Here is a 144,179-nt window from a genome sequence, read left to right as displayed (position 1 = left end):
ATTTACCCATGTAACAAACATCCACATATAACCCTGAATATAAATAAAAGTTGGAAGAAAAAAGAAAGATAATATCTTAATGAACTTGGAGTAGCCAAATATATCTTAAACAACCCACATAATTAATTAACTATACAGAAAAGATTAATACATTGCACTACATTAAAATTAATTGATTCTCCTTCCAAAAGACTTCATTAAGAGAAGAAAATAAAAATCACAATTAGGACATGGTCATTACAATATTTAATTCATATTCACTATAAGTTAATAACTTGTATAAATCAATAATAAAAAGATTATTGTATGGTGTTCTTTGAACATAGCAACTTACCATAATCTTAGTAGCTTACACAATATAAATTTATAACCCTGCAGTTCTTCATGTCAGAAGTCTCATACAAATCTGACTGTGCTAAAATCAAGGTATAAGCAGGCCTGCATTTCTTTCTGTAGGTGCTAAGAATGAATCTATTTCCTCGCTCATTCAGATGTTGGTAGAATTCAGTTCCATGCAATTGTAGGGCGGAGATTTCCATTCCATTGGTATCAGCTGGGGACTGCCCTTACCTTCTAGAGGCATCTCTCCAGTTCTTTTCGGGGTATATCTCAGAACCAATAATGCAGGATCTAATCCCTCTCACGGTGACATTTCTTTGACTAACTTTTCTGCCTTCCAGTTCCACATTCAATATCTCATGTGATAGATCAAACTCACCTCAGTTACTTAGGATAATTTCCCCTTCTCAAGGCTTTTAACCTTAACTATATCTATAAAGCCCCCCTTTTCTATATAAGGTATCATATTCCCATACTTACCGGTTCCAGGGATAAGGGTATGGACATTTTGAGGGCACATTGCTCTGCCTATTTACAGCAATCAAACAAATTAGAAAATAAGCAAGTGACATAACAGGGTCATCACAAATTAGGATACCCCAGTGGCAAGTTAACATTTGAAAAAATTATTTTCATTAGTTAGTTAGAAATGTAAATTAAAACTATAAGTCATTGTTACTCTATACCCACCAAAATGGCTAATTAGAAAGACTGAAAATATTGAGTGTTGATGAGGATAAGAAAAAACTGAAACTCTCATCTACTCTTAATGAGAATGCAAAACCCTTTTGTAACAACATTTGGCAGTATCTACTAAAGCTGGATGTATGTACAGCTGGTCCCTAACTTAATGACTGTTCAACTTACCGTTTTTTGACTTTATGATGGTTTTATTGAGATGTCACCTATCATAAGTCAAGAAGAATCTGGACTGATGATAGTTCAACTTGCAACTCTTTGACTTTATGATGGGTTTATCAGTATATTAAATGCAATTCTGACTTAGGACTTTTTCAATTTATGTGGGTTTATTGTATGTAACATCATCATAAATCAAGGAGCATCTGTATAACAAAGAGTCCATTGATTCAAATGCTAGGTACATTCCCAATAGTGCATAAATATACACCAAAACATTCATGATGGCATTATGTGTAATAGACAAAATCTGGAAATAGCAAATATCCAGTGACAGTAAAACTACTAAATTATTGATACATTCTTACAGTGGAATGACATGCAGTAATTGGAGAGAAGAAATGATTACACTTCATTAACAAAATGGATAAATATCACAAACATAATACTGAGTAAAAATACCAAAAACAAAAGAGTATATATACTGCACAATCTAATTCTTTACATATTTAAATACAAGTGCAATTTTCTGTGGTGTTAAACATTCAGATAGTGATTACTTTTTGGAAAAAGATAAGGCACTTATAAGGTGCTGTCAGTACTCTGTATTGGATTTTTATATGGCTTTGTTCACTTTCTGAAAACTCATCAAGTTTTACATTTATAATTTTTTTGGCTTTTTTGGTATTAAATTATATTGCTAAAAAGTGGAAGGGCTCTCATTCCTGGGAAATGGATGGGAAGAGAACATTTAAAGTCAGAGGCACACTCTTTAACTTTAGCAATATTCAGATTTCTTTTAAAATAAAAACACTTCTCCTAAATTCGTTATGTTCTGAGGAGCTCAGGACAAACAGCTTTAGGTGCAACAACACACAAATTTTGCAAAACAATGAGTCTAGGAAAACAAAAGAGCAAAAACCAAAACAACTCCAAACGGCTTAGTACATAAGCAAGAGCCTGTGGATTAGGGTGCGAGTAGAGAAATGAGGATGAATGTAATTGAGCCAAGGGTATATGGCAGTTTCTTACGCCCTTATCTAACTCAGGTATCTTTTTTTGTGTATGTGGTATGTGAAATATAAATAATTTAATTGTATTTATATATTGGGAATGAAAACCATGTTTTTATTTGAGATGTAGTGCCCTGAATGTTCCTCTGTCATTCCTGGATGTTCCAGGCTTTGATCCTCACAGTCTGGTGAACAGTAATTATGGGCACAAAATCAGAATGACTGATATTAACAAAATGTTTGTTTAAAGACAGCAACAGAATAGGTTTTGAAAAGTAAGAGTTAATTTGTGGTTTTTATACCTGTACAATACTCATATAAAAATAACATAATAATGTAAATCACCAAGATGAGTTATTATGTATGTTGTTGCATTTATTCCCAATAATGACCCTGCTACATGTATATAATCATTCTGATTGACTATAAAGTTGAATTTCTGAAACATTGCGTTTCCTCAGAAGCCTACTCGACTGAAGTGAAGTGATAACTCTATAATGCTCCACCTTCCTTTGCCTCCACTGTTACCTTACTCCAGTATTGATCTTTATTTGACTTTTTATACATCCTGTCTGTAGACTGACTGAACTGTTTTAATGAGAGACGCTATTTTTTTTAATCTCCTGGGGTCTTATTTGAATGACTGGCATATAGGAGGCTCTCAATCAATACTTGTTGCAAGAATGGAAACAATATGGACAATGGTAGCCAGAGTGGCCAACTTCCCCCAGAGCAAAAATCAGCTACATGAAATTTGAACTCAACATTTTCTGGTTCTAATTCCAAACTTTTCTTTTAAATCATACTAAATAGACATTCACTTCAATGCATTTGTCAATTTCTGAAGTTAAAATGGAAATGCCTTCTAACCCTAATACTTTCCCCTCATTTTCTCATATCCACTTTTGGATTTGCATTGGGCTTGCCAAGGTTCTTGATGCCCAGGAAATAATGCACATGGGCAAATGCCAGTTTTATATAATTTAGGAGAAAGAACTGCATTTAAGGTAATTTACATAAAAATAAAATTTGTGCCCATCCCTACAGAATAGGCTCTCGTCATCAGAGCACAAATCAATTTGTTTGATCCTAACTTTAAATTTCTACAAGTCATTATATGGTTCATAATCACATTGATGTAACTGAATTGAATTTGCAGAGATTATTCTGTGGGAGAAGGGACTTTCAGCTACTTAAATTGCTGCCATTAAACAGATAAGGCCTTTCAAGTCTGACCTTTGTTTTACATTAAATTTATGGACTAATTTTCATTTCTCTCTGGGTTCTAAATTCCTCAGATGAAGAAGCCGCAGATCTTTCACACTTTATACTTTCATATTGACAGGTGCAGAGTCAAGGGCAAAGGAAGATGTGCATTCAGATGTGATGGGAGCTGGCATGGTAGCTAATGGGTTAAGCATATAGGCATTGGGGTCAGTCATCCCTCTTGATGAATATGGGCTGCTTCACATAATAATAGTCTGTCTTTGGACAAGTTGCTGAGTCTCTCTAAGCTTCAATTATCTCATCTGTATTATGCAGAAAGTAAGACCTCACATAATTCTTGTAAGATTTAAATGTAAGTACTTAAACCAATGCTTGTTAAATGGTAAGCACTTTATGTCGGCCAGTATTGTCATTGTTTTGCTATTAGAAATTTGAATCATTAGTTCTAAGTGCCACAAAATCAACAGCTTCAGGGTAGGATACATTAGGAAAGATCCAGGCAAAAATGCTGAGCATTCAGTTTCAACGTTCTGTCATACAAAATGTTGACATTTTCCTCACACCTTACACATTTTATAACATTTTCATTTAACTTATTTTCTTAGGTATCTCATAGCAATCTTTGATCAGAAATAGATCATACTATTTTTTTTGATTGAACAGATGGGATAACTAAGTTTCTGAGGTTAAATAAATTCTCCAAATTAGGTGGTAACATGAGGCTGGCACTTGAGTGTATATTCTGTCTCTTTTAAGTTACCTTACTAAGACTCAGTTTTGCTCTGCTAGCCCTTTGAATAAGTAAGTGGACCAAAGTGAATGGATCATATTAGTAGTAAAGTTGTCACTCCAGTGACTGACCAGAAGTGAAACCGGGGAGGGATGAATTTAGGTAAGTATTCAAATATGACATAAAAAATGACAACAGTTGATGTCTTTTTCAGAATCATAAATAATTCTGCTACATAATGTGTAACTCTTTCATTTATTAATTCAGTATCTTAGTGTAAAATTACTGAAGTACTACCAACTGCCATGCACTGGGTTACTATCCTAAGTGCTATGAGGAATTATATAATGAACTTAACACACATCTTTATCTTCAGCCAACAACACCTGTGACATTCGTTTAGAAGCTTTCTAAAGAGTGATATCCCAAACAAAATGCAGATGAAAAGCCGTGAATGCCTTTACTCAGTTTGATTCTTTATTGGCAGAAAATGTTTCATTTTTTGTGGACTTCCTGAAATACCATTCTAGAACCACAGGAACAAGTTCTGTATGCTGGAAAAAGGAAACTAAAGAGAAACGTTTCTCTCTTTTCTAATTATAACGTGGTAGAAGCAGTAATAGTCAAATAAAATACTTAAAGACAGTTTTCTTTTTTCTCAGTAATCAAGAATGAAGTCTGATATCTCTGATCTATATTGAAATGATATTTTCCATTAGAAGTCGTGTGAATCTGACTGGTGTTAGTTATTAATTTCATCAAAATTATTCTTATAATCATTTTCAAATGAGAGATTTACTTTAATAGGATAAGAGCAAAGTCATTTTAGATGGCTTCACCTTGTTGTTGTTTTTTATCTTGTTTATATTTACACTGGACTACCAAATATATATCATACACACAGTAAAATACATTCTGTAACAATATGGGTTATATTTTTAAAAAGTGTTCTTTATTTGTGAAAATTTAGGAGAAAATACCGAAACAAGCAAAAGGAAAGTTTTACATAGTTAAGGAAGATGTGTATGTCAGAATTTCAGGAAAGTGAGAGCTCTTCTGTTCATGAATTATAAATCATTATGGGCATAAATGTAATATGTATAGTTTTATTTTTTATTAGTTAATTTATTTATTCCATAAATATGAGTACCTACAGTGTGCTGGATCCTATGCTATATTGGTTCTTTTAAGACAAAAGTAACAATACTTATATTGCTAGGAATAAAATAGCCGTACATATTTGGTGCTTCATGGAATGCTGAGTCAATTCTAATGTATTAGAACGGAAATAAAAATAAAATAAAGAAAGGAAAAATAATACATGTATAGGAAAACCTAAATTTGCATGTGTTTACTAGAAAATAAATCTGATGAAAATAAGACAGAACATTTGAATAGGTCCAAATTAAAATGTCAAAATGATATCTTCCTACTACAATGAAATATATCCAGATCTTAATCGAATATTGATTAGTAAAATGGATTTTCTAGGTCTGGAAAAAATAATCGTTAGTTAAGTAAGCTTCTAGGATGTTAAATCAAAGAGATACAGAATTGGAACTTTTGAGAGATTATGCATTCAAGTAATCATGAAATTTCCAGCTTCATGGTGAATGTTACTTGCCACTTTGATTGAATCATGATAGTTACGAACAGGAAGGCAGGTATGTATGGGCACATGATTCTGTGTGTACTTCATAATTAATATGTACATTACAAATATTATTTTCTAGTAATTTTTATTTTACCTAAGATATCTATCCTGGAATTTCATATTTATAGAAATAATTTTAACATGTAATTTGACTATATAAACATAGAGACCAGGAAGAATCAATGCCTACATGGTCAATAATTTAATGGTAAAATAAATGATTCAGAGTGAAGACTGAATGATCAGAATAAATAAGACAGAAGAAGAAAGAGACAAGGGCATGTAAGAGCTATCCTCAGCAATTCGGAGTCTCTTCAAAGCTCTGTAAGGCCTGTCTCTAGGAAGTTCCAAACTTTCCCACATTTTCCTATCTTCTGGGTCATCTAAGCTATTCCAACCTCTGCCTGTTACCAAGTTCCAAAGTCACTTCCATATTTCTGGGTATCCTTACAGCAGCACCCTACTCTACTAGTACCAATTTACTGTATTAGTCCATTCTCACACTACTAATAAAGACATATCCGAGACTTGGCAATTTATAAAGGATAGAGGCTTAATTGACTCACAGTTCAGCATGGCTGGGGAGGCCTCAGGAAACTTACAGTTATGGTGGAAGGTGAAGCAAGCATGTTCTCCTTCACATAGTGGCAGGAAGGAAAAGCATGAGAGAAGTGCAGAACAAATGGAGGGGAAAGCCCCTCACATAACCATCATATCTCATGAGAACTCACTCACTATCATGAGAACAGCATAGCGGAACCACCCCCATGATTCATTCACCTCTCACGAGGTTCCTCCACCAACATGTGGGGATTACAATTTGGACTATAAATCCAAATGACGTTTGGGTGGAGACACAGAGCCAGACCATATCGAGGAATCTCCTAAGAATTGCAGTCCCTATGGCCTAGACTGCCTTTCAAATTTACCTGGAGGCACAGAGAGCACTGTAGCCTCTGTGGTGAGGTTTGCAGGCACTGAAATTCAGACTATTGGGCTTGGCAATACCCCTCTAACTAGGGCTGGTTTAAATGTTTCCTCCATGAGTGGCCATCAGCTGAGTTTGGTTCAATTTTTCTTTATACTCTAAAAGGACAGCACTGAGTTTTCAGTGGCTCACAATTACTATGTTCTCCCTCCCATAGCACTCAGAAAGTTTATCTTCACCACACCACCACTGCTAGGGGTTGTGTGACTGTTTTCTCTATCTCTTTTTCATATTTTCAGTGCCTCTTTCACAATATGGAGTTAAAACCAGGTATTATGAGTGTTCACTTGATTTGGGGGTCTTATGAAAATGATTTTTCTGTGTAGATAGTTGCTAATCTGGTGTCCTTTGCTGGGAGTTGGGGGATAATGACCCATGAAGCCTTCAATTCTGCTATCTTTTTCCACATTCAATTTTAGAACATTTAAGTTGTTATCTGCAGCGCAGTTGAGCAGTGACAGAGTCTACGTGATTGTAGGTCTGTAGGGTCCAAACAACTAGGAGAAAGCAAGTCAGAGAGCAAGCTGACCTAAAAACCTAATACTTAACGGTGAATGTGAACAATCTTGGTTTATTTTCATTTCTCCCCTCCCTTTATTCTTGATTAATTTTATAAAATTTGTAGGGACAATTTCAATCTTAGCTAGATCTTCTGGGTAACTTGCTGCAGCACCTACATGAGCACTTACTTCTTCACCTTGCACTTTTATGTTTTAGAGATGGCGTCTTCACTTAAACCTCATAAATGAACCTCTGATAGTTTCAAACTTTTCTTTCGCAATGTCCTCACCTTTCTCAGCCTTCACAGAAATGAAGAGTCAGAATTTTGCTCTGCATCAGCTTTCGCATAAGGAAATGTTGTAGAAGATTTGATCTTTAATCCAGACCACTAAAACTTTATTCATATCAATAATAAGGCTGTTTTACTTTCTTATCATTTATATGCTCACTGGAGTAGCAATTTTCATTTCCTTCAAGACTTATGCTTTGTTTGCATTCACAGCTTGGCCAACTGATAAAGTGAAAGAGTCTTAACTTTCAGCATATCTCAGCTTTCAACATGCTTTACTCACTAAAGTTAATCATTTGTAGCTTTAGATTTAAAGTGAAGGACTTTTTCTTTCATTTGAACCCTTAGAGGAGATTGTAAGGTTTTTAACTGGCTTAATTTCAATATTGTTGTGTTTTAGGGACTACGGAGGCTTAAGATGAGGGAATACCTGGCCAGTGGAGCAGTCAGAACACACACAGTATTTATAGATTAAATTCTCTGTCTTATGTGGGTATGGTTCATAGTGATCCCAAACAATTACAGTAGAAACATCAAAAATCACTAATCACAGGACACTGTAAAAGATATAATAAAAATAAAGTTTAAAATGTGAGAATTATGAAATTGTGATACAGAAATGTGAAATGAGCACATGCTGTTGGAAGAATGGCACCAATAAACGTGCTTGATACAAGGTTGCCAAAAACCTTCAATTAATAAAAAATACAATATTTGCAATGTGTGATAAAGCAAAACAAAATGAGGTTTGACTATATTTGGGCATTAGGTTTCAACATAAGAATTTGGGAAGGACACAGATTTAGTCTATGGCAATCTATTTTTTCTAAGTTTCCTATAATCATTTATATATGTTAATATATATAGAGAGAACATGTATATATACATTTATATACATGTATGTATATTATGTGTATCTGTGTGAGTATCTGCTTGTATAAAAAGAAACTGTATAAGCAACTAAATTTATTCAAAACTATCTAAATCTAGCTTTGGACAATACGAAGTCCCATGACACTGGAGTAAATTTAACTCCAAATCTCCTTAACATAATTTCAATGCAGTCAGCTCTATGGTTCAGGCTCTGATTTTATCTGGTTATAGCTTAGTTTTTCTCAGACTGAATTTCATATTACACTAGGTCCACAGACATTTATGTGATCAGATAAGTTTGGCAAATACTGCAAATCCTATTTCCTTATTGGAGATTCACTTCACATACTAGCAAAATCAAGGTTTTGCATTTTCCTGCAGTTAAATACACACATGTACATTTAACCTTGCTGAGCCTGGGTTTCCAAAATGTGTTTGACAAAGAAAAATTTAAAAAAGTATTACACACGAATATTCTTCACTCAACCTCCGGAATGTCACAAAAAATAAGAAATTTTATCAGGATCATTATGTGCACACATAGCATAAACCTATTTGCATAGCTTGGCATAACGTCCCTTAGCCTTTAGAAGCTAGGAAGAAAAAGAGAATGTATTGCCTGTGATTGTGGAACTACTACCTGTGACACTGTCCAAGCAACGCAGAGTCCTCTCAGATCTGAAAGCTCACTTCTTACTGGGCCATCATTTTTAATTCCCTGAATCATTGTTATAATTCTTGAAGAATTTAACCAGTAATTTATAAACTTCAGTTTATGAGAGTATGAACAAACCTCAGGCATTTCTAGTTTCTAAGTAATCTCTGTATCAGCAAGCTCATATTCTCCTCTAGGGGAATAAAGCAATGCTAAGAACAAATGTTTTGAACAATATCTCTGTCTTTAGCTTTTCATCATTCCAGAAAGCCCATGGCTTCATTCAGAAGAGTCACTGTTCTGTGAAACACACTTAGGAATACACTGTCCCACTCTAAAAATAAACTAGAACAGGTTTTTTTCTTCCCTTCTTTCTCTATCCCAAACCATCCCTCACAGAACCAATGTTTTGAGAGTGAAGAAACTGAGATTCAAAAACAAAAACAAAAACAAATGACTTTCCAAATAGAACTTAGTTGGAAGTAGGGAAACTGGAACTCTCCACTTTAAACATTAATTGAGCACCTGGTGTATACATAGCATATGTTATATAAGATAAATTGAACTCAAATGATGTCATCACAATGCTCCTCGTAGAGCTGTTTAAATACTTAACTACAGCATAATAGGTTAAATGCTACAAAATAAGTAGCATGTGCTTATTCATATTTCTTCAAGACATATTTATTAAATGCTCATTGTGCCCTTATCCCAAGCTAGATGCTGTCAGTAACAAATGTCAAAAAAGATAATATCTCTGTCCTTGAGGTGATTATGATCTACTGTGAGAAGCTACTATGAATGAATCATCTCAACAGTTTTGTAATAATAATAATAGCCAAATATTTTAGTGCTTATACTTGTTAGGTCCTATTCTAACTTTGCATATAGTACTCAATCCTCAAAACACAACCTTAAGGGGAACTCTATTTTTCTTCATAGTATTCAGATACGGTTAGTGGAGCAGAGAGTGGTTAAAATAGTGTGTCCAAGGTTATCCAGCTAGAAGGTGGTAGAGCTGGAATTTAAATTCAAAAGTTCTGACCCAGGAGTCCACAATATTAATTCTATGCCAAATTGCCTTGAGGACCTCTTGGGAAAAGTTAAGCTCTGATTGATATAGGTCTAACACACATAAAATAACTGGAAAAGACTTAAGACTTGGAATAATATTCTTTAGGTAAAGTCATAAAAGTTTGAGGTGCACAAGACAGCCCCAGCTTCTGCCTGTTATCAGATGTCATGTCCTACCTAGTATTATCCATTTATTTCACTGAAATATCATTATTAATGACACATTGAAATAATTAAATGTGGTAGTCTGTACTTGATAGCTCAGAGCTCTGCCACGATCTGGCGTATGAGATGCATGGGCAGCATCCAGAATTCTAACGCATTACATAATTAAATTTGAAAGATAGTCCAAAATAACCGGGTTCTCTTTTCCTGAGGCTATCTAGACTCAGAGAAGGATGATATGCAGAGCGATGGCTGATAAAAAGGACACATACTAGAAAACCGGCCATCAGACACAGCTAATTCCTTTTATGGTTCTCAGTTAGTGGTATTTGACAGTGCTGCCTTTGATGGCTACATGGTGGACTGGGTAATGGATTATGAAAATCACAAGTCTGTCAGACTGCCAATGGCAGCTTCAGTGAGAAATGTGGAGAAATACAAGTTAATAAATGTTAAATATGTGCAGCAAATTGAGGCTGAGGTATCCTTTTTTATAGAGAATGAAGATTTGTCTAAATGTTCTTGTTATGATGATTTTGTCATTTATTGAATGACATACACCTATAACTATTTTATTATTTAATAATACTGTGATGTTTTAATATAACTCGTTTCGGCAGCAATGAGCTCAATAAAAGGAAAAATGAACTTGTGAAAGAATTTGTGAAGCCTTTAATTTCTCAAGAAAGTTGTTAATAAAATAGAACTTTAACTAAATATTTCTGGCCCTGAATATCTAGCGTGGGGCCTGTAGTGGTATCAACAACCACATGAAAGCCAGAAGACATATCACTACACAAGAAGCATTAAAATCTACTTCTGCAGTTTGTTTTTATTTTAGAAGATTAAGCCTAAAGGCATCAATTTAATACAGGCTATGTCAGAAGGTGATCTACACCTCACTCTGTGAAGCATGGCTTTTGATTACTTCAGATGATTGTTTTTCAAAATTAACTTTGCTCACTTTTGTTTCCAATATTCTTGTGGGTATATGTAAATTGTGGTAATATCTGGTAATGCATTAGTTCTACTTGCAGAAGAACATATGGTTAAATAATGTCAGTTTTATATCGGTGGCATCTGAGGCTTCAAACAGAAAATCAACTGATTTGTTACCAATAATGGTTCAAATTTTCATCCAGTTATAGAATTAGGTTTTGGAAGTTTATTCTATCCAAAATAAAACATCTGATTATCTTGAGTCATTTCATAAATTTAGTTAAAAAGTTAAACAAGAGAATAATTTGTTTTTGCAGTGATATTTCATATAAAAATTTATTTGAGAATTAGTAAACTGCTACATCAGAAAAGCTGGTGAGAAAGTTGATCATATGAATTGTGTCACTCTTGTCATATTCAACGAAAACACAGTCATGGGGTCAGGGGAGGAAGTTATCAAGGCACATAACACTGCTGAAAAAAATGTAATTTTCAGCAAGCCTGTCTGCTGTACCTACCTGCTGTAACCTGAAATCAGTTTTATCTAATGGCTACTGATATGATTTGCTGCAATTCTAATATTAATTTTAGCCAACTATTGCCCACCAATCAAAACTTTACTGCTCTCTAGAAGCTTAGTAGTGCCAATGAACTTTCTCAAAGAGCAATACATAACCTTTCTCTTTTTAATAAAATCTTTAACCTTTGCTTTTCTCTTTGGATGTATCAAGGACCACCCTGACTTCATGCATGTCCTGAATTACAATTCTTTCTTCTTAAATAAAACGTTTTCTTTTCAGAGATGTGTCTCAACATTTTATTTCACTTCAACATTGGGGAATTAGATTCTATGGGTAACTAAATTATTAAAACGAGAAATGCAATGAATAGATATGTACTCATAATTGGTGGTGATGCACAAATAATTTATTATTAATTTACTCAACCGAGCTGCCATATTTGCAACAGTATGAACATAAAGATATTTAAGGATGCCAAGATATTATTAAAAATATTCTTCAAATAAACAGGGACTTCAAAATTTTAATAACAAAACTGATGTTGACTAGAAAAAACATACTTCAATGTGGTGGTGTGCATTATATTTCTTTGCTTCACTTTAAATTTATACAAATATATATTCTTTAAAGGATAGGTGTAATTTTGTTTGTATTTTGAACAAAATCAACTGGAGGTTTTTAATCAAAATATTCAATGAGTGGAGACCCAAAAGCTCCAGCTTTTCAAGTTTCATTGAATTGCATTTATTGAAGACAAAGTTTGCAAAGAAAAAAAATAAGTTAGTCTGTACCAAAGCAAAGGAGAAACTGAAAATGTGAATGAGTTACGAATAATTATAACACACTTATTGTAGTTTTATAATTGAATTTTGAAATAAAAATGAGAGAAAAAATTTTAAATTGGAGAGCCTATTTTAATTTAATGTGTTTATATTTGTTACTAAATGAAATAAAGGTAAGCATTTCTGTAATTTTATAGCATTTAAATTTGGCAGGTCATTAAAAAAATTGCGAACAAAGAACACATGTGATGTCTTTTTCTTGTAAACAGAATAGTATGAAAAGTGTTTTAAAATAAAGGCAAAAAGACAATAGTGTGAATATATTTTAGCGGATGTATTAATACATTTCAATTAGAAAAATGTTAGAATATCTATTTAAGAGAATTTGCTTTGCATTGACTATGTAGATCAGCTCCAAATGAAAAAATATTTCTCAATTAAAAATTATATTTATATATCATAAATATTAATAATATTTAAACATATATCCTAAAATAATAAGTTGAAAGATTATAACTATTAAATGCAATTTTAATAAAGACTGCAAGAAAGCTTATGACAAAATTTTAATTAATAAAACTTTCTTATTAAAAGGCATCTTTTTTACCCCCCAAAAATATATTGCATAATATTAATAACAGATATAGCCAAGAAATTGAAATATATAAATATACTTTAAAATAATCTTATTATTAGATAAGCAATATAATGTATTTTTAAATATATATTTGCTTTAATTTACATGCTTTTTAAAGAAAAAATTAATAGTCAAAATAGTTTATAATAAAATACATTTTATCACCCTCTTGTTTAAATAATATCCTGGTTTCAGAGGTATGTTACATGATTATGCTAGCTGTTGAAAATAGAAGGTGCTTAGGAATTTAGGCAAAGGAGGATGCAGCATATACTGAGGTATTTTATGATAGTTTCATGTATATTTGAGCCAAAAATTTCATACTTCCTAAGAATTTGCTATTTTGGACTGTGGCAAAAATAACTGTTTAAAATTTTTATTCTTTTAGTCTTATTTCATAAAACTCTTCCTCACTTCTTACTAAACATTGTTGTACTCACAAATTAGATATTCTGGTCTGCACCCATTTTGTAGTAAACCTACAATTATTATTATTTCATGTGGAGTCTGTCCTATAATCTTATGCTTGTTGGTAGAAATGAAAGGAGCAGGAGAAAAAAAAAAAAACCATCATATATCACACAGTAATCTTCCCAGTACTATAGTATTCCCTTACACAAGATGAAAATTCAGATATATTGTTTTGGTATCTGGCTCCTGACATTTTTTCAAATGTTTGGAGTCACTCCTAACTTGGGGTCAGGGAAAGGCAGGCACTTTGATACCCACACAAGGAAAGAGAGATGACTTCTTTCCATTAAGCTAGAAGGCAAAGGGTACGTCCTAAAATTCCATATACTACCCTGGACTAATCTCCCTGAAATAGGTGAATTAAACACGTACTGAGTCCCTGAAAGATTTGTGGAAAAGTTCCTGGAATTCCTGGCCAGGAAGGTGATGAAACCAAGACTCAGAATGTTGAATGGAGGTGGCATGACCCAATCCAGAGACGGCCACATGGTGGCAACGAATTATTGCAATAATATATAGTTTAAAGTGCTTTATAATATATAGAGCAGAATCCATTCATAATCCCATAAATTTGAAAAGTAAGATTGCGGACATGTCTTTTACTTTAACCCTAGGTCAAACCTAATGTATATTAACTACACCTTTTCAATACATTGCAAAATATTTGGATTATCAGATAATTATTCATACTTTCAGAAGGAGTTAATGTATTTGTTGTATTTTGTTATCCTTTGAAACTAGATGCCTAATATAGTCAATGTTCTTTCCATATACTAAGGTATCCTTAAATATGAAAATAAGAATATTTACATGTTTTAACCAAAACATAGCTATTATTAGGTCTCAGAAATAATTCTATCAGTCAACAGGTTTTGTTTTTACTTTTCTCCGAGACATCAGACAAGCAGCTTGACTTTTCTTCCCCATTGAATTGAATAAATTGAGTTAGAATAAATCTGTATAAATTTGGGTGGTTTTCAATCACCACCTTATTTTGTCAATAAATACTTTAGCTTTTTTTTTTTTTAACAAACCAGATCATATTAATTGGGCTCATACACAAAGGAAACTGCTTTGTGGATAAAATGGAATATCTAATTTAAACGCATTTGCAGATATAATTAAAATATTATACTATGCCTTTACATAACTGCAGTTTTTGCGTCAATATTTTTAACTTGTGAAGGTTGTAAGTAATTATGTTTAATTGGTTTAGCTTCTATTAAAACTATTAGATTACAGTGGTGCAATTTCAAATGTGTCTGTGTGTTTTGGAATTAATTTTTAGCAATTAGCTTCCTGATAGATTCCATCAGCATTGTAATTTGAATTTTGCTTCCAGAAAATTACTGATACTACAGGTTTGGGACTCTTTTGTTTGAATTGCTGAAGAAAAAACGTTCTATACTTGGCACACAGCTGAAAAACTCTGACCTGGACTATACTCGAATATACATAATAAATATCAACATCAAAGTATAATCGTCATTCTGTTCTCCAAAGTTGATATAATAATATGATTAATTGTTTGTTTTCATACTGGCAAAACGTAAAAAATAAATAATTCCTGCTTTTGTGCCATGATTATGTTTGCACAGTCTTTTGTCATGGCACCTGCAACACGTTATTTTTCTTATTATACCCTTCTTGGGGACACGTGATACATGCACAGACACACATACACACACACACACACACACACACACACAACTATTCCAGATTTAATAAAGAAAAAAATACTAGATTGCCTCTGTTTCCATTTTTCAGCAGATCATATTTGCCTTGTAAAATTACATGATAAAATAAATGCCAAGATTACCAAGTCAAAAACTCTTAATAGAATGAAATATATCTTTGCATAATACCCTATTTAATTATTTTATCCCTATATTTGTAGTCCTTTGTTAACTATATCTACTTTACTGTTCAACCTTTTTTTTCAATACTTTCTAAAATGTACTCTCCACTACAATTTGACTACTCTCATCATTTCCTTTATAACCTTTTTGTTTGTCTGTGTATTATTTTTAGTCTACTTCCTATGCAACATGTGGGTCAATGAAAGAAAAGATAAATAAAATGGCTGTCATATCACTCAAACTCAGAATAAGAGTTTTGGTTCCATCTCCGATTTTTATGTATTTTGTAAAAGTCACTGTGTTCTCTAGTTGTCTGATGACCCTCCATAAACTCAGAATGTTAACATCAACCACCTCACACTATGGGAGCTGGATTGGGAGGTGTTGAGTAAACTATTTGACTTCAAAAATACCCTCTTTCCACTGTGCAATGCTGCCTCATTTATAAGCAATTATACTTTTATGCTGGAAGCCTGCATTGTTATTGCTGTTGTGGTAAGACTAAATTCAATTCAGCAAATATTTATTGGGGCTCTACTCTTTGTCTGGTAGTATTTAAAGTGTTGGAGATTTAATAGTGAGCAAAAGTGAAGTATGTATTCCTCAGATATGATGTATTAGAGGTGGGGAGACAGCACTGAATATGCAATGAAATAAAGACAAAGATAACTTCATATATTGATAACTGGTATAGGGTCATGAAATAGGTGATGTGACTGAGAAGATCTGGAAGGAAGCAGGGCTGGGGAAACTGCTCTTATTTATCGATGATTGTGTCAGAAAATTGCAATAAATCCATGAATAATTGTTGTTGCTTTTAGAACTAAATTTAAAACTTGTATTTACTCTTATTAAAATCTATTGTAGACAAAGCATAAAATGATTTTGGCTTATTGAGGCTTATTATATATGGTTAGGAATATGCACTTGAAATAAAAACTTCTATAAAATCAGGTAGATATTGTTTCAATGCCAAAGTCTAATCTATTCCTATTCAAGCTGTCAGGTTTTAAATTTATAAATTGGAGGAAGCAGTAAAGCAACTGGCAAAGCACCTAGCCAAAAACATCTGACAAAAGTTTGTTTTCTTCTTTTTATGTATTTAATTTTCATGTGTCCCTAAAGTCTTTTAATTCCTTTAGTTTCCATGAATGGCTAATATTCTATCATTTTTAGTATTGTCCTTATCTGGTACATAAATCCATTCCAAAACCTTTAAGTTATTTTGATTCCAAAATCACTCCCACTCACGGACATTTAATTTCTGTTTAAATACATCTACCGATAAGAAGATATATCTCCTATAACTTCTTAGTGGTCCATTGAATTCTGTTTGATATTCAGAATAAGAGTCAAATGTATGGCAATTATTACTAACTGAAGATAGGTTATTATTATTGCTACTATTATATATTATTTTTGATATGTTAAACCATATCAAAAAGTGTTTTATTCCCTCTACATTTCATGTTGAAATATGACCTCCAATCTTGAAAGTGGGCCAAGTGGGAGGTGTTTTGGTCACGGTGGGGGATCCCTCAGGAATGGCCTGGTATCTTCCCCCATGGTAAAGAGTGAGTTCTGGCTCTGTTAGTTCATATGAGATATGATTGTTTGAAAAAGTTGCACTTTCCCCCGTACTTGTTCTCTCGCCATGTGATGCACTGGCTCCCATTTTACCTTCCACTATGATTGTAAACTTCCTGAAGTCTTTACCAGGAACATATGTGGGTTCCATTCTTGTATACCTGCAGAACTGAGAACTAATAAACCTCTTTTCTTTGTAAATTACCCAATGTTAGTATTCCTCTATAGCAACAAAACAGACCATTAAAATAGTATCTAATATTATATTGTAAATATCAAACTCTTATGTAGTGTTATGATTAGAATATTAATTGAATGTGGTATTTCATGCTTGTATTAATGTTTACCAATTGATTGTATGACACTTTCTACTATTTAAAGAGATGAGTGTTTCTGAGGGGGTTAACGGTAGATGATGGGAGAAAAGCTAAGGAGAAAGAAATTGTTTTTTTTGTGTGTGTGAAAATCATCTATTGTTTTAGTAACTGCTGTATTTGAAAAGCCTGACAGCCAGTTCCTTCATTCAAGAACATTTATTCCCATATGTTTTGTGGTCCCACATCAAAAAAATTACCTATTGGAAGAGTTATTGCTTCAGGCAATAATGAGACCATAAATCTGTTAGCCTCCCTTAAGGTCCCTGGAAACACACAAGAGTTGTTGGGGCTATTGCTTCCCTGAAAAGTGTAAAATCATCATTTTTGCTGATATTCATTTAAATCAGACAAGTTTCTCCACTTGGGGCAGAATTTCTTTGATAGAAACTAAATCATGAGGCCTCCAACCCACAGCAGTTGGAGACACTTTGATTGAACAAAGCAATTATGTTCCTGAAAATAAGATTGCTTGACAAAGAACATCCAAAGTGCATATTATATGGAGTTTGCATTTGGAGATCACTTTCACTCTAGGTAAGCAAGAATGCCCTGACAGTTTTCTCTTTAAATTGTAAACTCTAGCAGAGATGTGGAAGAGATGTAATGGTAGTGTGTGTCTTCTTACTGCTTCTCAATTTATATAATAAAAGACAGATATTTTCATCTTATTAAAATAGGAAAACTCAATAGTGGAATAATAGGGAAAGAAATTGATTCATAAAGCTGCATCATATTGGAAAGAACATTTGATTTGGAAGCAGCAAAACTGGGCCCAAATGAGCATTCTAACCTTCACTAGCTATGGGAAAAGGCCTGCCTGAGTACACTTTCTCATCTACGAAAAAAAAAAAAGTAATAGCCAGGTTGTATCCAGTCAAAGGGTTGCCAGGTCATTAATTCTTGTATATTAAGACCTTGAAATCTTTAGGATCAAAGAAGACTTAGAACACCTCTTCTTTTAGACAGTTCTAGATGCTCAGCCAACATCTATTGCCATTTTGAATGTGCTCCGGATTTTTTTTTTCAATCATTCTTAGTGTTTCTTTACCCAGTTCTTCAGGGGATTTTACAAAATATGGTCAAAACCTTTCTCTTTTGTCTTGTTTTAGATAGATTCAAAAGTTCTTTTAATTTTAGATATATTAATTTTCTTATTAGTCACTGCAGGAATAAATATGGAAAACAGAAATATAAAGAGTTAATAAAGTCAAGGAATTTCACGTTTATCAATCATCTATCATATTTATTCCTTAAAAATAAAAAATGTAGTGTGGTGTTAGTAAAACAAAGGCTTACAGATATTAGGTGAGTTGTCTAAGATAAGAATATTCAGTAGAAGGATGGAATTTGAATTCCAGCTGTTCTAAAGGCAAAGACACTGCTTATTATTATGCTATTTTGCCCAATGAGAAGAACAATTAGGGAATCTTTTGAAATTATAATATTCGCTATTCCTAACTTCTTTTCTTAATCCAAATGACTTTGTGCTCTTTCATTCCTCAGGGCTGAGTTTACCAAACAGCTAGTCTCTTCTCTATATAGGGATAGACGACCATCCCACTATGATTCCTACTCCCAAACCTATGGGTTATCAGAATGGCATAAAACAAAAAAGTGGGAATAAGACAGACCTGAGTTGAACTTCTGGTTCTGGCACTTCCAAATTGATAATTTCAGGTCACTTTGCTGAATCAGTCAGAGATACGCTTTCCTTATCTATAAGATGCTTATAATACCTAAGCTTGAAACAGTTTTTGCCAATATTAAGTCAGATAATATACATAAATTGCCTGAACATTTACATAAAAATCCATATTATTTGTGGTGGGAACATGCCCAAATGGGAACATGCCCAAATATTATCTTCACATTAATAAAGAAGGATTCCTGGATTGTGGATTCCTTGCTACCACAACTGAATCACTTGATCCTGAAAAGTTTTTGGGTGGCTACACGCAGGAATGCTGCTTACCTCATGGGCAGAGTGAGCAAGCATATATTCAGATTCCTTATCAATGAGTATGTACTTGATATTTTTTATTATTTCAGTCTTGCGCTTAAGTTGTAAGCTTGAATTCCAAAACTTTAAACCATTTTTTTTTCTTCCCTCAAATCCACATAGATTTTATGTGGCAACGCTTTCTAGTAAACTTTCATTTTTCCTCAGGACTGCATGATTAAAGTCTCCAGAATTAAGTAAAACTTTGATTCAACAAATCATGAAGCCTTTTGAAGTTGAGAAGACTGGGGCAACAAATGTATTGGTTCCCTACAATATTCCAGATACTGAGTATATCAATTAGGGTACAGGTAGGTTATATAAACCACACTAGTTATTTTAAGATATAAAATTTAATATAGGAAATTGCATAAACAAGTACTGGAAAACTGAAAAGGCAGAAAAGGAATCCCGTCTATGGAAATTAAGCCTTTTCCATGCCCCGGTTATCTTTAAAAAGAAAAGAGTTTTAGCTGTTTTGTGTCCATGGGGGTGATGCCAGGTCATCGCTCATTGGCTCCCTGTTTATTAAGTTTCTGAACCTTGTATCTAGGTTCGGGGAGACCACCTCATGAATACCCCTTTTGTGTGTGTGTGCAGGCTGTAAAATCTCAGCCTATATTCGTAACTTTTTTGAATCATCTTCCACTTTTTTTTTTTTTAATTTTCTTTCTTTCTTTTTTTTTCTTTGAGACGGAGTTTCGCTCTGCTCTGTCGCCCAGGCTGGAGTGCAGCGGCATGATATCGGCTCACTGCAAGCTCCGCCTTTGCGGTTCACGCCATTCTCCTGCCTCAGCCTCCCGAGTAGCTGGGACTACAGGTGCCTGCCACCACGCCCGGCTAATTTTTTTGTATTTTTAGTAGAGACGGTGTTTCACCATGTTAGCCAGTATAGTCTCGATCTCCTGACCTCGTTATCTACCTGCCTCGGCCTCCCAAAGTGCTGGGATTACACGCGTGAGCCACCGCGCCTGGCCAAATTTTCTTAAGTGTCTTTTTCATCAAGAAAACATAGAGATAACTATTGAAGAACACATCTACCAACTCTAAGGGTAGAGGCAAAATGGGAAAATATCGGAGTTACTGATACCTAACAACCTGTGACACAGATTTTTGAAGAAGGAGTCCTTTCCAGCTGCTAGTCTTTAGGAACTTGAAGAGGGCCCAACAGAACTCTAAGAAACAGACTTTTCTTAGCTGATTCTGATACTTCAAATATTTGAGGTCACTGACAGCTAGAATTTGCATCTCTGAGATAGCAAAATGAAGCTGATCCTTGGAGCATGGGAAGAAAATTGGAAGTGGAATACATTGCTGCAGCCAGGGTGAAGAAATGTTGCTGGTGACACTAACAGAAGCAGCAAACAAAACCAGCCAGTGCAAGTTCCTTCTCCCTTCTCAAGACTTACATTTTTACTTTATCATCCATCTCTGCAGAGTCTATCTGTAGGCAAATGGCAGGCCTATCTGCAGAAAAACAGCAGGGAAAGAAGTGTGGTTGGTACGGTTCCTGCTCTTTTAGGGTTAGGCAGAATACAGAAGGGTGAGCCTTGAGTAAGGCCTCAGTGGCTTACTAACCGGCACACTATTTTGGGTAAGTGGGGTATAGAATGAACTGGAGAAGCAGGAGATATAGTACTTGTCCTCAAGAGAATGTATTTCTAAAAGCTCCTGAACTACTTTTGAGAAGTTAAATCAAAAGGAAGAATTGAGTTAGGCAGGAAAGATTTCATGAAGGATGAAGAACTTGAAGTGCGAAAGCTTATACGATGAGGAGATAAACAAGAGTGGAGGTAATATGTGATCCAGATAATGCATGTGGTTCATATTTACTGGATTTACCCAACAAATTTATCTAACAATAACTAACTAATTGTGTTTCTAGTGTACACAGGGTCACAGGAAATTGTCCTAAGGGACCAAACAATAAAAAGACTGGATTTACCATTCTCTGGGAGGCACAGGGGTTGTAGCATAAAGAATTTAGGGGATTTTAATGTCAAATTTTGCTCTATCTTTCTAGGTCACTGAGTAGAGAAGAATAAAAGCTCATAATTTACCAGTCTCTCTTTGGTTAGGAATTAGATGATAATCACATTGAGTTAGATAAAAACACAAATAAAACTTTACTTGAAAGAATGATGTAAGGAAAATCCTTATGTTCAAGAGATAAATTTAATTTATTTAACTATAGAACCAAATTATAATTCCTCATCTCAGCTACCTCACGATCTAGAGAGTCAAGTGGTCCAAAAGGTGCTTCATGTGCTATGAAGACCACTTAGGCATTGACTTATCAGGGTTGGAGCCCTCAGTATAGACTCTTAGGAGACTACGAGGCTCTATAGCTCAAGAAGAATATTTCCTTCTGTGCATCCTTTGTTTGCATTATGCATCTAGTGAGTAATATTAACTTTGTTAGTATAATTAATATACGTAAATATCATCTGTATGAATTAAGAGCCCTTAAATATTTAGATATTGAACACAAAATTAGTCAAATCTCAAAGCACTTCAATGAAGTCCTAAGTCTAATGTATCAAATTATTTTATATACTCCAAATGCTTTAAACCACAAAAAATATAATAGTTAATGCAAAAATTTTTAGAGTGCCTACTTCAAAATATCAATACTGTGGGTTGTTTGTTTCATTATTTTCTCTATACTAATATGATTTTATGTATCCCTGAGGTTACAGTTTTATTCATTTATGTCCACTAATTTTATCAATCCCCAGATCAAACAGAATATAATCTCAAACTAGCTGATATTGCAGATTCTATTTCATTGACCTATTCATTCTTTGTTGTGTCAAGGGATCTGTTTACATCTTCTAAGTAGACTGAAACCTGAGTCAGTGTTTATTGGTCTTGGATTCTTCTCAAATAAAAGTTTACTTACTAGATAAATGGCACTTTCCAAGTTTATGCCTTGTTTCAAGATCTCAGGCTGACTCATCTTTGCTTCCATATCAATAAAATATTGACTAGAGAGTGGTCCACCTCAGTTAACAATTTACTTGACTATTGTTTTATAATTATTAGGGATATTCAGGAGTTAGTGACTGAATTTATGTAGATAACCTTCTTCTGAGGTTATACAGGTAATCTATAATTTTATTGCATGTTGTTGATACTATATGACTTACTTACTGTTTCTTGAAATCACCCTTTTTTCTGAAACAAATAGAAAAATAAGTATATCATAATTTAAGAATATTGTATGCATTTAAAGGATCTAAGTATCCACCTACTTACTAAATTAATTACTTAATTATGGTTTAATGTATTTGCTCTGCTTTTTATTGAATTTTCATACTGTAAAGTTTATTTGAAATTTTTCATATTTTATGTAATCATAAACTCATGTTTTTTCATAGGTTCAACCCAATTTTATTAATTATAATTAAAATTCATTTATTGATGCATACATTATTGCAACTTATCTGTTGGGAACCACATTTAACTAAATCCTGTCTTTTAAGATACTGCTCAGAAAAGTGTAAAATCATTTTTGATTTCTGGCAACAAGAAGATATTCCGAGTTCATCTTGCCTTTACTTTCTTTCTATTCCAAAGCATGGGATCATCTCCAAAAAGGTTTAATTCCACTGAATACAAAATAAATTCAAAGACTAATTTCAGGATGCTACAAACACATACCAGATTGTTCTACATGAAAGCTTTTATGGGTGAAATTTCTATGATACCAGATATTAGTGAGACACCTAGGAAGACTGATCATTAAGGTCATGAGTTCATATGAATTTTCCAGTTTATCCACAAGTTAGTATTATTTTTTTAAGTATCCTGATATGAATATACACTTCCTCATCAATGTGCTTGGTGAAAATCTAACATGTCTCCGTTATCTTCTAGGCTCAGATGCTGCATTTTCCAGCACATTGTGCACAGAGCCATCTCACTGTGAATGATTCCCAGTCACTATGCGCATAATTCTAGTATTAAAAAAATAAAATAGAGAGGTTGCAGGAATGGGAATATTCACATTTACATGATTAGGGCACTTTTCCATGCAGATAGATATATGACGGAAGCCAAATCCAAACCAGAAGGCAGTCCAGAGAACGTGGAATCAAAATGAGAATAATTAGTTAGATTAGATAAATCTTTCCGGCTGGCATATATTCATAAATATAAACCCACAACAGAATTGGTCTCGCCAATAGGACTAATATAGATAAGTTAATAGACATAAGACCACAATCTTTTGGATAGCTCTAGAATGGTCACTGTCAAAATTAGCATAGGTATTGAGAGTCAATAACCAAGAAAACCCCATATAAGCTTGAATCAATAATGAGAAATGTGCAACAAGAAGAAAAAAAATGTAAAACAGCACAACTGAAAATGGTAGACAGGAGGACATGAAAAGGTGATTCAATATTTCTTCTAAAATATGACTCAGATATGAGAAATAATTTTAATTCAGCACTTAAACAAAAATTCTCCAGTATGGTACCAGTATCAATTGTAGCATCAAGGGCAAAGTTTCTCCTTCTGGAATACACGTGGCTAACGTCTTAAAGATCTTGTAGCTTATTATGTTTGGCTGAATGTATGTCACAAAACTTTAACCATCCAGTGAGAATGAAAGCAGGCATGTTTGGGCAAGCATCATTTGCAACAAGGTCCCATTGTTTGTCTTGTTTCAAATTCATTTCAGATTCATCTGTTTATTACAACTATAAAATATAGTCATAGGAAATAACTAGGAAGTGTAAATGATTGCTAATCTGTGATCAAGAAAATACATAGGCCTGAGTTTAACATGATTTTATCTCATTTATTCAATAAATAATCATTCATTCATTTTGCATTGATTTAGTTGAATAAATAAGGCATGAGGCATTTCTTTAATTCACAATGTAAGAATGAATAATCTATTCATTAATGAATATATATATATATATATATATTTTTTGAGATAGAGTCTCCCTCTGTCCATCAGGCTGGAGTGCAGTGGTGCAATCTCAGCTCACTGCAAGCTTCACTTCCCGGGTTCACGCCATTCTCCTGCCTCAGCCACCTGAGTGGCTGGGCCTATAGGCGAATGAATATTAAATGATAGGTTGGATAATAGAAATATGTATATACGAAGTTGGATAGAGGCACAGAGGAGAAGTAATTACAATTAGTTAAATGAGTCAGAGAAAATTCAAAGAGAAGTGTATATTTAAATTGTAGCATGAAAGAAAGATAGAAGCTAGCTATTATGAAAAAAGTAAGGAATTTCAGGGATGGAAACATAAAATATGGCATGGTTGAGTGTGCACAGGTCATGAAATATGTGTGGACAGTTCTGTCTATGTAGGGGATAAGAGAGATGAAGCTGGAAAAGACGACAGTAGTAAGAATTTGAAGGCCTAGCAAAGTATACTGGTGATCAACAGTTAAAGTAAAAATCACCCAAACTTCAAAACTCTCTAATGATATAGACTGTAGAGCCAAGATGAGAGTGCGAAATATTTGTATAGTGTTAATAGTTGACAAAGCCTTTTTTTAGATGAAATTTTGCCCTTGTTGCCTAGGCTGGAGTGCAATGGCATGATCTCGGCCCACTGCAACCTCTGCCTCCCAAGTTCAAGTGATTCTCCTGCCTCAGCCTCCGGAGTAGCTGGGATTACAGACATATGCCACAATGCCTGGCTAATTTTGTATTTTAGTAGAGATGGAGTTTCACCATGTTGATCAGGCTGGCCTCGAACTCCTGAGCTCAGGTGATCCACCTGCCTCTGCCTCCCAAAATGCTGGGATTACAGGCATGAGTCACTGTGCCCAGCCGACAAAACATTTTAACATAGTTTAAGTTTCTAATCTTTATAAAATGTCCATAAATTAGGAAAAGGTAGACAATTGTTACTTTTTCATCTGACAAGGCACTGTCACTCAGAAATTCCAAGTGAGGTATTCAATTTCATACAGTAATAGGGTGACCCATGAAAATTATCCATATTATCTGACATTAGGTCTTAGTATTGTCACCACTTTGCTATTAATACACCTACCACTACCCTCTGTAGGCTTTTGAGGTTTTAGAGACAGCTATTGCAGATCTTAGAGTTTGCCGACTTATAGATAAATTTTGTTCTTAATGGTCCTTATTGTCTTTTACTACCATCAATTGTCCAGTTGTAATGTTCTAGGATTATGTCTTCCCCTGTCTTGCACTCCTGCATCTGTAGCATTTATTGTGTATTTTAATCACCTGAAACTCATAAAACTACTAATTGTATATCACTTAACTTTGTGTATTATATAGCTTTAAAATAGTGCAAGTGTACTGTAGTTTAGGAATGGTCCCTAAGTGAGCACCCATTCTCACAGATAACACAAGAATCTACTGGACATTTTTTTCACCAATTACTTAAACCCAGTGACTAAGCTGGCACAGCAATCACATTGACTCTCCAAAAACAGCCGAGACCAGCAAGGAAGACGAGAAAGTGAATATGAGCTTCTCATACATTGCTGAATCTTTACTCCAGATAGATGGCATCAGTGTTACCTGGGTGCCCCAACAGGTAGCTTTGACACATATGGAAAACACAGCCCTTCATTCAAGAGCATGTTGCAATGCTTCCCACTTTGTACAGCCCTTTTATATAGTTAGTTTCTACATCCTTTGCCACAGAGAAACTGTATATCTTTTGGTTATTCTTTCAATTTAGTCCTTTCAATTACATCATCATTTTTAATGATGTCTATGTTTTAACATGAAAGCTTCTTGAAAATCATATTGGTGGAATATATCAAGTTGCTATTATATAACAATTTATCCTAAAGAAAAATTCTAAAATGCTAACAAAAAGTCTGTATACAAAAATGTTCAATAAAGTGTTATTTATGATCACTGAAATTATAAAAAAGAAAACAACTTGATTACATAGTCTATGCTTAATCAGTATCTTTTGAATGAGTAAGTTTAATGGCATGAAACATTTCTTCTTCTGGATTGTTTATAATGTGCACCCTATGCCTTCCTAAAAAGCCAACAACTATTATGCTATGATATTTTAATCATCCATCAAATGCCACACTCAATATGGGAATGGGTGATACCATACTATATAGGTTAAACAACATCTTTTTTAATGTGTGTCTTCTTGAAAAGACAATGCCTTATCATAGGGATGACAAGTATATGTTAGAGCCTGAGCTGAGTTATTCTCACACCCACAAACAATATCACTATAGTCATGCATTGCATGATAACATTTCAGTTAATGATGAAATGCGTATATGACCATAGCCCCATAAGATAATAATACCATATTTTTACTATGCCTTTTCTATGTTTAGATATGCAAATTATTTAGCATTGTGTTGTAATCACTTACAGTATTCAGTACAGTAACATGCTGTACAGATTCATAGCTTGGAAGCAATAGAGTTTACCATATGCCTAGGTGTGTATTAGGCTATACCAGCCAGGTTTGCATAAGCGCACTCTACAGTGTTTGCAAGATGACAAAGTCGCATAATGAAGATGCATTTATCAGAAGGTATCTCCGTCATTAAGTGATGCATGACTATTATTCTACTGCTCGTTTCTGCCAAGCCCAGATATAGCCTTTTAATCCATTGCAACAAAGGGCTCAAGGATTGACTGGTCAATAGGAGTTCCATATATGATAAAATGGATTTACTGTAGTGACTCTAAATGATATGAATGACACATCCCTCTTCAAAACAGTCTGAAGGTGAATTTAAGATAATTTCCACAAGTCAATCACATTCAGAATTTCACGTCCATGAGACAAAGCTTTGAGCTATGAAGATCTACAGTTAAATTCTGGCTCTACGACTGAATGTTTTCTGTACTTACGTAAGTCATCTAACTCTTTCGGATTTTGCCTTTTTGATAAAATAATTAAAATAAATGGCCATTCTACCAAGTCTTCCACAAAGACTACAAATGTAGTCTACTACATTCTACAAAGAAATTCTACCTTTATGGGAGTCAAATAAACATAAGCGTTGGAAACTTAAGGCATTGTGCAAATGTGTGATCCCTATTTTTATTAATTTATTTAGCAATCAATAAATAATATGGGACTTATTAGTGCATTCCCATACTAGGACCAAATTTTGAAGACACAAAGTTTACCAGAATACATATCCTGTCACTGGAGGTATTTATTCCAAGTGTGTGTGTGGGGGTGTATGTGTTTTAATGTTGTTATCATTAATAGGTCTCTAAACTGCCTAATGGACATAGTAGTAGTTCAAACACGTAATAGTCAATTTTAATAAAACAGGCTGTTTTGATTTTTTATTTAAAAATCAAAACAATCAATCTAGTCATTTGACATTATATGAAAACACTATATGTAACAACATTATAACATTATGCATATAATTATATATAAACATTAAATATAAAAAACAAAAGTAAATACATAAACAATAGTAGCTTTCACTTTATTGATATAATGTAATATTATGGTTATGTTTACCTTTTTTAGCTTACCATTAAGAGAGGTTGTAAGAAGGAGGCATATTAAAATCAAATGTTCTTTTTGACTATCACCATCCTGACCTCCCAATAAGGTACTTTGTCTGAGTGATGCCATGTCTTTTAGTTAATGCTCCATTCACTCCATTTCCCATAGCAGTGTGCACTGAAGTATGTCAGTTCCAGTCATGTTTCTTCCACCTATGAGGCAGAGTTTATGTAAAGTACTGGCATTTTTTGACTTTCTGTTGCTGAGGCTGTAACCTAAAACATAAAAATAAAATTAGAAAAACTAAAAGAAAACATAGGAAAATATCTTTACAATCTTGGGATGGCAAAAATTACTTGGAAAGGGAAACGATGACTAATAAATGATTAGAAATAGGATTTTGGACTTTGTCAGAAATAAAATAAAAATAATTATTTAATGATAAACAGCAGATTTAGAAAAATAAGGCTGTGTGTGTGCATAGGCATGTGCCTGTGCATGTGTGTGTGTGTGTGTGTGTGTGTGTGTGTGTATGAAGCTTGCTGACTGGGAATATCTATATCTGTATACATATTTATATACACAATCATTATATATAATATATACAATTACATTCAGAATATGTAAACAACTCCTACAAGTTAAAAAGACAAAATGAATTCAATGTTTAAATGAGAAAAACATTTGAATATAGAAACTTCACAAAAGAAGGTATATGAAGGAAGAATAAGTTCATGAAAGGATGCTCAACATGATTAATTATCAGGAAAAATGCAAATTAAAACCACATTGAGATCCTATTTCACACTCAGGAAAATAGCTAAAATTAAAAAGACTGTAAACAAAAATTGGCAAGAATAGCTGAAACTCTTGCTACTGCTGGTAAGACTATCAAATAGAGTAGCTACTTTGGAAAACTGGTGTTTTTTTGAAAATTAAAAATAAGCCTACTCCAATCACCCAATTATATTCCTAGTTCTTTACTAAGGAGGAGTGAAAATGTATGGCCATAAAACAACTCATAGAAAATGTTTATAGCAGCTCTAATTGTATTAGCAAAAACAACACAAAAATATTAGAGCCATCCAACATCCATCAAATGGAGAACAGACATACTTATTTGTGTATAATTTATAAAATACTCAAGAAGCAAAAGTAATTTATAGTGATACAAATTAGAAAAATATTTGCCTGTGAAGAGGGTGAAGATTAGCTGAAAGAGGGCATGAAAAAACTTTCTAAGGTAATATAAGTATTCTATAACTTCATTAGGTTGTTGGATACACACGCATATACATTTTCCAAAATAGTAGCTTTTAAAATTATGACCTGTGCATTTCACTGTACATAAAGTATACTTTAATTTAAATAATCATATTACCATTTGAGCCATAGAAGCAATATTGCACCAGAATTCCAAGACGTATGTTGCTAACTTGACTTTGCCACTCAACTACAATTTTGATCTTAGAAAGTAATTAATTCCTCTTTATCTCTGTTTCTTCATTTAAGGGTTTTAAATAATCAATTTGTAAGAGCCCTTTATTTGTAGTCTCTGTGAGTACAGGAACAATATTTATCTGTTCACGACTATACCCTGAATAGCTTATACAATGCTTGGCATATACTATTTGTGTGATTTTTCATGAATTGAATTTGATGAAAATGTCATGTCTGTATGATTAGGCTGTTAGCTAACTAGTAATTCAGAACTCTCCTTTACACCTCTTATAGTAACTATTGTAACATTTTCCAAATTAAAAGCACTAAGTATTTGTTTAATGCTGCTGCTTCTAATTCATAATTTTCCAGTTCTCATATATATTTGAAAAATTTGGAGTTATAGTTTCTATCAGGTCAGCTCTTATAAGCATCTAAATTTCGCAAATGTATGTATGCATGTGAACATGTATTTCAGATCTTGAGTCTAACAGCCTTTTTAACCTGATTATTCATACTACTTAAAGCACAATATTAACATTTCATCTTTCATATGAGGTGATATTAACTGCAGACAAGATGATTACGATTTGGGATGCTTTTGATATGTTTAGACAATGACAGGTCAATGAGTGGTGTGACATTTAGAAACAAATAATTAATGATCAACAATATATCTTGTCACTGAACACATTAATTAGGAAAAGAACCTTCAATCATGGTTAGAAATAGAAGGTACCTTAGAGAACACTGGATGGAACTACTCACTCCACAGCTTCAAAGCAAAGTTATGTCATTTCCCCATGATCAGAGAGTGAGCCAGAAACAGAGGTTGTCAAGGGACTCTAGAGTGCATTCCTTCCAACAACTTATGCTCCCTTCTTGGTTCCCTTATTTCATGACCCCAGCACATAACCTATTATTATACTATTTTATTCAGTGACAATAAGTACTTGGCCTTCTTGCTTCCAGTTTGTTTCCCCAGGTCCTACTGTCCATGGCAGACATAACTAATAAATGATGAGTTTCCTCTTCATTGAGCCTGGACTTAGCTTCATTAACACTTTCAGCAAAGAAGGACAACACAGTTTTTGGAGTAAGTTTGCTAAACCGCAGTATATACTTTTGAGAAGTTACTGAAAAAAGTACTATTTTCTCTACCAATGCATCTTAATGGAGTATCAGGTCTGTAGATAATATCAAAACCAAAATACCTTTTATCTTTAAAATGAGTCTTTATGCATTTTTCTTTATGGAGTATACTTTTCTTGATTATTTATGAGAAATTTTGGTTCTGTGGAAGTAGTAAGTGTAAATAAAATAAATTTCAAAAGAAGAGATGATCAGCTAGATACAGATAAGGAGATGCTTCATGAAAAGAGCTCCTTGAAGAATTAATGAGTAGAATTAGCACATTTAGAGATCTAGGGAAAATATAAGCAAAGTCACAACAAGAGCAAAGCCTGAGATAAACATAAGGTGGTGGTGAAAATTATCTACTTTGATGATAAAATACTATATATGATAACTGGCTGTGGGAAAATAATAGAGATTAGACTAAACCTGCAGCCATATTGTAGAAGGCAGTGAATACGTGGGAAGATTTGGAGCAGAAAAATGATGACTGGAACTTCCTTAGGAAACTTGATGTAGCAAACATGTGAGAAACATGGATTGGAGAATAATTAATGAAACATGTGGAATTTACATGTGGCCATTTTTGTTTAGGCATGTAAAAAACAAACAAAAAAAGCTTGGTTTCGGTCAGGGCAATAACTGTCTTCTCACTGGAAATGGAACATGAGACTGCTTCCTGACAGTCAGAAATTAGACTGGAGGAGCCAGGCTCTGTGGCTCACAGCTGCAATGCTAGTGCTTTAGCAGACCGAAGTGGGAGGATCACTTGAGGCTGGGGGTTTAAGACCAGGCCCGGGCAATGTAGTGAGACCTTATCTCTATAAAAAATAAAATTAGCCAAGTGCAGTGGCATGCACCTGTAGTCCCAGCTACTCAGGAGACTGAGACAGAGAAATCAATCACCAGCCAGGAATTTGAGGTTACAACATGCATGGATCATACCACTGCTCTCCAGCTTGGGTGACAGAGCAAAACCCCGCCTCTGAAAAAAAGAAAAAGAAAAGTTAAAACATTAGGCTAGAGGCAGAGGACAACATTTAGGCATGAAATTCCGGCCCTGTTGTGACCAGCCTTCCAACAGTGGATTGCCTGAACACTTAGACACCTAGTCTTCTCCCCTTCCAGGCCTCTGTGCTCTTTCCCCTGTGAAGAATAACTACCATTTCATCCTGGACACCCATTGTTTGCCTGGACCACACCTTGCTATGACCATAACCCTCAGTCAGGCTCAGTCTTCCTTCAAGATCTGCAGGTCAGTCAGCTCCCCCAGCACCAGTCCTGTTTTCAGTAAGCAAGTCCAAGCCTGAGGCCTTCCTTCCCTTCCCTAAATTGTTATTAGGAAGCACTCAGTATCAGACTGACATCTGCACTACAAAAAAAACCTGCCACTACTATGCCAACACACCAGGAGGGTTAGGTCCTCAAAGGGTGATTAGGGGTGGGTATAATAAATAACTGCATGTATGTTTCTTGCCTTTCACAATGTACTACACAGTTTGATGTGAAACTATATGGGATGTTCACAAATTTTGGTGACCAGTGCAGATTATATTCATTACTAGCATTTCACATTACAGAAAAAAAATTACAGGAAACAAGAAGGCTTGCCTAACTGAACAGCATCTGTGTTATCTGTGTTCTATTATTTCTACCAAACTTCCTGTTCTGTTCCTTTCTGTACTCCTTAAGGATGTATTTTAAGAAATGTAAGAATATATCTTAATTGGGTGAATTACTGGTTAGCTACAGGATGGTAGACTGAATCACAATGTTACAGTTTAATTACTCCAAAGTAGTAATCCTACTATGTACTTTTGAGGCCTAGATCTTTTAGTGATTCTGAACCACACCTACTTATCTCATAGGCTTTCTAGGACAGCCTGTGATATGGCCAAGGGCTGTCTCTTCAGCCTCACAGCTCAACACTCTTCAAGGGTGGTAATAAATCAACAATACTGAACTCCACGGGGCTCCACAGACCCAGGGGCTTGTCTCCAAACTCTAGAGTTTGTACATGCTGCTCTCTTATCCTGAAGTATCATTCCCAACATGTCTAATAAATAAACACGTGCAGTCTTTGGCACCAAACCAAAGCATCTCCTCCTGGATGACTGTCTCAGAGATAATATATATAATGGTTGTGGGCTGGAGCTTTGGAAGCAAACGTAGCAGACGTAGTTCTCACTACTTACTAGCTATGCAACCATGACTTGTTATCACTGTTCTGCACCTTAGGTTAATCATTTAGAAAATGAGATAAAAATCCCTAATATATACAACATATTTAGGATTACATGAAATAATACCTTTAAAGGACTTAATACCATAGTAAGTACCCATTGAGTAAAAATTCTAATTTTTGGCTGATCGTCTAAGCAAAGTTGATTTTTTCATGTATCTCATCTAATTTCTCAATTACCTACTCTTTTAAATTCTTCATACATAATTGGAATTACTTCTTTAGAACCCTATCCCCATATTGATCTATGACTTCTTTGAAAATCAGCATTGTGCTTTTTGGCTTCGAAACACCAAGCACTCAGCACCTTAGCACACAGTAAGATATCAATAAATATTTCTGCAATAATTAATAATTAAATAAATAGACAATTAAATGAACAAATAAATAGAGTACAAATACAGAATTAAATCCTAGCATTGTTACTTGCCATTTTGGCAATTTGTTTACCCTTTCTAAGTTTCAGTATCCTCATTTGTAAGTTAATTATGATAATAATATCTACTTAATGTAGCTGTCATATACTTTCTAGAGGATACTGCATATGTAAAGTGCTTTGTAAATTGTATGGATCTGCACAAGAGTAATTTATAGTATTTTTATATATTAATTGCTGATTTTTTTTATTTTGCATGATTTTCCTAGAGTGCTAGGATATTTGGCTAAATTTTATAACAATCTATTATTAAAGAGTAAGAAAAATGAGAATGTGCAATTAAAAGAAGGAAAAAGACCACCCACTTTTCTTGGCCTGAATAGATTTTGCTTGTCACAGAACCTGTCAGAGGTGGTGGTTGAATTCTGAAATTCACTAAGTTTGCAGGCAGTTGCTTCTCACAGGGGATTCTTTCACACACCTGCCTAAGAAAAGCTTGCTTCACAAGTTCCCTGTCAAATTGCCTTCCAATTACCCTGTTTCCTCAAGGCAGTTATTTAAACTTTTGGAACTTGTAAGCCAAACTACTGGTCTTGTCTTGGTCCGGATGTTCCGTGTGTTTGCTGGCTACTATTACCCATGTGTCCTGGACCTTTATATGTTCTGGTTGAGTCAGAATCCGGAAAGATTCTTTCTAGTATCTAAGATCCATTTTGTGAGTTTCCATCATCTTCCTACTGTGTGGCTATTCAACAGACCTGACCAATTCAAAAGATTTCTAGTTAAATTTACCAAAATGATCACAGGGCTAAAAGGTAGGTGGGAATGGGTTCTAGCCAAAGGAAGGGAAAGTAAATAAATATTTATTGAGCATGGATTATGTGCTGCATGCTATCTTAGGTATTACAACAAAAATAAAATTATAAGGCCCCCCAACCATCTGAATGGACACCTTCCCTCAGCCGAGGGCATTCCAAAGTTAACTTGAAAAATTAGTTCAGGCTGTGATGGGAAGTGGGTGTCAGGCATGCCTCATTATGTCCTCCTCCATTTTGGAATTCAGGAAAAGCCAACTAACACTAACATTACACAGACCTTAAGTCTGATAAGAAATATTTACATCTATTCTCTCTGAAGCCTGCTACCTGGAGACTTCAACTGCATGATCAAACCTTGGTCTCCACAACCCCTTATTGTAACCCAGACATTCTTTTATATTGAAAATAACTCTTTCAGCCAATTGCCAATCAGAAAAAATTTAAATCTATCTATGACCTGGAAGCCCCTGCTTTGAGTTGTCCCACCTTTTTAGATGGAACCAATATAAGTCTTGCATGTAATGATTGATGTATTATGTCTCCCCAAAATGTATAAAAGCAAGCTTAGGCACATGTCATCATCAGGACCTCCTGAGGGTGTGTCACAGGTGCATCCTTAACCTCGGCAAAATTAACTTGCTAAATTGATTGAGACCTGTCTCAGATACTTTGGGATTAGCAGTATTTATGTATGTCACTTAACCTTTACACCAGCTCCAGGAATAAGCCAAGGATTGTTTAGTTCTTTTGACAACTGAAGAAATTGGGTTCTGAGATTTTAAATAATTGGCCTAAAGTTAATCAGAGGCAAAGCTGGAATTCAGACCCATCTGAATCCGAAGTCTGAACTCTTTCAATGAAGCAGTTTTTTCTCGATTCTTATGAGACCTGGTATCTGCTTTGTAACGTTCCCAAGTAATTTTGATGCATACCAACAATATCCAAAAACCATTGGAGTGTGTCTTGTAGTCTCTCAGCTCAGTTAAGAACTTGCTATTTGGTCAGAAACAATCATTTAGTTTTTGTAAGCATTTTTATAGTTAGTAAAAAGTTTTTAAAAACTGCCCTAAATTCTTGAAAAGATTGCTCAATTCAATCCAACATACATTCATCAAATTCTATCAGTCAACTCAGCTTGCCCAGGGAGGAGTAACTGATTTCATAAAGCATGTTTCTTGCTAACACAGATCTTATTCTTCAGAATATATGGCACTTTGGAAGTAAAGTGCCATGTCCTGGGATTAAGAGTAAAATATCTCCTATGGATCAATTACCATAGAAGACAAACTAAAACCTTGCTGTGAAAAGACAGTCACTTAGAAAGAAATGTCTCAATTTGTGTAAAGAGGTCAAGGTTTTTGGAGAAGTAAAAGACCAGCTATCTACTCCCAGGAAGGTTTCCCCCTTCATCAGTTAGGCAGATTAGGTAGGGGATTGATTGCTTCAATTAAATCAGGAATTCAGCATTTTCTGGCTAACTTGATTTTTTTTCTTTTTTTCTTTCTTTCTTTCTTTCTTTCTTTCTTTCTTTCTTTCTTTCTTTCTTTCTTCTTTCTCTCTCTCTCTCTCTCTCTCTTTCTTTCTTTCTTTCTTTTTTTTGGAAAACTGTTCAGTATCTACCTTCTCAGCTTACAAAAACTTTACGTGATGTATCTCTAACCTTGAGAGGTTTCCAAGTCTCCAACTTCATGCTCCAAGAAACTTCATATTCTGATAAATGTCATGAGGAAAATATCTGCTATACAATTGAAGCTGATTTCTTCCCATGAAGAATATTGCTTCCTGAGTGCGCGCGCGCGCACACACACACACACACACACACACAAACTGCAGAAGATTTCCTTTTCCTTTTCCTTTTGAAAACTCTATAATTCCCCAGCCTCTGGGCAATCCTAGAATTCAGCATTTGTAAACTACCTTTGAGTTTGAAGTTCCCAATTATTTAATTTTTTCTCCAGACTGATGTGGCCACTGAATGCATTGGTGGTTTTTTCTTTTTTTCTTTCTTCCTTTCTTTCTTTCTTTCTTTCTTTCTTTCTTTCTTTCTTTCTTCCTTCCTTCCTTCCTTCCTTCCTTCCTTCCTTCCTTCCTTCCTTCTTTCTTTCTTTCTTTCTTTGTTTCTTTCTTTCTTTCTTTTTTTTTTTTTTCTTGAGATGGAGTTTCACTCTTGTTGCCCAGGCTGGAGTGCAATGGCAGATCTTGGCTCACTGCAACCTCCACCTCCCAGGGTCAAGTGATTCTCCTGCCTCAGACTCCTGAGTAGCTGGGATTACAGGCATGCACCACCATGCCTGGCTAATTTTGTAATTTTAGTAGAGATGGGGTTTCTCCATGTTGGTCAGGCTGGCCTTGAACTCCCAACCACAGGTGATCCACCTGCCTTGGCCTCCCAAAGTGCTGGAATTACAGGTATGAGCCACCGCACCTGGCCTGGCTGATTTCCTTTTCCCTTGCAAAGGCCCTCTGCTTGTGCCAAACTCAGTCCTTAGCCTACACAGGCAATGGGAAATTGTCGGGGTGGGGCAGGAGGGAAGAGAGGAAGCCAAGGAAGGGTTCTGCTAGAGATCCTCAGTTCACCTAACAAAGGTTCTCTGCTCAGAAATTTTAATTTGTTAATTCTCGACTATTTGTTAAGATTTCTGATGTTTTTAAAACTAAAATACTGAAGTATTTTCTTTTTCTAGTTGTTAGAGAATGTTTGGCCTGCTATGACATATTATATCCTTCTCAAGAGTTGAAATCTGTTATCAAATGTTTTTGACATGAAATGCACACACTAAGGTGCACAAATTTTAGGTAACAGATTAATTTCTATAAAGTAGATACACTTCTGTCATCACTATCCTTATGAAAATATAAAATACTGTCAGCACTCCAGACTTATTTCTTTGTGTCCCTTCCCAGTCCCAACCACTACTTCTAAAGGTAACTATTATTTAAGCACCTTTTCTCTGTGTTGAATATTTTAAATCTGGCAGATAAAAATTTGCATAAAGACTAGTTTAACTATTATTAACTACTCCAGTTGGTTATTTTAATGATGGTTTTGTTACATAGAGTTCATACTCAAGAGACAGCTTGTCAAAGATGATTTCAACTGAATACATGAATCTAATAAAACCCATCACACTTTCCAAAGAATGAAAACATTTTGCATGTCACTTTTCTTGTGATGATGGTAAACCTCTGCATGATTTCAGGTCTTCATTTGCAGACCGCCATTTCCTTTCTCAAGATCTTCTATTTTAAGCCCATCTTCCCTCTTGAATTTGAACAGGTGTCACAAATTGGGGAAAATGGTGAAAACATAGGCTGAGGTAATATTCAAAATCTAATATTGAACTTTGATCCTATCACTTTCTGGCTATACAATCTCGAGGAAGTTGGTTAAATTATTTGAGCCCCACATCCCACAGTTGTGAAAGAGAATGATTATATCTATTTTATTTGTTGTCCTGAGTAAATAAGGTAACTCACATAAAAGTCTCTGGCTCGTGGTAGTTCACATTTACCCCAGGAAAAAACAGCTCCAGGCTAGAATCTCTAAACTGTTTTTGTATAAACCATTGGTTACATTCATTTTAAAGCCATAATATGCTGCTGCATCCCTGAGTCGTTTATGTTTGATATTTTACTATGAGGCAGGATATTAATCTGATTAAATTGATTACCATGGTGAAGTAAGGGACAAGAGGAAAAGGGTATTGTCAATTTAAAGGTTTGTGGAATGAGGTTTTGAATCAAACCAATGCAAAGACAGCTAGTTACCCAACAAAATGGTGTACATTCTTTCTGTAGAGTAACGTTGTTGGGAAGCAGGAATCACATCATACACATGCACAGGTGTGCATACACACACACACACACACACACTCCTTTAAATCTCAAAGGCAGAGAATGACAGACATTTTCTGTAAAGGACTAGGTAATGAATGTTTTAGGATTTGAGGACCAGACAGTTACCAGCCTCTGTCAGAACAACTCAACTCTCATTTTAGAATAAAAGCAGCAACCTTAGACAATATGTAAAGAAATTAGCATTCTAATGAAATTTTATTGATGGACACTAAAATTACTGTTATATTTTTCTCGAGTAATACTCTCAAGTATTACTCTTCTTTTGATTTTTTTCAACTATTAAAAAATGTAAAATTCATTCCCAGCTGACGAGTTATATAAAAACAGGTTTTGGCCTCTAACCCGTTTTTAAGAAATAGCAGAACCACAAAATAATGTATCTTTGTTCCCTGAATCACCATGAAAAAGGTCACATGAAAAATACCTCTTTGGAATTGCTACATCAGCAAAATAATAATAATAATAAGCTATGTAAAAAACAGAAAATTTAATAATAGTTACACCTGTTAGTTTTATCTAAAGGGGGTGCAGATGTAAGATTAGATAGACTACCTGCTACTGGCTTAGTTGACTGACTGAAAAACAGCTAGGAAAATTGTACTAAAAACTAGAAAGTTGAAGACTTGTGCACACAATAGAAAATTATTTAGTAATAATACCTCCTGTATTAACTGGGAAAGTAGATTACATACCTACTGAACCCATATCTCTATGAGAAGAACTTAGAAAGAACTATAATGCTACAGTTTGTTGATTATTCCTTGCAGTTTATAACCATGAGTGAAGAGGCAGATGTGAGTTCAGGAAAGACTTCACCAGCTTACAAGCAGAAATGAAAAAAAAAAAAAAAATAGAGAAAATGTGGGATTCTTTTGTCTTTGAAATATTAGAAAAACTGGAGCTTTTGAAAAGCTTATGAAACAGATTTTCCCATGTGGAAAATATATAATTAATCCTCTTTACACCATCAGCGTTCATTGTACCTAATTTTAGTGCTTTGACTGTTAAATATTTTAAGGAAGGACATTACATATATTTTTGTATTTCCTTATGAATGTTGCTAAGAAAAAAGGAAACATTTACTTAATTTTAATCGAATAAAATATATTGTATATAATTCAATTCAATTACTATATAGGTTCATTGGACTATTCTGTAAAACAAGATCCATAATGGGACATTAGTAGCTTTCATCAAACTCTATAAAGAAATCAGGATTTTTCTTTGTGTGTCCATAATGTCAAGGAAGAGAGAACTGACAGAAAAAGAGTTTTTATAATTATTATGTGAATCAAAAGTAAATGCAAAGAGGCAGAATGCAAAGAAGTGAAAGAGAAGCCATTATAACTAATGCCACAGAAATAAAATGGATCAGAAGAAACTATGAACTATTCTATGCCAACAAATTGAATAACCTAGAATGATTGAATACATGCCAAAAATATTATACATGCCAAAATACATGCCAAAAATCTATTAAAACTGAATCATGAAAAAGTTGAAAATTTGAGCAGAAAAAGAAGTGTGTATATTTAATCAGTAATCAAAATCCTCCCAACAATAGAGTCCAGGGCCAGAGAGTTTCACTGGTGAATCCTACCGAATATTTACAGAAGTAACAACAATCCTTCGCAAATCTTCCAAAAACCTGAGGATGAGGGAGCACTTCCAAACTCATCTTATGAGACCAGTAATACTCTGATACCAAAGCCAGTAAAAGGCAGTAGAAGAAAAAATATATATTTCTGGGTGATGTCTCTAAGGAACATAGTTGTAAACATCCTCAACAAAACACTAACATAAACATTTGGTTCTTCTGTGTTAAAAGAGAAAAGGAAGGCGGCATATATAAATAACAACAAAAAAGACATGACACATACAAAGAAGGAAACAAGTAACTGAACACAGAAAATAATCACAGTGAATCACCTGCATTATAACAATTATATAAGGGCATTATAACAATTATATAAGGCAAGGAGATAAGCAGAAACCCAGTGCCCAATGTGGCCATTCTGGACCGGGTCAGTGTCATCAAAAGACAATTAAACTGTGCAACAAGGCTAGTGAACACTCAGCCCAGAGAGGAGAATGGCCATCACTAAGGGGAAAGTCTCCGAGAAAAAACAGGAAATGACAGATTACATAGTGAGACTGAAGTTGTTGAAAAATTGTTCTGAGATGATTTTAGAATATAAAGGAAAAGTACCAACAAAATAAGCAAATAACAAGAATGACAAGTATTTGTTCAGGAAAAACAAAAAGTAGAAGAGGAAATATAATTAAATGTACTCCCATTCTCAGTTTATAAATAATCTTTCATAATAATAATAATGTAAATGCAGTCTATATAATATAAATACAAAATTTAATAATGATGTTCTGAAAATGGGAGAGGGGAGGCAGAAGGGGTGGCACTTTTCAATTAGAAAAGTTCACAGGCACTTTCACGGCAATTCAAATGATAATTTCTGAATTTTAGTAATGAAAATAAAACACACATTATTTTAAAAGACTTGATAGAGTTCATCTTTGGGAGAGGTAACCAAGAGAGTAGGAAGGTATGGGGTTGGAATACAACGGCAATTTTTGTAAATCTTTTGTATACTTTGATTTGATAAAACAAGTATTGCAATACATAAATATAATTTTATAATAAATAAACCGTATTCATTTGTTAAAATAATATTAATTTTAAATAGTTTGGCCTGGAATTTATGTCATTTAAAGAATGACTTATAAAAGTGTTATAAAATTTTGTAAATATAAATATTTGCCAAAATTATGTTTATAGTAATAAACTCAAATTTATTGTCAAAATGTGAAAAAAACATTAGGGTTAAGAATATTTAATATTTTTCATTTTATTTATTCATGTATTTAGTTATTTTGGAGACAGGGTCTTGCTCTGTCGCCCAGGCTGGAGTGCAATGGCACCATCTCAGCTTACTGCAACCTCCACCTCCTGGATTCAAGTGATTCTACTGCCTCAGCCTTCTGAGTAGTTGGGATTACAGGTGCACGCCACCATGCCCAGCTAATTTTTGCATTTTTTAGTAGAGATGTGGTTTCACCATGTTGGCCAAGTTGGTCTTGAACTCCTGCCATCAGTTGATCCACCCACCTTGGCCTCCCAATAATATTTTTTTCATATAAACCTACTATTTGAAAAGTCAAGTTTCATATACTTGTAAAAATCATCAACAAAACATTGAAATAGATATTCGCTTCATCTGTGTTAACACAAAAAGAGGAGGGATAAACAAAAAAAGAAATGGACATGATATATAGAAAGAAAGAAACAAGTAACTGAACACAGGAAATAATTACAGGGAATCTCCCGCATGATAGTGTTTGTATAAGGCAAGAAGATAAACATAAACTCAAACTCCTAGTTTTCTCAAATATATTGTGCAAATATAATTTTTTATGTACCACTACGTGAAAATATTTGGAAAGCAGTGACCTAAAGTATCCCTCATTTCAATTCTTATGAGCATAAAATAAAATATGAGTTAAACTACTTGCCACAGTTAATAAACATTATTTTCTTTTTATTTTATTTTATTTTATTTTATTTTATTTTATTTTTTTTATTATACTTTAAGTTCTAGGGTACATGTGCATGACGTTTATATCATGTATAACTCCCCAATGCAATCCCTCCCTCCTCCCCCCTCCCCATGATAGGGCCCAGTGTGTGATGTTCCCCTTCCCGAGTCCAAGTGATCTCATTGTTCAGTTCCCACCTATGAGTGAGAACATGCGGTGTTTGGTTTCTCTTCTTGTGATAGTTTGCTAAGAATGATGGGTTCCAGCTGCATCCATGTCCCTACAAAGGACGCAAACTCATCCTTTTTGATGGCTGCATAGTATTCCATGGTGTATGTGCCACATTTTCTTAATCCAGACTGTCACAGATGGACATTTGGGTTGATTCCAAGTCTTTGCTATTGGAATAGTGCCGCAATAAACATACGTGTGCATGTGTCTTGTAGTAGAGTAATTTATAATCCTTTGGGTATATACCCAGTAGTGGGATGGCTGGGTCATATGGTACATCTAGTTCTAGATCCTTGAGGAATCGCCATACTGTTTTCCATAATGGTTGAACTAGTTTACAATCCCACAACAGTGTAAAAGTGTTCTATTTCTCCACATCCTCTCCAACACCTGTTGTTTCCTGACTTCTTAATGATTGCCATTCTAACTGGTGTGAGATGGTATCTCATTGTGGTTTTGATTTGCATTTCTCTGATGGCAGTGATGATGAGCATTTTTTCATGTGTCTGTTGGCTGTATGGATGTCTTCTTTTGAGAAATGTCTGTTCATATCCTTTCCCCACTTTTTGATGGGGTTGTTTGTCTTTTTCTTGTATATTGTTTGAGTTCTTTGTAGATTCTGGATATTAGCCCTTGTCAGATGAGTAGGTTGCAAAATTTTTTTCCCATTCTGTAGGTTGCCTGTTCACTCTGATGGTAGTTTCTTTAGCTGTGCAAAAGCTCTTTAGTTTAATTAGATCCCATGTGTCAATTTTGCTTTTGCTGCCGTTGCTTTTGGTGTTTTAGACATGAAGTCCTTGCCCATGCCTATGTCCTGAATGGTACTACCTAGATTTTCTTCTAGGGTTTTTATGGTATTAGGTCTAACATTTAAGTCTCTAATCCATCTTGAATTAATCTTCGTATAAGGGGTAAGGAAAGGATCCAGTTTCAGCTTTCTACTTATGGCTAGCCAATTTTCCCAGCACCATTTATTAAATAGGGAATCCTTTCCCCATTTCTTGTTTCTCTCAGGTTTGTCAAAGATCAGATGGCTGTAGATGTGTGGTATTATTTCTGAGGACTCTGTTCTGTTCCATTGGTCTATATCTCTGTTGTGGTACCAGTACCATGCTGTTTTGGTTACTGTAGCCTTGTAGTATAGTTTGAAGTCAGGTAGCGTGAAGCCTCCAGCTTTGTCCTTTTGACTTAGGATTGTCTTGGCAATGCGGGCTCTTTTTTGGTTCCATATGAACTTTAAAGCCGTTTTTTCCAATTCTGTGAAGAAAGTCATTGGTAGCTTGATGGGGATGGCATTGAATCTATAAATGACCTTGGGCAGTATGGCCATTTTCACGATATTGATTCTTCCTATCAATGAGCATGGTATCTTCCATTTGTTTGTGTCCTCTTTGATTTCACTGAGCAGTGGTTTGTAGTTCTCCTTGAAGAGGTCCTTGACATCCCTTGTAAGCTGGATTCCTAGGTTTGATTCTCTTTGAAGCAATTGTGAATGGAAGTTCATTCCTGATTTGGCTCTCTGCTTGTCTGTTACTGGTGTATAAGAATGCTTGTGATTTTTGCACATTAATTTTGTATCCTGAGACTTTGCTGAAGTTGCTTATCAGCTTAAGGAGATTTTGGGCTGAGACAATGGGGTTTTCTAAATATACAATCATGTCATCTGCAAACAGGGACAATTTGACTTCTTCTTTTCCTAACTGGATACCCTTGATTTCTTTCTCTTGCCTGATTGCCCTAGCCAGAACTTCCAACACTATGTTGAATAGGAGTGGTGAGAGAGGGCATCCCTGTCTTGTGCCAGTTTTCAAAGGGAATTTTTCCAGTTTTTGCCCATTCAGTATGATATTAGCTGTGGGTTGTCATAAATAGCTCTTATTATTTTGAGGTACGTTCCATCAATACCGAATTTATTGAGCGTTTTTAGCATAAAGGGCTGTTGAATTTTGTCAAAAGCCTTTTCTGCATCTATTGAGATAATATGTGGTTCTTGTCTTTGGTTCTGTTTATATGCTGGATTACGTTTATTGATTTGCGAATGTTGAACCAGCCTTGCATCCCAGGGATGAAGCCCACTTGATCATGGTGGATAAGCTTTTGATGTGCTGCTGAATCGGTTTGCCAGTATTTTATGAGGATTTTTGCATCGATGTTCATCAGGGATATTGGTCTAAAATTCTCTTTTTTGTTGTGTCTCTGCCAGGCTTTGGTATCAGGATGATGTTGGCCTCATAAAAAGAGTTAGGGAGGATTCCCTCTTTTTCTATTGATTGAAATAGTTTCAGAAGGAATGGTACCAGCTCCTCCTTGTACCTCTGGTAGAATTCAGCTGTGAATCCATCTGGTCCTGGACTTTTTTGGTGGGTAGGCTATTAATTGTTGCCTCAATTTCAGAGCCTGCTATTGGTCTATTCAGGGATTCAACTTCTTCCTGGTTAGTCTTGGGAGAGTGTAAGTGTCCAGGAAATTATCCATTTCTTCTAGATTTTCTAGTTGATTTGCGTAGAGGCATTTATAGTATTCTCTGATGGTTGTTGTATTTCTGTGGGGTCGGTGGTGATATCCCCTTTATCATTTTTTATTGCTTCTATTTGATTCTCTCTCTTTTCTTCTTTATTAGTCTAGCTAGCGGTCTGTCAATTTTGTTGATCTTTTCAAAAAACCAACTCCTGGATTCATTGATTTTTTGGAGGGTTTTTTGTGTCTCTATCTCCTTCAGTTCTGCTCTGATCTTAGTTATTTCTTGCCTTCTGCTAGCTTTTGAATGTGTTTGCTCTTGCCTCTCTAGTTCTTTTAATTGTGATGTTAGAGTGTCAATTTTAGATCTCTCCTGCTTTCTCTTGTGGGCATTTAGTGCTATAAATTCCCTCTACACACTGCTTTAAATGTGTCCCAGAGATTCTGGTATGTTGTATCTTTGTTCTCATTGGTTTCAAAGAACATCTTTATTTCTGCTTTCATTTCGTTATATACCCAGTAGTCATTCAGGAGCAGGTTGTTCAGTTTCCATGTAGTTGAGCGGTTTTGATTGAGTTTCTTAGTCCTGAGTTCTAGTTTGATTGCACTGTGGTCTGAGAGACAGTTTGTTATAATTTCTGTTCTTGTACATTGCTGAGGAGTGCTTTACTTCCAATTATGTGGTCAATTTTGGAATAAGTGCGATGTGGTGCTGAGAAGAATGTATATTCTGTTGATTTGGGGTGGAGAGTTCTATAGATGTCTATTAGGTCCGCTTGGTGCAGAGATGAGTTCAATTCCTGGATATCCTTGTTAACTTTCTGTCTCGTTGATCTGTCTAATGTTGACAGTGGAGTGTTGAAGTCTCCCATTATTATTGTATGGGAGTCTAAGTCTCTTTGTAGGTCTCTAAGGACTTGCTTTATGAATCTGGGTGCTCCTGTATTGGGTGCATATATATTTAGGAGAGTTAGCTCTTCCTGTGAATTGATCCCTTTACCATGATGTAATGGCCTTCTTTGTCTCTTTTGATCTTTGATGGTTTAAAGTCTGTTTTATCAGAGACTAGGATTGCAACCCCTGCTTTTTTTGTTCTCCATTTGCTTGGTAGATCTTCCTCCATCCCTTATTTTGAGCCTATGTATGTCTCTGCATGTGAGATGGGTCTCTGAATACAGCAGACTGATGGGTCTTGACTCTTATCCAGTTTGCCAGTCTGTGTCTTTTAATTGGAGCATTTAGTCCATTGACATTTAAGGTTAATATTGTTATGTGTGAACTTGATCCTGTCATTATGATATTAACTGGTTATTTTGCTCGTTAGTTGATGCAGTTTCTTCCTAGCCTCGATGGTCTTTACATTTTGGCATGTTTTTGCAATGGCTGGTACCGGTTGTTCCTTTCCATGTTTAGGGCTTCCTTCAGGGTCTCTTGTAAGGCAGGCCTGGTGGTGACAAAATCTCTAAGCATTTGCTTATCTGTAAAGGATTTTATTTCTCCTTCACTGATGAAGCTTAGTTTGGCTGGATATGAAATTCTCGGTTGAAAATTCTTTTCTTTAAGAACGTTGAATATTGGCCCCCACTCTCTTCTGGCTTGTAGAGTTTCTGCCGAGAGGTCTGCTGTTATCTGATGGGCTTCCCTTTGTGGGTACCCGACCTTTCTCTCTGGCTGCCCTTAAGATTTTTCCTTCATTTCAACTTTGGTGAATCTGGCAATTATGTGTCTTGGAGTTGCTCTTCTGGAGGAGTATCTTTGTGGCGTCCTCTGTATTTCCTGAATTTGAATGTTGGCCTGCCCTACTAGGTTGGGGAAATTCTCCTGGATGATATCCTGAAGAGTGTTTTCCAACTTGGTTCCATTTTCCCCCTCACTTTCAGGCACCCCAATCAGACGTAGATTTGGTCTTTTTACATAATCCCATACTTCTTGCAGGCTTTGTTCATTTCTTTTTTTCTTTTTCTTTTGGTTTCTTCTGCTTCATTTCATTCATTTGATCCTCAATCGCTGATACTCTTTCTTCCAGTTGATCGAGATGGTTACTGAAGCTTGTGCATTTGTCATGTATTTCTCGTGTCATGGTTTTCATCTCTGTCATTTCGTTTATGATCTTCTCTGCATTAATTAGTCTAGCTGTCAATTCTTCCACTTTTTTTCAAGATTTTTAGTTTCTTTGCGCTGAGTACGTAATTCCTCCTTTAGCTCTGAGAGGTTTGATGGACTGAAGCCTTCTTCTCTCATCTCGTCAAGGTCATTCTCTGACCAGCTTTGATCCGTTGCTGGCGATGGGCTGCGCTCCTTTGCAGGGGGAGATGCGCTCTTATTTTTGAATTTCCAGCTTTTCTGCCCTGCTTCTTCCCCATCTTTGTGGTTTTATCTGTCTCTGGACTTTGATGATGGTGACGTACTGATGGGGTTTTGGTATAGGTGTCCTTCCTGTTTGATAGTTTCCGTCTGACAGTCAGAAGGACTGTCTGTTGGTCTGTTGGAGATTGCTTGAGGTCCACTCCAGACCCTGTTTGCCTGGGTATCAGCAGCAGAGGTTGCCGAAGATAGAATATTGCTGAACAGCGAGTGTACCTGTGATTCTTTCTTTGGAAGTTTCCTCTCAGGGGTGACGCCACCCTGTGAGGTGTGGGGTGTCAGACTGCCCCTAGTGGGGGATGTCTCCCAGCTAGGCTACTCAGGGGTCAGGGACCCACCTGAGCAGGCAGTCTGTCCGTTCTCAGATCTCAACCTCCGCGTTAGGAGATCCTCGGCTCTCCCCAAAGCTGTCAGACAGAGTCATTCGCGTCTGCACCGCCCCGCTCTTTCCCCTAATGGACTGCAGCTGTGCGCTGTCCGCAGAGGTAGAGTCTACAGAGACAGGCAGGCTTCCTTGAGCTGCTGTGAGCTCCACCCAGTTTGAGCTTCCCAGCAGCTTTGTTTACCTACTTAAGCCTCAGCAATGGCGGGCGCCCCTCCCCCAGCCTCGCTGCTGCCTTGCGGATAGATCGCCGCAGACGGCTGTGTTAGCAGTGAGGGAGGCTCCGTGGGCGTGGGACCCTCCCGGCCAGGTGTGGGATATATTCTCCTGGTGTGCCTGTTTCCTTAAAGCGCAGTATTGGGGTGGGAGTTACCCGATTTTCCAGGTATTGTGTGTCTCAGTTCCCCTGGCTAGGAAAAGGGATTTCCTTCCCCCTTGCGCTTCCAGGTGAGGCGATGCCTCGCCCTGCTTCAGCTCACGCTGGTCAGGCTGCAGCAGCTGACCAGCACCGATTGTCCGGCACTCCCTAGAGAGATGACCCCAGTACCTCAGTTGAAAATGCAGAAATCACCGGTCTTCTGTGTCGCTCGCGCTGGGAGTTGGAGACTGGAGCTGTTCCTATTCGGCCATCTTGCTCCGCCCATAAACATTATTTTCATAGTCATTTTCTTTGCTTTTGAAAAGCTGTCTGAGTTTTGAAGGTAATAAAATCCAAGATATTGAGTAGCATTCCCAGGCTAGTCTCCAAAGCCTATTTACTCCATTTCATTGTTGAAAATAATATGATTGATTTAGATTTTAATGACTTTATATTTTTTGAAGGTCACACATCTTTATCCCACCTAGTTTACTGTCTGAAACACAGTAAATACTTAATAAATATTATCAAAGTAAGAAAGCATTTCAGCCCCCCTTTGAGGTACATTAACTTTTTTGAACTGACCAAGAAGTCTAATGATTCCTTAAATTATTGACTTCTCTCTCTATGACTGGGATATATTTTTAAATTTTACTTCTCAAATAACATCAGAAGAATGTTAGATATCTATCTTCAAGGGCTTTTATGTACCTAGTTAACGCTCAAGTTATTTAATGACCATTATAATATGAGCATCATCCAATTTAGATGGCTACCCTGTTGATTACTGAATACTAAGCAATTAAAATACTATAAAGATTAAAATAATACAAGTAATACACATAGTACAAGCCAATGCATATTGTAGACCATCAATTCTAATTTTATTTTTCTTTTTTGGAGAATATTGTGTTTCAACCTCTAAACTATTTAACCTAAATAGATAAAACTTATTTAGAAGTCTTACTATTCTTGCATATGATGGTGAATTTCTTATTTATAATGAGTGTTTTTAAAGAGGGCTTAGTTTCTCTGAACAAGTTATAGGTAGAGAGAATAATAGTTTTCTGAGCTACTGAATCAGCAAAAAGAAAGAGTGCACATTCAGTAGCATTAATGCAGTTATGTGATGTGTCTCATCACTATTGAATGAAGAGGCAGGAAATTACAGACCTACACAAAATGATGGGGTGTGGGAAATTTTATCAGATTTGCTTATTCACTTCAGCAATGTCTTAGTTCAGTGACACTGGGCTCATCAGTTGTACTTTCTCAACTGAATGCTCAATCTGTACTGTTATCATTCTATTAGGTTAGTGCAAAAGTAACTGCGGTTTTTGCCATTGCTTTTAATATGAGCAATGCTCAATACTTGCTCCTTTCCTTTTTCCAAATTTGATTTTAGTCTCACCACTCCCTAGCCTAGTCACAGCCTCTGCTAACTCAGGAGAGTCTTTATCACTGTTGTTGTCATGATCATCTTCATTTGCCATTGCTCTTAATAAAACTATAGAGAAACAGAAATGACTCAAGCAGTTTCTTCGATTCTATAACCTGGTTCCACCTCACTCATCTTAAGATAGAACACCAATCTTAAGTCTTCTTCACTAACCTTCCTGTTCAGTCTTGGTGACATATCATTCTCAACACTAGCACTTTCCTCACCATTACTCTGAATTGTACCACCACTATCACCCCATCATCTCCCCAGTATCATCTTTAGATGATCACATTTAGAGTAATTTATGATCACATTTAGATTACATTTAGAGTAATTCAGCTTTCACCACCACCATTATGTGCGACAAATAGGTGCATGACTAATGTGGCAGAAAGCATGATTTATCAGAAAGCCCAGGCACAGACTGTATTTACGAAAAACCAGTTTGAAATATTGACTTCCTCCCCAGAAATGTTTCCCTTGTACCACAAACTGACATCCACCCATGGTGCGAGGCCACCTTTTCTATACGTAGCCTAGTATCTTACCTTTGCCAATGTTGCTGACTCAATACTTGCTCCTTTCCCGGTTCCAAACTTGATTTTAGCTTCTCCACTCCCTGCCCTAGTCAAAGCCTCTGCTAACTCAAGACAGCTTTTATCACTGTTGTTGTCATAATCATCTTCATTATCCACTGATTTTATAGAAATCTTAGTTTTCAGTTTACTTTCACATAAGTCACATTTATTCTGGCCCCCTGGCATGCATTCATACATGAGCGTTCCTCTTCCTACACCAATTATTAAACCTTGTACTTTCCTCATTTTCTTCATTTTGGATGTCTTTTCCAGGAAACCATCTGTATCAGGAAAGGTTCCAATAGGAAACAGATGGCACACTTGAAATTGGATTATTTGAGAAGGGTTTATTTTAAAGGTGGTCAACTATAGAATTTGAGTGTTGGAGAACTGCAAAGACAAAATAGTAACAAAGGATTACCATCTCTAGGTCTAATGGGATTAGTGGAAGGTATTGGTAACAATATCCAGAAAGAAAGTGATGTGCTTAAATGAATACAGCTGGAAGGCAAAGGACTCCTGTGAGGGGTGGGGCATGGCAGGCTCCAGTAAACAGAGTTTGCTCCTGTTGGCACCGAAGCAGCCTGCTGGTTCCCACACTTGTTTGCTCATGTGCTCCCTCCAATGAAGGGTTGAACACTTCACGCTGAGTAATCAGGACACCCCTGTCCCAAGTACTGTGAAGGGTTCAAGAAAATATCCGGCATCATTTGGGGGCTCATGTGGAATTCATCAGAAGAGTGAGTAAATGCAGATCTAACTCTATGCTTTTTTTTCCCAAAAGTTCTCTTCCTCAGACTTTCCTCTGAAGACAAATGACACATTGAAACTCTGAGTCGTCACTTAAGGGTGAATGACACAGCTTCGGAGGACAGGACGTGACCCTGCCACCTCTCTCTTTCTTTTGGGTAAAAGGAATGTTGGCTCTGTTTTCCTTCACAGAGGTCTAGCTGTCAGGTGGGACTGAAATAAAGTCCTGGGGCAATTGAAGGCATTTGGCAGAGCAACACTCACCAGCATTGCTGGAAGACTCCTAGATTTGGCTTAATCCCCGACCACCTAATAGGGTGTCAGTCAATATCCCCAGAGTTTTCTATGATATTTTTCCTTTCTTCTTTCACAGCTTGAAACGACTCCTATCTCTTCTTTTATAATGTTAAGGTTATATTGCTACAATCTGCAGAAATATTACTCGGTAGAATGAGCATTTGGCCAAGTCATCAGATATGCAAGTCAGAACAGTGCGATTTCCATCTTTTCTTAGAGATGCTACTCCAACATCCACTCCATCAGCTGTAGGCACGCAGGGCACATAGTGGCTCCCCTTCGCTTCCTCTCCCAGCTTGGGTGCTTGGGTGTATACACAGCAAGCACATGGCGCAGCTAATGACCTTGAGAGGTGGCAGGGATCCATGACCATCCCAGGAGCCCCAGACCAGTCCTGGGGGTCCCACATGGTTAGTTGACCAGTGTTTCCCACTTGCCATCCCTCCTGCCACGTGCCCAGAGTCTTTCTTCACCTGGCCAAGGGGTCTACCTCCTTCCAAACCACAGGAAGGATACAGTGATTAAGAGAGTCCATTTGCATAGAGCAAGAAGTTCTTCCCCCAGCGTCCCCCCACCTTGTGCTTAAGCTGTTTTTTCTGTTTCCTTTTCTATTCAAGGGGGACATTTTTTCCTACCTTAGAACTCTGCTTATGATAGGGAAGCAGTGGAGGAGTGACCCTGCTGGATGATGAATGAAAATGTAGCAAGGCCCCTCTGGGACTTAATCTAAATGAATCCATGTTGTGTTTGGAATTGGTGGGTTCTTGGTCTGGCTGACTTCAACAATGAAGCTGTGGACCCTCCCGGTGAGTGTTACAGTTCTTAAAGATGGTGTGTCCGGAGTCTGTTCCTTCAGATGTTCAGGTGTGTTTGGAGTTTCTTCCTTCTGGTGGGTTTGTGGTCTCACTGGCTTCAGGAGTGAAGCCATGGACCTTCACAGTGAGTGTTACAGCTCTTATGATGGGGCCTCTGGAGTTTGTTCCTCCCATCCGGAGGTATTCATTCCTCCTGGTGGGTTAGTGGTCTCACTGGCCTCCGGAGTCAAGCTGCAGACCTTCGCAATGAGTATTACAGCTCATAAAGGCGGGGTGGACCCAAAGAGTGAGCAGCAGCAAGATTTATTGCAAAGAGCCAAAGAACAAAGCTTCCACAAGGGTGGAATGAGTCCTGATGGAGTTCCTTCTGGCTGGCTCTGGCAGCCTGCTTTTATTCCTTTATCTGACCTCACCCACATCCTGCTTATTGATCCCTTTTACAGAGAGCTTATTGGTCCGTTTTGACAGAGTGCTGATTGGTGAGTTTACAATCCTTTAGCTAGACAAAGAGTGCTAGACAGGAAAGTTCTCCAAGTCCCCACTAGGTTAGCTAGATACAGAGTACTGATTGGTGTATTTACACACCTTGAGCTAGAGGTAAAGGTTCTCCAAGTCCCTACTAGACTCAGGAGCCCAGCTGGCTTCACCTAGTGGATCCTGCACAGGGGCTGCAGGCAGAGCTGCCTGCCAGTCCCGCGCCTGCTCCGGCACTCCTCAGCCCTTGGGCGGTCCGTGGGACTGGGCAGTGCTCTTTGGGGGGCTCCGGCTGAGCAGGAGGTGGCGGGGGTTTTGGGCATGGCAGGCTGCAGGTCCCCAGCCCTGCCCCAGGGGGGCAGCTGAGGCCCTGCGAGAATTCAAGCGCAGAGCCGTTGGGCCGGCACTGCTGGGGGAGGCTGAGCACCCTCTGCAGCTGGTGGGCTGGGTGCTAAGCCCCTCACTGCCCCCTTGGTGGTGCCGGCGGCCTGCTCCAAGTGTGGGGCCCACTGAGCCCATGCCCACCTGGAACTCATGCTGGCCTGCATGCGCCACACACAGCCCTGGTTCCCACACCTCCCCGCCAGCAGAGGGAGCTGGCTCCAGCCTTGGCCAACCAGAGAGGGGCTCCCACAGTGTGGTGGCGGGCTGAAGGGCTCCTCAAGCACTGGGAGAGTGGACACGGAGGCCAAGGAGGTGCCTAGAGGAAGGGCTGATAGAATGTTGTCACCTCTCAATGTATCACCCGAAACACCTTTTTATCCTCAACTTGATTCCAGGCTTCAGGTTGAAGCCCTAGAAAGGAAAACTAGATCTAAGGGATACAAAGGCAGGCAAAAGGCAAAGCATAGATGGGCAGGACTAATTCCTGCCTATTACGTCCCAGCTTCATGTAAGAAGGCCATGTTCCATGGCACAGATGAGGCCCAGGGAACCCAAAAGTTTCCAACAGTAGGGGGAATAGAGGCATAGGTATGTGCAAATAATTCCTATCCTCTAGCGCCCCCTTGCCTCATAGATGCGTGTTGCACTGGCACCCGTGTGCGGCATCCATCTAAGGTTGCCAGGACTTGGGGATAAAAAGATGAAAGACAAAAATGGGGACACCCTTTTTTCTCTTCTTCACACACTGGGTTTTTGCTGAAAGAGGGAAAGGAAGTGAGAGATGCCTATTTCTCTTTCTTTCAGAACAAGTAAGCAACCATCTTCACCATCATCAGTTTATACTCCTCTGGAGTGTCACTGGGAGTGTTTGACCCTCAGACTCTGGAGGAAATACGCTTCATAGCATTTTGCACAAATGTTTGGCCAAATTGTGATCTGCAGGAAATTATGAGCTGCCTCAGGAAGGAACTATTCATTTTGATACCATCCAGTAGTTGGATCTTTTCTGTAAACATGAGGGCAGATGGTCTGAGGCCCCATATATGCAGGCTTTCCTTACCTTGCCAGGTAATCCAGGCCTTTTCCACCAATGTAGAATTGATCCAACCCTCCTGTTTGCCATCTCAAGAGAGGCTGCAAGGGGAAATCCCAGGGAACTAAAGAAACAAACCCCAGAGGCACCTTTAACAGGGGAGTCAGCTCCCTCTGGCCCTGCTCCTCTGGGTCCACCATGTCCTTCCTATCCAGTTTCTCCTCTTGCTTGCCCCCTTCTAGAAATCCTCACCCTAGACAAGCCCCAGTCTCACTCTTACCCTTCCAACAGGTGCCTGGTGAATTTGGCTCCAGTAAGTTCCTGATCCCCTTCACTCTATAGGACTTAAGAAAAATTAAGGGGATCTTGGCAAGTTTTCAGATGATCCTGACAGATATATAGAGGCTTTCTAGAATTTAACTCTAGCATTTGAATTCTCCTGGAAAGATGTTGTTACTTTTGAATCAAACCCTGCCTAAAACTGAGAAGCAGGCTACTATCAGCAGCAGAGAGATTTGAGGATGAACTTTGTATTTCATATAGTGTCAGGGAAGGGAATGAACTTTATTTAACTGGAAGAGAAGCATTGCCATTAGAGAGCTATACATGGGATCCCAGTGATGAGATGGAAGAGTAGAAGAGGAAACACTTTCAGGTATGCATAATGGAGGGCTTACCTTGGGCTAGAACTAAGCCTCTCGATTGTACCAAGCTATCTATGACAGACCAGGTATTTGATAAGAATCTCACTGCCTCTGGAAAGGCTAAGAGGGGCCCTGGTAAAGCACACCTCTCTATCTCCTGATTCAATATGGGAACAACTAATCCTAAAGGATAAATTTATTACTGAGGCAGCCTCTGATATCAGGAGGAAGCTATAGAAACAGGCCCTGGGACCAGATAGTAGTTTAGAGAACTCCTGAAAGTGGCCACCTTGGTCTTTTACAATAGAGATAGGGAGGCCCAGGAGAGAAAGAGGAGACACAGGAAAGTGGCAGAGGTTTTAATGGCCACCATGAAGCCCACAAGCCCCCAAATCCCTGAAGTGCCCCTGTTAACTGCTACAAATGTGGCAACCCAGGGTACTTTAGGAAGAATCACCCAGGCAGCATGAGGGAGTCACCTCGACCCTGTCTAATCTGCAACGGGAACCACTGGAAGGCAGACTGTTCCAGGGGACACTGGTCACTGGGTCCAGAGCCAAGCTCTCAAAAGGTCCAGCAGGACTGATGTGTTCCAGGGCTCCTCTCCCTGGCTCCAATAATCCAGACCACCATTATCATACAAGAACCCCAAGTAATTCTGGAAATCAAAGGGACAGTGGGGTGGGTCTCTTGGTTCTCCTCACCAATCCAGGCCCCCTTCCTCTCTTAGTACAACAGTGAGGAGTCTCAGGAAGGCCTTTAACTCTATCTTTTTTCCAATCCCTTAGTTGTAGTTGGGGGGACCGCTTGTTCACCCATGCCTTTCTAATTTTGCCGGAAAGCGTAACTCCTCTGTAGGGCAGGGATATTCTGGCTCACATGGGGACCACCATCCTGGTGGCCCCAGGAAAAACTCTTTGTCTCCCCCTAGTGAAGACCACTATTAAAACAGAAATTTGGGCAATACAAGGGAAATTGGCCGAGCCAAACACAACTGCCATAGTGGTCTGGATCCACCGTAAGGATCCCATCTCCTTTCCTAACCAGACACAATATTTCCTGAAACCAGAACTTAGGAAAGGATTGGAAGCCATCATTGATACTTAAGGTTTCAGGGCCTCCTCAAACCCTGCTATAGCCCTTGTAACACCTAGATATTGGGAGTATAAAAGCCCAAGAAGGAATGGAGACTGGTCCAGGACCTCCACCTCATTAATGAGGCTGTGGTTCCATTAATGAGGCTGTGGTTCACCCAGTGGTTCCCAATACATATATTCTACTAGCTCAAATACCTGAGGGGACTAAATGGTTCACAGTCCTGGACTTAAAGGATGCCTTCATTTGCATACCATTACACCTCAACTCCCAGTATTTGTTTGCATTTGAGGATCCCTCCAACCAGACTACCCAGCTAATCTGGACAATGTTACCTCAGAGATTCTGAGACAGCCCCACTTGTTTGAGCAGGCATTGTCAAAAGACCTCTTTGAGTTCCTTTATCCTCAGGTTAAAGTGTTATAATACATAGATGACATTCTCCTCTGTGCCCCAGCTGAGGAAATCTCTCAGGAGGACAGTAAGGCTCTTATTAATTTTCTGGCTAACAGAGGAAATAAGATTTCAAAATCTGAACCTCAGCTTTGTCAGACTTCAGTGAAGTACCTAGGTCTGGTCTTGTCAGAGGGGACCAGGGAATTAGGTGAATAAAGAATTAAGCCCATCTCCTCCTTTCCCCTCCCCTAAGCCCTCAAGCAAGTGAGAGGATTCTTGGGGATTACAGGATTCTGCAGACTATGGATACCTGGGTACAGTGAAATAGCTCGTTCTAGTTAATGTGACTGAGGCAGCTAAAACTCACCCTCTAATTTGGAAACTAGAGACTCGGCAGGTCTTTGTCGTTGCTTAAGGCACCAGTCCTTAATCTTCCCATAGAAGAACGTTTAATCTTTATGTTTCAGAAAGGAAGGAAATGGCCCTGGGAGTTCTAACCCAGGCCCAGGGTCCAGCCTAGCAGCCTGTGGGCTACCTAAGTAGAGAACTTGATTTGGTAGCCAATCGATGGCCAGCCTGCCTCCAGGAAGTCGCAGTGGTAGCCTTGCTAGTACCAGAGGCTACTAAGTTAGCCATGAGGAATAACTTAACTGTTTACACTCCACATAATGTGACAGGACTACTATCTTCTAAGGGAGAATCTCTTGTTAGCAGACAACAGCCTCCTCAGATATCAAGCTTTGCTATTAGAGGGATCTGCAGTCCCATTAAAAATTTGTTCCTCCCTAAATCCAGTCACCTTTCTCCTCAAGGAAGGTAGGGAACTCAAACATGATTGGAAACAGATAGTAGTATAAACCTATGTGACCAGAGGGGACCTCAAAGAAACCCCTTTAGAGAACCTAGACTGGATTATCTATGGATGGAAGTTCTTTTGTAGAACAAGGTAACCACAAAGCAGAGTATATGTAATAGTTACCCTGAATGATGTTGAGAGTGTATGCCCCTCCTTAGGCACAGGTGTTCAAGTAGCCAAGCTAATTGCCCTCACGAGGGCACTCGAGTTAAGCAAAAGGAAAGCAGTTAACATTTATAAAGATTCTAAGTACGTTTTCCTGGTTCTTCACATGCATGTCACTATCTGGAAAGAGAGGAACTTCTCCACAGCTAACGGATCTCCCATTAAATACCACCAGGAAGTTAATTGACTATTATCCTCCATTTTCCTCCTATGGGAAGTGGCAGTAATACAATGTAAAGGCCACCAAAAAGGGATGGATGAAATAGCTGAGGGAAACAGGTTGGCAGGCCAAGCAGCTAAATAAGGAGCAAGAGGACTCCATATTTCAGTTCCACTTGAAGCCTCTCTGATTTGGGAGGGCTCCATAAGAGAAATAAAACCTCAGTATTCTCCTGCAGAAATGGAATGGGCTACCTCTTGGGGATACATCTCTCATTCCTCAGCATGGCTACAATTGGAGGGTGGTAAGCTTCATCTACCAGCTGCCAATCAATATTAAAAAGTCTTCACCAGACCTTCCACCTGGGTAAGGATAAAACCTATCAATTAGCCAGAGGTCACTCTCAGGTAAAAACCTGATACAAATGGTTAGACAGGTCATTAATGCTTGCAAGACTTGTCTTCAAAGAATAGGATGGAAAGAAAAGAATAGGATGCTACCTGGGGAAAGGCTGGCAAATAGATTTCACCCATATGCCAAAGGCAAGGGGCGTCCTGTACCTCCAAGTATGGATAGATACCTTCACTAACTGGGTAGAAGCACTTGCATGTCAGACAGAGAAATGCTCTGATGTGATAAAAGTACTAATTAATACGATACTTCCTCTCTTTAGACTCCCTAAGTACCTCCAGAGCGATAATGGCCCCTTGTTTAAGGTGGCTGTCACCAAGGGGATCTCAAAGGCACTATTCATGCAATATCATCTTCGTTGTGCTTGGAGATCACAATCCTTGGGAAAAGTAGAAAAGACAAATGACATCATCAAAAGGCACCTCAGGAAACTGTCTCTGGGGACTCATCTCCCGTACTACCCTTCTTGCCATAGCCCGACTACATGTTAGAAACACCCCTTTAAATCTGGGTTTCAGTCCCTTTGAAATGATGTATGGACAGCCTTTTTCCATCAGCGATTTTTTTTGCTAGACCAAGACACCTCTGATTTGATTAAACATATAACTTCTTTGGTCGATTTCCAATGGGAACTCAAACAACCGTTGGAGGTCCAATCTCCTGAACTATGGCCACCTCTATTCAACCCAGAGGATCTGGTACTGGTAAAGGTACTTTGGTCCCTTTCTCCCTATATAAGCCCAGATTGGGAGGAACCTTTACACTGTATTCCTTTCTACTCCTATGGTAATAAAGGTCATTGTAGTAGATTCTTGGATTCATTATACTCAAGTAAAGGCCTGGGAAGCTGATGAAGTTACCTCCGTTGACCCACAAGAGCACCCAAAACAACAATGCAAAGAGATCGGGGACCTCAAGCAAAAAATCGCAATAGATAGTGTTAATAATTAACCTTCCATGGATATTCCCTTTATAGTCTTGCCTATGCTTGCTATTCTTGTCTTCGTTCTTTTCTATACCATGGGGCATCTTTATAATTTTGAATGCCCATGGAAATATGTACTCCCCTAAAGAGTTATCTCTCTAAAGTTTAACTGCTCTCATACAAGGTTTAATTTCTCCCACCACAGCAAAACAGCTCAGAGTACAATGTTGTTTTCAGAAAGATTAGTATATTTAACTCATTTCTGTAATCTTTGGCACTAGATTATTTCCTTTTAACTCCTCTTTGTATAATACACATATTTGATCCATGCATACTTAACAACTTTTTTTTTTCTCCTAGAGGTCATGAAACTCCAAATGGTCATGCAACCAGAGCCTTAAGTGATGGCTTTCTTTTGCTGGGGATCCTTAGGTAGCCCTCTGAGGGAAATCTGACTGCCATTTTCCCCTAAACAATGCCCCTTGTCAGCAGAGAGCAGCTAAGATCTGTCATCATCCATATTCTAATGGCAATTAGATGTGCCTCTTCAGCGGGGGGGGGGGGGGGGGGGGCGGGGAATGATAGAGGCGGAGGCAGAGAAACTCTAAGCAGACAGGAACAAGTCCTTGTTGAAGCTCCACCCTCAAACTGAAAAGTCCAAAACCCACAGCCCAAAATGAGAACTTCTATCCCTGTTTGCCCACTTTCTCCCAATTGGTTCTTTCTGAATAATGTATTTTTACTAATCAAATGTTGCATTTTCTAAAACGATCTACAACTCACTCTGTCCCCAATCCTGTGCTTTATATAAAGACCCCAGACTCTGCTGGTAGAAAGAGAAGTTACTGGATAACAGGGAGATGCAATTTGACTTTAAAGAAGCACCTGGATGTCGGGGAGAGGTGACTTGACTTCAGAGACAATGGTTGGACATCAGTGAGAGGCTACTTGACTTTGGAGGAAAGAGGCAGAGAGACACCAGGGGAGAGTGACCAGCACTTCCTGTCTCCTTTCCAGTTCCCTTCTCCACTGAGAGCCTCTTTCATTGCTGAATAAAATTCCTTGCATTCACCATACTTCAATTCATCTCCATGACCTCCTTCCTCTCGGGCAGAGACAAGAACTCAGGACCCACCAAGTGTGGGTACCAAAAAAGGCTGTCACACTGATCCTTTGCCCCCTCTGGTGGAGGTCAGCAGCCCCACATAACCGGGCAAAGGACCCACTGAGCTGATAACACATTGCTGTCTGTGGATGGCAGAGCTAAGAGAGCATTGTTACACACCCTCTGGGGCCTTGGGGTGGCAGGTACCCCCACCTGGACACTGCTGCCGGGCCTGCATGGAGTTTGCTCCTGCCGGTGCAAAAGTGGCCAGCTGGTTCCTGCACTTGCTCGCCTATGCACTCCCTCCCATGAGGGGTGGAGTGCAGCATGACTGAGTAAACAGAGTTTGCTCATGCAAGCTCCAAAGCAGCCAGCTTGTTCCCATAATCCTTCGCTTGTGTGCTCCCTCCCGCAAGGGGATGAGCACGGCGGACTGAGTAAGTGGGGCACCGCTGAAGGGAGTCTTGTGAAGGGATCAAGAAAACATCCTGCATCAGAGGGAAACAGAAAATTAGAATGGATTAAAATGGAATTTTTGTTTTATTTGCTAATACTATTCATCATTATTCAATCATTGAAATATAGGCAATCTCAAATTGTCTAATTTAATTCATTTTGTGTCTAAGTTATTTCTTTATGCTATAAAATAAATGCTTTGCTAGTTTTTTCTAGTGAGTCCCACAGTCCTGAAACTGAACACTTCTAAAGTAAAAATGGGGATAACATTTTAAAATGCCAACAACGTTTATGTGTCACTTTGAAATGCTGAAATAGAAAGGACTCTTCTTAACAGGAAAAAAAAAGCAACTCTGATACTGTGTAGAGTTCTGTAGAATTTGCAGCTCATTTCTGGGTCCATATATCATTTGAATGTTCTCAACAGCAAAGATAGGTTGTTGGTATTATCCTTATTTTTCAGAAAATAAACTAAGGTTGAGTGAATTGTCATGATGTGCCAAATTAGTAAATGAGAGACAGAATTGAAAACTTTAAAAAAAAAAAAAAAGAGGAAAACATAGTCTTTGACAAGTGTATATATCCATTGCAACTTGCCACCTAATACATGTTCAGAGGTATTTATAAAAATTAAATCTTATTTTTCTTTTCTTGTTTTATATTCTTAAAGTGCTTTTCATCGAAGTATAGAAGCAAGTAAGTGTTGCTATTTTGTATTCGAAGTATTAGAGACTTTGAAGAATAAAAAACCTGTGCACAAGCTTAAGTAGCTCTATAAATGTAAATACTTAATGAGGAAAATAGTATAATATTTAAAAGCAATGCCTTTGAAAACATTAAAAACTGTATTCAAATGCTGTTTCTGCCATTTATTTGCTTTGTGAAGTGGCATAGTTAATAACTTCTCTGAGTATAAGTTTCTTCAATAATGAAATGTGGATGATAATTATCTAAAGACGTTTGGAAATTTAGGCAAAATTTTACAAGTAAATTGTGTATTCTAGTACTTGCCTTATAAGTGCTCAGTAAACTGTAACTAATGATTATGCACATTATTATTCTAAACTTCAGAAAAATATGTATACATTTATGTATATCCATATTATTAAATGGCATGGTGCCCTGAGATACAGTGACTACATAGATACATACACAGTAGTTATAAAAATATTATTGATAGCAATTTACATTTTAATTTATATTTAGATTTCTTCTAAGTATTTATTTTGAAATAATTTATAGACTTATGGAAAATGTACAAGCATAGTACAAGGAATCCCTCTTTACTAGATTTTAAATAGATAGATAAACATATATACACACATATGCATATATACATCTATTTATTTTCTGAACCATTTGAGTTGCAGATAGTTTGTTCTTTACCCCTAATTTTTGCTTTCTAAGCAAAAGAAAAACAAAAAAAGAAAAAACAATTTTTCTCATGTAAACACAGTAAAATGATCATAATTGAGAAATCAACATTGATAAAAATATTATTTAAGCTACATACCTAATTGTGACTCACTATTTTTCTCAAAATAATGTATTGCATTCAGTTGTTATCCGTCTATATCTTCTTTAATTTGAGAAAGTTCCTCACAGTTTATTTTATCTGACATTGACATTTTGAAGAGTAGAAACCAGTTGTATTGCTTCTCTCAATTTGGGTTTACCTCATGTTTCCTTATTAATATATTCAAGTAATGTATTTTTGGCAGTGATACTGTAAAATTAATACTCTATTTATTCCTAGTGCATCATAGCAGAAGGTAAATGATCTGATGTTAATTTATTCCATAACTGCAGATTTAACATTGGTCACTTTAGTTTAAGGGATGAATGTCAGGTTACTATTTTTTGCTTTGTAATAAACAGTTATCTCGTGGGAGGTTAGTTAAAGATTATGTAAATATCCTATTATTACTCAGACATTTATCCATGAGAGTTAACATGCAAAGATGATTTTTCCCTGAGTTAATTATTACTCTTTGATGGTTGCCTTTTGAGTTCTAATTTCATCATTCTTTCAGCTTATAAAATGAAAATCTTTCTTTTACTATTTATCTGTACAGTCTCATGAAATTTTCCTTCATTCTATGGATGAGAGTTCAATACCATCATTATTTATTGTGATGCTCAAATACAACATATTTGACCAGTGAGAGTCCTTTCAAACGGGCTACTGTGTCCTCTTGCTACATTTACATCATGGTTTCAATGCTTTCTTGATTTCTGGCATGGAAACATATTATAAAATCAACCTGAATTTTTCCTGATTCAGACCCAAAAGCAGCTCTTTATTTATATGTAGGAAAAATATCTAGAATAAAAATATATGGGCACTATGTTTGCTCAATGCTATTGAGTGGCATTGCTTTAAGTCTCCTCACTATGAAAGGAGAAAAGTTCCTTTGTCCCTCTCACAGGGCATGCAACATGGGGAGTGGCTCACTTCTTCAGTGCCCTGCTGCTCAAACCTCTAGGGTAGCAAAAAGATGGGCAGGTTGTGGGGCTCTGACCCTATGGCAGTGTCTGGGGGTGGATGTTTACAGCTCATGAGGCCCCAGTGGGTATGTGCTATGGTGTGCTCTTTTAGTTTTGCTGTCTATAGGTGGCTTGTGTTACCAGCTCAATTAGACCCCCTACGTCCTAGCAAGGACAGAGGGCTTTCTGTATCCTGGGTTCTTGCTTTGGTGTACTAGAAGAGTCGGGTCACGTGTGGGCTAGAGAATGAGTACAAGGCTTTATTGAGTGGAAGTAGCTCTCAGTAGATACGGGAGCTGGAAGGAAGATGGTTTTCCCCTGGAGTTGGGTGCTTAGTGGTCTGGGCTCTCCTCCAATTGCCCCAGCCAAACTCTGCATCGTTCTGCTGGTCCTATGGCCTGCTGACCTGCTGGCACCTATCAACATGCTCTTCTGCTGATGTGCTCCCCTCGATATCTTCTCGATATCCGGCTGCTTGTGTCTTCTTTTGATGATTCACTCCTCTCGACGTCCAGCTGATTGTGTGGCTGCCTGCTAGAATTTCAGGGTTTTTTTGTTTTTTGTTTTTTTAAGATAGAGTCTCACTCTGTCATCCAGGCTGGAATGCAGTGGCACAATCTTGGCTCACTGCAACCTCTACCTCCCGGGTTCAAGCGATTCTCCTGCCTCAGCCTCCTAAGTAGCTGGGGTTACAGGTGTGCACCACCACGCCCAACTAATTTTTGTATTTTTAGTAGAGATGGGGTTTCACCATGTTGGTCAGACTGGTCTCGAACTCTTGACCTCATGATCCGCCAGCCTTGGCATCCCAAAGTGCTGGGATTAAAGGTGTGAGCCATCATGCCCAACCCTCTCAGGGTGTTTTATAGGCACCAGATGGGGGTGTGGCAGGCCAGGGCAGTCTTAGGAAATGCAACATTTGGGCACAAAGGCATGAGTGCCTGTCCTGACTTAGGTCTAGATCCATGGGCACAGGTCCGGGAGTGGAGTCATTGCCAGGGACCCGCCCTTCCATTCCCAGCACTTCCCTACCCCGGTTCCATATCAACTAGACAACGTTAGGATATAGATACAGTATATGGGCATGTCTATATACCATCTATTTATTTAATTATCTATCTATGTATCTATGTATCTATTACCAAGCGTTTATTCAGGTACTTTATATTACAATACACCCAGACAACAGTTATTCAGTATTTTCCCTTTTACATTTTTGTAATTATCTTCCCCAAGTTTGAAATAACTAACTCTTCATATCCACAAAATATTTACTTATTTATTTAATTACAGAATAAATGAAAGTAGTTTCAGAAGTGCTATCCTATACCTCTATGAAAAATAAACTTACTAAGTTGGGATCATTACTGCTCATAGAACTTTGGTCTTTACTTGAAGATCAGTATTTCTAATGTTGTATACTGTGTCCAACGTTACTAGGATTAGATATCCTCCCATGCTTCATTGTGTTTATATTTGTCATTGTGTTGTTTATATTTGTCATTGTGTTTATATTTGTCATTGTGTTTATATTTGTCATTTGCAGTAAGTACAGTTTGTTTCTTCTTCCATGGCGTGTACAGTCAATCAGTTTTTTAAATTTCATGAGTATGTGAAATATTCACAATGTCTCAAAACTCAGAACTGTATAGTAAATATGCATTCAGAGAAGTATTACCTCCTCCCCCATTTCTCACCTTATTTTTATCTTTTATCTTTTCTAACATGTTCTTATTCATGTCCGGCAAGTCAAAATTGTGTTACTTTATTGTTGCACAAGGAGTATAGTGCCCCTTTTTTCCTACAAAAAAAGTAGCATACAATATTTTCTCTTTTATAATTTGTTATTTATGTTTTACAACACATATCCAAAATAACTCTGTAAAAGTTCATGGATAACTTCCTTAATCTATTTTACAAGGTCCCCATTGTATTGTGCATTGTATCTTTTTTTTTCCAAATAATCTACGTATAGCTATGCAGATTGTTTCCTGTATTTTGAATTCACAAACAATGCTACAATTGATAACACTGTACATGAGGACTTTTGTTTTGTTGGTCCTGTATCTTCTGGGTAAATTGCAGAAGTGAGATTGCTAGCTTAAAATATAAATACAGGATTTCAGCTTCAACATATAAAAAGACTAAACATTGTCACAACCATTCTTAGAAGAAATAGCTGGAAAACTGAAAACAATGATTTTTCTTGGACCCATAGAAAATATGTCAAATGGCTAAATGCAACCCTGAATCTGGAGAGACAGGAACATTCAGAATAACGAGATCTGCTTACCCAGATCAGAAGCTATTGAAGCCATAAGTAATATGTTAAGTAATATTAAGTAAGTAATATGTCAAGTAATATTAAAGGGTGTAAACTAAAAATAAAATCCAAAGGTCCAAACCAACCGAAAGGACCTCCTTTTGGCAAAGGCGATCTCAGAGCAACTTTAAATATTGAGTTCCTGGCCATGATGGGACCAGAGGTCAGGCAAACCTCATTATACCACATATCTTTTGGGTTTAAATACAGCTAACCAGCAGTAATGTTAAAATAGAGATCATAAGGCTGAAAGAGTGGCCTTTTTGTGTCAATATCAAACTATAAACAAGACCTAAGTCCATGCCAGGCAAGGGTTGAGTCAGGCACCATAACACTTAAGAATAAACTGTGTTCTAACTGCCACAAGTTTTTTTTTTTCTTTTTCTCTAGCAGCTAAATAAGCATCAGCCTTGCCATAGGCAACATTAATACAATTTGCAGCTCCACTAGTTGCTCACTAGCTAAGCCCTCCTGTTCCATAAGCCATAGTACAGCATTGTCAAAAGAGGTTGATTTCTGTAACTTTTTTTTCTGATAAGAGACTACATACCATGGACTAGTTTTGGACTAGTTCTGACTGGTTTTACAGAGATTGATCATTTCAGTGTCTTTGTGTACCTTCTTTACTTTTTGAGATATGGGGTGTAATTGTAACACATTTAAATGTTAATTTAAGTCTCCACCACAAGGTAAACACAGGTCACAGGTAACATTCATGTTTGTTCAACATGCACGTGTCAGGACCCACTTTATGAATAATCATATCTCCTCCTATAACCCGTTGAATATGTATGTTTGGCCTACCTCTTCAATTTAAATTACTGTCTTGCCCTTTCCTCCCTTGAAGTGCCTGCCTTTCAGGCTTTTGCAAGAGGGATGCTTTGTAGCCTAGCAGAATGGCCACCTTGCAGTCTGTAGCCCTTTACAAGAAATACAGTCTCCTATGAAAATTTATAGCTCCCATGAATTTTAAGCTAACAAGGGAAATATTGACAAATTGTTGGAAATTGAAAGTGTACTGGGAGGAGGGATTAAAAGGCCTGGGTTGCAGTCTCAGGGATGAGGGTTATGTATTTTTGTGGTCCTTACCTCAAAGACCCCACTCACATGATTCCCACTGTGATTTTCTGAGAAAGATCTCCTTATATCTCTGAAAAGGGGAAGGAAAGATTAATTATTGTTTAAGCACAGAAACTTCTCCATAACAATGGCCTACTTAGCCAAGGAAAAAGAATATTCCAGAATCTTATTCCACTTGTGAAATGGAATTTCTCTCATTGTCGCAGAAATCAGGAGACTGGAGAGACTGATAGGTGGAAAAGGAGGTGCACTGGCTCAGCAGATTTGTATCCGAAAGCATGAGCCCCAAACAAATACAGGACTTGGCTTTTATACAGACTTCTGAAAAGGGGTTGGCTAGTTTGAAACAAGCTCACAATGGCGAGAAGCATAGTGGCACTAAAGTGAGTACACAGAAGCAGAACAAAAGCAGTTAATCAATCTGTGACAGGTTCATAACTCAGGCTTACATGTAATTCTCTTGCTATGTGGCCTACATGGCCGTCATCTAGGCTTGCCCAAGAGCCTTGCATGGGATTATCTCATAACTTTCACTATGGCACCTAAATGGTTGCAGTCCAGGCCTGCTCAGGCATGTCTCATTGAGAGGTGACAAGGTGCAAGCAGCCCTAGCTCGCTCTCGGTGCTTCCTCAGCCTTGGCGCCTGCTCTGGCTGTGCTTGAGGAGCCCTTCAGCCCACCGCTGCATTATGAGAGCCCCTCTCTAGGGCTGGCAGAGGCCTGAGCTGGCTCCCTCTGCTCCCCGGGAAGTGTGAAGAGAGAGGCATATGGGGCAGCTGGGGCTGCAGCGCACGGTGCTCCCGGGCTGGCACAGGTTCCAGGTGAGCACAGGCTTGGCAAGCCCTGCACTCCACAGGGCCAACCAGCACTTCCTGGGCTTGATCAGAGGCTGGATCCTGTACGTGGACCACCATTCCCTCTTTGCAGGGTTATTGGCGATGATGGCAAGTCTCTGTCTCTTTCTCGCTTCCCCTCTTTCCTCTTGGTTGTCTGAGATGAGTTCCCTCTGGGCTGCCAGAGTGCCCAGGCTAGGTGCCGCAAAGCCCTGCAGCCAGTGCTAATGAGAGGTGAAGCCCCTTGGGCTTCTGGGAAGGGTGGGGACTTGGAGAACTTTTCTGTCTAGCTAAAGGATTGTAAATGCACCAATCAGTACTCTGTGTCTAGCTAAAGGATTGTAAATGCACCAATCAGCACTCTGTGTCTACCTAAAGGTTTGTAAATGCACCAATCAGCACTCTGTCAAAATGGACCAATCAGCTGGCCAATCAGCACTGTAAAATAGACCAGTCAGTGGGATGTGGGTGGGGCCAGATAAGGGAATAAAAGCAGGCCACCGCAGCCAGCAGCTGCAACCGGCTTGGGTCCCCTTCCAGGTGTGGAAGATTTGTTCTTTCACTCTTCGCAATAAATCTTGCTGCTGCTCTTTGGGTCCACACTGCCATTATGAGCTGTAACACTCACCATGAATATCTGCAGCTTCACTCCTGAAGCCAGTGAGACCATGAACCTACCGGGAGGAATAAACAACTTCGGAAACGCCACCTTTAGGAACTGTTACACTCACCGTGAAGGTCTGCAGCTTCACTCATGAGGCCAGCAAGACCACGAACCCACAGGAAAGAATGAACAACTCCAGATGTGCTGCCTTTAAGAGCTATAAGGCTCACCACGAAGGTCTGCAGCTTCACTGCTGAAGTCAGTGAGACCACGAATCCACCAGAAAGAAGAAACTGTGGACACATCTGAACATCTGAAGGAACAAACTCCGGAAACACCATCTTTAAGAACTGTAATACTCACCGCGAGGGTCTGCAGCTTCATTCTTGAAGTCAGCCAGACCAAGAACCCACTAATTCTGGACATATCATGACCTTCGCTGTGTTGCTCAGATAAAAGACAGAATACTTGAAGTTACTAGTTACAGAAAACAGGAATCTATAAACTCTGAAGTTTGCTCGTATTGAAAGAGAAAGGAAAATAAGAAAAATTTGTGTTTTTTTTCTAAATTTGTTTTTCCCTTTTTAATTTTATTTTTATTTCTTCTTTAATTTTTGCCTCTCTGTTTCAGTTCTCTCCAGCCATCAGTTTTTTCACCTAAGAAGTTAAAAAAACAAACAAACAAACAAAAAACCATAATCAATAGGGATAATGCTTCAAGGAGACAGTTGGGAGCATTGGATTACTGAACCAACCTGGGTCTCTTTGTCCATGCACAACAGAAAGCCAAACTCTGAAGCACTGAGTTTTTATAGAGAGAATGGTTTATTGCAAATAGACTGCTAGGGAGACAGGAGGCAATACTTGGATTAATCTCCCTGAACAAACAGCAGGGGCAGTTTTCAAATGTGGAGGATAATGAGTTGTAATCTGACTGGATCTTGCAATGAGGTGATGCCAGGGCTCAATGTGATTGAATCGTGGATTATGCCATGAGGTTTTTGCTTCGTAATTCTGTCCTTACTCCTTGTACCAAGAACTTAGGTTATAGTCATACTTGCATGATTTATTCACCTGTATGTGCCCGGGTTACCTAAACTGCAAACTTGAGCATTAGACTGGTTATGTGGTTACAATTGCAAACAGAAAAGGAAGTTAAGAAGAGGCAGGAAGGGAAAATGTTTTACCCCTAGAGAAACACTTGAAAAGGTTAGGGTACCAAGATAAAGATCTACTAAGACTGAAATTGAATCAAAACATTGTAGAATGCTTCCCTCACTCCTGACATACCTTACTATCATAGTAATAGGGCTCCCGTATAATAACAGTGGATTACAGCTGAAAGAGTTGCAACATATGGGATATCTTTGAGAGGTATTTAAGAAAATCCAAAGTCAACGAAAGAGGCAAAAAAAAAAAAAAAAAAGAAAAAGAGAAAAAGAAAAAGAGAAAAGGAAACTAAAGGAATTGGAAGCCTTTTGCATTCATAAAAACAGCAGAGTTTTTTTTTTTTTTTTGGAGACAGAGTCTCGCTCTGTTGCCCAGGCTGGAGTGCAGTGGCCAGATCTCAGCTCACTGCAAGCTCCACCCCCCAGGTTTCTGCAATATTCTCCTGCCTCAGCCTCCCGAGTAGCTGGGACTACAGGTGCCCGCCACCTCGCCTGGCTAGTTTTTTGTATGTTTTAGTAGAGACAGGGTTTCACCGTGTTAGCCAGGATGGTCTCGATCTCCTGACCTCGTGATCCGCCCGTCTTGGCTTCCCAAAGTGCTGGGATTACAGATTTGAGCCACTGCGGCCGCCAAAACAGCAGACATTTTAAAAAGTCTCACTCATAGACAGTTTAGTCAATTGTCACACTAGAGGCCTATCTATCTCAAATTCTGTTACTTGATACATTGTTTCTTTCTTTTAACTAAAATTTACAGGGCAAGCCAAATGCAAGAGGAAAAAATAAATAGTCTTAAGAGGCAAAACATGTCAGAACCACGTTATGATATGACACAGATGATAGACTTATCAGATAGGAAATTTAAAATTATTATGATTAAGAAGTTCAGAACTTTAATGGAAAAAGTCAACAGCATGCAAGAAAGGAAGGGTAATTCAAGCAGAGAGATGAAAACCCTGAGAAAGAATTAGAAGGAAATACCAGAAATCAAAAGCACTGTAAGAGAAATAAAACATGCTTTTGATAGGTTAATCAGTAGATTGGATATAGCAAAAGAAATAATCCATGACTTCGAAGATAGGTCAATAAGCTTAAAGATAGGTCAATGGAAAGGCAAAACAAAGAAATGACAAAAACAACAACATCAAAATTGTGACAAAATATAAAAACATGTCACCTATATCTAGTGGGAATACCAGGAGAAGAAAAAGAGAATCAAAAATAAACATTTGAAGTCATAATAAAATAATGGCTAAGAATGTTTCTAAATCAGTGATAAAAATTAAATCACACATTCAAGACACTTAGAAAACACCAGTTAGGAAAAATACCAAACACACACACACACACACACACACACACACACACACCCCAAGCATATGATTTCAAACTACAGATAATCAAACACACAGCGAAAATGTGAAAGAATCTTGAAAAAATACACCTTAGCTGCAAATAGATAAGAAAATAATTAAATTGGATATGCAATTAGAAACCGTGCAAATAAGATGTGTAAAATTTTAAATGTGTTGAAATGAAATGAACAAACAAAAACCAACCTCTTAATGGTGCATTCAACAAAATTCTTCAAAAATGAAAGAAATAAAAACTCACTGGGAAAGTTAAAGTTGAAAGAATTCATTTTCAGAAGACTAATGCTGCAAAAAAAAAAGTTAAAAGAAGTGCTTCAGGAACAAGAAAAATAATATAGGTCAAAAAAATTGGATCTTCATAAAAAAAGGAGTAATGAAGGTAAAATAAATGTGCTTACTTTTCTTCTCAATTGATCTAAGAAAATAGGTGTTTCTTTAAACAATAACAGTAATAATATACTGGCTGATGATATAATGTAGATAAGTGAAATGAATAGTAAATGTTACAAGGGATTGGAGGAAGGAATTAGCAATACTCTATTCCAAGGAAACTTCACTATTTGTAATTTACACAGTAGTATTAGAGGATCAATGCTATAAACTGCATGTTTTTGTTCCCCCCAAATTTGTATGTTGAAGCCATAACCCCAGTGATATCGTTTAGGAATTAAGATTTTTGGAAGCTACTCAGGTCATGAGGTTGGGTCCTTCACGATGAGATTAGTGACCTTATAAGCAGAGACACAAGACTGCTTATTTCCTTTCTCTCTGTTGTTTGCCATGTAAGCACAAAAGAAAAAGACATCCATCTGCGAACTAGAAACAATGCCCTCACCGGACACCAGATTTGCTGTGCTTTCATCTTGGACGTCCCAACTTCCAGAACTGTAAGAAATAAATTTCTGTTGCTTAAGTCACACAGTTTGTGTAATTTATTATTGCAAGCTGAACTAACTAAATCAGTAGACTTAAGTTCATTAAAATATAAACTCTAGGGCAAGTACTAACACAAAAATCTAAAAAGCAGTATAATTAAAATGCTAAGAAAGGAGACAAAATGGAATCATGAGAAAAGCTCAATAACACCAGAGAAGACAGAAAAAAGGAAACTAAAGAACTGAAAAAATTTTATGAATAGAAAAAAAGTTGTGTACATGGTAGATATTAACTCCACTATCTCAATATTAATTAAATATAAATGGTCTACTCATATCATTAAAAGATAGATATTGTCAGAATGGGGTGCGGAGCAAGGAATAATACTACTATGCATTGTCTATATATAAGAAATCCAACTTATATGTAAAGTATCTGATAAGTAAAAAGTAAAGGAGGAGAGATACACTATACTAAGAAATATCAAAAGAAAGCTGGAGTAGCTGTATGAATTTCAGATAAAACAGAATTTGAAACAAGAAAAATCATCAGGGATAAAAGACAGCACGTAATAAGAATGTAGTCTATTCTTCAAGAAGACATAATTGTCCTACATTATTGTGGAAGTAACAACAGAATGTCAACATACATTAAGCAAAAATTGATAAAGCTTAAAGGAAAGTAGACCATTTCACTATTACAGTCAGATAATTCAAGACATCTTTTAGTTATTAATAGATGAAGTAGCAGAAAACCACTAAAGGCATAGTTTGTCTGAACAACATTACTTATCCATTTGATTTAATTGACATTTATAGAACAGTTCATTCAGTAAAAGCAGAATATACATTTTTCTTTAGCTTGTCAGGAACTTTCACATAGATAAAACACATTCTGCGTCAAGAAACACACCTTAAGACACTTTAAAAAATAAAAATGATACAAGTATGTTCTCAGGCAAAAAGTGAAATTAAAGTAAAATCAGTAATATAAACATAGCATGAAAATCTTCAATTAGTTTGAAATTAACACACTTGTAATTAAAATTTAAAATACAACTCATCATAATGTAAGAATGTGGTAAAAGTAGTACTTAAAAGGAAATATAGAATTAAATGCATAAATAGGGAAAAAATTCTAAAATCAATAGTCTTATCTTATACCTTAGGAAACTAGAAAAAGAAAAGGTATATAAACCTAAAGCAAACATAGGAAAAATAATACAATTTATAGCAGAAATTAATGAAGTTGAAAATAGGAAATAATGGACAAAACCATCAAAAGCAAAAGTTATTCTTGAGCAAATTAATAAAATTAACAATCTTCTAATCAGATTAATTAAGAAATAAAGAGAGAAGACTCAAAATATCAATATCACAAATGAAGGACAGGACATTTATATGATTTCATGAACAGTAACAGAAAAATAAAGGAATAATAGTAACAACTTTAAACCAACAAATTTTGTAACTTAGAATAAAAAATACCAAATTCTTTAAAGACATAAGCCACTGGAATTTACACAGGGAAATATAGATAACCTGAATAGTCCTATATCTATTTTTCAAATTGAAAGAAAAACTAATCACCTGGCCAAAAAAAAAAAAAATTCTACCATCACAGATAGTTTCACCATCACAATCTCTTCAAGAAAATAAAAGATGAGTGGTTAATCCCTACCTCACTCGTTACCCTAATACCCAAATCAGATAAAGACATTATAAGATACAGACCAATATTCCTTGTGAAAAGAAACAAAATACTCCTTACAAAATACTAGAAAATAAAATAACGTATAAGAAGGATCATGTGTAATGAAGTGCTGTTGATTTTAGGAATGAAAGACTAGTTCAATATTCTTAAGTCAATCAGTATAATACATCCTATTAAGAGATAGAATGTGAAAAACCACATGAGTGTATCAACAGATGTAGAAGTAGCATTTTAAAAACTGAAAGACCTACTCATGAAAAAAGAAAAAGAAAACTCTCAAAAATAGGGCTAGGAGGGAACCAAAGGGTAAATAGTGTACTAAAAATGTATGTCTACTATCATACTTAGTATTGAGAGATGAAGAAGTTTCCCACTATAATTGATGAGAAGACAATCATATTCTCTTTAACTATTTCAACACAACACTGTGTTCAAACTTCTAGCTAGTAGAAACACACACAGGCAAAGAAAGAAAGGTCACAATATTGGGAAGAAGGAACTTTAAGTGTTTTTATGTCCAGATGACATATTGGTTATGTATAAAATACCAAAGAGTTGACAAGAAATGTCTCCTGTGACTAATAAACAACTACATAAAGCAAAGTCGAATGATACATGGTTTATGTGCAAAACTCAGTTGCTTTCCTATATGCCAGTAATTTACAGTTGGACTTTACAAGATACCATTTACTACAGGATCAAAAATGCAATTCAATATTGATATATAAATCAAACAAATAAGTACGGGATCTTTATGTGAAAGAAACCCAAAACAGTCATGAAAAATCCAGAGGTCTAAATAATTAAGACATGTTACATGTTCATGGATTGTAAGAATCAATGTACTTAAGATGTTAATTCTTCCAAAATTGATCTATAGATTCAACACAATTACAATAAAAATTCAGCTATGTTATTAGCAAATTGATTTTAAAATTTATGTGGAAAACAAAAGACCTAGAATAGAAAATGCAACACTGAAGAATAAAAACAAAGCTGGAGAGCTCATACTACCCAATATCTAGACTTACTAAAAGGCTATAGAAATCAATACTACAGAGTATTGGTGAAAGAATAAATGCATAGGCAAATGAAAGAGAATAGAGAGCTCAGACATGGAACCACATAAATATAGTCAACTGATCTATGAAAAGGAATAAACATGGTGTAAAGGGAAAAATGATTTTTTAACAAAGGATTCTGGAACAGTTAATGTTCCATAAAGAAAAAAATGAACCAACCTACAGAACTTAAGCTTTTAATAAAACTAACCCAAAGTGGAACATACACCTAAATGTAAAATGTCAAACTATAAAATGCCTTAAATAAAACATAAGAGAGCAATCATATGATATTGTGTTAGTGACACAATGTAAATAGCACTATTCATGAAATAAATAATTAACAAATAATTTATTATGATTAACAACTTCTGCTACGTAAAAAACACTATTAAGAGAAGGAAAAAAGAAGGTTCAAAAGGAAGAAAATATTTATAAAACACGTAACTGATAAAGTATTTGTCACCAAAATACAAAAGGTACACAACATTAAACAAGAAGAAAAACAATCAAATTTTAAAAATGAGCAGATTTGAATAGGAACCTCACTAAAAAAGATATATGAATGTCAAGCATTTGAAAATATGAAAAACTGTAATTTGACAATATGGAAATGAAAATTAAAACAATAATGAGATGCCATCACACACTTATTAGAACGGTTAAAATTTGTTAAAAATCTGAATATGCCAACTGCTAGAAAGAATGTGAGATAGGAAGATCTCTCATTGATTGCTGGTGAGAACTCCCACTTTGGGAAACAGTTTGGTAGCTTCCTGCAAAGCTAGACACAGTCTTACCAGATGATTCAGGAAGTACCCTCCTATTTGCCCAACTGTGAAAACATGTTTGCACAAAAATGGGCAATCCAAAGTGTACACCATCTTTATCCATAATTGAATGAATAAACAATGTCTGGTAAGTCTATTCAATATCACGATCTTCAGTGAATAAAGAAATGAGCTATCTTTTCAGGATTACTCAACAGATGGGGAAATGGCAGCATGAAGCAGCAGCAGGAATATACCAAGAAAAAATAGGACCAAAATCCACCAGAGCCTGTGAGCTCTGCTGCACAGTTCAAAGCAGAGGTAATCCAACACGAGCCAATGTGCTGACAGCACCCCTCATTGTTGTTCTACTATTCTGTATTGTTATAAATGGTTTATCGTTTGTCTGTCTCCCTCACCACACTTTTTGAGCTCTATGGAGGTAGGGACCCTTACTTATTTTATTTTCCATCCCCAGCAAATGGCACAGCACCTTGATAAATGTCTGTTCAATAAAGACACATTTAACATCAAAAAAAAAAAAAAGAAATGAGCTATCAAGGCACACTTAAGTAGACAAACTGTAAATTCAGGTAGCTAAGTTGGGAAAAGCGTGTCTGAAAAGGCTACATACTGTATTGTTCTATTTACATGACATTCTGGAACAGGCAAAAATACAGAGACCGTAAACATATCAGTTGTTGCTATGACATTGTGAGGAGGAAGTGCTGAATAGGGGAAGCACGTGGTTTTTTTTTTTTTTTTTTTTTTTTTAGGGTAATGAATGTTGATACTGTAATGGTGGATACAAAACATTGCACATTTACAAAGCTCATAGAACTTTCCTAAACAAAGCGTGGAGTGAAATAAATGCCAATTTTTGAAAAGTACGATGTTAAAGAATCATATGATGGGATACAAAATGCGACAAAACAACTTAAATGAATAACAAATCCATAAAAACTTAACTGAACTGGATGGAGGCGAGGAAAGATGCTGAGAAGTAATTTTGGAAGTGAGTGGTGCCTGTAAAACTAAAGACAAGGAAACTACATATCAGCACTGTAGTCTAATTGATAAGATTATTCCTCATAGGAGTCTATGTTAACAATCTGTAACCACTATACATGTATACAGAAACTCAACAGTCAAATAAGATAACTGTGGATATGAAAAGCCAGATTTCGCATTTTTGGAGTGAGAGTATTACAACTAAGCATGGGAGGAGGCTAGAATAAGCCATGTAATGATGAATTAGTATCGGAGGCATCAGTATGAACTTATGTTTAAGTCAGTACCAATACAGATAATTATATAAAATATAGATACGTGAATATAAGTGGATTGAGTATATACACACATATTTCCTTGTTCTGTCAGCTGAGGACACCTAGAAACAATGACACCCTAGAATGAATGAGCACATACAGTGCTCAAATCTTGGTTTCTTTTTTCTTTCCTTCCCCTCCCCTCCCATCCCTTCCCCTCCCCTCCCCTCCCTTCCCCTACCCTCCCCTTCCCTTCCCTTCCTTTTCTTTTTCTTTTCTTTTCTCTTCTTTCTTTTCTTTTCTCGCTCTGTCACCTAGGCTGGAGTGCAGTGGTGCGATCTCGGCTCACTGCAACCTCCGCCTCCTGGGCTCAAGTGATTCTCCTGCCTCAGCTTCCCAAGTAGTTGGGACTACAGGCGCATGCCAGCATGCCTGGCTAGTTTTTGTATTTTTAGCAGAGGCAGGATTTCACCATCTTAGCCAGGATGGTCTTGAACCCCTGACCTCAGGCAATCCATCCTTCTCAGTCTCCCAAAGAGCTGGGATTACAGGCGTGAGCCATCAGGCCTGGCCCAGACCTTGGTTTCTAATACTATTCTCCAATAAAAGGAACCAGTGCCCGTTGGAGGAATGGTTAATTCTAGGACTGAGATAGGCAATATACAAAATAATTATGAAACATATTGTGATGCCAACATAAGGAAGTACTAAGAAGAAAACAGAAACAATGGTGGGGTATTTCAAAGGAACACAGAAGCCAACTGAGAGAGTTCCCATAGGCCATAGGTGGAAATTCTTAAGCAAAGAAAGAAAGTAGTATTGGATTATTACCCCAAAAAATAAAATAGATATGCATTGTCTGTGCTGACATAAATAAATGACTGAAAAATATTCTAATACTTTAGAAAGATACTCTGCTGTTCTGGAGTCGGAGCATTAACTCTACTCAATATGTGTGTGTTGTACGTAGTGGGTTCCTTCCAAAGTGTGCACTAAGGAGAGGGGAAAATAGTAACTTCACAGCAGGGAAATCTGAAAAATACTACTTCAGGCAGGTGATCCAGATTAATATCAATGATCATAAATCATTTTGTTAGTATATATCCTTGACATTATGTGATAAGAATGACACTTTGTCCCTGTGATCTTCTCAAAACCTATAACCTCATTCTAATAATCAGAAAAATCTCAACTGAGGGACATTCTGCAAATTACCTAATATCCTAAACATTTCCAAGATCATCAAAAACAAGGAAAGTATGTGAAATTGTCAGAGCCAAGCACATCCTAAGAAGACATGCTAACTAAATGTAATGTGATACCCTAAATGGAATCTTGCAACAGAAAAAAAATACATCAGTTTAAAACTATTGAAATTTTAGTGAAGGCTTTACTTCACGATATATCAATATTGGTTCATTATTTATGACAAATGCACGACCTTAATGTAAGATGTTAACAATTTGAAAACTGCATTTGAGTATATGAAGACAGTACAAGCTTCACAATTTTTCCTTCATTCTAAAACTACTGTAAAATAAAAAATATTCTTTTAAAAAGTAGACACATTATGTAAGTTTGTCGATGTTCCTATATAAACATGGTGGAATTTGCATTTTTATTAGCAATGTGTGAGGATGCTCCTTTCACCACAGTATCAACAACAGACATTAGTATCATACTTTAAAATTTTGTCAGTCAAATAATTGAGAAATGGTAGTTTAGTGTAATTTTATTTACATTTGAACAATTACCAGGAAGATTGAACTGTGAAGTATTAAAATCCATTTTGTACCTCTTTTTTGATGTCTGTTCGTGTAAGTTTGCCCATTTTTCTTTTATTTCTATCATTTCCCTCCATTTATGTTATTAAATATTTATATATGATACATGTTAGAATATTTTCTCCCTGTCAATTATCTTATATTTTATAACCTTGTTTTTTACAACAAAAAGTTTTATGTTTTAAGTTGCTACTATGTCAAATGTATCAATATATTATTTTAGTGAATCTAAATTTTGAATCTTAGAAAGCCTTTACCTGCACCTAGGTAAACGGTAATTTTTTCCCCTTAATTTCCACTTGGAACTATTGAATATTAGTATAAAGGAAAAAAATGGTATTCCACACCCTTGGTAAAACTGCCCATTTGTTCTACTACATCTTCGAAAATGTTTTGTGGGTTTTGTGTAGATGGTTGTACCATCTGCAAATGAAGACAGTTTTACTCCTTTCTTTTCAATCTGTGTGTACTGCATTTCTTTTTATTTCTGGGGCTCCAGTTTGGTGTTGAACAGAAAGCTTGAGTTGGATATGCTTGCCTCATCTCTAATCACAGAAGGAAGAATTCAGTCTTTCTTCATTCAGTGTGATAAAAGATACAGGATTTTTTGAGATGTCCTTTATCAGGTTGAGGAAACTTGTGCACTGTATAAGAGAAGGACCACATAAATTTTCAGTGTTTTGTACCTGTGCACCCTGAAAGGAGATTTCTCAGGTCCCTGGCTCCACCACCAATCTTTCTAGTGAGAATTTTATTGAGATCCATGAAAAAGAGATTCCTAGAGTCTCGGGCTCTAGGAATTCTAAATTAGCAAAGAATTGCTAGAATTTGTGAAGATTCCAGTTTTCTTTTTAATTCTTTTATAGCCGTCACATTCTTTTCTCATGTTCCACAAAAGACAAAATCAATTTGCCTGTCTGGTCTCTTCAAAAAGCTTGTCACATTTTGGAATTCAATTCACCTATCTGTCTTGGCACCTCTGACGACCTAAATAAAAGGCAATGAATCTGTCGATTATCCGTTTTTTGTTTTTTTTTGGGTGTGTGTGTGTGTGTGTGTGTGTGTGTGATTGTATGTTTGGGCATGAAATGAGAACTGAAATCAAGTATGTGTCCTACAGAAGTACAAATGAAGCATATTTATTATTCAACCATGTGCTAGGTGCTGCGCTTAGTGGGATTTTTTGGTCCAATTAGAATGAACTCTCTGCTTTGTGTGAGAAGCGTGAGACCTGATTTCAACTCTACATCTTAGTTGCTGTGTGTTGAGTCTTACCAAGTTATAAAACCACTCTGTTCTTTCATTTCCTTCTTTATAAAACAATGCTTACTTTGTTGTAAACATAAAAATGGGATATGCATATATAAACTTGTATGTTAAACATCTCTTAATTTGGAAATATAATAAAACTATATTTGTAATGCTACTTTTCAGTCTAATTTAAGGCTCCATGAACTGACAAGGTGTCTCATCACCACAACCCCACAATAATACCAACAAAAAAAGGTATTAACAGTAGTAAAGAAATATAAATTATTTTGAAATATCTCGAGTTGGTAACAAGCTTCATATTTTAGATTCCTATAAATATCTTCAGAAACAGTAAAATTGGGGTGAAATTGTCCTGTCATTGTGTATTATTCATACATTGGGCACAGATGGAAAAAGACTCCATATATGAAACAAAGGTAATGGAATTTTCCTTCTGACAAAACTCCTCTTGAAAATATCAAAGCAAGTCAAGTAAGGATTTATTGAACTGAATTGTTAGATTAGAAACATAATTCCAAAAAAAAAGAGGCTTTTTACTACAAAACTCATATTTTTACATGTAAAAAATGAAAAGCCTGGAAAAAATAAGTGATACGTTCAAGGTTTCACAGAGAAATTGCTGCATCATGGCGATGATACCACAAGTCTCCTGACTTCTACTCCTGTGAACTTGCCACTACATGACATTATTGTCTTTCTACACTAATACATGTTTCACAACCTTATTATTTTAATTGAACTTTTATTTCTGGAAGTGTTTTAGTTCTATAGAAAAATTTCAAAGATAGTAGAAGGAATAAATGCCATACCTAGTTTCACAAATTATTAACATCTTACCTTAGTCCTTTTTCTGTGTTAGGATCCCATTCAGGACACCATATTTTACTTAGTTGTCATGTCTTCTTAGGGCTCCTTTGGCTGTGACAATTTCATAGACTTTCCTTGTTTGAATCCTCAGTTAAGATATTTCTGCTGTATGTCTCATGATTGGAGGGGAGTTTTGGGTTTTGGGAGAAAGATCACAGAGGTATAGTTCCATTTTCATCATATCATATCAATGGTAGTACTATCGACATGTCTTATTACTGTTGATGTTTACCTTAATACCTGGTAGAGATGGTGTTTGTCAATTTTTTTCACTATAAAGTTAATTTTTTCCTAGTTTTCCTACTTTAAAAGAAAGTCACTATATGTAGTCCCCACTCAAAGAGTTGGGAGTGATGCTTCACCTCATTGAAGATGGAATGTCTTCCTAAATTATTTGGAATTCTTCATAGAAGACTTGACTCCTCCATTGATTTACTTAATCATTTATTTATGTGAATACAAATACATTAATACTTATTCTATACTTTAGATTTATTTGACTTACTCTGTAATTGTGTGTGTGTTTATGTGTGCTTGAACTCTTTCATTTTGCCAAAAAAAAAAAAAAAAAGCTCGGCCGGGCGCAGTGGCTCAAGCCTGTAATCCCAGCACTTTGGGAGGCCGAGGCGGGTGGATCACGAGGTCAGGAGATCGAGACCCTCCTGGCTAACACGGTGAAACCCCGTCTCTACTAAAAATACAAAAGGCCGGGCGCGGTGGCTCAAGCCTGTAATCCCAGCACTTTGGGAGGCCGAGATGGGCGGATCACGAGGTCAGGAGATCGAGACCATCCTGCCTAACACGGTGAAACCCCATCTCTACTAAAAATACAAAAACGAGCCGGGCGAGGTGGCGGGCGCCTGTAGTCCCAGCTACTCAGGAGGCTGAGGCAGGAGAATGGCATAAACCCGGGAGGCGGAGCTTGCAGTGAGCTGAGATCTGGCCACTGCACTCCAGTCCGGGCGACAGAGCAAGACTCCGCCTCAAAAAAAAAAAAAAATAAATAAATAAAAAATAAAAATACAAAAAAAAAAAAAACTAGCCGGGCGCGGTGGCGGGCGCCTGTAGTCCCAGCTACTCGGAGGCTGAGGCGGGAGAATGGCGGGAACCCGGGAGGCGGAGCTTGCAGTGAGCCAAGATCGCGCCACTGCACTCCAGCCTGGGGGACACAGCGAGACTCCGCTCTCAAAAAAAAAAAAAAAAAAAAGCTCCATGTCCATCTTGCATATTTACTGCTATAGTCATAGAATCAGTATTCCTATAAGGATCCCCATAATGCAAATTTATACTAGAAACCAAAATCTGAACACTTCATGTGCTCACTGCTACAGGGTGTCATTGTTTCTAGTCCCTCTTAGCTGACAGACCAAGAGCAGACAGTGAATATATGTGCATGTGTTAACCCTTGTCTCTTCATTTATCTGTAAGTATTTCTGTATGTAACTATCTGCATCAATATTGAGCTAAGTGCTCATATTGAAATATCCAGTTCTACTCTGTTACCACATGGTTTGTTCTGGCCTCCTCTCGTTGTTTACTATAATCTTCAATTTCAACAGTGAAAAACCAGGCTCACACATTTTGTGTGTGTGTGTGGTGGGGTGGGGAGTCAGGAATGGAGTCTCACACTGTCATCCAGACTGCAGTGCAATGGTAGGATCTCAGCTTATTGCAACCTCTGCCTCCCAGGTTCAATCAATTCTCCTGCCTCAGCCTCCCGAGTAGCTGGGAGTACAGGTGTCTGCCACCATGGCTGACTAACGTTTTGTATTTTTATTACAGATGGAGTTTCACTTTGTTGCCCAGGCTGGTCTCAAACTCCTGACTTCATGATCTGCTGGCCTCACCCTCCCAAAGGGCTGGTATTACAGGTGTGAGTCACCGTGCCCAACTGCTACTTTCCATTTAATTGTTTATACATGTCTAGTGGTATCAAAGCTGTTAATACATATGTATATGGAAAATAACTTTTTCAACTAGAGTATATTGATTATTGATAATACTTTTTGCCTTTACTCTTATAGTGTCTACTCATTTCTAAAGGTATTTAGTATAAGTGATATGTTAAGAGATCATATAAAGTGGAATGAATATAAAACACTCAATTGAAACTGGTGAAAGTGTAAAAGAAAAAAAGGTAGATCCAACTATATCAACAATTACTTTAAAGGCGCCTGGTATACAAACAATGAAAAGACAGAGATATCAATTTAAATCTGAAAGAGCAAGACCCAATGATACATTCACTACAAAAGACAGTTTAAATATAAAAACTCATAGGTTATAGTAAACTGATAAGGAAAGACAAACCATGTCAATAATAATCAAAAGAAAGTTACAGTAGTTATATTACATTTAGACAAATCAGACTTTATAATAAGGAAAATTGTAAGGGATAAAATTTTGTATTACTTAACGATAAAGGGGTCAATTTTTTATGAAAGTCTAACAATCCTAAATTCAATTTTTTGTGAAAGCATAACAATTCTAAATGCAATAACCAAGAGAACTGAAAGGAGAAATAGACAAATCCACTGTCATAGTCAGAAACCTCAACATTTCTTTGTCATTGATTGATAGATCATGTAGTTCATAGGAGACCGGAACAGTCTTATCAATCAACTTGACTAATTGACATTTATAGAATAATCTACCTTAAAAAGGCAGAATATATATTCTTCTTACTCTCCAATGAAACATTCACTAAAATAGATCATATGCAGGGCTTTAAAACACTCCTTAACATATTTATAAGAACAGAAAACTTACAAATTATGTTCTTGGATGACGATGAAATTTAACTAGAAATCAATAGAGAAAGAGATTTGGAAATCTCCAAATATTTGGAGATTAAAAAACATACTTTAAGCAACATATGATTTAAAAAGAAGCTTCAAAATAACTTGAAAATAATTTAAAATATAATACAACTTATCAAAATCTGAGCAATGCAAATTTAGTAGAGCTTGGAAGGAAATCTATAACTTTAGATGCATATCTTAGAGAAGAAGAAAGATTGTAAAATCATTAATATAATGTTCCACCATAATAAACTACAGGAAAAAGAGAACAATTTAAGCTTAAAGCAAGCAGATGAAAACAAATGATAAAAATCAAAGTAGATATCAATAAATTTGAAAATAAAAAAAAATACAGAAAATTAACAAGCCAAAATCTACACCTTTGAAAAATTTAGGAAATTTTATAAACATCTAACCAGGCTAACCAAGAATAAAAAAGAGAAATATTGTCAATGTCACAAATGAAATAAGGGACATCATTCATCATCTCGTGGACATTAGAAGATGATGTTAGTGTCTTTTCTCCTGGAAAAATAAACCTGTTTTACAGAGCATAGTCTGGAGGTAATTCACAAGGATTGCTCTTCCTCCGCCCCTGCCAGAGCTACAAGGGCATCTTCATGTGAGTATCTGGTGAGATGACTATGGGTAAAGTCACATAATCACATAAATGTGGCAGGCCCCTCTAATACTGAAGCTCTTGAGGGATTATCACTCTCAAGATAGTCCATACTCATATTCCAGAAATCTGTTAACATTGCCATATAGGTGTTCTTACTAGTTTATGTCTCCAATGTCTTCTACTTCTGATAAGCAGATCTTGGTTTTGTCTCTCTGAAGTCTTCTATTTCTTCATATTTGGGTGTAACAGCTCTTCCTGCAATCTCAGTTTTCTGATAGGTCCACAAAACTTACTGATTTTCAGTTTGTTCTGTTTTTACTGTTGTAAAGACAGAAATGTCTGCTTCCTAGCTATTTGTATGGTGGCATCAGAACTAAAAATTTCATTGCTTTTTCACATTTAAAAAAAGCACTTTAGAAATGCTTTACATTAATAATAACATTTGTACTTTTTAAACATGTTTGTTCTGAAGGTTTCAGTTTAAAGAATGTTCTTGATTTTCAGCATCAGTATTTACAGGCAGGATCTTGTGTTGATTCTGAGTCACATAGGGATATCTGCAATGTTTAGTGAGGTTCTGCCAATGTCTTCCCCTCTGTTGTGCATATCTTCTTCTTTCCTCACTTTGATGTTCTACCAGGTCAGTCTTCCTCCTGCAGGTGCAGCTAGGAATTCCTTTTTCCCCAGTGTTACAGGAACACAGCAATTCTCCCTCTTCTACACTGAAGGAAACTTAAAAAAGAGAAAGACAAGATAAGGAAAAAATTGATTTAAAAACTGAGTCCTATAAAAGAGTTAAGCCAAAACTAGTAGGCAGATGAAATTTGAAGTGACAAAATATTAAACTAATAGGGAGAGTGATTATACTGGAACCAAATATTTTAATTTGGCAAGTCTAAGTTGTCTCTTGCTCTTCAGTGGGTGGCAAGCCCATGAGGAAGATTAGAGAAGATTTAGAGAATTAAAGCAAAAATTAAAGCTATTTAAATGTAGAGTAAACACACATGTTATTCTATCTTACGCATAAAATATTACCTATGTATATAGATCTTTGTTTCAAATGAAATTGAAGTCTTTTTTGGACATTCATTATTCATATATTATATATTCTATTTTCATATTCTAAGGCAATATTTATTAAAAGGCAACTGAAATACCTTTTCTACAGTATTTAAGTAGCACTGTCAGCTTTTGGACTGGCTTAATTACATTTAGCACAAAAAAGATCCACAATATCACTTGAGACAACATGATTGTATAGCAATTTATTACCAGATGTTTTGGATTTAAAGCAACCTTCTTTGAAGAATGCAAATACTTTCTCGATTTATGAGGAAAACATGACTTTAAAAAACAACTTCTTGGTTACTTGTTTGTTCAAACTTTTTCCCATAAGGACACAAGGTGGCGTGGTCGAAGTGAAAAGTTAAAACCTAGATTTTGTACTGTAATTTCTGTGTAGCTATGAATGTACAGTAAGTAAAATGGGTTTTTCATATTAAGGCAAATAGGTTGTGGAAAAGAACAGAATAAACCACCTCATTACACGAATCTTGGCTAAGAATAAGAACCCTCAGTTGAAATTTGGAGACCTGGGTTGTGAAGCATGCTGTTACGGAACATGCTATTCCACCAGAAACAGGTCACATACTCTATTGGCTTCATGTTCTCCACTATAAAATAGATTTGAACTATATAAAATGTTATGATCCTCAAGAGGTTTTAGGTTAGAATATTACGTGTCTCAGAAAAACATTGCTCCAATTCTGAGAAGAAGAGCAGCTCAAATGGCATACAAAATCATATTTTTTACAGTCCATCAGCGACCTCAGATGGCAAGGTAATCTAATTATATGCAACCAAAGGGTTTTAACCTCCTCCAATAGAGTAGTACACATGAACTATTTCCTCTTTGAAAGAACTGTAGGAGCATATGGTAACCATGGAAGTGAATTTTAAAAATAGATAAAATGTTAAGAAATTAACTTAAAGTATAAATATAGCTGGTGTGATAACTTAGAATTCCTTGGAGGCCCAAACACAATAGAAATCTGCACCTACCTACCATGAGAAACATTAGGGCAGGCCACTGGACATGAGAAACCTCTTCTCTGTCGCCAATGTACTGGCAATCCCAAAGTATGAGAGTGAGCAGGGAAAATCAATAGAAACCTGGCTAGAGTCAAAACACTGAATTTATACAATATATTGACCATGCGCAGTGAAAGAAGCAGCAGAATATCTATTTGTATTATACTTGTATTCTATGTGTGGCATTCATTTACATATACACACAACTGTGTGTGTATATGTATGTGTATATATATGTATAGATAATACATACAATAAAGTGAGAAAATGTGATTTACCATCAAAAGATAAAGTATTCAATAGAAACAGAGACATTACAGAAAATGAGTTTTTAGTTTAACAAGTTCTCACACAGGTAACCAAAAGGCACAGATAATAAAAACGGTTAATTGCATCAAACATATAATGGGAACATAATACCAACTGAGAAGGAGAGTCAATTCCAACTTGTTTTATTGGGTCACTTATCTTGGTGCAAAAATAAACAAAGATTTTACAATTAAAGATTTACAAACCAGTATCTCTCACAAACATAGATTATCAGCAAATTATATCTAGCAATATTTTAAAAAGCATAATACATTATAATCAAATAAGTTTCCCTACAGGATCAAAGTTAGTTTATATATGAAGGGAAATCCATTTTATAAACCACATTAAGAGATAAAGGAAGAAAACACATATAATCTTAATTTTTCAGACAAAGTTTTTGGCAAAATGCAACACACATTTGTAATATAAAACGTTCAGTAAACCTGAATGAAAATAAACTTCCCTAATCTGAAAAATAGTATTTATGAAAAACCTCAAGTTGATATCACAGACTATCATGAAATATTGAATGTTTTCTTCTCAAAACTGTGAATAAGATCAATACAAGATTTAAATAAATTGTGAAATATGCAATAGACCATTGACTGGACTATTTAGTATAGTTAAAATGTCAATTTTCCTCAAGTTTATCTATAGATTGAGTGCAATCTCATTCCAAGCAGCAGGTATTTTGTAGAAATTTAGAAGTTTCTTAGAAAATTTATTTGGAGAAGGAAATAACCTATATTAGCTAAAATAATCTTAAAAACAAAAATGCAGTACTTGCAGTAATTGCAGTCAAGATTTATTTTTAAGTTGTAGTAATAAAGATTTTGTGTTACAGAAGAAAGAATAGAAGGAAGTCAGAATGAGGAGTCCAGAATTAACCACAAAATATGGATCAATCTATTTTGACGTTTCCCCCTAAAAAAAAAAAAAAAAAAAACTCGATCCCTGACAATCATGTCATCAATATAATATGGATCAGAGACCTAACTATTAAACATGAATAAAACAATAGTTACTAGAAGGAAACATTATCTTCTACTGGTCAAGCACTCACAACTGCCCACTTCTTACCTTCTGCTTTGTCGTGACTCAAATTCAGTCAGGCTTTCTCCTCCCTATGGGCCTCTGAATGCGGCTTGCCTCCAGCCTAAGAAAACACTAAGGGAAACATGGCCCCTTATTAACTTATCTCAAGAATTTGCTGAACACGAACAACACATTTTTTTCAGACATGGCTGACCATTTTCTCTAATTTGCCTAACTTCTCCTTTCTTACTGCTTATTCCTCCAAACAAACAAACAAACAAAAAACAACTCTTTTCTGACAGACTTCGAGATCCTTGCAGATTTCTGAGATCAGAGTATTCTCCCTATTGCAATAGTCTTTTATGTGAATAGTTTATCCTTATCTAAATCTGGATTTACTATTATTTGACACGACTCTCCTAAAAGTTCTGTTGTGAAAAGTGAAAGAAAATCCACAGCCTGGGGAAAATGTTTTCAAAACACATAATTGATAAATAACTTGAATTCACAAAATTTACAGAATTACTATAAAGTGGTAAAACAAATACTAACCATCTAATAAAAAGATTTGAAGTTTGAATAGACACCTCCCAAAAAGACAAATGGCAAATAACATCAACATCATTATACATGAGGAAAATGTAAATTTAAGTTAAAATGAGATACTACTATACATCTACTTGAACAACTACAATTACACAGAAGGACACCATCAAATGTTGGAGAGACTGTAGCAGCTGGATCTCTTATACATCATTGGTGGTGTGGTAAAATTAATTATTATTTTTCTACGCTTCTATAACAAATTAGTACTTCTGGTGGCTTAAAATAGCACAAATTAACCTTATAGTTGTATAGGTCAGAGACCTGACATGGGACTCACTGAACTAAAATCAGTGTTTAATCAGGGCTGTGTTACTTTCTGGAGGACTTAGGGGAAAATCTATTTCATTTTTTATTCACATCGTTGGCAGAATTCAATTCGATGTGGTTTAAGACTGAGGTCACCATTTTTTGTTGTTGTTGTTGAGTATGAGCTAAGAGCTTTTCTTAGCTTCTGGAAGCCATCCACATTCCTTGCCTGTGGCTCCCTTCTTCCATCTTCAAGTTCAGCAACAATGGCAAAAGTTCCTCTCATGTTTCTAACCTGTCCTCCCTCTCCTTATATGGTTACATTTCTTACCCACTCTCTGCCTTTCTCTTCCACTTTTAAGGACTCTTATAAATAGACTGTGTCCACTTAAATAATACTAAATAATGTATCTCAAGATACATAACATTACTAATATCTGTAATGTCCTATTTTCCATATCAAGTGATTATTCACAAGTTCCAGGGATGAGGTTCTGGACGTTGGTGAGAAGGCTTTATTGCTACCGCAAAATGAACAATCATCTTGGAAAGCTCATTGTCACTAACTTAATAAGTTAAAACCAATTCAGAAATTCTGCTGTTAAGTGTATAACCAAGGAAAGAAAGACACATGTCCACTAGAAACCATGTACAAAAATGTTCAAAAAAACTTTATTTATACTGGTCCAAGACTTGAGAGATCCCAAATGTCCATCAACATGAGAATGGAGAAAGCGTGTAGTATTTAATATATGCCTTAATAAAAAGAAACAGACAAAATGAAAAGACATACATGATGTATGTTTAGTGAAAGAAATAGAACACAGAAATATATAGGCTCTTTTATCCTATTAATATGAAATTGAAGAATAGGCAAAATTAACATATTGCGAAATTATCTAGGAGAAGAATTGTATAGGAAGAGGCATGAGAAATGTTAGGTTTCTTCCTATCATTCATCAAAATGAGTTGAATGTACCTTCAACATATGATTCATCAAAGCTGATTAAATGGTATACTTAAGATGCTAGTATTTCATTCTATATAAATTATAACTTAAAATAAGATCTTTCAAATTTAAGATATTATACCCTACAGAGGATAACCTATTCTTCCACTTGTCCTTTTTAAACATGAAATAGAGATTTTAAAAATAAAATATATTTAGTTTCTCAATTTTATGACATGTTTAGAAAGTATTATATTTTTCAAGCAAGATGACCTGCAAATTTTAAATTCCATATCCTAACAGTATAAACAATAATTTCTGGGCTTTTCTTCTTTAGTTGTGTCATTTTAATAGCTAAAATGATAATTAGTGAATGTTTTTGAGCAAAAAATACTCATTTTAATATGAGAAATTAATATCAAAACAGTTCAGATCAAGAAATTACATTTCATCCCACAGATGACAATTCACCAACAGCTTTCAATATTGCTAGTCCATCTCAACAGTGATATGATTCAGAGATTTTTAAAAAAATTTTAATGTTATTTCATATATTCCTGTTCCAAAGCTGTTGAAAACAACACAGCAGAATACTGTGATGACTTAGGGGAGGGAAGAAAGTTAGGAATAGGGATGAAGCTTTTTTGTTGCAAACATTTACTACGGTGCAATATGACTTAGAGAAAGAGAATTCACAGGTTAGAAACCTTCTCCACATGAAAAACACATTGGAGCTGGTAAGATAAGACTGAGTATTCTCTGAGACATAATGAGTCTGGACAGCAATTTTCTCAAAGAAAACTAATCAATTATATTAGAACACCTCTTATTCAGTTCATTCAAGGACAGTACTAGGTCCATTAATTGAAAAGACTGGATAACTGAGGAATCAAATAATATTATATGCAACACAACATTTTAATTTAAAATACATACACACTTATCTACCCATTTTTTCTATTAGAACAAGGGCTTTTCATTGAACATGGGTCATAGAATTAGAGTTTGGTCTGTTTTTTCTTCTGTAAATCTTAACTAAAATTATATTTTATTCTTTAAAGTTATACTAGAATATAAATAAGTCTACATGCATCGTCTTTGTAGATTTTTAAAATAAATATCCCCACAACTATTCTCCAGTATTTTTATTTAATTTTATTTAGTTTCTCCAAATAATTCATTTGCATCAAAACATTATTTCCATTTCTGCTCCCATATTTTAATGTATTACTCATTAATAGTGAGTACAAGTGACAGAATGGGTGGGGGAACAAATACAGCTTACTCTCACCTGAAAATACTTGTTCAGCTTACCTGGTAAGCTTACCTAGTAAGCAGAGGTTAGCCTGCAAGAAAAGAAGCAGTCTCAAGTTGAACAAGGAAAGACAGAAGACTATCAGAAATCACAAAAGACTATGAGAAAAAGTTGCAAGGAAATTAAATCTATAGCAGAGATTTACCATTAATACTGGGGGAGATGGAAAGTAAAAAATATACTATAAAAAACTTCATGCTCAAAAAACGTGTGTGACATTATGCCATAATGAAAATAAAAGTTTAAATCCATTAACTATGACAGATAAATAGCTGATATGAACAAAGTATGTAGAAGTTCAACAGCAAATAAATTGTACACTCTTGTTCTATGTTATGATTGTAGTTGGACTACAAAACCAGATACAGTTGTCAAAACACATCAAATAATACAATTATAATTGATAATTTTATTGTATGTTCATTATGGGTCAAAATTGCTGATTAAAAATTACACTGACTTTTTGAAGGGAGCGGAGGGGGCGGAGCAAGATGGCCGAATAGGAGCAGCTCCAGTCTCCAACTCCCAGCACGAGCGACACAGAAGACTGGTGATTTCTGCGTTTTCAACTGAGGTACTGGGGTCATCTCGCTAGGGAGTGCCGGACAATCGGTGCTGGTCAGCTGCTGCAGCCTGACCAGCGTGAGCTGAAGCAGGGCGAGGCATCGCCTCACCTGGAAGCGCAAGGGGGAAAGGAATCCCTTTTCCTAGCCAGGGGAACTGAGACACACAACACCTGGAAAATCGGGTAACTCCACCCCAATACTGCGCTTTAAGGAAACAGGCACACCAGGAGAATATATCCCACACCTGGCCGGGAGGGTCCCACACCCACGGAGCCTCCCTCACTGCTAACACAGCCGTCTGCGGCGATCTATCCGCAAGGCAGCAGCGAGGCTGGGGGAGGGGCGCCCGCCATTGCTGAGGCTTAAGTAGGTAAACAAAGCCGCTGGGAAGCTCGAACTGGGTGGAACTCACAGCAGCTCAAGGAAGCCTGCCTGTCTCTGTAGACTCTACCTCTGCGGACAGCGCACAGCTGCAGCCATTAGGGGAAAGAGCGGGGGCGGTGCAGACGCCAACGACTCTGTCTGACAGCTTTGGGGAGAGCCGTGGATCTCCTAACGCGGAGGTTGAGATCCGAGAACGGACAGACTGCCTGCTCAGGTGGGTCCCTGACCCCTGAGTAGCCTAGCTGGGAGACATCCCCCACTAGGGGCAGTCTGACACCCCACACCTCACAGGGTGGCGTCACCCCTGAGAGGAAACTTCCAAAGAAAGAATCAGACAGGTACACTCGCTGTTCAGCAATATTCTATCTTCGGCAACCTCTGCTGCTGATACCCAGGCAAACAGGGTCTGGAGTGGACCTCAAGCAATCTCCAACAGACCAACAGACAGTCCTTCTGACTGTCAGACGGAAAACTATCAAACAGGAAGGACACCTATACCAAAACCCCATCCGTACGTCACCATCATCAAAGTCCAGAGACAGATAAAACCACAAAGATGGGGAAGAAGCAGGGCAGAAAAGCTGGAAATTCAAAAAATAAGAGCGCATCTCCCCCTGCAAAGGAGCGCAGCCCATCGCCAGCAACGGATCAAAGCTGGTCAGAGAATGACTTTGACGAGATGAGAGAAGAAGGCTTCACTCCATCAAACCTCTCAGAGCTAAAGGAGGAATTACGTACCCAGCGCAAAGAAACTAAAAATCTTGAAAAAAAAGTGGAAGAATTGACAGCTAGATTAATTAATGCAGAGAAGATCATAAACGAAATGACAGAGATGAAAACCATGACACGAGAAATACGTGACAAATGCACAAGCTTCAGTAACCGACTCGATCAACTGGAAGAAAGAGTATCAGCGATTGAGGATCAAATGAATGAAATGAAGCGAGAAGAGAAAACCAAAAGAAAAAAAAAGAAGAAAAAGAAATGAACAAAGCCTGCAAGAAGTATGGGATTATGTAAAAAGACCAAATCTACGTCTGATTGGGGTGCCTGAAAGTGAGGGGGAAAATGGAACCAAGTTGGAAAACACTCTTCAGGATATCATCCAGGAGAACTTCCCCAACCTAGTAGGGCAGGCCAACATTCAAATTCAGGAAATACAGAGAACGCCACAAAGATACTCCTCCAGAAGAGCAACTCCAAGACACATAATTGCCAGATTCACCAAAGTTGAAATGAAGGAAAAAATCTTAAGGGCAGCCAGAGAGAAAGGTCGGGTTACCCACAAAGGGAAGCCCATCAGAATAACAGCAGACCTCTCGGCAGAAACTCTACAAGCCAGAAGAGAGTGGGGGCCAATATTCAACGTTCTTAAAGAAAAGAATTTTCAACCGAGAATTTCATATCCAGCCAAACTAAGCTTCATCAGTGAAGGAGAAATAAAATCCTTTACAGATAAGCAAATGCTTAGAGATTTTGTCACCACCAGGCCTGCCTTACAAGAGACCCTGAAGGAAGCCCTAAACATGGAAAGGAACAAGCGGTACCAGCCATTGCAAAAACATGCCAAAATGTAAAGACCATCGAGGCTAGGAAGAAACTGCATCAACTAACGAGCAAAATAACCAGTTAATATCATAATGACAGGATCAAGTTCACACATAACAATATTAACCTTAAATGTCAATGGACTAAATGCTCCAATTAAAAGACACAGACTGGCAAACTGGATAAAGAGTCAAGACCCATCAGTCTGCTGTATTCAGGAGACCCATCTCACATGCAGAGACATACATAGGCTCAAAATAAAGGGATGGAGGAAGATCTACCAAGCAAATGGAGAACAAAAAAAAGCAGGGGTTGCAATCCTAGTCTCTGATAAAACAGACTTTAAACCATCAAAGATCAAAAGAGACAAAGAAGGCCATTACATCATGGTAAAGGGATCAATTCAACAGGAAGAGCTAACTATCCTAAATATCTATGCACCCAATACAGGAGCACCCAGATTCATAAAGCAAGTCCTTAGAGACCTACAAAGAGACTTAGACTCCCATACAATAATAATGGGAGACTTCAACACTCCACTGTCAACATTAGACAGATCAACGAGACAGAAAGTTAACAAGGATATCCAGGAATTGAACTCATCTCTGCACCAAGCGGACCTAATAGACATCTATAGAACTCTCCACCCCAAATCAACAGAATATACATTCTTCTCAGCACCACATCGCACTTATTCCAAAATTGACCACATAATGGAAGTAAAGCACTCCTCAGCAAATGTACAAGAACAGAAATTATAACAAACTGTCTCTCAGACCACAGTGCAATCAAACTAGAACTCAGGACTAAGAAACTCAATCCAAACCACTCAACTACATGGAAACTGAATAACCTGCTCCTGAATGACTACTGGGTACATAACGAAATGAAAGCAGAAATAAAGATGTTCTTTGAAACCAATGAGAACAAAGATACAACATACCAGAATCTCTGGGACACATTTAAAGCAGTGTGTAGAGGGAAATTTATAGCACTAAATGCCCACAAGAGAAAGCAGGAGAGATCTAAAATTGACACTCTAACATCACAATTAAAAGAACTAGAGAGGCAAGAGCAAACACATTCAAAAGCTAGCAGAAGGCAAGAAATAACTAAGATCAGAGCAGAACTGAAGGAGATAGAGACACAAAAAACCCTCCAAAAAATCAATGAATCTAGGAGTTGGTTTTTTGAAAAGATCAACAAAATTGACAGACCGCTAGCTAGACTAATAAAGAAGAAAAGAGAGAGGAATCAAATAGACGCAATAAAAAATGATAAAGGGGATATCACCACCGACCCCACAGAAATACAAACTACCATCAGAGAATACTATAAACACCTCTACGCAAATCAACTAGAAAATCTAGAAGAAATGGATAATTTCCTGGACACTTACACTCTCCCAAGACTAAACCAGGAAGAAGTTGAATCCCTGAATAGACCAATAGCAGGCTCTGAAATTGAGGCAACAATTAATAGCCTACCCACCAAAAAAAGTCCAGGACCAGATGGATTCACAGCTGAATTCTACCAGAGGTACAAGGTGGAGCTGGTACCATTCCTTCTGAAACTATTTCAATCAATAGAAAAAGAGGGAATCCTCCCTAACTCTTTTTATGAGGCCAACATCATCCTGATACCAAAGCCTGGCAGAGACACAACAAAAAGAGAGAATTTCAGACCAATATCCCTGATGAACATCGATGCAAAAATCCTCAATAAAATACGGGCAAACTGGATTCAGCAGCACATCAAAAAGCTTATCCACCATGATCAAGTGGGCTTCATCCCTGGGATGCAAGGCTGGTTCAACATTCGCAAATCAATAAACGTAATCCAGCATATAAACAGACCCAAAGACAAGAACCACATGATTATCTCAATAGATGCAGAAAAGGCTTTTGACAAAATTCAACAGCCCTTTATGCTAAAAACGCTCAATAAATTGGTATTGATGGAACGTACCTCAAAATAATAAGAGCTATTTATGACAAACCCACAGCTAATATCATACTGAATGGGCAAAAACTGGAAAAATTCCCTTGAAAACTGGCACAAGACAGGGATGCCCTCTCTCACCACTCCTATTCAACATAGTGTTGGAAGTTCTGGCTAGGGCAATCAGGCAAGAGAAAGAAATCAAGGGTATCCAGTTAGGAAAAGAAGAAGTCAAATTGTCCCTGTTTGCAGATGACATGATTGTATATTTAGAAAACCCCATTGTCTCAGCCCAAAATCTGCTTAAGCTGATAAGCAACTTCAGCAAAGTCTCAGGATACAAAATTAATGTGCAAAAATCACAAGCATTCTTATACACCAGTAACAGACAAGCAGAGAGCCAATCAGGAATCAACTTCCATTCACAATTGCTTCAAAGAGAATCAAATACCTAGGAATCCAGCTTACAAGGGATGTAAAGGACCTCTTCAAGGAGAACTACAAACCACTGCTCAGTGAAATCAAAGAGGACACAAACAAATGGAAGAACATACCATGCTCATGGATAGGAAGAATCAATATCGTGAAAATGGCCATACTGCCCAAGGTCATTTATAGATTCAATGCCATCCCCATCAAGCTACCAATGACTTTCTTCACAGAATTGGAAAAAACGGCTTTAAAGTTCATATGGAACCAAAAAAGAGCCTGCATTGCCAAGACAATCCTAAGTCAAAAGGACAAAGCTGGAGGCGTCACGCTACCTGACTTCAAACTATACTACAAGGCTACAGTAACCAAAACAGCATGGTACTGGTACCACAACAGAGATATAGACCAATGGAACAGAACAGAGTCCTCAGAAATAATACCACACATCTACAGCCATCTGATCTTTGACAAACCTGAGAGAAACAAGAAATGGGGAAAGGATTCCCTATTTAATAAATGGTGCTGGGAAAATTGGCTAGCCATAAGTAGAAAGCTGAAACTGGATCCTTTCCTTACTCCTTATACAAAAATTAATTCAAGATGGATTAGAGACTTAAATGTTAGACCTAATACCATAAAAACCCTAGAAGAAAATCTAGGTAGTACCATTCAGGACATAGGCATGGGCAAGGACTTCATGTCTAAAACACCAAAAGCAACGGCAGCAAAAGCAAAAATTGACACATGGGATCTAATTAAACTAAAGAGCTTTTGCACAGCCAAAGAAACTACCATCAGAGTGAACAGGCAACCTACAGAATGGGAAAAAATTTTTGCAACCTACTCATCTGACAAAGGGCTAATATCCAGAATCTACAAAGAACTCAAACAAATATACAAGAAAAAAACAAACAACCACATCAAAAAGTGGGGAAAGGATATGAACAGACATTTCTCAAAAGAAGACATCCATACAGCCAACAGACACATGAAAAAATGCTCATCATCACTCGCCATCAGAGAAATGCAAATCAAAACCACAATGAGATACCATCTCACACCAGTTAGAATGGCAATCATTAAGAAGTCAGGAAACAACAGGTGTTGGAGAGGATGTGGAGAAATAGGAACACTTTTACACTGTTGGTGGGATTGTAAACTAGTTCAACCATTATGGAAAACAGTATGGCGATTCCTCAAGGATCTAGAACTAGATGTACCATATGACCCAGCCATCCCACTACTGGGTATATACCCAAAGGATTGTAAATTACTCTACTACAAAGACACATGCACACGTATGTTTATTGCGGCACTATTCACAATAGCAAAGACTTGGAATCAACCCAAATGTCCATCTGTGACAGACTGGATTAAGAAAATGTGGCACATATACACCATGGAATACTATGCAGCCATCAAAAAGGATGAGTTTGCGTCCTTTGTAGGGACATGGATGCAGCTGGAAACCATCATTCTTAGCAAACTATCACAAGAAGAGAAAACCAAACACCGCATGTTCTCACTCATAGGTGGGAACTGAACAATGAGATCACTGGACTCGGGAAGGGGAACATCACACACTGGGGCCTATCATGGGGAGGGGGGAGGAGGGAGGGATTGCATTGGGAGTTATACATGATATAAACGTCATGCACATGTACCCTAGAACTTAAAGTATAATAAAAAAAAAAAAAATTACACTGAAACAAAAAGTAGATCAAATGGATCAGGAATAAATATAGGTTCATTAACAAATAAAAATATAAACCAAAACAATGGGAGATAAAGAAAAAATCATCTAAATTTAAAAGAACTGATCATCATATTTTAAGTAAATGACATAAAGGAAAAAAACCACCATACATGCCTTGACAAATTATTAAAAATAAAGCATACAAACATACATATATATGAGTATATACTATAGAAAGTATTATATATGAATATATTGAAGTTATGTTTGTATTAAAATAATACAAACATTTATATATAATATACATACCTATATACATATAGGTATACATATACATATACATAAAAACATATAGTTTGTGTATACATGCACACATACATATATTTAAAAATAAAACATATATTTAAAAAAAAACTTCTCTGCAGTGTTAGGCATCAGAAAAACCATAGAGTAATTTCTAGTAAATTCTGAAATTAAAATATTATTTCTCAAAAATTCTCTATATAACAAAATTTTCTTTAGCTCTATAGCTTTTTCTATAGTTGGAAACTTTCTGAAAAGTTTTAGATAATGTGTCACTAATATACACTTTTGAGAAAAAACACATTGAATACATACTTAAACCTTAGAAGATATTAATCAAAATAAATTAAAAACAATGAAGATATCTCTGTACGAAAGAATATCAGACAATAAACATAAAACATTAAGTGAAATCAATATTGTGAATGTCATAAAATTTAACATAAATGCTACTAAATAGCACAAACACCATACTGATTCTAATAAGAATGACATGTCCTTAAATACCATTAATTTTGCAAAGACAACATAGGTTGGACTTGGAAAAACAAAACAAAAAGTTATCGGTTTTGATTTTTATTTCAAAAAATAATGAAATATTATTGTGAAAATTATAGAAACCCACTGGTAGAATTAAAAAGAATGATGACTTTTTACATTACAGTAGAAGACTAAAAACAAACATATATATCTTGCATTGCAAATGACAGGAAACAAAGGCAACCAAAAAGAAATAGGAAAAACAAAACCGAGAACATAAAACAAAGTGACAGACTTAAAGCTACACATAACAGTGATAACAGTGAAGGAAATTGCTTTAAACTATTCTGTTTGTTCAGAAACAAATATTGTCAGGAAGAATTACAAAACTACATCAAATTTTAAAACACCTACAAAAATGACTTAGAAACATTTCAAAGCAAAGAATGGGTAAAAGTTTATTGTGTATGAAAAAACAGAAAGCAATTGACCATGGAGATGCTATTAGCAACCAAGAAAAAGTTAAAGCAAGAAGCATTAGCCAAAATGAATTGGATCATATTACAATTGCAAAATCGTCACTCAATGTTGCAAGCCAAATCGTTTTAAATTCTTGTTCATTGCTTAATGTAGTATCAAAGTGTACCAAATAAAAGCTAAGTAGAAAAATAAATTAATGAAAGGTTACACCCATAAAATATGTGAAAAAGATATATATTGTATTGTAAATACATTAATATTTGTATTAATATGCATTAAAGCTTTTAGGGGGGTTATCACTTTATTATAAATATCCATGTTATATGTGGGGGAAAAGATACCCTAACTTGGCTGAAAAGACTCACTAATTCTAAAGTGTGAAAATTATGTTGGCCATATTTTTGATAATAACAAGGAATCATTTGTAATGTTTATACACAAATATCTCTACAATAAAAATTTTAAATGAAATTTTCAATAACAATAAAGAGTTAAAGATGGACCAAATATTATGACAGAGTATGTCAATACTTTAATAAGTAAAAGGTTTGATTTTTAATGAGAAACAGTTTAAAGAAATGAGCTAAGCATAATGCTCAAAAAGATTGTCTTTAACAAAGAAGCGAGCATTGGGGGGCGGAGCAAGATGGCTGAATAGGAACAGCTCCAGTCTCCAGCTCCCAGGGACACAGAAGACAGGTGATTTCTGCATTTTCTTTTCTTTTCTTTTTTTTTTTTTGAGACGGAGTCTTGCTCTGTCACCCGGGCTGGAGTGCAGTGGCCGGATCTCAGCTCACTGCAAGCTCCGCCTCCCGGGTTCACGCCATTCTCCTGCCTCAGCCTCCAGAGTAGCTGGGACTACAGGCGCCCACCACCTCACCTGGCTAGTTTTTTGTATTTTTAGTAGAGACGGGGTTTCACCGGGTTAGCCAGGATGGTCTTGATCTCCTGACCTCGTGATCTGCTCGTCTCGGCCTCCCAAAGTGCTGGGATTACAGGCATGAGCCACCGTGCCCGGCCTGATTTCTGCATTTTCAAGTGAGGTACTGGGTTTATCTCACTAGGGAGTGCCAGACAATCAGTGCTGGTCAGCTGTTGCAGCCCGACCAGCCAGAGCTGAAGCAGGGTGAGGCATTGCCTCACCTGGGAAGCGCAAGGGGGAAGGGAATCCCTTTTCCTAGCCAGGGGAACTGAGACACACAACACCTGGAAAATCGGGTAACTCCCACCCCAATACTGCGCTTTAAGCAAACGGGCACACTAGGAGATTATATCCCACACCTGGCCGGGAGGGTCCCACGCCCACGGAGCCATCCTCATTGCTAGCACAGCAGTCTGCGATCTAACTGCAAGGCAGCAGCAAGGCTGGGGGAGGGGCGCCCACCATTGCTGAGGCTTCAGTAGGTAAACAAAGCCCTGGGAAGTTCGAACTGGGTGGAGCTCATAGCAGCTCAAGGAGGCCTGTCAGTCTCTGTAGACTCCACCTCTGGAGACAGGGCACAGCTAAACAACAACAACAACAACAACAACAAAGCAGCAGAAACCTCTGCAGACACAAAGGACTCTGTCTGACAGCTTTGAAGAGAGCAGTGGATCTCCCAACATGGAGGTTGAGATCTGAGAATGGACAGACTGCCTGCTCAAGTGGGTCCCTGACCCCTGAGTAGCCTAACTGGGAGACATCCTCCACTATGGGCAGACCGACACCCCACACCTCACAGGGTGGAGTACACCCCTGAGAGGAAGCTTCCAAAGCAAGAATCAGACAGGTACACTCGCTGTTCAGCAGTATTCTATCTTCTGCAGCCTCTGCTGCTGACACCCAGGCAAACAGGGTCTGGAGTGGACCTCAAACAATCTCCAACAGACCTACAGCTGAAGGTCTTGACTGTTAGAAGGAAAACTAACAAACAGGAAGGACACCCACACCAAAACCCCATCAGTACGTCACCATCATCAATGACCAGAGGCAGATAAAACCACAAAGATGGGGAAAAAGAAGGGCAGAAAAGCTGGAAATTCAAAGAATAAGAGCGCATCTCCCCCACCAAAGGAACGCAGCTCATTGCCAGCAACGGATCAAAGCTGGACGGAGAATGACTTTCACGAGATGAGAGAAGAAGGCTTCAGACCATCAAACTTCTCAGAGCTAAAGGAGGAATTACGTACCCAGCGCAAAGAAACTAAAAATCTTGAAAAAAGAGTGGAAGAATTGATAACCAGAATAATTAATGCAGAGAAGGCCATAAACAAACTGACAGAGATGAAAACCATGACATGAGAAATATGTGACAAATGCACAAGCTTCAGTAACAAACTCAATCAACTGGAAGAAAGAGTATCAGCGATTGAGGATCAAATGAATGAAATGAAGCGAGAAGAGAAGTCTAAAGAAAAAAGAAGAAAAAGAAATGAAAAAAGCCTGCAAGAAGTATGGGATTATGTAAAAAGACCAAATCTACGTCTGATTGGGGTGCCTGAAAGTGAGGGGGAAAATGAAACCAAGTTGGAAAACACTCTTCAGGATATCATCCAGGAGAAATTGCCCAACCTAGTAGGGCAGGCCAACATTCAAATTCAGGAAATACAGAAAATGCCACAAAGATACTCCTCGAGAAGAGCAACTCCAAGACACATAATTGCCAGATTCACCAAAGTTGAAATGAAGGAAAAAATCTTAAGGGCAGCCAGAGAGAAAGGTCGGGTTACCCACAAAGGGAAACCCATCAGACTGACAGCAGATCTCTCGGCAGAAACTCTACAAGCCAGAAGAGAGTGGGGGCCAATATTCAACATTCTTAAAGAGAAGAATTTTCAACCCAGAATTTCATATCCAGCCAAACTAAGTTTCATAAGTGAAGGAGAAATAAACTCCTTTACAGATAAGTAAGTGCTTAGAGATTTTGTCACCAGCAGGCCTGCCTTACAAGAGACCCTGAAGGAAGCCCTAAACATGGAAAGGAACAACCGGTACCAGCCATTGCAAAAACATGCCAAAATGTAAAGACCATCGAGGCTAGGAAGAAACTGCATCAACTAACGAGCAAAATAACCAGTTAATATCATAATGGCAGGATCAAGTTCACGTATAATAATATTAACCTTAAATGTAAATGGACTAAATGGCCCAATTAAAAGACACAGACTGGCAAATTGGATAAAGAGTCAGGACCCATCAGTCTGCTATATTCAGGAGACCCATCTCACATGCAGAGACATACATAGGCTCAAAATAAAGGGATGGAGGAAGATCTACCAAGCAAATGGAGAACAAAAAAAAGCAGGGGTTGCAATCCTAGTCTCTGATAAAACAGACTTTAAACCATCAAAGATCAAAAGAGACAAAGAAGGCCATTACATCATGGTAAAGGGATCAATTCAACAGGAAGAGCTAACTATCCTAAATATATATGCACCCAATACAGGAGCACCCAGATTCATAAAGCAAGTCCTTAGAGATTTACAAAGGGACTTAGACTCCCATACAATAATAATGGGAGACTTAAACACCCCACTGTCGACATTAGACAGATCAATGAGACAGAAAGTTAACAAGGATATCCAGGAATTGAACTCACCTCTGCAGCAAGCAGACCTAATAGACATCTACAGAACTCTCCACCCCAAATCAACAGAATATACATTCTTCTCAGCACCACATCACACTTATTCCAAAATTGACCACATAGTTGGAAGTAAAGCACTCCTCAGCAAATGTACAAAAACAGAAATTATAACAAACTGTCTCTCAGACCACAGTGCAATCAAACTAGAACTCAGGACTAAGAAACTCAATCAAAACGGCTCAACTACATGGAAACTGAATAACCTGCTCCTGAATGACTACTGGGTACATAATGAAATGAAGGCAGAAATCAAGATGTTCTTTGAAACCAGTGAGAACAAAGATACAACATACCAGAATCTCTGGGACACATTTAAAGCAGTGTGTAGAGGGAAATTTATAGCACTAAATGCCCACAAGAGAAAGCTTGAAAGATCTAAAATTGACACTCTAACATCACAATTAAAAGAACTAGAGAAGCAAGAGCAAACACATTCAAAAGCTAGCAGAAGGCAAGAAATAACTAAGATCAGAGCAGAACTGAAGGAGATAGAGACACAAAAAACCCTCCAAAAAATCAGTGAATCCAGGAGTTGGTTTTTTGAAAAGATCAACAAAATTGATCGACTGCTAGCAAGACTAATAAAGAAGAAAAGAGAGAAGAATCAAATAGATGCAATAAAAAATGATAAAGGGGATATCACCACCGACCCCACAGAAATACAAACTACCGTCAGAGAATACTATAAACACCTCTACGCAAATCAACTAGAAAATCTAGAAGAAATGGACAATTTCCTGGACACTTACACTCTCCCAAGACTAAACCAGGAAGAAGCTGAATCCCTGAATAGACCAACAGCAGGCTCTGAATTTTAGGCAATAATTAATAGCCTACCAACCAAAAAAAGTCCAGGACCAGATGGATTCACAGCTGAATTCTATCAGAGGTAAAAGGAGGAGCTGGTACCATTCCTTCTGAAACCATTCCAATCAATAGAAAAAGAGGGAATCCTCCCTAACTCATTTTATGAGGCCAACATCATCTTGACACCAAAGCCTGGCAGAGAGACAACAAAGAAAGAGAATTTTAGACCAATATCTTTGATGAACATCGATGCAAAAATCCTCAATAAAATACCGGCAAACCGGATCCAGCAGCACATCAAAAAGCTTGTCCACCATGATCAAGTGGGCTTCATCCCTGGGATGCAAGGCTGGTTCAACATTCGCAAATCAATCAACGTAATCCAGCATATAAACAGAACCAAAGACAAAAACCAAATGATTATCTCAATAGATGCAGAAAAGGCTTTTGACAAAATTCAACAGCCCTTCATGCTAAAAACTCTCAAAAATTCGGTATTGATGGAATGTGTCTCAAAATAGTAAGAGCTATTTATGACAAACCCACAGCCAATATCATACTGAATGGGCAAAAACTGGAAAAATTCCCTTTGAAAACTGGCACAAGACAGGGATGCCCTCTCTCACCACTCCTATTCAACATAGTGTTGGAAGTTCTGGCTAGGGCAATCAGGCAAGAGAAAGAAATCAAGGGTATCCAGTTAGGAAAAGAAGAAGTCAATTGTCCCTGTTTGCAGATGACATGATTGTATATTTAGAAAACCCCATTGTCTCAGCCCAAAATCTCCTTAAGCTGATAAGCAACTTCAGCAAAGACTCAGGATACAAAATTAATATGCAAAAATCACAAACATTCTTATACACCAGTAACAGACAAAGAGAAAGCCAAATCGTGAATGAACTTCCATTCACAATTGCTTCAAAGAGAATCAAATACCTAGGAATCCAACTTACAAGGGATGTAAAGGACCTCTTCAAGGAGAACTACAAACCACTGCTCAGTGAAATCAAAGAGGACACAAACAAATGGAAGAACATACCATGCTCATGGATAGGAAGAATCAATATCATGAAAATGGCCATACTGCCCAAGGTTATTTATAGATTCAATGCCATCCCCATCAAGCTACCAATGACTTTCTTCACAGAATTGGAAAAAACTGCTTTAAAGTTCATATGGAACCAAAAAAGAGCCCGCATTGCCAAGACAATCCTAAGTCAAAAGAACAAAGCTGGAGGCATCACGCTACCTGACTTCAAACTATACGACAAGGCTACAGTAACCAAAACAGCATGGTACTGGTACCAAAACAGAGATATAGACCAATGGAACAGAACAGAGTCCTCAGAAATAATACCACACATCTACAGCCATCTGATCTTTGACAAACCTGAGAGAAAAAAGAAATGGGGAAAGGATTCCCTATTTAATAAATGGTGCTTGGAAAATTGGCTAGCCATAACTAGAAAGCTGAAACTGGATCCTTTCCTTACTCCTTATACGAAAATTAATTCAAGATGGATTAGAGACTTAAATGTTAGACCTAATACCATAAAAACCCTAGAAGAACACCTAGGTGGTACCATTCAGGACATAGGCATGGGCAAGGACTTCATGTCTAAAACACCAAAAGCAATGGCAACAAAAGCCAAAACTGACAAATGGGATCTAATTAAACTAAAGAGCTTCTGCACAGCAAAAGAAACTACCATCAGAGTGAATAGGCAACCTACAGAATGGGAGAAAATGTTTGCAATCTACTCATCTGACAATAGGCTCATATCCAGAACCTACAAATAACTCAATCAAATTTACAAGAAAAAAACAAACAACCCCATCAAAAAGTGGGCAAAGGATATGAACAGACATTTCTCAAAAGAAGACATTCATATAGCCAACAGACACATGAAAAAATGCTCATCATCACTGGCCATCAGAGAAATGCAAATCAAAACCACAATGAGATACCATCTCACACCAGTTAGAATGGGAATCATTAAAAAGTCAGGGAACAACAGGTGCTAGAGAGGATGTGGAGAGATAGGAACACTTTTACACTGTTGGTGGGATTGTAAACTAGTTCAATCATTATGGGAAACAGTATGGCGATTCCTCAAGGATCTAGAACTAGAAGTACCATATGACCCAGCCATCCCATTACTGGGTGTATACCCAAAAGATTACAAATCATCCTGCTATAAAGACACATGCACAGGTACGTTTATTGTGACACTATTCACAATAGCAAAGACTTGGAATCAACCCAAATGTCCATCAGTGACAGACTGGATTAAGAAAATGTGGCACATATACACCATGGAATACTATGCAGCCATAAAAAAGGATGAGTTTGAGTCCTTTGTAGGGACATGGATGCAGCTGGAAACCATCATTCTCTGCAAACTATCGCAAGAACAGAAAACCAAACACTGCATGTTCTCACTTATAGGTGGGAACTGAACAATGAGATCACTTGGACTCAGGAAGGGGAACATCACACACTGGGCCCTATCACGGGGAGGGGGGAGGGGGGAGGGATTGCACTGGGAGTTATACCTGATGTAAATGACGAGTTGATTGGTGCTGACGAGTTGATGGGTGCAGCACACCAACATGGCACAAGTATACATATGTAACAAACCTGCACATTATGCACATGTACCCTAGAACTTAAAGTGTAATAAAAAAAAACAAAAAATAAAAACTAAAAAAAAAAGAAATGGTCACACAGCCCACAAAAAAAAAACAAAAAACAAAAAAAACAAAGAAGTACTAGGGAAAGTATGAAGAATTAAATAATTCAGATAAAGGTGAAACAAAGCAAAAAGTTTGTAAAAAGGAAAATAGTGAGATTGTTTTAAAAATCCAAAAATTTATTCTGAAAACATTAATAACCAAAACCAAAACAAAACAAAAAAAAATCAGTGCCTTTCTTCCCTTCCACTCCAACTTCAAGTCATTTGTCTCTGCATTTGCAGAGGCCACAGGCAACCATAGACAAATAATACAGCTTATGTTCAGTTTATATGACGCTTTGCTGTGCTTTTTGTAAAAATAGGTGATCCAAGGTTTCTTTTCCTTACAACCAGGAAAGTGATAGAAAATTAGCATCAGGCAGCAAATCATGAAATGAAATTGTACTTCAAAAACCTGTGAACTCCCAAAGGATGAAAATTCATCATCAGACTTGCACGACTTTGCCAGGTCATTCTGACACCCAAAAGAAAAGAAAGAGCTGAAGGAGCACTTTGAGTCTCATTGCCCTTGAGGGAAAGAGAATGCAGAGCCTGGACAGCAGAAATCAGAGGATCTGCAGCAGGAGCCTGGAGACTTTGCTGCTCCGGCACCACAAATGCATTGCCATCTGCTGCATCAGCTTCTATTTCCTGAGATATCCTAGTCCTTAAAGGCACTGCTATCACTCGACCCCACCAGCAATGAACCAGAAGAGAAAAAACACAGCCATTGAAAGGTCCAGAGTGCAGAGGGAGGAAAACAGCAGATGTCAATCAGAATACATGCTCAGAATAATAGAATACTTTGGGCACACATGTAAAACTTAAATTAAAAAGATTAAAGTGATTAATAATACAAATTGGGACACCCTTTACACACACATACACACCTTTCTGATACAGAAAACAAAACCAAAACAATATGTCTAATTGTGTAAGTTAGAAATGTAATCAGCTGAAATTAATAGAATATTTGGTTTACAGTGGTTTAACATGAAATGATTTTTTTTACACAATGAAAAGTCGTGAATTAGATAAACAAAGAATGGTGCAGTGATTATGGAATAACATAAATGTCACCAGCTTATCCTTTTTGTCTGACCCATACTCTTTAATTTATAACTTTTGTCTTCACTGTCCTAATTCTTGCATTAATAAGCAAGCATCCTATCCACTGTCAGCTGGGTACAAGATAGGAAGGCCAAAGAATGAAAGGAGCATGGCAGATAAGTTTGAACCTCTTTTAAAAAGTTCCTGGACAGCTCCCAAATCCAGCAATCTCTACTTCAACTTTATTGGTCAGAGCTGAGCTCTTTAGCCACCACCAAATGCAAGAGTATCTAGGAAAGTGAACATTTTAGTTGGTTATATTACCAAATTATGTGAGATATTTATTCATAAGAAAGGAGAAAATATACATTGAATGAGCCCTTATAATTTTCTGTCACATTAATTACTAAATTCAGATGAACTGAAGAACAGAATGATTACTATTAAAAACCAAGTGAGTAGCCAGAAAATCAGGTAACAGGCATATTTGAATACACAGAACAAATATGCAAAGAAATAAAAATTGAAATCATGAGGCCAAGCATATAAGATTCTGAGGCTATATTGTGAATCATTAGTAATACATGAAAGAAAGGCAATAAAAAACTTATAAGGGAGGAATATTTTCATAAGCTGAAGAAATAAAATTTTGCAGATTGAAACCATTCACCTATTTCTAGGCAGAACAAAGGGAAAAGATATAAATGTATCATATCTGGGGAATATTTTTGAGCTCAGGCAAAGGAGACAAGCAATCTACAATGGTAAAAACACGTTAGTATTATTCAATAAAATGAGAAACTCCTTTTAAAAAAAGAAGAACAAAATAACTTTTTAAAATTATATAAGTAAATCTTGATAATGCCTGATTCAAAGAGAATATCATATATTAGTGAGAACAAAAATGAGAGTGTTGATTGAAGAAAAAATCAGGATGGAGGAAAAAAATCTATTCTTGGAAGAAAATGCTTCACACCAGATGCCTTCATTGTGAAAATAAAATGCCTAAGTGGGCATCTTAAGAAATTTGAAAATGAACCAGAGAAATAAAGTTTAAAAAGTAGAGAGAGTGACTAGAAATAAAAGTTGAACTTATTAATACAGAATTAATTACATATACAGATAAGTAACTTTTCCTACTTCAAAAGTAACCAAACAGGAAAAAAGATAAATAAAGCATCTGTAAAGTGGTGCGTATTTCATGTTGCCTTATCAATAGGGCGATAACGAAATTATGGTACATAATAAATATTATTTAGCCAATAAAGTAATTAATTTAAGCTATATGATACATAACTCTGTAGATGTGTATATGTATTTCTCATACACATATAGTATTATTCTGATCATTTTTAAAAGTAGATGAATTGTTTTCATTTTCTTTGTGAGACATTAGTCAAAGTTGATAACAGAATCAAGTACAAAAAGGGAATGGAAAACTATGTATAGGATCACATTTTGCATTTGTGTCAAATTGTGTGTATTTTTAAATGCATTAAATTATTTATTTAAAAAATATAATGACATTTTTAAAGGAGATATGTAAATTAAATATAAAAAGCTTAATAATACATAAGAAGAAATTTTTTTGAAAAAACACACTATATAATTGCATGTAAATAACTTATTAAATCTGGGTGAAATGAGCCATTTCCTGAGGAAAATCTATTTTATCTGGGAAGAAACAGTAAACATGTGTATAGAGAAACTAAATTTGATATTGAAATTATATTTATATAGTAATATAGTTCCATGATGTTTATCTTAGATATGTATAAAACAGTCACTCTATCTTCCAGCAGTAACATTAGGATACTTTAACCTCTTGAGGAGAAGATACTATATAAACTCTTGCACAACATGGAGAACTGAAGATAGCTATCCGATTTATTTTATGAAATTGACATGAAAACCCAAGAAATATAACACAAAAAATCTTCAAGTAAACAACAACTTATATAGTTCTGCTCTATGTTAAAAGATTAGTAGGAAAAAATAATTTTTCCCAGCAAATAATAAACAGTAAATACGAGGCTATCTATTAACATGACAATGGTTTGTATTAATACATTTAAAAAGAGCTATGGGATGCCAATACCATTATTTCATTAACCCCTGGCAGCAGAAATCCTTTTAAGGGCAAAGCTGCTTCTACTAAATGGTATTTTTTGCTGGAAAGTAACTCTTCCAGTACCTGGGAAGACATTGATGTCAAAGTTTTCAGGGAAAGGAGAATCCATCTTCAGTTACAGATATTTTATTTCTGTAGTTTCTAAGATCAAGTGGAGAGGAAGAGACTAAGAAACAAATGGAAAGAAATATGAGGAAAGAAAAAAAGAAAAAGGAAAAGTTGTAGATAGGCTGTTTTCTCTCTCTGTGGCCTTGCCAAGTGCTCTTTAATTACTAAGTAAAACTTTTCATGGAAATAAGCAAAATTGCCAGAATTCGCATTTAGTTTATCATAGATCTGAATCAAGATACTGTGGCAAAAAGGTGAAGCGAGTGGGAAGTGTGCTGCAGTGACTAGCACAGGAGTTGGGGCTTTGCTGATAGATCGGGAGGGTTGTGGCCTGAAAGCCACATCTTATATTAAAATCAACTCAAAATGGATCAAAGATTTCAATCTAAGACCTGAAGCCATAAAAATTCTAAAGATAACCTAGGATAAATTCTTCTGGACATTGACCTAGACAAAGAATTCATGACTGAGACCCCAAAAGCAGATGCAAATAAAACAAAAATAAATAAATGGGACCTAATTAAACTAAAAAGCTTCTCTAACAAAAGAAACAATCATCAGAGTAAACAGATAACCCACAGAATGGGAGAAAATATTTGCAAAATATACATCCGACAAAGGACTAATATCCAGAATCTATAAGGATCACAAACAAATCAGCAATAAAAAAACAAGAATCCCATCCAAAAAAGGAAAATGACATGAATATAATTTCTCGAAAGAAAATACAAAAATGGCCAAAACCTGAAAAAATGCTCAACATCACTAATCATCAGGGAGATGCAAACTAAAACCATATTGAGATAACACTTATTCCTGAAAGAATGTCCATTATTAAAATGTCAAAAAGCAATAGATGCGGGCAAGGATGTGGTGAAAAGTCAGTGTTTATATCCTGATGGTGGGAATGTACATTAATATAGCCTTCATGAAAAATAGTATAGAGATTTCTTTTTTTTTTTTTTTGGAGACAGATTCTCACTCTGTCACCCAGGCTGGAGTGCAGTGGGGCAATCTTGGCTCACTGCAAGCTCTGCCTCCCGGGTTCATGCCATTCTTCTGCCTCAGCCTCCCAAGTAGCTGGGACTACAGGTGCCTGCCACCACGCCCGGCTAATTTTGTGTATTTTTAGTAGAGAGGAGGTTTCACCGTGTTAGCCAGGAGGATCTCCATCTCCTGACCTTGTGATCCACCCGCCTGGGCCTCCGGAAGTGCTGGGATTACAGGCATGAGCCACTGCACCCAGCCAGTGTGGAGATTTATTTAAGAACTAAAAGTTTGATCTATCATTCAATATAGCAATCCCACTACTAGGTACCCACCCATAGAAAAAGAAGTGATTATATAAAAAGACACCTGCATGCATATATTTACCGTGGCATGCTTTACAGTTGCAAATATATGGAACGAATCTATGTGCTCATGAACCAATGAGTGAATAAAGAAAATGTGGTATGTATACACCATGGAATACTACTCAGCCATAAAAAAGAACAAAATGATGTATTTTGCAGCAACTTGGATGGAGTTGGAAGCCATTATTCTAAGTAAAGTACCTCAGGAAGGGAAAACAGAATACCGTATGTTCTCATTTATAAGTGAGAACTAAGTTACGGAAGCACAAAGGCATGTAGAGTGATATAATGGACTTTGGGGACTCAGAAGGGGAAGGATAGGAGGGTGATGAGGGATAAAAATCTACCTATCAGGTACAATGTACACTATTCATGTGACGGGTGCATTAAAACCTCAGACTCCTACCACTTTGCAATTCATTTATGTAACTTAAAACCATTTGTACCCCAATAGCTATTGAAATAAAACAAATATTTAAAAAATAAAAATGTACGCTTAAGCTTTGTGATTCAATAATTTATCTCTTTGGTGTACATAAGCCCAGGAGTGGACATGAATGAGGCTATGTTTGAAGTGCAGTATTTGATTGAGAGTAGTTGGCATCAAGCCCATAACTTGGCAAACGTGACATATAAATATGGAAAATACAATACACTAGAGACACACAATGAGAAATTATTGTAGTAGTTTGACGCTTTAATATGTTAAGGTTACGACAAACAAGGCAGGCTGAGAAATGGTCACAGATTAAAGGAAACTAAAAAGACATGACAACTAAATGATATATGATATTCTGGATTAAAGCCTAGAATAGAAGGAGAACATTAGTGAAAAATATGGTGAAACTCACATAAAAGCTGTGATTTAGTAATAGTATTACACCAATTTTTAATTCTTAGCTTTGACAAATACCCAATGATTATGTAAGATGTTAACATTAAAGGAAGCTGGAAGAGGAGTGTAACAAGAATATGGAGAATCTTAGGAAGAAAATATCAACGAACGTCGCTATATTGTTGCTCTTTACCTAGATTTACCAAGTAACATAATTCCACATTTGCCACATTTGTTCTCTCTCTCCCCCTCTGACTTTCCTTCTCTCTCTCCCTTCCTTCCCCTTTCTCTCTCTCTCTCTTTCATTATTTTCTTTAATTCTTTTAAAGCGTCAGCCTTCATTACACATTATCATTAAATACTTCATTACGTATCTTCTAACAATAAAGACGTTCTCCAATATAGCCACAATACCATCATCAAATCTTAGAAATCAATACTAGTTTTATAAAATTACCTATTCAATCCATTTTCAAAACCTTCACATTTTGTCAAATTTCCCAAGAATGTCTTCCATAGCCCTCTTTTTCCAAACCAGAATCTAGTCAATGTTTGCATATTTCACTGGGATACAGTAAGTCTCTAAACTCTAATGACTTTATTATATTTAAGAAGTCAGATCAATTATCTTGGCACATGTCTCATATTTTGGATTTGTCTGATACTTACCTACGAAGAGATTCAGCATAAATATTTTGGCAAGAATACTATGTAGGAGATTGTTTTTATTTATTACACTATATAAGGAAACACTATTGCTGATAAGAATTATGATAATTTAGTTAAATCTTTGACTACTATATGTTTTTATCTTAAAGAGAAAGCAGTAGTGTGAAAATTCAGTCTAGTTTATTTTAAAAAGGCACTACAACTTCAGTTCTCTCTCTCTCTCTCTCTCTCTCTCTTTCTCCCTCCCTCCCTGTCTCTCAGATTATTCATTGTGAGGGAGTACAGACATCCTATCATGAGGAGCCATTTGAAGGAACTGAAGCTTCTTGCTAATAGCTATAGCAGTGAGTTTGAAAGTAGATCCTCCTGCCTAGTCAAACTTTCAAATTCCTGCAGACATTGGCTGTATCTTGCCACAACCTCACAGGTAGGATTAGCCAGAACCACCAAATAGGTTGCTTCTGGGTTTCTGAAGCTCAGAACCTGTGTGAAAGTGTGAAATAGTGTTTGTTATTTTAAGTCACAAGGTTTTATGGTAATTTGCTATGCAGTAATAGATAAACAATACAAGAAGTCATCTTATTGGTCTGTTTCTGAGCTTGGTTATCAGGAGGAGTGTTGTTATTACACAATAAAGGCAGTGTATGAGGGTTCTGTAGAGTGACAGAACTAATGGGAGATATATAATCTATATGAATGGGGAGTTTATTAATGAATATTGATTCACCAGATCGATCACAAGGTGAAGTTCCACAATAGGCTGTCTGCAAGCTGAAGAACAAGGAAGCCAGTCCCAGTCCCAAAACCTCAAAAGTAGGGAAGCTGACAGTGCAGCCTTCAGTCTGTGGCCAAAGGCCCAAGAGCCCCTGGTAAATCACGGGTGTAAATCCAAGATTCCAAAAGCTGAAGAACTTCGAGTCTGATGATCTGACGTTCAAGGGCAGGAAGCATCCAGGGCGAGAGAAAGATGAAGGCTAGAAGACTCAGCAAGTCTCCTGTTTCCACTTTCTTCTGCCTGCTTTATTCTAGCCCTACTGACAGCTGATTAGATGGTGCAAATCTAGACTGACGATGGATCTGCCTCTCTTAGTCCAGTGACTCAAATGTTAATCTCTTTGGCAACACCCTCACAGACACACCCAGGAACAATGCTTTGCATATTTCAATCCAATCAAGTTGACACTCGATATGAGCCATCACAGGCCGGGATACGGATGTGGGATCTGGTCACTCATGTGTGTGTCTCTTGTTACTCCTTGCTCCACTGTGACTGTAAACTGGAACAGACAGCAACTCCAGCTTGAGATGGGCATAGTCACCAAAGGGTAAACCTTAAACGGCTTTCATTCTTCTCACAATTAGTCTATACATGTTAATTTTACATATCATCACTGCATATTCTAGATCCTGGCCACTTCTCAATCTCTTTGAAGTGTTGGTACATACAACTGACAGCTTCCAATATGGGGATTTAGGAATGAGTGATAATTGAACAATGTTGTGACTATGACATGACAGAAACTCTGTAATATGGATTAACATTTTTCTAAAGTTCACATTTTATAGTATCGAATTTAAGATCATATAAAACCCAGAGTACCTATGAAGGTTTATCTTATACTTTATTTTTATACCTTAGAAAGCATGTCATTAAGAGTTGGAATCTGTGGCATTCTCTTACTCTGGCCTGCGAAGAAACTTTACTTTACTAATCATGTTTTCACTAAAATCTACCTGCCTTCAAATGTCACTTTCAACAACAACAACAACAACAAAATAATTTTGTGTTCCTATATTTACAATAAGTAGTTTATCTTGCCACATTTTTAAAAATCAAGATGACCAGATGTCATAATTTTTATTTAAGAAATTCAGTCACATCTATAATATTCCATGAGTGGAAACTATTATGAGTCATTTGATACATCTTGCTTCATATTTTCTTGTAATGTATGGTGTGGAAAATTTATTCAAATATCTGTTTCCTGACATCATAAGACTGTATAAAGAGATTGACTGTTACTTTACATCTGAAATATTACATTTCTCATATTGGCATCATATATAAATTTAAGTTCTTTCAATTTCAATTATTCCATGATGGCTAAATTTGTAAAACCATAAAAATAAAAATATTTATAATGTATTATGTACTTAGTTTATCCACAGATATGATAGACACTACCTGAATTAATCCTACTCCTAACCACTTCCCCTGAGGTAGATACCATTATCTCTATTTTCAGAGAATTAAATTGAATTTCAGAGATGTAGGCTTTTCACGTATTATGAAACAACAAAGAAAAAGTAGAACCAGATTGGAGACCTTGGACTCCTTACTTTGCCTTCTGCTCTAGGCTACTTCTTACAATCAGTGATGAGTCAATTATATTACTAGGGTTGATGAAACTTCCAACAAAAAATCACAATAAAGACATGATGCCAGTCTAATTGTTGAAATTTTAAAATAAGCTGTTTTTACTGAACCTAAATAATGGTTAATTACACCCTGTTTTTAGGAGGGTAAAATGATACTTGATTGTGTGTCCCCTCTCTGATCGCCTATCTTTACCAAGAGACAGAGTCTCGGCTTTATATTAAGCAATAGATGTCTCCTGTACGTGTGGTCCTTAAGGCCTATAGAACTACATATATATATATATATGCCCTGTAGAATATACATATATAAGTCCTATAGAATATATGCATGCCTATATATTAAGCCCTAATAGAAATTATATATGTATATATAATTCTGTTGCTAGAGAAATCTCAGAAATATCAAGCTGTCAGAGGGAAAACTGTCTTAATAAATAGGAAATTTCAAAACAAATGATATGAACCTTAGAAGTACTTTGTTTATTCAAATACTTTATATTTATTTTCTAAGTTATTAACAATGCTGAAACAATCCAGAATATTTGCAACCTAACACAATAGATGAATAATACAATTTATCAGGCTGAAGCAAAATGACCAAATTATAATAAATGTACTCTATAATTACTAACAGGTCTTACATTTTCTTTTCCTGACATCTATACAAAGTCATAACTCTCCAATTGTCAAGTCATAATAAAACTGAACATCTATTTTCCATGTTGAAATGAAAAACTATATGCTAGTATAAGCATCAAGGTTTGAAAAGTATGTTATATACAACTGTGGAGTGCAATAAACATTTTTAAATGTGGTAAATGGTAATAGTTCATAAATTATGTCTATTTTGTGACTTCATATATAACTGAATTTAAATCAAATTAATTTATTTTTCTTTTTGCTTGCCTTGAACTAAATTTTGTTTTACATAAACTAAAGAAGCTATCATCAACTTATGGTGGAGACTGTTGCAATCCCTCTTTGCTTACAACATACTTGAATATAAATTGTGGCTATTGAGTGATTTATTTATTTACTTATCAGAGATGGGATCCGACTCTCGCTCAGGCTGGTGTGCAGTGACGCAATTGTGGGTCTCTATAACCTTGAACTCCTGAGCTTCTCTTCCCCTCAGCCTCCCTAGTAGGACTACAGGCATGTACCATGTACTACAGGCATGTACCACTTCACCTGGCTAATTTCCTTATTTTTTATAGAAACTGTCTCTTGCTATGTTACCGTGGCTGGTCTCGAACTCCTGAACACAGGCCATTCCCTGATCTTGGCCTCCCTAAGCGCTAGGATTCCAGTCATGAACCACCATACTCAGCTCAGTATTGAGTGTTTTAAACCTAAAGTTCATTTGTCTTAATATCATTTTATCTGTTTGATATAATGCCTGTTTTCTAAGGTTTCATTGGTAAACAAACAAACAAACAAAAAATCCTACTTAGGGTAAATTTTTAAACCACTATTGTAATGGAGAAGTGTTGCATGAATGGTTTTTAACTAGGGAAACATAGTTAAACTTGCATCATAAAAATGTAATTTTAGTTGTTGGGTGTTGATTTTCTGACACATCATATCATTTTAGAAGCAATAATTAAGGAAGATATGCTAAGGTGCACAATTAGGACAAAAGTTAAAATAGAGATTAAGGAGGTATAAACTGTACTTTTTCAGTCAATAACTACGTAAGTGGGGAGTAAGAGACAGAAAGAAATCAAATATCTGTCTTGAAAAATGTATACAATTGTTTTACACAATATTGATAATTAAATAGACATGCACATTTTCAGCAAAGAACAATGAGTTTCATTTTGAGAACTGTAAGGTTGTTTTGATAAGGTGACATCTAGTTGGACATTCCACGTATGCAATTTAAGATGCAATTTTGAATTTAAGGAGTGATGTGGTTGAAAGATATAAATCTCAAAGCCATATAAGCAGGTTAGATTGTTTAACAAGAGTATACATATACCGAAAACTGACAAAGACATGCTTGGAAATTACAAGTATTTTTTGGAATTTTAAGAGGACATGGTTGTCATCAGAATGTTCTCTTTCTTGTCTTTGTGTTCATGTAGTACAGTTTACTATGACTTATGTGCTTAGTTGCACCAAAGTTTGTAGCACTCCTCTTGGCCAGTCCTTTTTGGTCAAATTCTCTTACGTTCTTATGAAAGAACTTAACCTTTTAGTTTTCCAGAGTTGGGGCTCAGAAACTAATAATCGCCCAACCAATGACATCTTAAGATGCTGAACTGAAGGAAAAGCCTCAAATTCCCTCTGGCCTTCATTCTGCACCACATTTGTCTCTCAATCCTCTGTCTCTCCCAAAGCGCAAGATGAAACTTTTCTCTGCAGTTCTTTTATCTGACTAATGTCTGGACCCACCAAAAAGAAAACAATCACCTCCATTCCTTTCCCTGAGTTTTCATTAACTACATTCATATCCCTGTGAAAAGCCTCAAGTCTGTAAACACACCTGGACATACTTTGTTACAAACTATTGTCTCTTCTACATGCCCAACAGATTTCATCCCAGGCCGCTGAAAGTTATTCAAGCCCATCAAACCCCCTAAACATTATTACTACCCTGCTAAAATCGTTCACACTTCCTCATCTCCCTTCCCTCTAAGAATAATGGTATATAAGCATCTGTACCACACTGGGCATTGAGGTAATTCGCCCTCCATGCTCATTGATACAGGCGTATGTGCATCAATCTGCCTTTTGCCAGTTATTTTCAGTAAACCTTCAAAGTGCAAAAGGGAAATTTCTCCTTTGTGTCTACACCAATGGCATATGCTCCTAATTAGATATCAGTATATAAAGAAATTTTTAAAATTCAGAGTGCTTGAGGCAGATAATGCTAAGATAGAGAAAGGGACAGAGGAAGAAAAAGATGGAGAAAGAGAGACAGAGAAAATTATCAAAGACAAAATGTATTTAAGTCCTAAGAAGGAGGAAATATGAGAAAATAACTATGTCGTGTTGATTAAAGATAGCTTACTGCAGTGAAACCTCTATGCTCAGTCACTTCCTTCTCTATTCCATTGGCAGAGGGTAACCATAAGCCCACACCTACCTGCAAGAATAATATAGTCTAATATTGAACTCAGGGAATAAAGGGTTGCATTAGCAGTTACCTAATCTCAGCAAGAAACAACAAAACTAGCAAATAGAAAAAATAAAATGTTGTGTGCTGTACTAATAAGGTAAATATCATGATTATTGCAAAATAGCTTTAAAATTGTATTTACATAATTAAATAAGGCATGATATGCCTGTGAAAAGAGTTATATATGGTTGAATATGGTATAAGACATAATGTGTACTAGAGATTAGAACAGTAGGAAATTAATATGAATGATTACTGGTTGGACAGAGTTTCATAAAAGCAGGCATGTGCAGTAAGACCTCACGCAAAGCTGAGATCTCAACATTTAGAAGATACAAGAGTCTATACATTCCTACCTCTTCTCATGCACTCTTCTTCCAGTCCCAGAGGTTTTATCCTCCAGGTAGCTGATCCCATCTGTTTATATAAGTATTGTCTATGGACACTGAGTTAATTGGATATCTTCCCCTTCCCTTTATCTTCTTGAAGTTGGGTAAGAGGAACTGTCTGAGCATCATAAATCTCCATCATTTCTTATGCTGTGCTGGATGTTCAGCTTCAAGTAGGCAGTGTATGGGTTGCAATGATTTATAGTTTTAATCTTTTCTATAAATGAGTATAGAGGCCATGCAATATACCCTATTTACAAAGAGAACAGAAAATAAAATAGGTACATGGATTATATATATTATATATAAAATATACATAAATAGATAATAGCCTTAATGGTTATGAAACCAAAATATAATTTTATAGCACAACTAACATTAAACATGTCTTTTTAGCCCCTTCTTCTAGATGGTTAGTAAACTGTTATATTAGAATTCATAAATTTTTACAGATGTGTAATAGATAATTAGGGGATATAAAAAATTCACAGTTCCAATGAATTAGAATATAAACATTATCTTGCTGTCTATAACATTAATTCCTAACTTATCTGACAAGCTTTTAATAAAGACATCTATCTCAGCACAGTTTCAAAAATGTTTAACTGAATTATAGAATGGTAGAGGTGAAAGAGACTTTGAAGCTAGTCTGATATGCACCTAAACCTGGTAAAGGTCTTGGTAGAGATGGAAATAAAACCCAAGACTCAATTTTTCATTATTTCTCCAATACAATATGACTGTCTTTGGCAACACATATTGTGTTAAGATTCAATGTTAAAATAATTTCTGATAGTTTTACATGAATTCTTGGTTCAAAAATAAAGTGTTCAAAATATATTTTACAGTATTTTTCGAGACTCAGAGTGAGCAGCATGCATGTTCATTAGTTTATTGTGATGACTGCATTCATGATTGAATTAATTGGAGATACTTGCTCTATACATTGTAGTGATTTTCAAATTTTTGCAACTATATATTTTTTCTTCCTGAAACACTGTCATCTTTTATTTTCTGTTGTTATTAGAATAAGTATTTTAATCCAAAGCACTTACATCAAAGCACTACTTCAATCCACTATGTATTGGGAAACATTATAATCCAGAAAAATGTTTAAAAAGCTATAGCATGGACTCTGATACAATTTTTAAGTTTAATATCTCAATTGTTGATTCTTTCCTGGATGGGTGAGAATGTTAGGATAGTAAGGTAAGTAGTGATTGTTGTAGGAAAAATTTGTCAGTAAAGATCTGCCATAATCTCCATCATCATTATTATCCTCATTGTCATTATTATCATAGTTTTTCTTCATTAATAAGTTGCTAGACTGATTTTATATCTAGATTTTAGACGTGACTTTATCTCTTTTTAATTGTATAACCTGATGAGTTACAATGTGAGGTCCTCAATTATAAAATGAGAACAACAACACTGCTTATATCATGGAGTTTTTACATGGATTAGATTATTGAAATTATTATAATTGTTATAAAAGTGTGTATCAACATGCCTGGAACATAGTGATTTTATAGTTGTCATGGTGGTAGTGATAATAGCAGAGGAAGTAGACAGGGTGGTGGTAATCATATTGGTGTTTTGGTAGTAATACCTCATGTTTCCCTAATAACAACCCTGTTGTAGAAATGATGGGGAAAAGGCCCAAATTTATCAGAACTGATTTTAAATTGTCTCTGTTTCTCAACTTCAAAATAAGAATGACAAGAATAATGAGAATGAAATAAAATCTTATCAGGTTTTTATGAAAACAAAATAAACTAATACACCTAAACCCTTAGAACAGTGTCTGACTCAGTAATTATTCAGTACATAATTTGCTATAATGTTCTATAATATCATGGTGTCTTGTTCTATTAAGTCACTGGACTGGAAAATGATATTACAGAGGTTTAAATCTATGTCTGTCACCAAAAGTTATACTTTAATCCAACACTATACATCTTTCAAAGTCAGCATGCTCTTGTAGGTATCAATTAAAATAGTGGTTAATGAAGTTGAATTTATTTCTCCATCACAGAAGTCAGAATGTCAAATAATCTTTTCTAAAAGTGATATAGCCTTCTAAGATGGGAAAGAGCTAAATATTCTGAGTTAGACATGCTTAATGTTTCACCTAGGCGTCTCTTTAGAGTGACCCCAGGAGAAGACTATTTCTACTATTTGTTGTCTCTTTCTGCTCCTTTAGTCCTTTGCAAGTCTTTTTAAGGGGCTGATTCCCTGTGTTACATTCCTTCCTCCTTAAAATAGAGGTTTCTGGTATATTGCCCCCTCCTTCTTCTCTTTAATATACGTATTTCCAAGTTCTACCCCTGAGCTTATATCAGCATTAAGTGCAGCCAATAAGAGATGTTGAAGCATAATTTTATTATCTTGAAGTTCTTTAATGACCTGACCCAGATATCAGATTAAGATACTCCATCCAGACCTCTATTTGAGTATGATGTGCCTGAGTGTGTATTTTATTCTGTTTCTCTGCTTCTCCTGCTTGGGTTTCATTGAGTTTCTTAGATCTAGAATTTTATGTCCTTCTCTAAAATTCAAGAGATTTGGGGACTTTTATTATTTTTTCTATTTTTTTTCCTGTTTTCCTGCTCTATTCTTTTTCTCCTCTATTTCTGAGAATCTAATTACATTTATTTAATCTACTTGATATTATTCCACAGATGATAAGAGTCTCTGAGATTCTATTGTTTTCTTAGTCTTTTCTCTCTTTGCACTCTTCAGGTTTATTAATTTCCATGGGTCTCTCTTTAAGTATACTGAGTCTTTTTTTCTCTTACTATGTTTTCTATTAACCCCAAAACAGTGATTTATTTTTGGTTGTTGTTCCTTTCAGTTTTAGATTTTTCATGTGGTTCTTTTTGTACTTTCAATTTCTATGTTGCGATTGCATACCAGTTCACTCCTTATGTTTACATTTTCCTTAAGTTCATAAGCTTATTTATTATACCTGCTTTAATATTATAATATTGGTTATTTGTTTTCTTGCGTATACATCACATTTTTCTGTTTTTTACATGTCTAATAATAATCTTGATGGGATAATTGCATGTGTGAATGGTATTTTGCAGAGGATGTGTATTTTCTCATTATTTCAAAAAAGTGTTTTCTATTTTAGTGAGGAGTTAACATCAGTGTCAAACTCGGAACTCATTCTCCTTTGTAGAAGGCAGTATCTGAGATATGTTTTTCTCCACCTTCAATTTGTACATTCTTGCTGGAACTTCTGAGATTTGGTTTGAATATATGTAATATACTCAGCCAATTATTTGGATAAATTTTTATATACATATTAAAGCTTATAACTTTCCAGGAACATTCTTCTCCCCACTTCATTAAGTATATTGCTATTTTAACATCCCTGAAGTCTTTCATCTGACATCTCAAGCCAGAAAGTTGGATTTTTGCCACCCAAATTTTAAGAACTGTAAAAGTACCCTGGGGCAATAGACTGAAAAATCACAAATCACACATGCTGCAGTGTGTCTTTCAAAACAGGATCTCTTAAAATTTCTGCCTGATTTTGGTCACACTCGAGTATCTACATACATATTTTTAATAATTCTTTGAATTTTATAATTGTTATATGCAGAAAGATTAGCCTATCCAAGCTATTCCAGAATGACTGGAATGACAAAAACAGATTCTAAGTCTTTTGAAATTGAGAATAATTATAATAATTATCATATGACATTTTATGAGAAATAAAGTGAGATTATTAATATAATGCTTTTTCTGTACATTTGACACACAGTTAATATTCAAAAATATATGCTTAATATATTACTAATTTTTCCTGAGGAGGTCTTCAATATTTTTAGTCATTTCTCATTGTTGGAAGAGTCTTTGTGCTGAGGGAAAAAATGTTCCGTGTTTCTTTTTTTTCTTTCTTTTTTTCTTTCTTTTTTTTTTTTTTTTTTTTTTTGTTTTGAGATGAAGTCTTGCTCTGTCACCAGGCTAGAGTGCAGTGGCGCGATGTCGGCTCACTGCAACATTCGCCTCCTGGGCTCAAGCGAGTCTCCTGCCTCAGCCTGCAGAGTAGCTGGGACTACAGGCTTGCGCCGCCACGCCCAGCCATTTTTTATATTTTTAGTAGAGACGGAGTTTCACCCTGTTGACCAGGATAGTCTCAATCTCTTGACTTCGTGATCCATCCGCCTCAGCCTTCCACAGTGCAGGGATTACGGCAGTGCACTACTGCGCCCGACCTCCCTGTTTCTTATATGTCACTTTTTAGGGAGAAAGATAGTATCTTAGTCCACCTGTCACTTTTTAGGGAGAAAGATAGTATCTTAGTCCACTTGGACTACTGTAACAAAATACCTTACACTGGGTGACTTTTAAACAACAGATACTTATTTCTCACAGTTTGGAGACTTAGAAGTCCAAGATCAAGACCCCAGCAGATTCTGTGTGGTCGGGGTCAACTGTTGCTTTATAGATGGCACCCTCTTCCTGCATCCTCACCTGGCAGAAGAGGCAAACAAGCTCTTTTAGGCCTGTTTTAGAAGGGCGGTAATCTCATTCATGAGGTATATCACCTCCCAAGAACATCACCTTTTAATACAATTGCATTGGGGATTAGGTATTAACATATGAATTAGCCGGGGGGCGGAGGGACACACAAACATTCTTACCACAGCAGATAATTTGTAAACAACTAATTGTAATCCAGTTTGATACTGTCACCAGAGTAATGCATAGCTTTTTGTGTGAAACAATGGACAAAATACCTAAGTATTTAACTTTCTTTTTTAAAAGGAGAGTCTTCAGGAATAATAAAAACTTTGCATATCTTTAGTAGAAATACTATCCGGATAACACTTAAAAAAAATCAAGAGCTATATGGCATGGCAGAATTATAGCATACAGTAAAGGTGCTCTTCAGAGTTGTAGAACTTGTTAGCCTCTATAATTTGTCATCTAACCGACATGAGCTGTTTCCCAACGTAAGAAATATGAATTCCTGCAGAGCTGACGAATATTTGTAAAGAACGAACATTCCTGAATCCTTTGAAAAACTTTCTTCACTCTTTTAAAAGGTGATGTGATGGTCATTTCTTAAAAATTACTGTAATATATGCACATGTTAAAATAAGTTTATCTTGAGGATAAATGTTCATATGAAAAAGTTTTCTGATTTTTAAATACATTTTAGAGATTTTTTAAAATCCAAGATGATTTGGACATTGGGATTTCTGACACAACCTTTTTTCAGTCTTTTCTGTTTGAGTAAAAATATAAGGCTAAAAAGTTGCCATCAATTTAAATAAACTAATATGTTTTGAAGTCAATATTTAGTAAAGAATGTAAGTTAATAATACATGGATTAACATATGCAGGTACCTTCATTCATTCATTTTTTTAAGTTTAAACTAAAACAAATACTTTTAGTAACATTATATAATTAATATGCTTGGAAATTACAATATTGTTTATTTAACTTTTTATTGGAAATACATAGAGTCATAATATATCTGGAGGTCCCAAAGTAAGTCTTCTCTCATAAAATGTTGTCTTCTTAGAATAAGTTTAAATTTTGTGTTACTTTTAATTCTAAATGTGATATTAACCACTGGTTTGATTAATTACACCTACATGCAATAATATGTACTAGTTTGGTAAAATAACTTTTTCATGTTCTAGATTACAATCAGCATTTGTAAAATTACTCTTGGGTCTTCCATTTACTAGCCTGTTGAGAAAGAAGTCAGTTGTTTTTCAATGATGGCCTTCAGAAGCTTTCAGCATCTTCTTTCTTTGCTTTAGAATGTTTTGCTTTTGACCATCACATCTATGGAAATTTTGCCTCTGACTATGTGAAACCTGTAAATCAAATGAACATTGGCTGAAAGCATCCATTCTGGCCAGGAAATTATAGAGAATATCTAAGTAATGTTTTTCAATCCATTTCATTTAAATTTCAGTTTTTAGAATTATATAGATAAGGTATTTAATATATTGAGGTTCCTTTGGAATCAACCCAATGTTATAATAGTGTGAACAAATTGCAAATGCAGATCCACATTGCCAACTGCCTGCTAGAAATGGACATCTAGACATTAACCTGTTTCTTAGAATTATACATAAACCCACAGCTTACCTTTCCTCCTCATTCAACCCATGCAGGTCTATTCATAATTGGTCTTTGGTCCCAGAAGTCAAACTCATCAGCTTTCTCAGAATAACTCTTTACTCTGAAACTGCAGTTTTGTAAAAATTTGAAAAATTCAAGCATCACTGTAAATTTCTTATGTATATTTTAATCTATGGGTCACATCACATACTTCATTTTATATGGGCCAATTGGTGACACTACTGATGAGATATGGACAGATCAATGATCTATACTTTTGAATAATAATATTACTTTATATATAATGAAAAATCCATCCATTTATTTTCTGGTTAGTATTACTCCTTCATTCTTTACTTCTGCCTTTATGTATGAGTAATTATTTGGCTATGATTCCCCTCCTTCCTATCATCTTTTATTTTTTAGGTTATTTTGATGTGAGTCTTACTTCAAATTTCAAACTATGCACTGCATTCTTCACATGAACTAGTGTGTGTTGGTCTCCAGAAACTTCAGGTTGACTGATACATGGAGTGTGTAGAAGTGCAGGAAAATATTGCTATGATAATTTTTTCTTGTATATTGAGGACCAAGAGACTTGTCTTCAATGGGATGTTATGTAGAATTTGGTTGGCAAGCCGATACATTATTAGGAGGACTTACATATAGGTCAAGTCATTAATTTTCTCACAGATTTTTAGTACACACAATAGCTGTAAGAAAAATAGACATCTTATCCACACTAGACAGGAAGAGACAGTTGATATGTCCTCCAGTCCAGCACTGCCTTACCTGGAAATCCCTTTTGCACAGAGAAGAAGTCCTTATTAAAGAGGTCAGTGATGAAGCCAGAAATTCTACTGTATTTGAACAGAGTGGTTAAATGATACCTTGAAGAAGACACTATTGCAAAAGAAAAAGTTATGTAGAAATAACATTCTCAGCAAAGTGTGAAACAGACAGTGAATTTATAACCTTAGTTTAGAACTTTATTTTTTTTTTTTTTCAAAAAAAAAGTTGGGATGAAAGAAACAGCAAAGGATACCTGTCAAAATGATGAATTGAGGGTCTTGAAAATGAGAGTAGAAGAAAAGAAACTTGACAAATTTCAAGCAAAATTTAGCACTTTGTACACTTCTTTAGAGTATCCTCACAAAGAATATGTCTACTGTTCCCGGCTTCATATGATGTGAAAACAATGGAAGTTTCTTGCTAGCAGACTGCAGAAGAAATCTACATATGACTTTCCATTTGGAGAAAGGATATTTGATGATATACTTTGAACACAGGAATTTATAAGACCAACACACTGATTGCTAAAAAGCACCATGTATAGACTCTTAATTATTTCTCAATTGCTTCCATTCATGCTGTCTTATATAATCCTTCTAACACCCAACTGGGAAATTCACCTGGTAGATGCAAAGTTCAGTCAGGTCATTCACTACACAGGAACCACCAAGGATCTTATTAGTGCATTCAAGGTACTGTACCTTAAGCCAATTTCTTTTCTGAACACAAGTCCAGAATATGTTTCTACTTGATTCAACTTATCAATGGGCAACTGTACTCAAATAAATCACTGGTAACTTTGGTCTCAGTATTTCCCGATCAGAACTCATGATTTGTATTCTACAATTCTTCCTGAAGTTGACATTCTTTGTTTTTGTCTGCTCAACACCCTCAGTGTACCCTGCATCCTCATTCAACCCATGCACGTCTATTCAATGTTGGTCTTTGGTCCCAGAAATGTGTTCATGGGGTATGCATATGACTGAGGCTGGTTCACTGAGAAGCTAAGAGAGGCAAATTTCTTGATTCCTGAATTATTGAAGTAGATATATTTAAGCTGGAGGTGTTGGGAGCCATGTTTCTAAACATAATTTAAAAACCGTACACAGTAGGAGAGAAAAAACAGAAGTCAATATCAGATGACAGTGTCTTTCATTCTGATCTCCAAAGTGTCCCAAACTGTCATGCTTCCTTTAGCTATTTCTTTGATTTTGTGAACTTCTGTACATTTCCAATAGATTATTTTTTATTTGTGTAAGCTAATTTGAAGGAGTAATTTTTGTCATTTGCAACTTTATATTTCGACTAATGGATTCTTCCTCTCTTATATTATGGTATCATCCTCTGCCCAGCCTTCTAAAGTAGCAATTTGGAGGTAGTCATCAGGGTCTCTCTGTTTCACCTTTGTTAGCAAATAGTGACTGTAAACTACTCTTCTGACATCTTAATAACTCAAAATTCTTTCAATTTTATCCATCTTCTCTGTCACGATCACAATAAAGCCACTTCCAGCAGTCATCTGGATAACTCTACCCATCTTCTTCCTTCTAGGATTCTGCTACCAGTTAATTTGCTTCCATGAATATAGTAATTAAAATGCAAATCTCATCATGGATTCCCTGTGTTCAGTGACATTTAGTGTTCACAAATGTCTGCTAAACCCATATTTTTAAGTCAATCATTTTATAAGTCACTCTGGATGTCCCATAGCTTCCTCAAGTTAAGAATATTTCCAAATTAATTCATTTTCCCATTTTTGCTTTACTTTTCACTTTCTGACTTTGGTTAAAAGCAACTCTAACCACTTAGTTTCCCAATCTAGGAAGTTCTTCTATCATTAAACTCTTCATTTTCTTTCACTTTTCCCAAAAATTACTAAATCTAGGTAATACTTGTTAAATCACCCTCTACCATTGCAACTTCTATCCAAGGTTGCATTAGCTTTGCCTGGACAGTCGCAGAGACCTCTTCACTGGTTACTCTCTCACCAGTTTCCTTCAATTCTAGTTCTCCTTATACAAGGCTTAATAGGTGACTTACATAATATGATGATATGATTCTGTGATTCCCCTACTCGGTAAACTTCAATGGCTTTTCTCTGCCCACAAACTAAAACCCAGCACGTTTAGCATAAACCTTGATAATCTGATGTTAGATGTCATTCTGACCTAAACCTCTGACATTTTCCCTTGAATATTTTATAAGCCAAGAACACCTATTTATTGTATTTTTCTGTGTATTAGATAATATCACAGCTACATGGCTTTGTTCATCTTTATCTAGAACATGCTCCCATTTTTGTCTCTAAACTCTGATATAACCTTCAGTTTCACTTTTTTTTGTAAATACTTCATGATGTCGCTGATATATTTGAGGCTCCCTCATTTAAGTTTCTACTGACTTTGTCTTTACAATCAGTATAAATACCTCCTACTAAATCTCACAGGAACAATAAGATCCCTAAGACAAGAATCTGTCTTTTATCAATGCACTCCCAGATTTCAGCAAATGTTCAATGCAAACTCAATCTTTAGTAAGTATTTATGTAATACATTAAGATCCCCAACCTCTCAGTTTTACAGAATAAAGAAAAGAATATTTACCTCTTTACCAACAGGTTGATGCTGTTCAATAAGCAGGAATGAAATGAAAGATTGGGCCAAAGTTCTACTCAAATCTCAGATATAAGTACTACATTTGATTAAAGTCTGTCCTATGTTTTACCACTCTTGAAAACACGAGCACAGAGTAGAAAGCTGTAAAAGGCAAAGCAACTTAGGAAGAGGAGGTTTAGCCTCATAATGGCTGCTCCGATTCATAGACAATAATAATACTTGCAGGTACAATTCCTGTCATCTTACATATCAATTACATATCAAGAATTACACTGAGGTATTGTATATATGCTTTCACTCACTCTTGCAGTAAGCATGAAAACCAGATTTTATTATTTCAGTTTTTACCAATAAAATAAGTGAGCCTCATGGCACTTCAGTAACCTACTCATAGTTGCATAATTAATGATGGTACTGGAACACAGTCTCAATTTAAAATCCATGGCTTTTTTTTCTATTTTGTTATATATAAGACTCTAGCCATTGCATTTGGTAAGACATGCAGGAAAAAACACATATTACAGACTTGATGGTGGGGATTGGTGAGAGAGATGGGAGTAAAACTATTAGCAAGGTACCCATATGAGTTGTTAATGTAGAACACTAAAATGACATCTATTTGAGTAATTTTCATATTAAAACTCTCAACAAAACAGTGAGTATTTTAAACAAGATTATTCTTTCAAGAATCTCAGGTATATTTTCTTACTTGATTTTTCTTTATCCTAAAGTAATCTGTTCACTGCTTCTCTTTTCATTCACATATCACTGAGCCCTTATTGAAAATACTTTAGATTCAAAATACTCCTTTTAAATGGATTGTTATGAAACAATTTAAAATCATTTCTTGTCAGCCAATCAGTACAATACAGTATAGTACAATCTCCCTATCTTTGAGAAAATGGCTTTATGTATCCAAAATAATCTCCAAGAACATAATCAAGGAAAAAAAATCACTTTGAAAAAAATGCTGCAGACTGTATTCATCAAAGCATAGCCAGAGATATTTTCAGTTGATTTTAGAACTACTTAATTAATGACTGTTGCATTAGATGGGGATATTTGAAAGCTGCAAGATGTTATCAACTATGCAGGCCTAGGGAGCAGCTGTAAAGTGCAGTAGGCTTATTTAGAAGAAAAATCTAACTAGCTATGGAATATGAGGAAATTATTCAACATCTTTGAGCCTCAATTTCTTCTAGGGTGATATGGAGGGATAATACTTAATTATCCATCCCCTAGTTTCCTTCTAGCTATGTTTCTGTTACCCATGGGAGAATTAGGGAAGAGTAGGCAGCTACTGTCAGATCTATATACATTACAGAGTGAGAAATGGGATATTAAAGATGGAAATCATATCTTGGTATAACTCCTTTCTTTCTATTTACAAATATATATATTAAATTTTAAAATAATTTTTGAAACTGCTGAAGATATGCTCACCTTTCTAACTACTGTCAAAAATGCAATTTTTGTAGCATTATGATATGTAAGATAATACTGACACTAACAACTATAATTTCTTAAGCAATTGCACTATTTGTTTTACATAGAGTTTCATTGAGCATTTATAAAATTATCCATTAAAACTTATCATGCATCTATTATTTTGTTAGACACTGTATTTCCCATAATCACCATTAGACAGGTGACAGAATCGGAAGTTAAGAACTTGCTGAAACTTCAGTTATGTGGTATGGATGACTTATAAAGATTTGCTATATAGCATAGATCTGACAGTTCACCGGAAAATTTTTATATTGTTCACCAGAAAATTTCTTAATATCTTATGTTAAGTGTTCTTATAGTAAACACACACACACACACACACACACACACTAATACACACAAAGGGACACAAGAAAACTTTTGGAGGTGATGGTTATGGTGATGCTGCATGGATATATTCATATGTACAAACTCATCAAACTGCATACATTAAATACATGTAGTGTTTCATATATCAATTATACCTCAAAAAAGCTGTTCATAAAACAAGTCACTAAGAAAAAGACTCAGGCTTAATTGTAGGGTTATAGAAATCTTCCTTTCTCCCCATACCCAACTACCACGTCGGTGTAAGAGTGGATTACAGCTGAAAGAACCGCAAGATGCAATTTCCACTTGTGAAGGATTTATTTTTCAGAGAAAAGCAAAAACAGCTGAATCTAATGGATATTTAGAGAATACTTCATCCCCAAATAGCAAAATATACATTCTGTCTTCTTCTAAAAGACAGTTTGACAGTTTATTAAAAGCATAATGTACTCTTATCATACAATCCAGCAATGAGATACCTTGGCATCTACCCAGAGGAGTTGAGAATTTATGTTCACACCAAAACCTGTAAGCAGAATGTCTATAGCAGCTTTATTCATAATTGCCCAAACTTAGAAGAAATCAAAATTTCCTTCAGTAAGGGAATGGATAAGCTGTGAGACATCCAGACAATGGACATCTATAAGACTAAAGGCAAAAGGCAAAATTTTGTTTGCCATGGGAGTACAAGCTATCAATTCTGATCCTACTGTACATATATACTAGATTAGAACTACTGAGTAAATATATGGCACATAGGAGGATATACACTTCTCAATGTTGCAGTGAGAGTTTTGAGTTTGTGACAAGGAGGAAAGTATATGGATTGATATAATGATGGATTAAACATGAGTATGACCTCATGCTTAGCTAAATACAGATTCATATAGTTACATATAGAAACGGTTATATATATAACTGTTGAGCTCCCCAACAGTTATATATATAACCATTTCTATATGTAACTATCTGATATATATATGTTATTGGTTATATATATAATATATACTATACATATATATATAACATATATATATAGTTGCTTAAATACATAACACAGGTTAGTATGAATGCACAAATTTTTTACCCTGTCAGTTAGGAAGGTCCAAAAGAAACAACACCTAGCAGCAATGAGCATGCTTAGCACCCAGATATTGGTTTCTAATCCTATTATCCAATAAAGGAGCCAAGTGTCTTGGAATAAAAGAAGAAAGAAAGGGAGGAAGGAAAGGAGGGGAGGAGAAAGGGAAAAAAAGAAAGGAGAGAGAGAGAAAAAAAGGGAGGCAGAAGGAAAGACAGACAGAGGGAAGGAAGGAAGCAAGAAAGGAACGAAGGAATGAACCAACGAATGGACATGCCAAGCGTCACAAAGCTTGAGGGCCCTAACAGTAGCATTCTCGGGTTGCACTCATCCTGGTCAGCAATGGCAGAAATAAGACTCATAAGAGATGCTGAAAAGTCAGCTTCTGACTGTAGTCTGAACAGGTAGAGCCAAGTATTTTAATTCTGCATAAGATGTCTAAGGAGGATTAAGGGTGACCTGGCAGGCTAGAGTGCTCTGACTTAGCAGGTGAAAGCAAGCAGAACTCAGACTTCTAAGGATGAATAAAAGTGTCAGATCTTTGCCTTCCACTTGTCACACTTGATGGAGATGACCCTGCGGGGTGATGCCTGAATCCTTTCCCATGTGTTCTCTAGGACTACTAACTTCAATGTACTTGCCTATGATGATTTTTCTAATTTGCTGACTTGCTCCTCCTGTAGACAATCTCCCTTGATGCTTTTGCTCATTTTTGGTTTTGCGAGCCTTTCTAGATCTATGTTGTCCTCATAACACACACAATCTTTCTTACCACTCATCAGACTCACTTGTTTTGTGTTTAATGCTTTCAGAGTTCATATCTTAGACTTGAGGGCATAGTCAAATTTAGGGACCAGGAGTCCTCGACTGGATATTTTTCACATCTCCGTGTTTCTACTGGATGTTTCACTGTGTAAAAAAGACACTTAGTTTTGGGGTCGCACTTCAGTGGTTTAAAAAACAACATTTTTTTTAAAAAAGAAAAAGAATTCAAATACTGGGGAACTAATTCATTGGTCTCATGTATTTGGAGCCAAGAACAATTTTTTTCTGTAAAAGAGTCTATGATATTTTGAAAAATGTTTTACTAATCTTTCTTCTCTAGTGTAATTAGGCTCTGTAAGGTGACTAGAGGACTTCTGGTCACTGAATTTATTGATCTTTTCTTAGCTATCTTTTTTCCCTCTCTGCAGCAACTGACTTTGACAGCATCTGTAGGAATTAGGGGCTTTGGAAAAAATAACTAGAATAGATGCTTATTTTTTTTTTTTTTTTTCTTTTTTTATTTTTTATTATACTTTAAGTTCTAGGGTACATGTGCATAACGTTTATATCATGTATAACTCCCCAATGCAATCCCTCCCTCCTCCCCCCTCCCCATGATAGGCCTCAGTGTGTGATGTTCCCCTTCCCGAGTCCAAGTGATCTCATTGTTCAGTTCCCACCTATGAGTGAGAACATGCGGTGTTTGGTTTTCTCTTCTTGTGATAGTTTGCTAAGAATGATGGTTTCCAGCTGCATCCATGTCCCTACAAAGGACGCAAACTCATCCTTTTTGATGGCTGCATAGTATTCCATGGTGTATATGTGCCACATTTTCTTAATCCAGTCTGTCACAGATGGACATTTGGGTTGATTCCAAGTCTTTGCTATTGTGAATAGTGCCGCAATAAACATACGTGTGCATGTGTCTTTGTAGTAGAGTAATTTATAATCCTTTGGGTATATACCCAGTAGTGGGATGGCTGGGTCATATGGTACATCTAGTTCTAGATCATTGAGGAATCGCCATACTGTTTTCCATAATGGTTGAACTAGTTTACAATCCCACCAACAGTGTAAAAGTGTTCCTATTTCTCCACATCCTCTCCAACATCTATTGTTTCCTGACTTCTTAATGATTGCCATTCTAACTGGTGTGAGATGGTATCTCATTGTGGTTTTGATTTGCATTTCTCTGATGGCGAGTGATGACGAGCATTTTTTCATGTGTCTGTTGGCTGTATGGATGTCTTCTTTTGAGAAATGTCTGTTCATATCCTTTGCCCACTTTTTGATGGGGTTGTTTGTTTTTTTCTTGTATATTTGTTTGAGTTCTTTGTAGATTCTGGATATTAGCCCTTTGTCAGATGAGTAGATGCTTATTTAAGTTACTTAAAAGCTCTGTATCCTTGGACATATTACCCAAACTCTCTGAGACTTATTTTCTAACCAAATGAAGGGGGTAATTATAACAATCTCGTAATTGTATGCTGAGAATTAAGTGTGTTTTAGATTTGTCTCCCAGGATGAGATAATTCAGGACAACAACATAATATTCTTAATCAGTTTCAATCTGTTAGTAAATAAAACACCATTGTTAACTTTTTTTAGGTTTACAGACTAGAAAATAGACAAACAGAATAGAAATAGAATATATTCAAAGTAACTATAATAGAAGTAAGCAAAGAAAATGTGGCTTCTCACTACCTGAGAGGATTTTGAAAGATTTATTTCTGGAAAATGAGTCTGAATATCCAGATAAATATTCTGATGAGTGCATGAAACATTCTGGTGAAAGAAAAGGTTGTAAGAAATAATGATGGAACCATAATAAAGGACCAAATCACAAAGGTCTTGGCATGGGAGACAATGTAGATCCTTTTCAGCTTAAAATTAATATTTCCTAAGAAGTAAGCTTAGAAATTGTACAAAATAATATAGATGCATATAGCTTTATCACAATTTAAGAACTATTATCGGCCTATTCTTTTGAAAATATGCATTGTTAATTGACACATACATTGACTGACGACAGCTTTGCTGTCGTCTACAAAAAACTTTGCCTGTCAAAAATGATCACATGAACCTTCTTTATCTCCCATCTAACCTAGTGCATATGTTTATCATGGTGTGTGTGCCACTAAATTGTAATAGACTCTGCCTAATTCTATGAGTCCCTCTGAAAGGATATTCAATACATGTAGGTGTTATCAATATCCCTTGAATCACCATTTTTTTAATTTTATATTTGCAATTCTCATTTTTGTGTGGATGACTTCCAAAACTAAAGCTTGCAGCTGGATTCCTATTTCTAGGTGCCTGCTACATATGACTACTTAAATGTTCCATGGAGCTCTCACAGTCCATATGATTAAAACAGAACTAATGGGATTTCATCTGAAAATATAGCATTGTAGATATTCTAAAGATCCCTCCTAATTTTGTATAATTAGATCCTAGGTAAATGAAAAAAGCATACCTCTAAAAGCATTCCTCTGTGATTATAAAAGTAAGGAAAACCCTAAGGGATCCCTCCAAAAATAATGAAATGAGACCAATGAGTAGTACATGACACAATAAAATTGCCTTGTCTTGCTAATTGCAATCATTGACCGAGTCTAAGCAGTCAGGGAAATCTCCAACAAATACATTAAATTAAAATGATCCCAATTATATGGCACCTGTTGACAACCAATGCAAACAAGGCAGATTTTCTTATAAGGCAAGTACCTGCAACTCAGGTTTTCCAGAATTTGACAGATTAACTTCAGTGAAATATAAACTAACAATACAAAACAATATTACTTACTATATTCAAGACGAAATAAACTATGAGTAGAAGTAAGCAGAAATAACAAAAATTTTGGATCACCAAAGATTTCAGATACTGAAAGTATCAGACATAGAATATAAAATAACTATGTCCAAAATGTATAAAATTAAATAAATAACATTTAAAATGTAAGTGAGAAACTAGATGGGTTCAGATTCCACTTATAGTCATTGCAGTCACTCACTTGCACACACCTTAAGTTTTCTTGTTGGTGCAAGAGGAAAGGTTGAATAGACGATTCACAGAAATATTTTTAGGGCAGTGAAACTGTTATATATGATATTCTAATGGCAGATATATGACACTATAATTTACCACAATCCATAGAACTCTGAGGTAAAATGATTGACCCTTAGGTATGCAATTTTATAAATATTTAGGAAGTCAGGGAATACTGCCATGGAATGCAGACTGTGACAAAAGAATCTATCTGTATTACAAATATATTTAGCATTTTACAGAAGGACTTGGGGAAAAGATGCTGAACTAAATAACTTCGACTAACTGAATAACTAATGAGTGAATGTGTAAAACTAAAGGCCAAAGTAACTGTGTACATAACATTGTAGTTTATACAGTTGTTTACTGTGGTATTGTGAGTTAACAATTTTAATACCATTAGCCATATATTCTGAAATTGAACAATCATGTAAACAGATAACCAATGGTGTCAGCCAGGATTTTCACTGTTGGAGTGGGAGGATTCAAATTAGCAAGGAGAAGAAGTGGCTATGGTCCATATAATGAATTAGAGTTGAAAAGTACTAACGATTTGCTGCACCTATCAATCCATCATCTAGGTTTCAAACCCTGCATGCATTAGGTATTTGTCCTAATGATCTCCCTCCCCTTGCCCCTCACCCACAGACAGGCCCCAATGTGTGATGTTTCCCTCCCTGTGTCCAGCATGGCATATGTATACCAATGTAGCAAACCTACACATTCTGCACATGTATCCCAGAACTTAAAGTTAAAAAAAAAAGAAGAAAAAGGGAAAAAAAGTACTATTGAATAAGACATACTAATGCATTAAAGATATCAGTATAAACGTATGTTTGGTTTCATGTAGATAGAGATGGTTTTACATATATATATGAAATATATATATATGAATGTGTAGATATATGCATATTCATTGGTTAATACACACACACACACATACACACACACAGACACACATACACCACGTTTCCTTGCTCTGGAAGTTCAGAAAGCCAAGAAGCAATGAGGACAACTACAACATATTTTCTAATATAATTCTTCAATAGAAGGAGTTATGACTGCTTGTAGAAATGGCTGCTTCTAGAACTGGGGCAGGAGATACAGAAGATGGTACTGAGGCATCTTGTAATGCAATAAAATTACAGAAATGTTCAAAAATAAAATCAATTCAACAAAAGTAACCATAAAAATGGAGATATAAAAAAAGACACAAGAGCCAACTAAAAGAGTTTCCAAAGGCCAAAGCTGGAAAACTTTGTGAAAAATATTAATGCAGTATTGGATTATAACTCAAGGTAGAAATAAATGTGCAAAATAAATATTGAGATTATATAGAAATATAAGCAAATATTTGAATAACTATAAACAAATAATTGAATAAATCAATGGGACGTGAAGACAAATCTCTTGCAAATATTCTAAGTAATTTATGAAATATTCCAAATAATTTATGTAGATAGTCAGATAGCAGAACATAACTCCTCACTTCTTTAACATGGGCTACGCATAGTAACTTACTTTCAAAGAGTACAGCATGGAAAGGGGAAGGGCAGTAACATTATTTTTTAAAATGTATTTATTTGTATTGATATATAATATTTGTACCTATTTATGGGGTACATATAATATTTTCTTGCTTGAATAGAATGTGTGATGATCAAGTCAAGGTATTTAAGGTATTGATAACCTCATGTATTTACTGACAAATACTGTCTGAGGCAGGTGATCAAGGTCAAAATCAGCAGTGATATGTCATTTTGATAGAATGTACCCATTATATGATCTGATGAGAATGGTAGTTTACCTCTGTGGTCTTCCTCCCAAACACCTATACCCTAGTCTAATTATCAGGAAAACATCTAACTTATCCTAATAGAAAGACAAAACAACTGACCAGTACTCCTCAAAACTGTCAAGGTCTTCCTAAACAAGGAAAAGCTGAGAAATTACCAAAGCCAAGAGCAGCCTAAGGAGATATGCCATCACAACGTAATCAGTATATTGGATGCGATCCTGGAATGGAAGAGAAAAAAGACATTAGGCAAATACTAAGGACATCTCAATAAAGTATGGACTTCAGGTAGTAATCATGTAGTACTATTGGTTCACCAACTGTAAAAAAATCATCATACTAATATAAGATGTTTGTAATAGGGAAAACTGGGTATTGTAGCTCTTATAATATCTTCACAATTTTTCGGTACCTTTTACAATGTTCTAAAATAAAGTTTATTTTAAAAAATAATTAGAAACTAAGAAATTTAACATGAAATAATAGTACATTCAATTGCAATAAAGAATGAACAAATATACATTTTGCAAACCTAACAAAATCATCTTAAATACATACATACATGTTTAAAATAGGATGATTGATACATGTATATTATATATAAATTATTACTACATATGTATTAAATATAACACTATGTATAATGCATATACGATATCTATCATATGTGTGGGGTGTGTGTGTATATATATATATCAGAGGGAAAATTATACAAAACATGAAAAACATAATTTGCTTAATCATTTATACAGAAAGGAGACAAAATCCCAGTAAAGATGTAGAAAATTAAACACAAAGTGCCTGATTTAATGGAAATTTACAGAATGCTGTACATCAAACTTAGGGAAAATTCATATAAATTAAAAACAGATAACACATTTACAAAATTCTTTGTGTTCCTGGCCATAAAGCAATACCTCAAAATGATGCAACATTTTTATCATATGTTCCACTTTTTAAAAAACAATATGCTGTTAGATTAGAAATCAGCAAATATGAGATATCCTTGCCCCTAATGAATCTGAACATTACCAAAAATGCTTCTAAGTTATAGATTATAAGATAAATGATAACAGTTTTTCTAATGCTTAGTATTGAGTTGACTAATAAACTTGTTTGTTTGTTTCATTTTTTCTATTAAGAAGATAAGGCTGGAAATTCAAGGGAAATGAGAAGCCTTATTTGGTTATATCAGGAAAGAAAAAATACTGAAAATTAATGAGCCAAGAATACAATTTAAGAATAAGTGAAACGTGAAATAATAGAGTGGAAATCAAAACAAACAAAATAATGGAAGTTTTTCTTTAAAAAAGAGTGAAATAAACAATACTTAGCAAAATAAAATGAGTAAAATGTGGGGACACAAATAAAACCACAATAGGAATGAAAATGGTAATGGCATTACCATACCTACAACAGAAATTTTAAAAGCATAATAACAGCATAACTTTAACAAACATATGGGTGTGCGTGTGTATGTGTGTGTGTGTAAAACTGATGAAAAAATTATTAAATAATACTGGTTAAAGCAGGGTAAGGCAGACTTTATTCAGACTATCACTATAAGTATAGGTACCGCTACACCTAGGTGGTCTTGCAGTGGGTGTCAGTGGATGGAAAATTGCTAACATGAAAGATCAGATGTAAAGAGGATTCTGGCTAAACCAACCTAATAAAATTCTTGCTAATAAGACAGGGTGATCAGGCCAGGGTGATCAGCCGTCGCCTAAGGCATGATGGAGGATAAGGAACAATATCAGATCTCAAGGGTGATTAGATATGGAAGGTGCGCAGTTCTTGCTAAACTGACTTTAGCAGAGTTCTTTGCTGAAACTGGATTTTACAAGTGGTTACACAGATGGGATTAGGAGAAGGTTGAAAAGCCAGACTAAAATTTGGCTAAGCAAAAAGTCTTCGTGAAGGGCTCTTTTTAATTAAGTTCGTGAAGCTAATATAATCTTGATAACCAAACCTTGCCAGGGCTTGATTAAGAGGAAAGTTACAGGTAAATTTCTCTCACGAGTGAATTTAAAAAGCCCTCAACAAAATGTTATCTAACGAAATCCAGCAATGCATAAAAGAGATTATAATTCATGAGCACACTGAGATTACTGTGCAAGCAAGGTGGGTTTAACACTAGGAAATATAATGATGAAATCCATCATATTACCTGATTAAAAGAGAAAACAAAAATGTGATTATCTACATAAATGTAGAGAAAAGCATTTGATAATAGAAAATATCCATTAAGATATTTTAACTAGTAGCAAATAGAAAGGAGTTCCTTAACCTTATGGAGATTATGTACCAAAAACTTACGGGAAAGTGATTCATAAAGTAAGGGAGGAGATTGAAATGCTCTTAAACTCTGTTTCTGATTCAATATATCAGAAATTTTTGCCATTGTGTTGAACCAAGGGAAAAAATACAACATAATTAACAATTTAAAGATTACAAAGCAAGAAACAAAACCACCAACATTTGCAGAAAAAAAATTGTTTAGAATAAGAAAAACTCCAAAGAACCTGTAAATTGTTATAATTAATAGAAATATTTTCCAACATGACCAGATATAAAACAGATATATAAAATTCGTGGCAATTTTGTACAGTAGTTACAGAATGCAAAATGTAATTTGTAAAATGTTACCATTTACATAATAACAAAATGTAGAATTTGTAGAAATATAGTTCATCAAAGAAGTATAAGACCTCACTGTAAAGTTGAGAAATAAATATTGAAGGATATTATGAAGATTAAACTGGGGAAAAATATAATTAAAACTTCAATGAAAACCTCTCAATATTATAGACATTTTTCTGTCAATTTAAGATTTTTAGTGTTAATAAAATCCCATTAATAACCCAATAGTTTCCTTGTTTAAATGAACTTGATGCTTTAAAGTTTTATCATAGCAATAAGTCACAAAAGGCCAAACCACTTCTGAAGGAAATGAAGAACAGAATGGAAGTATATATTCTGTGAGGTATCGATAATCATCTAAATTTATGTCACTAAAACATTTACTCAGGAATGTGGAAATAATTGGATTGAAAATAGAAAATAGACAAATAAAATCGTAAAGAACACAGGAATATTTTGCTTGTCATATGTAAACTTGATATATAAAAAGCCTGCTTTGCCAATCACTGGGGAAAGGCTTAAGAATTAATAGTGCTCAGACACTTGAAAAACTTTGCAAAGGGATCCTTACCTCATGTCATATGCAATATTAAAATCTAGGTGATTAGAAAAGTAAACTTACCTATGAATAGGAAAACAAAATATTTTAGAAGAGAATACAGAAAATTATATTTATGACCTCGGGCTAATGAAGGACTTCTCATTAAAATATTTCAAATGTGCGATCCATAAAGGAATGCATTAAACATACAAATTTAGTTTATTAACTCAGCAAATTTTCCTAAAGCATGCTGTGTGGCAGACATTGTTCTACAGGGATACATCAATGAAGAAAACAAAAATCTTGCCTCTATGGAGTTTACTTTCTCATTAGATATCTGCAATAAACATAACTATCAAAGGATTACTATCTAGATACATAACTATCTTCTAAATGTCAATGTAAAAACAGGCAAACCTTCTCACAGAGAGAATGACCAAAGGGCATACACCGTTTTTTCCAAAGAAGAAGTCGCAATACCCAATAAATACATGAATGCATTTCTGACTTAATTCTTAATCAAGAAAATAAATTTAAAAACCAAATATGATCATATTTTATACTAACAAAATTGGCCAAAGTTATTGATCCAGTGACCATAAACAGATGAATGGATAAAGAAAATGTTATATATGTATATACATATATAAAACATGCTTATGTATATATACATAAAAAACATATGTTTATATATAACATATTTATGCATATATATGTATGCATATATGTATACATATGTGTGTAATATATATTTAAAATAGAACATTATTCAGACTTTAAGAAGTAGGAAATTCTGCCATAGGCAAGAACATAGATGAACCCTGAGGATTTAGGCTAAGTGAAAGAAGCTAGTTGCAGAAGCACAAATACTGCATGATTCTACAGGCAGAATGTATCTGAAATAGTCAAGCTCATAGAAATGGGGAATCAAATGGTGGTTCCCTAGGGTTCAAGGGCTGAGAAACAGCCAGTTATATTGTAAGGGGTATACATTTTCAGTTATATAACATGCATAAGTTCTTGATATCTGCCATGCAACATTGTGCTTATAGATAACAATATTATATTGTACACTTAAAAATGTGTTAAGAGGGGAGGTCTCATGCTAAGTGAGAAACTAAGGGTAGGCTTCATGCTAAGTGAAAACAAGGCATTCAAATACAAAACATAATAAAACTATTATTTAAGAAATATTTTGAATGAATTTCTGTGTGTACTGGATTATTTTGAGCTACATGCCAGCACAAACAGAATGATTAATAATGCCCAATAAACTGGAAAACTCAGGTGACAGCTAACATTTAGCAATATATCAGTTTTCTATCACAGAGAACTAAATAATTTCATTATATCATACAAATTGTAAAATTATGGCTACCTAGCACACTCTAATAATTTATTATAAATCAGAGTACAACATGACAAACATCTCCAACTGTGTATCTTTCTAACACTGTTCTTGAAAAGATTCTGGCATCTGTGGGAAGATATGAATTTACTGTGGTCATAAAAAACCATTTATAATGCATATTTTGATGTCATGAGACTAATAAAACTGCATCTGACGGGCAATGATTTGTCCCAGGATTGGCACAGCCTCTAAAGGAATGCATATATTACAAGAATAGTGCAAATTCTCAGCACTTCAGTTTGAAATGAGGAAAATTAGTGTTTTAATCATAATCAATATGTTATGGCAGGCAGAGTTGGGCACTATGTTAAGGATTCTATTAGAGATTACTGTTATTTAGAATAGCTTCTATTATTTCCACTGGAGAGTTAAGTAAAATGAAGTCAAAGTGAAACAAAACAAAAACAAAATCTTTGGGGATATACAAAGGCAGAACAGAAGTCTCTGTCTTACTTCTTCCCCTCACAGGCACAATTTCCACCCCCCACACTAAATGATATCGGGCTTTTCTATTTTATTTGAAATGGTTTTAGCTGGGTGACCTATTATCTCAGTACATTTCACAGTCTGTGAATCTCAGGGTCTTCAGTTCTGTATTTATTCTACCCATTAGGTGAAATACACAGGTTATTTAGCTTTTATTCAACACGTATTTATTGAATACTAACTATATGAGAATTTTTTTCCCTCAACACTGAATATAAAATTATGGAGAAGACAGGCCAGGTTTGAGACCTCACTGAGCTTATGTTCCAAAGGATAGAGACAGTGAACAGGTTTTGGGGTTGTTAATCCTTGTGATGGTGTAGGGAATGTGTTTAATAAACATTTTTTATGGAAGCATCTGTTCTTCCCAACAGATTTACCTGGAATGTCCATTGGAAAAGCTCTTTCATTTCAAGCAATACAATGACAAAATGATGAGTTTTAAATAACTTACTTGTTATATAACAAATGTCAGGAGGTAGCTAACTGGTGGCAGTGGTTTATGGTTTGCATCCCTGTGATACTTTCGTATTTCCTTATGAATAAAAGATGGTGGCTCCAGTTTCAGCCATGACCTACTGTCAAAGCAGGAAGAAAAAGGGAACCGGGCAAGCAGATTTTCACTAAAACCATGACCAAATGACTTTCTCCTGCCTCTGTCCATATGAGATCTTGAAAGTGGGTATTTACTTTTACAGTCTCTAAAGTAGAGGCAGGCAAGAGAGAAAGGAAATGAGATTTGGAGTTGAGTGAGCTTACCTATGGTGTCTAATATGGACAGAGAAATTGATTCAGGAGTCTTAAGCATATGTTATTTAAAATTATGGCAATGCAATCCATTAATCTAGATCAGTGCTGTTGAATATAACTTATGATTAAATTGTTCTATATCTGTGCTGCTTAATATGGTAGCCATTGGCTACATGTGACTATTGAGCACCTGAAATAAACCTCATGTGACTAAGGAACTGAAATGTTAATCTTTAAAATTTTTAATTTGAACAGCCACAGGCAGCATATGGCTGTAATATTGAAGAGAGAAGATCTAGATTGTGCAGGAAAGAAAAGATGGAAAATAATTAGCTTTCAGAAATTAGATATTTAAAAGGTTTGTAATTGAGGAAGGGATAGAAAAAAAGAAAAATATATATACACACACACATGAAAATGGACACATGCATGTAAACACACATACATATATTTATGTTTTATGTACATCATAACAAATAATAATATGAGATTTTATCTGAAAATGAGAAAATTATAAAGATAATTTAATGAGAAGTCATAAAATATTTTCTTAGAAAGATAAGACAGCAATATAGAAATACGTTAGAATTTCCAGGAAATCCTGAAGGACCTTTTGATTTCTGAACAGAATTTTAAAGTAAGATCTACCTTCCTTAATGGTATGATTTTCTCCAAACTACAGTCAGTCTACTTGGTGCAAACTCATAATTTTTTTTTTTTTGTCTAGGTTCAAGAATAAGATTTTTCAGCCAGATAGATGAGATTAGAGATGGAGTCAAGGAAGTGTTGATTATTATTTAAATGAAATGAAGATAAGAGGTGACTAATGGAAAATGAAAAAGGAAATTGATTGACAGTCTTGGTGAGATTCGGTTTCATGGGTCACAAGTTATGAGTTCCCATCCTTCTCCATCTATTAAATCACTCCAAATGTTCAAGGGTAGGTGACACTGAAACTTTCTCCTTACACTAAAATATTTACTTTCCCATTTTTGAGTTTCCCTGATACTTGTTTATCACCCATGGATTAACACATCATCAAACACTTCCACCTCACTTATTTAGAAATATATAATTGTCTTTCATTCAGGTCCTTAAGCCACAAACCTGATTACCATTATAGACTTTTTCTCTTCCTTCACCCTTTCCAAAATGTCTTGTCTTTTTCTCAGATTTTTGAAATAACTATAGCTTCTCTTCTTTCTTCAGCATTACGCTGTCTCTATACATCTTCCAAATTTTTCTCAGAGTAATCAAGAACTACCTATAATTTGCTGCACATTTACTACAGGCTGGCCACTGCGCTAAAAAAAATGCTTTATAAGTGTTACCTTCTCTGTTCCTCAGGACAAATGTTTAATTTTTATATTCTAATCCTCACTTTATAGATGAAGAAACAGATTCAGAGATATTAGCCAACTTACCTTAAAATGCCCCTGAGTTCAAAGGTTTCACCAGTAGGTAGGTTTATATTCTCACCTGTATGGTTACAAAGCTTAACTTTCGGTCAGTGCACTACTCTGCCTAATTAAGTCTTTACTCCTTCAAGTACATTGAATTCCTCTTCTGTTTGCCTATAGGCGGACAGTCAAATATCTTATCATGAGAAAAAAGGCCCTTCAACATCTGGCTTGAGTTTTCATCTTTACCCAGACTTACAACCCTTCCTCCCCACAAACTTCAATCTTCCACTTAGGTATACTCTTCTTTTTTTTTTTTAATATATTTTTTTAAATACATTTTCTATTTCTTCTTTTTTTTTTTTAAATATACTTTAAGTTCTAGGGCATATGTGCACAATGTGCAGGTTTGTTACATATATATACATGTGCCATGTTGATGTGCTGCACCCATTAACTCGTCATTTACATTAGGTATATCTCCTAATGCTATCCCTTCCTCCTCGCCTCACCCCATGACAGGCCCTGGTGTGTGATATTCCCCATCCTGTGTCTAAGTGATGTCATTGTTCAATTCCCACCTATGAGTGAGAACATGCTGTGTTTGGTTTTCTGTCCTTGCAATAGTTTACTCAGAATGATGGTTTCCAGCTTCATCCATGTCCCTACAAAGGACATGAATTCATCCTCTTTTATGGCTGCATAGTATTCCATGGTGTATAGGTGCCACATTTTCTCAATCCAGTCTATCATTGGTGGACATTTGGGTTAGTTCCAAGTCGTTGCTATTGTGAATAGTGCTGTGATAAACATATGTGTGCATGTGTCTTTTTAGCAGCATGATTTATAATCCTTAGGGTATATACTCAATAATGGGATGGCTGCATATTCTATTCTAACCACATTTAATTACTTGTGTTTTTTCAACTAAACTGTTAACTCTTGTTTATTCCTTTAACAATATGGATTGTCATTCCCATTACTTCTCATTCTTGCCTACTTAGTGGGATCTTACTCATCTTTTAAGATTTATATAGGCACTCCCAATAATATGGCAGATTTTTCACATGCACTTATCTGAGCTCATTCTTAAGACTACACATAAAATAACAGCAAAATAGAGAAAAGTTAGATTCTCACAGAACAAAGAATGGCTGCAGAGAAAACAGTGGAGTTCAATACATTTTTGAAGGTGAAATATGTATGACATAGTAGTACCTGCAGAAGCAACCAAAGGGCCTGCAGAAGCAGAAATAATGGACTTACACACAGAACTCCTAAGAGGATTGAAACTCTGAGGCACTGAGTAGTTTTAAAAGCTGGAAGATGTTTTTTGATAAGAAGAGAAGATAGGTTATCAGCCTTCTTAAAAAGTGATTTGAGAACGCCCCTGTCCTCTCCCTGAACTGACATCATCAGGTGCAAGATTAATTACCTAGCTTATTAAATTATGTAGTCACCCAACTTGTAGCTAACGGCACAGCAGAGGTAAGTGAGAGTCATAAACAAAAACTGAGAGGACAAAAACTGAGAGCAGGGCCATATAGCAAAAGACAGGGTGTGCAGCTCTCTTTTCTGGACCTAAAACATCAGTAGTCAGGAATGCTTTTCCTGGTAGAATATTAGATTGTTTTTGCAACTGAATCAAAAAAGATCTCCAGATCCAATATTTAGGGATACACTAGTAGAAAAATGTGAATCATTACCTTATCACCATATAGACAAGGATGCCAGTCAATAGCCCTGACTACACATGTTGACTCTAAATCAGCTTTTTAGCACTTTACTCTTAACTTTTTTTTTTGTAATGAAGATAAATACAAAAATAAGCCTATATATAAATAAAGCCTCCACAAGAAAGGAGGAAGAAAACACAGAACATGGGTACTCAGAGAAAACAAAGAAAATATAGGGGGGCCAGAATAAAATGTAAATAAATAAAATCTATAAACAGTATGCATAAAGAATTAAAAATGTCATATTCATAAACCAATACAACATTACAAACACCAAAATAATGATGGAACAATGGAAAATCAAGAAAGCATTGTTTGAAATTAAAAATATGAATGGTAAATTTAGAGAAGAAATCATAGACGAGGTGGAAGATGAAGTGGAGAGAATCTCTCTGGAAGTAAGCTCCCCACCCCACCCACACACATATCATTAAAAAAGAAAATGAAAAAGTGGAAGACAAAGAGTAAGAAAATGATCCATCATTCAAACTTTCTAATAGAAGTTTCAGAAAGCTAAACAGAAGCCAAAACTAAGACATATCAATAGTTTTCCCAGATGATCTGTGAAAACATAGGCACTGCTGTTGTTGGGCATAGACACCACATAGCCTATTGCCAAAATCTCCAGCAGCAGATATGGTTTGTTAAAATTACGACTCCTCCCACTGTTGCTGCATCTGCCACAACAGGATTGAGCTGCCTGATTCCTGTTTGGTTGTGTCAACAGCTCCTAATTCAAAGTCCAACATTGATGGATCTTGTTTATGGAAACCAGGTCATGTGCATGCCCTTGTTGTAAGGGAGGCCAGGACATTCTTTGGCCATTTCAGCTTCTATTTTGTGAGTCTGTTTTACTTGCATATAAAGGCCTCATGTGTCTTCATATGCCAAATAGAATCCCAAATTTTAGCTACACAGGGGAACTAATATCAGAAAACAGAGAAAACCCTAGGGCAAAGTCAAAGAAAAAACAAACAGAAGAATGGTTGTGTAGAAGGGATGCAGAGCCAAAAGTCCATGTTGGGGTAGGAGGATGGAGAATTCTGGGATATGTGGCACTAGGCAACAAAGGGAAAAACACAACCTAACAAAAACAACAACCAAAAAATTAACTGATAGTATATTTGAGGAATTCAAGCATTCAGAAGATAATATTAATAGATGCTTTATAGTTCTTAGGGACAGTTCAAATAATTTAACAATAAGTTCATAAATACAAACTAAACAAAACAATTAGAATCTAGATTTTTTTTGTCGAAGGAAAACAAAAAAAGGAAGAAAAGAAACATAATCATAGTTTTCAACTTGATTAATCAGTATTTTCAGACAGTGATAAAAAAGAGGTAATTACATACTGAAAAAAATAAAATGGTGGAAAATGTGTTAGCAAGAAGCTTTCAATAGATAATGTCAAAAACAAAAAGCAGATGAAAATGGTATTAACAGAATTTAGAACAATGAAGCCAGAAACAGAGGAAACAATTGAAAGATTTGAAGTCCTTGGGC

Source organism: Trachypithecus francoisi, unplaced genomic scaffold (genome assembly GCF_009764315.1).
Source record: "Trachypithecus francoisi isolate TF-2019V2 unplaced genomic scaffold, Tfra_2.0 Lachesis_group8, whole genome shotgun sequence".
Classification (NCBI taxonomy): domain Eukaryota; kingdom Metazoa; phylum Chordata; class Mammalia; order Primates; family Cercopithecidae; genus Trachypithecus; species Trachypithecus francoisi.
This window is presented reverse-complemented; position numbering follows the sequence as displayed.